This window comes from Pleurodeles waltl, chromosome 1_1 (assembly GCF_031143425.1).
Source record: "Pleurodeles waltl isolate 20211129_DDA chromosome 1_1, aPleWal1.hap1.20221129, whole genome shotgun sequence".
Taxonomy (NCBI): Eukaryota; Metazoa; Chordata; class Amphibia; order Caudata; family Salamandridae; genus Pleurodeles; species Pleurodeles waltl.
The window spans coordinates 517,567,235-517,689,513 of record NC_090436.1 but is presented as its reverse complement, the minus strand read 5'-3'; the positions used below and the strand labels follow the sequence as shown (position 1 = coordinate 517,689,513).

General features: G+C 45.7%; 1 long non-coding RNA gene across 1 annotated transcript; it reads right to left on the bottom strand.

Annotated features, from left to right (window-relative positions):
• Nucleotides 1-8,465: 8,465 nt before the first annotated feature.
• On the bottom strand, nt 8,466-106,265 carry LOC138285414 (uncharacterized). Its single transcript, XR_011201589.1, has 3 exons — nt 106,030-106,265; nt 104,219-104,338; nt 8,466-12,091 (listed from the first exon to the last, which is right to left on the bottom strand). It is a non-coding gene; the product is annotated as an uncharacterized lncRNA (long non-coding RNA).
• Nucleotides 106,266-122,279: the final 16,014 nt, after the last annotated feature.

Here is a 122,279-nt window from a genome sequence, read left to right as displayed (position 1 = left end):
ACTCGTAATACGGCTGGTGGTATATCCGTCACATTTGGGACGGATTAACACCTCCTCCAAAGTTGTAATCAGGCCCTAGGTATTAATAGCATATGTGTTAGAGGTTGTTTTGAGGGGTAGTCATGTCATATGTTCCTAACAATGTAGATATGGGTGAATGACAGATAAGTGAGGGTAACTTTGGGTTTGTATTTAGTGAGAGATTAAGAGAGAGAGAGCGAGAAAGAGGGGTTTAGAATCCTACCTGGCTCCCATTTAGCGCTATCGGAAAGGGACATCCCGTATAGCAGATGAGGGTGCAATGTGGAGAGGACAGCCTCCTCAAGGAGGTGAGATGGAGATGGGAACCAGTTGGCCCTCCAGGAAAAATTTCAGGTAGATGAATCCTGGACAACTTCTTGTTCACCTACCTCCCATGGTGCATGCTTACTCATCCATTGCATTAAAAGAGTCTATCATCTCCTGCCATATCCATATGATTGCCTTTAGTGTTTCACTGTGGGTAAATGTAGGCAGCCCATTTCCTTTTTTAAATAAAAGTTTGTTGCAAATTTGACGACAAGGGCTGTCTTTTCCTCAGTAAAATGTATCTTCCTCTTCAGAAGTGTGGTCTGCAACCTTTAGGAAGAATGTGGTGGCTGCAGGATCTGAATAGAGAAAAAGCAGGTCCTATGGTGTGGGCAGTAGTTATGATGCTGGAAGGGAATGAATGTCAGGTGCATATGATTTGGTTCAGGTGTATAAAATTCTGGTACTCCTCACAATGCAAATATCTCCATCCCACATGTGGATGCTCTCCCTCTCACACGCTGAGTTCCCTGCCTCGGGTGCAGAGGTATCCTCCTCGAGTGCAGAGCCCTGCAAAGTCTACAGAATGTAAAATATGGTTGTAAAGTTACTTATAGTAGCTTTATGGTTGTAAAGTACTCTTAATCATGCTCCATGATGCAAAGGTGCAAAGGTGCCTGCATTTGCGCTAGGCAGGTCATTTAGCTCTGGTGCAGGTCAGAACACAGGGGTGCACCATATTCTTGTAAATACAGCACATCCCTGCATTCTAGAAATTACACAGCTCGACGCTGCAAAATTGCTTGCGGTGCCGAACTGCACCACTTCCTAGTAATTGAGGCCCTCTGTGTCTTCCTTCAGCCAGTACAGCTAATCTGCTAGGGAATAGTTGCTCTATTTTTTATTTCACCCTATTGCTATATCCTGCACGACAACTGTTTCCAGACATAGCCCATAATAAACCTTTGGGGATAGTTGCTCCTAGCCACAGTCCATAGCTGCCTGTTTGGGGGATATTTGCTGTTGGTGCAGCCTTAAACTAACTGCTGGGAGATAGTTGCTTCTGGGTACAGGCCTTCACTAATTGATGAAGGACATTTCCTCATTGATGTAGTTCATAGCTAACTGCAAGGGTATGGTTCCTCATAGATACAGCCTAGAGTTGCTCGCTGGGGATATTTGCCCTTGGTAGAGACCATAACAAACTGCCTGCTGGGGACAGATGCTCGTTGGTACATCTCATTATTACATACTGGAGGATAGTTGCTCCAGGACAGAACCCATAACTACCTAATGGGAGATAGTTGCTCCTGAACACAGCCACAGCTTCGTGCTGGGGAAAAGTTACTCCTGGGTACAGCCTATGACTGCCTGCTGAAGGATAGTTTCAAAGCCTTAGAACAGTTAAGACTAGGCCTGAGAAGAACTCGTGGAGTTTTACCCTGTGAAATTTCGCTGAGTTACAAAAAAGCTCAGGGAGATTCAGTGGAACTCCACGAATGGATAGACCAATGCTTGACCACCTGTTTGCGCTGTTTTCTTGGGCCAGTAATGTATTCTGCACTGAAAAATCAGCACGAACGTCACCAGGTGGTGTGCAAGGGCGCAGCCATTTTGTTTTGCTTGCGTCTGTCTTTTGTTGCTGGCAGCATTACCCTTTCCTAATCCTAAATCATCCAACCCCATCTGCACTTTCTTATATCCCATCCCAGCATTTTTGTATCTAGTTTGATATTGCGTCATTTGCCCTGTGTTTATTTTTGTGTTTATTTTACATTTTGGCAACTTTTTTGTACTTTATTATTCATTATTCCTTTCCTGGCCTATCTCTATTCCCCCAAACTTTTCTCCTAGATGGCAGAAGCAGACAGGGCGGATGCTATCTGCACCATATGAGGTTATCGCAGAAGGGCTGGGGTACGGCCCCCTCCATCTTTAGTGAGGCAGAGGTGTCAGACTACTTTTTTGGGTACAGCGCCACTTCCCCCTCATGCTAGCAGCAGGCTCGGCAAGGTCTATGCCCTGCAGGAGTGTCAGATGCTGTGGGGGCGATTGAGGTGGAGTGTTTGCCACAGCACTGGAATCACTCACACCCAGCAGCAGTTGACACAGTGCTGGGCAGATGTACCAGACCCGGAACAGGATCCGCTCAACCTGCTGGGTGTCGAGGTTGCGGGCTGGGTGAGTAAACAATATTTTTGTTTTCTAAAAATTCAAATAGTTATTTTTTTAAGTAGCATGATCACAGAAAGGTAAGTTAAGTTTAAGTCATAACTGCCTGGTAATACACAGTTGTCAAGCAATAAATAAAACAAATCTCTCAAATTGATTACTTTTGATAGAAAAAGTTACTGACAGAAAGCTAGCCTAACTGTAGTGAGGTATAGCTGTGGTATCTTGTGCAAAAAATACTCAAGTGGTTATCTGATATCTAAAATGGGTGCATTACTTTTTCATCAGGCACACAGGCAATCACCAGCAGTGTTGTTGCAACCAGGATGTCGATGTAGGTGTAGGCAACGTAGGGAGAGGGAGATGTTACCTCAGTGGCGGCAGGGACAAGTAGTAAGTCACCTTGCTTTCTTACTGACAATGTACTGAACTGGTTAAGCAAGGCAAACATCCCTCCCATCACCTCCAGAGTCCAGTTCCTGCCCTTGGCATCTCACCATCTAAACACTCTGCACGGTGCTGCTGCTGCAGTGAGTGCAGGCAGAAATTGAATTCATGTGCAACGGCTGCGGCACAGCAACACGAAGTCCGCAATGTACAAACCACAAACTGAAGGTGTGTCCCAATGCACACTCAATCACCTATTAGTGCTTCACTGCATCATTCTGTCTTTCTGTCCCAGCCTACCTAAAAATTCAATTCTATCTCAGCATGTGATATCTGTGCTACATTTCTCTGCTCAAGTGAAGTTATCTTGTCTTCCATTATGGATTGAAGGTTCCAATATTTTTTCTCCTTTTAATCAATGTGACTTTGAAGTTCTCCTTAGTCATACTGATTGATGAGAGGAAAACTATTTGAACTATCAGTCCCTAGTGCTAAACCTCTACCTAGCCCAAACCCTATAACTTACCTCCCTGTGGCATAATTTTTCCCATTGCTAAGTGAAGGTATTTCTTGAGAATAATCTGTGTTGGAGGCCTGTGTGTAATGTGTGACTAAGGGCCTGATTTACAGTTTGGCAGATGGAATAGTCTGTAAGAAATAAATGATCCCCCTCGCTGCACTATAGTTCTTCATATACTTCTATGAACTGCCTACTGTAATACGGCAAATGGTATATCCATTGTCCGCCAAATGTGTCCCATCTGCAAGACTCCATCAGACTAAGCCTATCGCCTAAATTTGGACTTAGGGCAGTAGAATTGAGGAGGGAGTTGGACTTCTAAGTTCACATAACATGCTGCAGAGGGCTGCCCAAAAAACACTTTGGAGAGTACCAGAACCACCAGCATGGCACTGTTATGTTGCATAGGCAAGTATTAATTGTGCAGCATACATACTTGAATGCCTTTCTCATCATGGCAGGTAATTCAAATGCTTTAAAACACAAAGGAGCAGATTTAAGGAAAGTGGCGCTGCACCCAGTGCAGCACCACTTTCCTTGCACCCCTTAGCACCCCCCTACTGCCACCATGTGTGCGCGTTATTTAAAATAAGGCGCACCATGGCACAAGGTAGGGGGCAATAGTGTCATTATTTTTAACGCTAATAATGTTCCCTGCAGGAGTAGCGCCAAAAGGTTGGCGCTACTCATGCTGAGTAGATAGGGGCCCATTATAAATATTGGCATGCCCCCTTTTAACACCTGCTCTGAGCAGGCGTTAAAAGGGCCAAAGAAAATGATGCAAGAAAATCTCTTAGATTTTTTCGCACCATTTTTTTGGCCCCCCTAACGGGTGAACGCTCCCCTTGCATACATTATGCCTGACGGAGGCATTATGTGGTGCAAGGGTTTACAAAGTGTCACAATGCATGCATTACACAACTTTATAAATATGGCAAGTGGGAAATGCCACCTTAACGCCACATTTGTGTCAAAATAAATGCCGCAAATGGGGTGAAAGGAGGTGCTAGGGTCTTATAAATATGCCCTAAAGGATGTGTTCTGTTTCACTATGAAATTAAATATTTAAAAACAACATTTTTTCTTTCCCTTCTTATGATTATGTTGGTGTTCTGGCTCAATTATTCCTTGCAGTCAGTGCTATGAATGACTACCTAGCTATGATGTGATGCTTGGTGTGAAAAACTTGGCCCAGGTTATGTGTGACTGACTAGTACCAATATCATCAATCATCACATCAAAATAACATTCCAGTGGCCCTAGGGAAAACAGCAATGTTACTGTGCCACTATATACGGTGTAAGTAAGTGTTTGAGCTGAGCATCACAATGTGTATTTTTGTATTTTGTTCTTGTTACTTTCTTGATATAGCTACTCCTGCTGCTGGCAACAGGCAGCAATTAGCTGTTACACAACCACCAACATGTCAGGAGGTAGCTGGGAGGCAGTGGCCTCCAAATATCGCCGGCTGGTAGCCCTGGAAATAAAGGAGCAGTGCCAAAGTCCAGTCCCAAGGTACCAGGGGACACCAGCCAGGCCAGCCCCCAAGTCAGCCCCACCTCTGCCACCAATTGCAGACAGGACCCTCCTCTGCTACCAGAACCACAACACCCTTCCCGCCTCAGATCCAACACAATGCCTCCTCCACTGCATTCTAAGATGGCTGGCCCACCTGACGTGCGAGATGGCACTGCTCTGGCAAAGGCAGTAGCACTTTGCCTGTCTAACTGATGCCATCAATGCCTTTTTTATAAATTTTTTGTTTTGGTGGGTGGGCATGTTGTGGGTGGAGAAGATGGGAAGGGCACAAAGTTGGAGAAAGTGGTCTTTGTGTTTGGACACTGGATTGGACTTTGTTACTTTGGACTTTTTGAACATTTTGGCTTGGGGAGGAGGTGGGCCTTTTATAAAAATAAATAGGATTTACTTTTTTCTTTGTCATCATTATCTGTCTTTCTTTTATAGCTGTGTAATTTTATTATAGTATTATTAAGTGAACTGTAGCTCCCCTCTGAAATTGTAAAATTTGCACACATTATATATACATCAATTTTCCCCCCTAAACTATCCCTACCTGAAGTCTCTTGCTATGTATTATTCTTCACTAGGTTACTTTTCTCTCCCTGCAGTCCAGTTACACCCCACCACCAGAGTGGCACTGTCTCAGAACAGAAAACTGGTAAATTTAAATCTGTTTCACTTGATGACGTTTTGTACCACCCAGTCGCCAATCAATCCTACTGTATAGTAAAACAGTAGTTAGTGTGGTAACTGGCCTTGTCCTAGCATCTGTAACTATTTGCCTAGTAAGGGGTCTACCAATATGCACAAAAATGCAATTTGTCTCTCATTCCAAAAGACAACTTAACTACTAACTCAACTAATTCTTCTAGTTCTTTCTTACCTGAATTGAAAAGGCGATAGTACCTCTCAAAACATCTCCCCAAACCCTATTGCAGGGTTTCCCAAAAGGGCTTTCTTATTAATGATGGTGTTATTATTTTTCTCTGCTTGTGCTACCAGGGAGGAAATCACAAATTGTGGTCCCACCCCCACCTATTCCAATGAGGTGAACTCCAACTGTCACATTCATCAGAAAGATTATTCATCACTGGCAACTAGATTGAAAGAAAACACAGATTTAGTGGGTTATCAAAAGCTGAGACCAGAACACCATGACCAAAACAACTCTTGTACTAGTGTGCACTGTTGTGGGACACTGGAACAGAGTAAGACATTTTTCTGACTCTTCTGCACTATGATAATCTTTTATGATGTTATCCCTTTCATGCCTCTGTGGGTTAGTGAGCCTGGTGTGAGCTACTGCATTGTTCAGGTATAAAGATCCTGCAGTGAGGTGTTGTCGCTTTCACCACATTTGCCCCACCAAGTGCGTGATCCATTTATGGTGTAAAATAAATCACACCTTAATAAATCACACAGCCTGGGGGAAGAGAGCTAGGCGTTTGTGAATGAATGGGAATAGGGAGTTGGAGAAAGGTATGTCAAAGACAAATCCTAGACAATATTCATGAGGTAGATCAGCAGCACATCATCTAATATATAAATGCATTGCAAACAGTCCTTCAGCTCCAGAGACCCATGTTATGATTATGTGTCTAAATGTTCTGTCACCCAGACAGTTCTAAAAATTATGATTGTTAACAAAATGGTACTGTATATAAATGCCAAATTGGGCGGTGCATCTGCATTCTTCTCAGAATGTCCAACCTGGGTACCTGGCTGGACCAGTATGGTAAGGTAAGCACTAAGCAGGAGTGTTTTGTAGCTTTCGCCTTTCATGTAGAAGAAGAGAAGGCCTGTGGATTGTAAAACAGTAACGATATTGTATAGTCAAGGATAAGGGCAGAAAGCAAGCTTCATTAGGAGTGGAACAATAGGCAGTGCAAGAGCATAGGATGCTGCAATCATGATGAATCACTAGTGATTAACTGAGAAGTAAGATCAATTTTACAAACAGTCCCAGACAAGTAGCTGCATGTAACTGGCTGATCAATATCACAACTGTTATAACATTTAGCTGAGTGAGTCCATCATGTAATGATGTGACATCACATGCCTGTCTCTAGGTACACCCTCCCAACCACAACCACATAATAGAGGTGTTTGTGGAGCTGAGTATGACACAGTGCTCCTTATCGTGACTTCCTAGGGGCCCAAGAGAAGAAAGAAACCAGCTGCAGACAACAATTGCATTACTGTACTAAGAAGTAAGCTTGCACTTAAGCTTCTCCTTAAGGGGCATCATCAAACTCTCTCTCCTTTAGCAGCTACAGTGGAGTGGGGTTCTTGATGGGCCTCTTCTGTCTGCAGCTTGGCTGGCAAATGTTCATAATTAACTTTGGAGAGTGACTGAGTGAAGGGAAGGATGGGTAGACGGATGAATGGATGAAATGTGGATAGGTTTATGCATGAATGAATGAGTCAACGTATGGATTTATTAATGGAAGAGTGAAAGGGAGAGAGGGTGTATGAGTGAAAGAGAAGGAGAGTGTATGAGTGAAAGGGAGGATGGATGGATAGGTGAAAGCATGAATGGATGGAGGAGTGAAACTATGGATCAATGTATGATGAGAAAAAGGGTGGATGGATGAGTGGAAGTATAAATCGATGGATGGAGTGAAAATATGATGATGAGTGAAAAGATGTATGGGTGAGTAAATCAGTGGGTTTATGACTGAAATGCAGGGTAGATGGATGTCTGGATGAAAGGATGGATGGAAGAGTAAAAGGATGTATTGATGGATGGATGAATAGATCAATGAGTGAGTGAAAGGATGGATGGCTGAGTGAAAGGGTGGATAGATGGATGAGCCAAAGGGAGGATGATGGAGGGATGAAGTGAAAGAATGGAAAGATGGAGTGAAAGGGTGCATCGATGAGTGAAAGGAGGGATGTATGATTTAAAGGGTGGATGAGTAGATGGATGAAAGAGCAAGTATGTGTGAGAACGAATATGAGTGAGTGACGGTGAATGACAGTGAGTGCAACTGAGTGTTTCTGTGTGTGAGGCGCAAATCAGAATGAGTGTGAATGAGTGGGATGAGTGAGACAGAATGGGTCAGACTAGAATGAGTGAGACTGCATGAATTAGTGAGACTGAGTTAGACAGAGTGAGTCAAAGTGAGACAGTAAACTTAGTACAAGAAAGTGTGAGAGAACTCTTCAAGAAAAAGTTAAATGGTATTTGGGCCAAGAAATACGCCTCACCACTTTTAAAGGTCACCAGCCACCCCTGAGTGCACTGCTGTGGAACAAACAAATATAAGCATTTTGTGTAGATTTGTATTTGTTAACTAATCTGACAGGTCTGGTCTCTGAAGAGCCAGAACAAAAAAGAACACAAAGGAGTGGACCATGCAAGTAAATCTAGCTAAGTGTGAAAGGACCAATCACCTTTAGGCAAAAGCACACATCAGCCCCCACAAACTGCAAATCATCGAAATCAAGTTTACAAATTAGTTGAACACCCTCACTGTCTTCCACCACCACTCATTCAATATATATCACTTATTGGTGTGATAATCACCTGTTCCAATCCAAGCACTGTGGTATACAATTGTCGTATTGTATCTCCTCTGTTCCCATGGAAGCAAAACAATGACAGTCTTGTAAATTAATGATCTTTACTGGGGCAGCCCTGCTAAGGAATGAAAAAAAAAAGATAGACATGGGACAGAGGCAGGAATTGTTTTCATATCTTTTAAGGGAATGGGGAGACTTCTTCAAAGCACACTGGCCCAACACCAGTCCAGCCGTACATGTGAATAAATGGTGGGGTTGCATAAGGCAGACACACAATATATAATGTATCTCTAGCTATATCCATTTTTTTGGCGAAGCAGTTCAACAATAATCTGAAAGTTCTATGGTGGCCTACTTCAGTCAGGGAACTAGAGTGTGTCCTCAAACTCAGGATATTCACCCAAAAGTTGGTCAGTTAGTGCACTTAAATCTGACAAGGTCCCCTCCTCCTCCTCAAGTGTTTCAGGAGCAGTGTATTCATGTGGTATGAAGTGTTGGCTCTCATTTAATCATGCTCAATCTCTCCACGTTTTGAGGAGAGACACTGATCTTTCTGACTGTGAAAACTCTACTGCCAGCTGCATTGAACCACACGCCCAGCTGACACAATGGCTACCAGACAAACCAGATACTTTAATGCTAGCCTGCTGACCTCTGGCCATTGGTACATTTCTCCATACCAGCAGGCCAATGGATTTTGGTCCATGTAGACTTCTTTTGGGTCACCCAGATAGTCTTGGACCATCCTCTGAATGGTCATTGGTACTGCAACTTGCTCAACCTCTGTTGCCCTCACCTCTGCACTCGACTTAAGCCCTGCCACTTGAAACCAAGCCATTGTAGAGGTTGGGTCTGATTCTTCTGTTGCTGCAGTTGTTGCCAGTGTTGTTGCTGGTGCTATTTGTGATGTTGCTAGGGTTGGCTGTTGTGAGACAACAGCACTGCCCTCTCTGAAGGTTGAAGTATGTACATCAGAATTTCTGCCTGGGACTCTAATTTCCAGCTGTTCTTCCTCCAGGTCTCTCGCTTACTCAATAATCTACGTCTGGTATAGTGAAACATCCCCTTGTGAAAAAAGAATGAAAGTGGCCAGCATTTTTGTGTACCATGGATGAAGTACTGAGGCACAGATGTACTCTTAGAGGACATGATCTCTCTTTTCATCCTTGGATTAACAGCCAAGGAAAGAATTAAGGTCTTAACCAACTCATACCCTTCTCCACTCACACTGGTGAACCTTTGAAACACCTTTTTAACTGGTGCTGTAGCAGATGCAACAACGGGATAGCTTTGCTCATCTTACTTTTTTACCGACCTCCCATGTGAAAACCTCAAAAGAAAGTAGCATTGTGTCAGGAATTTGACTAGGCTCCATTTTTCCATCTCCATGGTTATGCTTTTCTCAGTGCACCCCCTCTTCTTTGAAGGATGTAGTTGGAGATGCACTGCTCAAATGGATGTAGCAACATGTAATAGTTGGCACTGCCTATATGAGGGCTTTAACTGGTACTCTATTGCTACGCTGAATGACCCTCAGCTTCTTCTGGGCTTTAAAAGAATGGTTGAAATGAGTGCAGTGGCCAGTATGTTGCTGACTACATCTGCAAGTGGCCAGTATGTTGCTACTAAATGTTAGAGAAAGTTCTGCACAATCAGGTTGATGCAATGTGCCAAACATAGGACCCTGAAATATCCAATATCTGCCATGGTCTTGACTAGCTTACTGCCATTGTTCATGGCAACAAATCCAATTCTGAGACCTCTGGGTTGTAGCCATTCAAACATCTTGCTGTTAAAGCCTTCAAAGATGTTTGCAGCTGTGTGGGATTTCTTCATGGTGAACACTGATACTGTTGCATGCTGCCGAACGCTCTTAAACGTTTCTTCAGCACTGAGACCTGCGGATAGCTGTTGTCTGACTCCCACAAAAAAGATCCAGTGTACAGTGTTACACGTGTAATCAATTGCTTGACAACTGGTCCACATGTCTGTTGTCAGGTGGATAGTGTGAACAGCACTTTGCTGCAAAGCTTGTTCAACCAATTAAAGCACATAATGATGGGGAGCTGGAACAGCAACTCTGGAAAATTGATCTGGCTGGAAACCTTGCATTTCAGGCAGATGGCTGTCACAAATTAAAAAAATGCCACTCCTTCCACAGAAGAAAATTGGAGGAGGTTCAGCGCTAACATTTTATCCAGCTTCGCGTTGTACAAACATGCAGTTGGGTGGTCGCGTTCATAGGGGCATTCCTGCCAAAACAAGCCTGTAATAGCTTGGATAGCTTTCTTTTGTGGTGCCACTGATGCAGGTGGCTTTCAGAGAGAACCAGGATGTGGTAAACTAAATGTGCTTCTTGGGGTAGTCATTGTATGCGGTGGTGTCCCCATCTGAATCTTGTGCCATTTTGAGGTTGCTGATGCAGGTGATGATGGTGCACTGCTGGGGACAAGGCTGCTTTGTTAAAGCTGTCACCCTCTTCTTCCTCATCACCTCCCACCATGATCAAAGCTGATTCCCCTTTGTCAGCATCACCACCTGCAGCATTTTTAGGGTGCTCCACCCACCACATTGTGTGATGTTTTATCAGATGGGTCGTTTGGCCTCCAGTATCATAGTGGAAAACAGGCTTAACTCCATGAACACTTGTGTGGCAAATGGAGCATATTGTGATGTTCTCCTCCAGCTTGCTAATCATAAAAAAGTTGCAAACTGGAAAGGAGAACTTTTTTAGTGTGCTAGTGGTGCCACTGCCAATTGCAGAAGAACTGGAGGTAGGTGGGTGGGTCGAAGATTGCCTTGCTGCAGTGCATACTTTGACTGAGGTAGTGGTGGATGCAGGTCTCTATGGGGGCCTTACAAATATGGAAACTAGTGATGGTGGTGGTCATGGAACCAATGCCACATCCGCCTGAGCAGATTGAATAGGAGGGGCAATGTTAGTGTCTTCTGAGCCAGCTTCCATGACAATGACTGGCTTATCTTTCTCATCCCCTTCCATAATTCTAAGGCTTTCAAGAACATTCCTTTCCCCTGTCTCTCATGGCGGGTATCGGAATGAGGCAGGATCCAATTCATGTCGAGATCATCAGAAGGAAGGCTTGGAGAAGATGGCGGAATACTCTTTCTTTTTCTTGCTGGAGATCAGGAAGCCAATGGTTCAAGAAGAGGCACATTTTGCTCAGAAGGGGGTTCAACCTCCTGTTCAGCTCTTACTTCAGGACGAACTATTGCTAGCTGCAGTTCCTGTTGTTCACTTTGCTCAGTTTCCTGCAACAATTGGATATTTTGTAGCTGAGACAATTCCAATTCAGACTTAGTGCCCGATGCCATAATTGCAGTGGCTGCCTCGCTGAGGGACATGGGCTTGGGCTTAGGTTGGGGAGGTGCCATTGTTGATGCAGAAGTGGTGCTCCCAACTTGCTACCTGGGGAATGGTGCAGCAGGTTCACAAATATGCCTGAACAAGAAGGAGGGTGGCAAGCCAGTGGTGGCAATCTGCTTCTTCTCCTCGTCACTGGCAACCTTCCTGTCAACAACTTTCTTTGGGGTCATCTTCAAGCTCTGTCAGCTGGCAATTAGCTGCACAAGTGGAAGCAGAGGAGTCACATGTCATGGACATGTCACTTTGTGCTGGCCTTCTGTCTGGCAATACTGTGGGTGATGTCTCTTGTGCACCTAAAAGCAAAAAAACAAGAAAAACATTTAGTGAAATGTGGCATTTTTGCAGTTTGAATTCATAATAGCTCAATTTACTTAAGTGAGGTTATCCCAAAAGTGTAATAACCTTAGTGTTTTGATACAAATCCATGCCACAACATAATATTTAAATCAGGATAACAACATACAGAACTGTTTGCTTAATGTGCATCTAAGTGAGTGCACCTCTAGAAGGTTGGGGATGTGGGGAAAATGGAATAATCCTTAAGAAATTAATGCTGGGATGTGCCCATGGCAAGCAGGGGCTGTGGGAAAAAAATAAATTGCTCCTGAAAAAATGAATCCTGGTGTGCGCATATGGCAGGCAGGCAGCGCAAGAAAAATTGAATAATCCTTTAAAAATGAACACTGGTGTGCACCTATGGCATGTAGGAAGTGCAGGGAAAATCGAATTATCCTCAAACATGTAATGCTTGTGTGCACCTATGAATGGAAAGGGTTGCAGGTAAAATGGAATAATCCTTAAAAATGAATGCTGGTGTGCACCTATGGCAGGCAGGGGGTGCAGCGAAAATTTAATAATTCTTAAAAAATGAATGCTGGTGTGTGCATATGGCAGGCAAGGGCTGCAGGAAAAATAGAATAATCCTTAAAAAATTAATGCTGGTGTGCGCCTATGGCAGACAGGCAGTGCGAGAAAAATGGAATAAGCCTAAAACAATTAATGCTGGGGTGCACGTATGGCAGGAAAGGGTTGACGGTAAAATGGAATAATCCATAAAAAATGAATGCTGGTGTGTGCGTATGGTAGGCAGGGGTGTGAGGAAAATGGTATAAACCTCAAAAAATGAATGCAGATGTGCACCTATAGCAGGCAGTGGGTGCAGGAGAAAATGATATAAGCCTTACAAAATGAATGCTGATATGCGTCTATGGTCTAAGCGAATAAGACCTATAGCTGGCAGGGGGTGGAGGAAAAATGTTTCCAAAAATGTTGGTGTATCACTAGGGGCTATGAGAAATCTCTTAGTAGGCTAGGAGGTGCAGCGAAAAATTTAAACAATGCATATAATATTATAAACACTGTTCATACATATACTACAATGATCCTCAAGCATATTAAACTGATATCAGGTGAAAAAGTAAAAAAAAATGAATAAAAAATAACATAGACTTTTCTATCAATGTCACTAGAAAATGGCTTTGAAATCTGAAAAACAAGGATTAATACACTAGGTGGTTGGTTGAAAATAGCCGTCGGCTGCATGGTCAAACAGCAACAGCAAAAAAGGAGGCATGGGCAACAAAGAACACATGCAGGCCTCTGTCAAAAGCAAACTGACTGGTTACACAAGATGGCCACCGGCCACATGATCTAACAACAAGAGCAAGCAAGGAGTCATGTGTCAGGAATCCCCAAGGTGCCTCCTGCGTTACCTGTCAGCATCCCCAGGGATTAGGGTTAAATCATATCTCTGTTCTTGGTTAAACCTTCATGTTTGTAAGTAAATATAATGTGCTGTGCTACACATTTGGTTTTATCAATGCTTGTTTTACCAATGCGTGTTTGGTAATGTGAGCAGGTGTAGACATGTGCTTCTAATTGGGTGTGGTGTAGACATGTGCTTCTACTTGGGTGTGGTGACTCATCCACATGTGGAAACTCAACTGCTTTCGTGATTGGCTATAAATAGCAGAGTGAAGCATGGCTCCCTGCTTGGCTTTGTTTTGCTTCCTGATCTCAGCATCTGATGTGGCAGTCCAGCCTCTGCTGTCATCCTCGTATTCAGGACTTTTGAGGCAATTCTTTTCTTCGTTCGTGTATCAGCTGACACCAGGCATTCCTTCAGCACTCCGGAAAAGACTGCAGCTAAGTGACTAGTATTCTCTAGGGAGTTTGTTCTTTGAGCGACGCGCTTTCCTAGAACAGCTGGTGTATTTCAGACCTCGTATTTTGGCAGAGTGCTTATCTTGAATAGACAAATGCATTTCTGAACATTCTACATTATTATTGTAGTTACTTGTCTAAATGTGCTTCAGGAAATCTGTATGAGCTCAAGTACTACAAAAAGTGCAATTTTAAAAGAGCATTTACGTGACTTTTCTTTCTCTAATAGCATGACTCTTGGATTTAAATTGTGTCATTCATACCTGTGTTTCAGGTTTGTTCCTTTTAGTTTAACCCTATGCATGCAGGAAAGTTATATGTGACATAATTAATGCCCTTGTTTGTCTTTCTTGTGCATAATAAGTGTAACCACAGTTTTAATTGTAGTGTGCAACAGTGAATCTCTGTGAACACAGTCCTAGTGTCGCAGTACTTATTGTTATGTTACTCAGTTTGGGTTTTTGGTAATGCAGTGTTAGTAATTGTGCCAACAGTTTTTATTATCCAAGAAAAGTGCTGTAAGATCCCAGTGTTCTTCTACCGCTCCCGTGCCCATTTCAAGGAAGTTGAGTGCACTAACTCTACTATCACTCTGTCAACAACGACCTGCCCCCCGAAGATACAGGGTGCCTGGCTGGATCGACAAGATGTGGCAGTGTTTTGTATCTTTCTCTTCCACTACCCCTTTCCTTTTGTAACACCTGCAGGTGTTTCTGTGTCCACCAGGAAGTGCTGAGAGGTGTTCCAGGAGGTCCACGGGCATACCATCGCCCCTGCAGACATCCTGCTTTTCAGGTGAGTGGCCCCGTCTCGACATAAAGCCAAGCCACAACACACAGCGCTGCCTCAGCGATGGATTCCTCAATGGGTACTTTCAAAGGTTTAGCACAGGCTTTACCAGCTGCTCAGGATGCTCCATCTTTATTAGATTTAACCAGGGCCCTATCAGGATTACAGAAGGAAGTTATTTCTTTAAAGCAAGAGAACCTGGGGTTGCACACTGAACTTGAGCGGTATAAACCACAAGAAACCGCCTGGGCAGGAGTCAAACTAAAACAAAGATCTCCAGTACTATAGGCCCCTCGGTTTGACCCATCTAATCATGTTCCTAGACCCGATTCAGGCCCAGCGACTTCCACCACACAACCCATGCAGGTAATGGTCACAACACCAACCCCTGTTGGCTTTTTGGAGATAGTGCCAAGTTCAACATTTTTCGTAACCAGTGCCAGCTACAGTTTTTGTGTCGGGCAGCTGCATTCCCCAACGATGCTGCAAAGGTAGCTTTTATTATCTCTTATTTAACCCTATACTGTGTGATTTCAACTGGTTCACGGAAGCCTTGCAGAAACTGTTTGCCAAATACTTCTTCGTGCAAGCCAGTGACAATGATTTGCTGAATTTGCACCAGGGAAACAAGGATCTACTGTCCTATATCACCTCTTTCAATTGGTTGGTGGCAGAGACTGAGTGGCCCGAGGAGAATAGGACCTCCCTCTTCTATCGTGGCTTTTGGGACGATCTCAAGGATGTTCTAGCCCAAATTGTGGAACCTCCTACGGATTGTTCTGAGTTCATTGACCTGGTGGCACAATTGGATCACCTCTTGAGTGAACATAAGGGAGAAAAATTCCAGGGTGACACACGCTTAGTGGTGCTCAAAACTGAGAAAAAGGAGTCCACCATTCCCACTCACGATACACCTAAGCCCATGCAAATTGGTAGTGTGCGGGCCCACTATCTAAGGAAGAGAAAGAACGTAGGAAAAAATTGAAACTGTGTTTATACTGCGGTAAGGCATGGCATTTTGCTTGGGAATGTCCTAACAAGCCTACTGCTCCAAAGAAAGCCATCGGAGCAGTAACAGGGCCTGAATTCTCTGTTCCTGACCAGGCGGAAACCTAACTGGCTCGATAACTTCTGAGACCATTTTATTGAGCGTTTCTTTCAACATGGTCTCACATCTTCTGGCTAATACCACCAGTCCAGTACCTCGACATCTAACTCTTATTGTGACGTTAGTGCTGTCCCCTCAGGTTTGTAAGGTAATTTCCATATTGCTTGACTCTGGGGCTACCGGAAACTGTTTAGACTTGGGTTTGGCTAAAATCCTAAATATTACGACTGTCAGAAAAGACGTCCCTGAACCAGTCAGAGCCATGGATGGCTCAGAATTGCCCTCCGGGCTTATCGTTTATCAAACAACACCCTTGTCCATGCTTTGCGCAAACAACCATACAGAACAAATTCAGTTTGACCTCATAGATACCCCAGTATTTGGAGCCATTTTGGGGATACCCTGGCTTCAGTTACACAATCCCAAAGTTGACTGGGCAGCATGGACAGTGACATTAGACTCTAATCATTGTTGGCACTCCTGTTACCAAGACAAACCATTAGTAGTGACACCCTTGCATTGTGGGTCCACACATAGGGGGTCATTCTGACCCTGGCGGTCATGGACCGCCAGGGCCAACGACCGCGGGAGCACAGCCAACAGGCTGACGTGCTCCCATGGGCATTCTGACCGCGGCGGTACAGCCGCAGTCAGAAACGGGAAACCGGCGGAGTCCCGCCGGTTTCCCGCTGCCCAAGGGAATCCTCCATGGCGTCGCTGCAAGCAGCGCCGCCATGGGGATTCCGACCCCCTTACCGCCAGCCTGGTTCTGGCGGTTTTGACCGCCAGAACCTGGCTGGCGGTAACGGGTGTTGTGGGGCCCCTGGGGCCCCACCAAGATTTTCAGTGTCTGCCAAGCAGACACTGAAAATCGCGACGGGTGCAACTGCACCCGTCGCACCCCTTCCACTCCGCCGGCTCCATTCGGAGCCGGCATCCTCCTGGAAGGGGGTTTCCCGCTGGGCTGGCGGGCGGCCTTCTGGCGGTCGCCCGCCAGCCCAGCGGGAAACTCAGAATTACTGCGGCGGTCTTCTGACCGCGCAGTGGTATTCTGACGTGGGACTTTGTCGGGCGGCCTCCACTGCCCGCCAAAGTCAGAATGACCGCCATAGTACGGCTATCAAGCCGGACGACACACTGGCCATTCCTGCACCGTATAAAGACCTCCATTATGTCTTTCGTGAACAGAAGGCCACCCAGCTGCCTCCACATAGGTCATACGATTGTCGTATAGATATGATTCCAGGGGCAATGCTACCATGTAGTAGGGTGTATGCTCTTTCTGAGCCTGAGAATCAATACCTACAAGACTATGTGGATGATCTATTGGCTAAGGGTTTAATTCGTCATTCAACGTCACCAGTATCGTCGTCTTTGTTCTTCATGCCCAGAAGAATGGTGAATTGCGCACCTGTATAGATTATCTTGCAGTGAACAAAGTGACCATAAAAAATCGGTATCCTCTTCCGTCGATCCCGGTACTTTTAGATCAGGTACATCAGTCGACCATTTATGCTAAACTTGACCTCCAGGGCACCTACCACTTGATCCGAGTGATGAAGGGGGATGAGTGGAAGACGGCGTTCCAAACTAAATTCGGACTCTTCGAGTACACAGTGATGCACTTTGGGTTGTGTAACGCTCCTTCAATGTTTAAATTTTTCATCAATTAAGTGCTGCAGGAGTTTCTGGATATCTGTGTAGTGGTATACATAGATGACATTTTGATCTATTCATCTTCCACTGCGGAACATATAGGGCATGTAAGAGCGGTTTTACGACAGCTTTGTGAGTATCATCCCTTCGCCAAGCTGGAAAAATGTGTTTTTCATGCTACAACTATAGAATTGCTGAGATATGTGATCACTCCCGATGGAATTTCCATGGATAGGTCCAAGGTACAGGCCATCCTGGATTGGGTAGCCCCAAGATCCATCAAGGAAGTGCAACAGTTTTTGGGCTTCGCAAATTTCTATCGGAGATTTATACCCCACTTTTCTACTGTGGTATCTCCCATAATTCGTCTCCTATGAAAGGGGGTTAAGTTCCTCTGTGACGCAGAAGCTGAGAAAGCCTTCCAACATCTTAAAAACACATTCACTGAAGCACCCATTCTCCATCATCCCGACCTGGCTCAGCCATTTTTTGTGGAATCAGACGCTTCCCAAATGGCAGTGGTTGATGTCTTGTCCCAACGAGATCCTACGCATTTCCATCCAGTAGCTACCTTCTCAAAGAAATTGCTAGCCACAGATCAAAATTACACAGTGGCGGAGTGGGACCTTCTGGCCATAAACTAGGAGCTAGACACACCGTAACTATTTACACAGATCACCGTAAATTACAGTTTTTTCAATCGACCAAGGCCCTGCCACCTCGTCAATTACGCTGGCTTCTATTCTTTAATGAGTTTGACTTCGTAATCACCTACAGGCCCGTTACTACACAACAAAAGTCAGAAACCTTTTCTAGGATGGGTTTCTCCTCTGGTGTTGTGCTAGAACAGGTCAGAAGCATTATACCCCCAGAAAAAATCGTGGCTGTGTGCACTTCCCAAGAGTTCCTTGAGAAAATACGGGTAGCCCAACACAAGGTTCCCTGTTCAACTGATGTGTATTAAAAAGAGAGTTTACTATACCATGCTGATCAGTTGTACGTCCATACCAAAGAATTACGGGATACAGTGTTACATTCGGGACATGATTCTGTCCTCGCAGGTCACCCGGGTGAGAAAAAGATGTTAGATCTCCGCCAAAGATTGTTTTGGTGGCCCACACTTGAGCAGGATGTCAGAAGCTACATCAGGACTTGTTCCACCTGTGTTCGGGCTAAAACCCCACATACTCCAGCCACAGGGTTGTTACTTCCCATGCCAATTCCGGTGGCCCTATGGCATACCATAAGTATGGATTTTATTTCTGATCTCCCAGCTTCCAATGGACACACTGTCATATGGGTGGTTGTAGATTACCTAACTAAAATGGCTCTTTATTTTCCATTGAAATGCCTCCCTACGGCTTCCAGGCTCTCTGATTTGTTTGTCCAACACATTGTATGGCTTCATGGGTTGCCCACCACAATTGTTTCCAATCGTGGCCCCCAATTTATATCACGGTTTTGGCGTAGCTCCTGTTCCTCTGTCGGTATGGAGGTCCGCTTGTCATCTGCATATCATCCACAAACTGATGGGGAGACGGAACGTGCCAACCAATCGCTGGAGTAAATCCTGAGATGTTACATTGACACAGGGTCTACTGAGTGGGATAAGGCTTTACCTCTTGTTGAATTTGTATGTAACAACAGTGTCCACATGGCTACAGGAGTATCCCCATTTTACTGTTTGTTTGGTCTGCACCCAAGAATGCTACCTATAACTGGGTCCCAAACATCCACAAGAGTCCCATCAGTACAGACACCCCATGAAGAGTTACAGGAGATTCAAAAACAAGTACAACACAATTTAAAACTCTACCAAGCTCAAGTAAAAAACAAGCAGACAAAAGAAGGAGACCTGCTCTCTCTTATCAGATTGGAGATCAGGTGTGGTTCTCATAAAAAAATCTCCATCTTGCAGGATCCAGAAAAGTAAACCCCCGATTTCTATGCCCCTTTCCTATTGCCAAAATCATCAATCCTGTGGTAGAGAACTGACATCGCCAGATGATTTCAAGGTACACCCCGTGTTTCATGTGCCATTACTCAGTCCCTGTTCCCCTGATACCCGCGATGCCCCGACACCTTCCCCGGTAAAAGTACACAAGCAATGGGAATTTGAAGTGGCCAAAATTCTTGACTCCAGGTTCATCTGTGGTGTTCTATACTATTTATTAGCTTGGAATGGCTATGGGCCTGAGGACAATTCCTGGGAACCCCTGTCCACAGTTCATGCTTCACGTCTTACTAAAAAATTCCATCTCCTGCACCCTTCCAAGCCCCGCCCTCTGAGAGGGTCTTTGGCAAGGAGGACTGTCAGGAATCCCCAAGGTGCCTCGTGCGTTATCTGTCGGCATCTCCAGGGATTAGGGTTAAATCATATCTCTGTTCTTGGTTAAACCTTCATGTTTCTAAGTAAACATAATGTGCTGTGTTACACAATTGGTTTTATCAATGCTTGTTTTACCAATGCTTGTTTGCTAATGTGAGCAGGTGTAGACATGTGCTTCTAATTGGGTGTGGTGTAGACATGTACTTCTAATTGGGTGTGGTGACTCATCCACATGTGGAAACTTAACTGCTTTCCTGATTGGCTATAAATAACAGAGTGAAGCATGCCTACCTGCTTGGCTTTGTTTTGCTTCCTGATCTCAGCATCTGATTTGGCAGTCCAGCTCCTGCTGTCATTCTCGTATTCAGGACTTTTGAGGCAATTGTTTTCTTCGTTCGTGTACCAGCTGACATCAGGCATTCCTCCAGCACTCCGGAAAAGACTGTAGCTAAGTGACTAGTATTCTCTAGGGAGTTTGTTCTTTGAGCGACGTGCTTTCCTAGAACAGGTGGTGTATTTCAGACCTCGTGTTCTGGTAGAGTGCTTATCTTGAAGAGACAAATGCATTTCTGAACATTCTACATTATTATTGTAGTTACTTGCCTAAATGTGCTTCAGGAAATCTGTTTGAGCTCAAGTACTACAAAAAGTGACAGTGCAATTTTAAAAGAGCATTTACGTGACTTTTCTTTCTCTAATAGCATAACTCTTGGATTTAAATTGTGTCATTCATGCCTGTGTTTGAGGTTTGAGGAATTTGCTTTTTGAAGGGTTTGGGTTTTTCACACAGAGTGTAACCAAACCAAACTGTGCCACCCTAAATGTTTGAACCCAGAGTGGACATTTGTATTTCTTGGATTGTTTTTGTTCATTTTTTTTTAACCCTATGCATGCAGGAAAGTTATATGTGATACAATTTATGCCCTTGTTTGTCTTTCTTGTGCATGATAAGTGCAACCACAGTTCTAATTGTAGTGTGCAACAGTGAATCTCTGTGAAGCCAGCCCTAGTGTTGCAGTACTTATTGTTATGTTACTCAGTTTGGGTTTTTGGTAATACAGTGTTAGTAATTGTGCCAACAGTTATTATTATCCAAGAAAAGTGCTGGAGCATTCCGGTGTTCTTCTACCGCTCCTGTGCCCATATCAGAAAGAGAGATTCAGTTTCAAGGAGGTTGAGTACACTAACTCTCTATCACTCTGTCAACAATGACCTGCCCCCCCAAAGATACAGGGTTCCTGGCTGGACCGGCAAGACGTGGCAGTGTTTTGTCTCTTTCTCTTCCACTACCCCTTTCCTTCTGGAACACCTGCTGAGGTTTCTGTGTCCACCAGGAAGTGTTGAGAGGTGTTCCTGGAGGTCGAGGGGCACACCATCGCCCCTGAAGACATCCTGCTTTTCAGGTGAGTGGCCCCGTCTCAACATCATAGAGAACAAGAACACATACTGGCCTACCACAAAAGCACACTGACTGTCCACGTGGTCAAACAGCAACAGCATGCAAGGAGGCATGGCAAAAAAGAACATATGCAGGCCTCTGGCAAAAGCGCAGTGACTGGCTCCACACAATGGCCACATGGTTGAATAACAACCAGCAAGTAGACATGGACAACAAGAATGCATGCAGGCCTATGGATGGACACTGACTACACAAAATGGCCACCAGTCAGAAGGCTTGGAGAACAACGACAAAATGTTGGCCTATGGCAAACACACACAGACACACTATAGCCAACCAAAGGAGGCATGGTAAACAATGAAGAAAATACTAATTATAATCAGCAATACCAAAATGAAAATTAAATCAGCTATGAAATGTTTTACAACACACATTCTCCCAAGACATGATATTACCCTACCAAAACACAATTTTTGCAGATAAAAAAAAGTGAAATACAAAAAAAGAAATCATTGGATCCAGTGCCATCCCTAGCCTAAATCATAGATGTATAAATTTTTTAAAACAACATATACCACAGAAATGGTTGTTTCATATACCCAATGATTACTACTGGCTGGGTGACCCATGGGCAGAGTTGGCCACATGGTAAAATAAATGAATAATGCAAATATAACAAATATGGAGAAAAGATACTTAACTGTGCAACCTTTTTCGCTTACAAAAGATAAAATATTAAATGATGAAAAATACTAGCCCCCTACTGCAAATCCAGGCCATCCACTGCAGCCACAGTGAAATTTATAAATTGAATGAAAGTACATATAAAATACTGGTGAATGCCCGTTATCAAGCAGCACCATTATCCAAAGGTTTTTGAGCTTACTTGTTGTGATGTTACAAAGACAGAGGCCCTCATTATGACATTGGCAGTAAGTCCTGCTTACCGCCATACTGACTGCCGCCAACATACCGCCGGCGCGGCGGATTACCGCTACCCATATTATGACACACACATAGGAATCCTCCACTATACAGCCACACACACAAGTCCGCCAGCCCAAAGGTCAGTGATAAACTGGCGGTACCAAAACCCACACCGTTATGCCAACAGAAGTACACCCACAGCATTATGACCCACAAATCACCACAGCGGACATTCAACCGCAGTAAACTATTGGCGGTAATTATCGCTGCGCTCAAAATACACACACACATACAAAACAACACTACATTGGACAATTCAAACTACACACACATGACACACATACACACACCACACCCACACACCCACACCACTATAAAACACACACCCACACTACCCACAACCCTTTATGACCAAAAAAGTTTGCCAACTGCGAGAGATAGACCAAGAGCACCCACAGAACCAGAGCCTCATAACACCATACATCATCCATGCTCCTTACAGCACACAACCCAACACATCACCCCACACACCCTCACACACACCACTCACACTACACTCATGGCACCACAAAGACACCCCATGTTCTCAGAGGATGAGCTAAGGGTCATGGTGGAGGAAATCATCCAGGTGTCTCAGTGCCCTTTCCTCGGGATCTGCACGCTGCTGAACAAAAGGCCCACCTCCCGGCGTCACCAACTCAGAAAGCTATCAGAGCACAGATTTATGATGAAGCCAGGCCGGGGGGAGGGAATTAGGGTAGGGAACTGCAGGGAGAGAGATCTTAAAAGAAACAGTTAGAACAAACATGCATATACTCATAACAGTATAAACTCACCAATAGACTCTTGAATAAAGGCGTCTCCGTAGTATCAGATTGAGACCCTTTGTGAATTGGGCATAGCCCCTTCTTTGAGTCATGGAACAAGAACAAACTGCAGCCTCTAAACCTAGAGATGGCAAGAGCTTTGGACTATGGTCATACTCTGAATATCAATCATGTAACAATTATGCATTCATAACATAAATGTTTGATCTCAGCCTAGAAATTCTCAAAGACTTAAATCTGTATCTCACATATTATGCTTCCCCAAAAAACAATGAGACTATATTGTGCTTATCTCCAAAACGTTTTCACATTTACTACTAAGGCCTGAAAGTTTTACTCATTGAACTTGAAGCTCTTTGTTCGTTGGGCAGAAGCGCCATGTTTGTTGTTCATGAAGCGTTTTGATCATCATACATGAAGCGCTTTGTTCATTATACCAGAGAGCGCTTTTACTTGCTTTGTCTGAAGCGCTACGCTCGTTGTGCTAAGGGGTGCTTGGCTTGAAGCGTTTTGATCCTCGTGCCAAGACCGCTTTACTCATGTGGCCTGAAACTCTTTGATTGTCGTACCAAGGGCGCTTTACTCTTGTGACCAGAAGCGCTTTGCTTGTAGTGCTAAGGGGGCACTTTACTCATGTGGCATGAAGCACTTTGACTGTCGTGCCAAGGTTGCTTTACTCGTGTGGCCTGAAACTCTTTTGATTGTTGTGCCAAGGTGCTTTACTTGTGTGGCCTAAAACGCCTTTGATTGTCTTGCCAAAGGCGCTTTACTCGTGTGGACTGAAGCGCTTTGATTATCGTGCCAAGTGTTCTTTACACGTGTGGTCTGAAGCGCTTTGCTCGTGGTGCTAAGGGGCGCTTTACTCATGTGGTCCGAAGCGATTTTATCGTTGCGCCAAGGCCGCTTTACTCGTTTGGCCTGAAGCGCTTTTATTGTTGTGCCAGGAGCCCTTTACTCTTTGGACTGAAAGCGCTTTGCTCTTTGTACTAAGAGGCGCTTTACTTTTGGAAGTAACAACTCCCTTCAAGTTTGGGCTCATCAAGACCTTACCGCTATGAGTACGACCTACTCGTATCTGAATTCACCATGGAAACAAGGATACTCTGATTTGCTGTCAATCTGCCATGCAGGAAATCTGCTCTTCTTCAGAGGAACACCCACGAGGTCTGACTGCATCGAAGTCTTCAAAATAGTGAGCAATGTGCTTGGGTGTGGCTGGGCTTTATAGGCCTGCCACACCCCAAGATGGCCGCTGCCTCTAGAAACCTGGGAATTGTAGTCCATTCATAGAATAGCACTGATAAGTGCATCTTGTCCACCAATGTCCTGACCCTGCAGCTACATGAGCTTTACCACAGGGCAGGCGACGCTGATAACCACTTCTAGAACAAAAGGAGATGACAAGTGGTGCACATGAAGCACCGAAAAATACACGCAGCGGAGTTTCGGGCGGGACCTGTACCGTGCACAGCCTTATTCCTGACACAGAGTAGAGCCACAGCTATTCGGATCACATGGGCAGCAGACATCCATCGCCAGGAAGATGGAGCTATGGCGGAGAATCGTGGACAGGGTCAACGTTGTGGGACAGCACCCCAGAACAAGGGATGACATCAGGAAGAGGTGGAACAACCTACGGGGGAAGGTGTGTTCTGTGGTAGCAAGACACCAAATAGCAGTACAGAGGACGGGCTGAGGACCCCCACCTTCTCCCTGACAACTAACAACATGGGAGGAGGAAGTCTTGGCAATCATGCATCCTGAGGGCCTGGCAGGAATAACAGGAGGATTGGACTCTGGTAAGTCAAATCTTTATTACTAACCCCCCACCTGCATGCCATCACAATCGCCCACCGTCCCCTCACCCCCATCACTCCACCACCTCACATGCACCCCACCATCACAACCCACCCATCCCAATACCAAGCCCTGCATGTAACACCAATGCACGGACCCCCATCACAGACCTGCATGGACACCCATCACTAAAGCATGCACACTAGAGACAATCACCTAGCCCACCAAATGACTACTCACACAAGTCAAAGCTACCAGGGCAATAACAACCATAGAGGGCAACACACCCATGCACAAGATGTCACATGCAGAAACAATAACTCTGCAATTACATCCCCACAGGTCCCCCACCCAACGTCACCGGAGAGGAGGTGCCAGGAACATCCAGCCCCCACCCCCAGAAGAAGCCCACAGTGATGACAGCAGCTCTGGATGCCTGGATCTGGATGACGAACCTGGCCCATCAGGGACCTCCGGACAGTCGGTTACCCAGGCACAGTCCCATACCACCACAGAGCCTCCCCCCTCTGGAAATACCAACACAGCACCCACCCAGCGGACCCATACCTCTGTCCCCAGGACACATCAATCAGCAGTGTGTCCATCACTACAGGGACCCCAGGGCACAACACAAACACAGGACAATCAGGGACCTGGGGTCAGTGGCAGTGGGCACATGGTTCAGGGGACAGAGGCACAGGATAACAGGGAAGCTGGGAGGACTGCTGTGCAACAGGGGGAGGACAGGCCCAGGGAACTGACTCTTCAGGAGGCACTTACAGGGATTCTAGGAGCATACCACCATTCCCAGGAGACGATGGGCCAGATACTGGACAAGTTGCAGGAGACCCAGCGGCTGCAGGAGGGACAGTACCTGGGAATCAGGGCGGACCTGAAGGACATCAACACCACCCTGGTCACCATTGCAGGGGTGCTGGCAGACATGGCCAACACCATGGGAGGCAGTGGCACACCACCGGGCGCCTGACACTAGCCACACCGATGAACAGCTCTCCACCTCCGCTGCCGCTAGTGGACGGGAGGCCCCACCACAGGACCAACAGGCCACCAGCACCCCTTCCCCTGCAGAAGGAGAACCACCTCACAAATGGTCCCTGCGATATAGGCAGAAGCCAGAGACTATTGCCAAGATCCCCGCCAGGAAATAAGACTCTCCTGATTGTCACCCTCGTTTCCCACTCTGTCACCCTGTCCACCTTGACTGCTATTGCTCCCCTTCGTAGGCCCCCTTGGACAATGCACCTGTGATACAAATAGACTGGTCTCTATCCTGGACTTTCCTCCACTATCACCCCAGCCCATTGCACATCCCCCTCTTCTAATTGGCACTTAAATAAACAGCATTTAAAAAAAACAATTATGGAGTCTGGCAAATGATTGAACTATGTATTTGTTTAACAAGCTTTAAACACTGCAATACAACTCTACAGTAATGTAAACATAGGAATGACCTGTAGTAGGCTGCAGTCAACACACCAGGAGCAGAGTGGGGCACAGATATCTGAAAATAGAAATGCCAAAGGGTGCAGTAAGTGGCCATAGAATTGAGAGAATCTGCCTGCCATGCACAATGTCAAACACAAAACTGTCAATGTAAAGTGAAGTTACAGTGTGTTACCTGTGTGTCACAGGAAGTATTGTCGTATTATTGCAGTTCTGTTGTCCTCATCCTCATCCTCTGCCTCCTCATCTTCACTTTCCACAGGGTCCACTACTGCCGAAAGGCCATCTCCAGCCTCATCCTCCTGCAGAAAAGGCATATGGCGTCTCAAGGCAAGGTTATGCAACATGCAGCATGCCATGATGATCTGGCAGACCTTCTCGGGTGTATAGGACAGGGATCCACCAGTTAGATAGAGGCAACAAAACCTGGCCTTCAGGAGGCCAAAGTTCCTCTCGATAATCCTACTTGTCCGCCCATGTGCCTCATTGTAACGTTCCTCTGCCCTTGTCCTGGCATTCCTCACTGGGGTCAGTAGCCATGAGAGGTTGGGGTAACCAGAGTCACCCGCAAATATCGAGAGACAACTGTTAGCCACACACTAATCCGTAGGGCCCACATCATACCAATACACCAACACCCACTGGGTGGGAACCAGGGCTCACCTATTAGCCACACCCTGTGCCTCTGGAGTTGAGCCATCACATATGGGATGCTGCTATTCCGCAGGATAAAGGCATCATGCACAGACCCAGGATACTTTGCATTGACATGGGAGATGTACTGGTCTGCCAGGCACACTATCTGCACATTCATCGAGTGAAAGTTCTTTCTATTACTGAACACCTGTTCATTTCTCCGGGGGGGAACAAATGCAATATGCGTACTATCAATAGCCCCAATAATGTTGGGGATATATCCCATTCCATAGAAGACAGCTTTCACTGTGGCCAAATCCTCCACCTGGGGGAATACGATGTAGCTGTGCATATGTTTTATCAGGGCAGTCAACACTCTGGTCAGCACTATTGAGAACATTGCCTGTGGCATTCCTGCTGCCAAGCCCACTGTCACTTGGAAGGAGCCAGTTGCCAAGAAATGGAGCACAGATTAGGACTTGCACAAGAGGGGGGATCCCGGTGGGCTGACGGATAGCAGGTATCAGGTCAGGCTCCATTTGGGCACACAGCTCTGTGATTGTGGCCCTGTCAAGTCTATAGGTGAGGATGATGATGCCTGTCCTCCATAGTTGCCAAGTCCATCAGGGGTCTGTACACGGGGGATGTCTCCATCTCCTATTCATCGGCAGCAGTTGTAATCTACGGGGCAAAATGGTGAGCAGCTGGTCAGTATTCCACATTTCCAAACACTACACTGCATTGCATGTTGTGACTGTAACATTATGGCCCTCATTCTGACCCTGGCGGTCGGTGATAAAGCGGCGGCCAACCCGCCAACAGGCCGGCGGTCCAAAATATGCAATTTTGACCCTGGCGGGTTTAACCCGCCGCATTAACACTCCGCCCGCCACGGCGGAACAAACAAACAGCGCGGCGGTCCCCGCCAACAGCCAGGCGGCAGACAATGTACCGCCCACCCTATCACGACCCACCAATCCGCCACCTTTTCCGGGGCGGGAGCACCGCCGATAAAAACACGGCGGAAACAGACTACGAACGGGAAAACGCTCACCTCCACATACACCACGCGAGATTCCGGCAGTATGGAACCCGAGTTGCAGGTCATCCCCGCACTCCTATACCTGCTCCTGTACCAGGAGCACGCCCGGCGGCGCAGAAGACATCGGTGAGTACTGCACCTACGACACAGGGGAGGGAAAAGATTACCGGCACACACCCACCCACCCACACCCACTACAACACACACATCAATGCATTCCCACAGATCACTGTCACAACCCACAAACCCCCCCCTTCCGAAATAATGCAAAGACCAAAAGAAGAGATCTCAAACGGGCAGATATATTGAAAAATGGACAGCAGTAATCCAAATAAATAAATAAACTATGTACAAAATATATACAGCTACTAAATGTAGTCCAACCACTGTCCGTGGACCACAGGGGTCCTGAGCAAAGGGGCAAGGCCCAGTCCCACGACAAGAACTCCACGGAGAGAACACTGCAGGGGCATCAGAAAGAAAAAAGGACAGGCACCTCAGGGGGATGGGAAGGGGGGGCACCTCAGCCACTTGAGTACACAACGCCAGATCCACGAGGGGACTCCATGACCACTGGCCCATCCTGGGGAGAGCAAAGCCACAGTCCTAACAGTCCATACAGTGGGTGGCCTGCCCACTGGGCCATCCTGGGGAGAGCCAAGCCACAGTCCAAACAGTCCATACAGTGGGTGGCCTGCCCACTGGGCCATCCTGGGGAGAGCAAAGCCACAGTCCAAACAGTCCATACAGTGGGTGGCCTGCCCACTGGGCCATCCTGGGGAGAGCCAAGCCACAGTCCAAACAGTCCATACAGTGGGTGGCCTGCCCACTGGGCCATCCTGGGGAGAGCAAAGCCACAGTCCATACAGTCCATACAGTGGGTGGCCTGCCCACTGGGCCATCCTGGGGAGAGCCAAGCCACAGTCCAAACAGTCCATACAGTGGGTGGCCTGCCCACTGGGCCATCCTGGGGAGAGCAAAGCCACAGTCCATACAGTCCATACAGTGGGTGGCCTGCCCACTGGGCCATCCTGGGGAGAGCAAAGCCACAGTCCAAACAGTCCATAACAGACTCCACTGCCACTGGAGGAGGCATGTTGGCCAGAGGACATCCTGCAGCCCTGCCCGAGACAGATCCTGCCCTGCCACGTCTGCCAAAGGGCCAGCGGTTCCTGCCTGGAAGGGCCCAGTTCAGCGGTTCTTGCCTTGAAGGGCCCAGTTCAGCGGTTCTTGCCTTGAAGGGCCCAGTTCAGCGGTTCTTGCCTTGAAGGGCCCAGTTCAGCGGTTCTTGCCTTGAAGGGCCCAGTTCAGCGGTTCTTGAGACGGCGGTCCCCAGCGGAGCGGTGCTGGAGACGGCGGGGCCCAGTTCAGCGGTTCTTGCCTTGAAGGGCCCAGTTCAGCGGTTCTTGCCTTGAAGGGCCCAGTTCAGCGGTTCTTGAGACGGCGGGCCCCAGCGGAGCGGTGCTGGAGACGGCGGGGCCCAGTTCAGCGGTTCTTGCCTTGAAAGGCCCAGTTCAGCGGTTCTTGAGACGGCGGTCCCCAGCGGAGCGGTGCTGGAGACGGCGGGGCCCAGTTCAGCGGTTCTTGCCTTGAAGGGCCCAGTTCAGCGGTTCTTGAGACGGCGGTCCCCAGCGGAGCGGTGCTGGAGACGGCGGGGCCCAGTTCAGCGGTTCTTGCCTTGAAGGGCCCAGTTTAGCGGTTCTTGCCTTGAAGGGCCCAGTTCAGCGGTTCTTGAGACGGCGGGCCCCAGCCGAGCGGTGCTGGAGACGGCGGGGCCCAGTTCAGCGGTTCTTGCCTTGAAGGGCCCAGTTCAGCGGTTCTTGAGATGGCGGTCCCCAGCGGAGCGGTGCTGGAGACGGCGGCCATTCTATGGCCAACTGCTCATTGCCTGGTGGTGCCCTCCTGGGCAGCGGGGATGGTGCTCCTTCAATGCCCACCTGGGCTGTGGGTGGTGGGGCCCTCCTGGCCAGCTGGGCTGGGTCCTCCCTGGGCAGCGGCTATGGGGGTGGTGGGCTCTCCCGGGCAGCTGTGCCGGTTCCTCCCGGGGCAGCGGCTATGGGGGTTGCGGGCTCTTCCTGGGCAGCTGTGACGGGTCCTCCATGGGCAGCAGGCCTGCTGCCTGACTTCTCCGCCTTGCTGCCCTTGCCCTCCTTAGTCGGGAGTCTGTGGCCCTTTCCTCCCTTTGGAGTTGTGGCTGTTGACGGTGGCTGGCTAGTGTCCTGGGGGGATATCGAATCCGGGCTCCGGCGGCGGCCCTTCCGCCTTCTGCTCCTCTTCCCAGGGGGTGGGCTGGCTGTCCCCTTGCTGCTGGGCGAAGATCCAGACCTGCGGGCTGGTGGGCTCCAATACCCCTGCACCCTTGTCAAGGGGGCTGCAGGGCTGGTGGTGGCTGAGGTGCTCTTTTTACCCCGACGAGAAGGAGGGGGGGGCTCAGGGTCAGGAAAGAAGGTAGCAGTAGAGAGATAGATTTTCTTGGGACAATGGAGAGTGGTAGGTACAGTGGGTATGGGAGTGGAGGGAGAGGATGTGGTTGTAGGCGAGACAAGTTTGCTGTCTTTGGGTGCAGGTGCAGGAGCGGGAGGCTGTCGTGAGGTGGATGGCTGTTGGGTGGGTGGGTGGCTGCGTTTGTGTGGTGTGGAAGAGGGGGTGACAGACACAGTGGGAGAGGACACAGGGGATGTGTAAATGGCAGTGGGGGTGGTGACTGCGCGTGTGCGGACTGGAGTGGAGGGTATGCTGGTGATGGAAACACTGGCTGATGGTGAGGTGAATGAAGGTGTGAGTGTAGACGTCACAGGGAGGGAGGAGGGAGATGAGTCACAGAGGTGGTAGTGACTGTTGGCATGTCTGCATCGGAATGTTGCTTGTGTGAATGTCTGCGTGATCTGTGGTGCTTATGTTTGGATGAGCTGCTCTTGGGTGTTGAGGTGTGTGCAGGCTGGTCTGATGGTGTGGGTGGGACAGGCAGAGGAACAGGAGACTGGGAGGAGGGAGTTAGTAGAGGGAGGCAGGAGACAGGGACAATGGCTGCCGTCAGTGCTGAGGCCAGAGCCTGGAACGATCGCTGATGGGCAGCCTGACCCGAATGAATGCCCTCCAGGTACGCATTGCTGCGATGAACCTCCCTCTCCACCCCCTGGATGGCATTCAAAAGGGTAGTCTGCTCAACAATGAGCGTTCGGAGGAGGTCAATGACCTCCTCACTGAGGGCAGCGGGGGTAACAGGGGCAGGGCCTGAGGTGCCTGGGGCGAAGGAGATGCCCGGCTTCCTGGCAGAGCGGGCACGGGGCGAACGCTGAGGGGCTGCTGGGAGGGCGGAGATGGTGCGCTGGGTGGCGGCTGTACCTGTAATGGCGGGGGGCACGGATGGTGCCACCCCCGCAAGGGAGCTCCCTTCCGAGGACGTGTCCGTGTCGCTGCAGGGTCCAGTCGTCCCCGTTGTGGAGCTCCCCTCGCCCTCCGTCTCACTGGTCCAGTCAGACTCTGTGGCATGGCCCTCCTGGGCCATGTGAGATGCAGCTCCCTCCTGCCCCGATGCCACTTCTCCTCCGCCTGATGATGCTGATGCACACAAGCACAGAAAGACAAACAAAAAGGGGGGGGGGGAGAGAGAAATAAAGAGATTTTGAGTACATGGATCACCGGTACAGTTAGCGGACATGACAGACACAGATGCCCCCTGCACTAAGTTGCGCACTTGGGGTCCGCTACGCATTCCGTGGAACATGCCCTACACGCCTAGAGTTGACAACTGCACCCATGGATGACACGGCCCAGGGATGGCTGTACTGACACACTACTGAGGGTGGTGGCTGGGGACACAGGGGCTTACGGGGGTGCCCAGCCTACAGATATCGCCCTGGCCTAGGGGGACCCACAGCCCTCCTCCCCCACCCAGACACCTCCACTGCGCGACAACAGAGTAGATGATGCCTGTACTCACCCCCTTGTGTCTGCTGTGCTGCCCTCACGCGCCCATCCAAATCAGGGTAGGCCACCGCCAGGATCCGGAACATCAGGGGGGTCAGTTGACGGCAGGCACCCCGCCTACGTTGGGAGGCCATCCCCAGCAGAGACTCGGCGGTCTTCTTGGTCCCGCGGCGGATGTCCTCCCACCTCTTGCGGCAGTGGGTGCCCCGTCGATGGTGGACCCCCAGGGTCCGGACTTCCTTGGCGATGGCACGCCAAATCCCAATCTTCTCATGGGCGCGGACCTATGTGACACGTACAGGGAGGGAGAAATACCACGTTCAAGTGTGTCTGCATTTTCGTTGCCAGTGGCCCAACGCCCCCCATCCCCGCCAGGCCCCCCACCAGGCCCCCGCCAGCCCCAACATGCCCCCCATCCCCGCCAGGCCCCCCGCCAGCCCCAACATGCCCCCCATCCCCGCCAGGCCCCCCGCCAGGCCCAACATGCCCCCCATCCCCGCCAGGCCCCCCGCCAGGCCCCCCGCCAGCCCCAACATGCCCCCCATCCCCGCCAGGCCCCCCGCCAGGCCCCCCGCCAGGCCCAACATGCACCCCATCCCCGCCAGGCCCCCCGCCAGCCCCAACATGCCCCCCATCCCCACCAGGCCCCCCGCCAGGCCCCCCGCCAGCCCCAACATGCCCCCCATCCCCGCCAGGCCCCCCGCCAGGCCCCCCGCCAGGCCCAACATGCCCCCCATCCCCGCCAGGCCCCCCGCCAGCCCCAACATGCCCCCCATCCCCGCCAGGCCCCCCGCCAGGCCCCCAAGCCAGCCAGTGGCCCCAAATCCATATTGAATTAAACTCACTTGTTGGTCTGGAGGACCGTAGAGTAGCGCATACTGGGGGAGGACCCCATCCACAAGTTTCTCCAACTCCTCTCCAGTGAAGGCAGGGGCCCTTTCCCCAGTCGCAGCAGCCATTGTCCCTTCCAGACCGAGGTCACAGCAACACTTGCAGTATAGGTCCTCTCCTGTGAAAGTTCAAGTCGCAAGTGGATAAGTAGATAGGAAATGGCGGTCACGTCCGCGGCGGTGCGTACCGCGGCGGGGCGTACCGCCACCGCCGGCGCCCTTCGCCATTGGCTCCTGAAACCCATAGGCTTCAATGTTAACCAATGCGGCTTCGCGCCGCGGTCTTCGCCCGCCGACCGCCGCGGTGTGCCACGCCAGCGCATTGACCTCACATCCCATTGTCACACTTCACAGGTCAGGCAGCCGCCATTTCGAGGGTCCACATGGCTCAATTTCAACTGCGTCACACAGGCCTAGGCCTTGCATAGCCACTCAGACACGCCATTCACTGCATAGAGAATCGTTTACTGTGCAAGCTGTGAGTACGTACCTGTGGGTTGCTTGACTCTGTGCTCCATGTTGTCCTTCCTAGGCACCGTCCGCTGGGTTTGGCGAGGAGACGGATGAATCCTCGCGTGTACCGACCGCTGGTGGACCTGTCGACAATGGAAGAACGCCACATTATCCTGACCTACCGGCTTGACCGTGCCACTATACATGAACTGTGTGCCCAGCTGGAGCCCGACCTGATGTCCCCCATCCGCCAACCCACAGGGATTCCCCCTCTGGTGCAGGTCCTGTCAGTACTCCATTTCCTGGCAAGTGGGTCATTTCAGACAACAGTGGGAATTGCTTCTGGGATGTCTCAGCCCATGTTTTCGAAGGTGTTATCCAGAGTGTTGTCTGCCCTGATGAAATACGTGAGGAGCTACATCATTTTCCCTGAGGTGGGCGAATTGGCTACAGTGAAGGGTGATTTCTACGCCCTTGGACATATTCCCAACGTCATTGGTGCCATTGATGGGACCCATGTGGCTTTGGTTCCCCCAAGAGACAGGGAGCAGGTGTACAGGAACAGAAAAAGTTACCATTCCATGAACATCCAGGTGGTGTGTTTGGCTGACCAGTACATCTCGCATGTAAATGCCAAGTTCCCTGGGTCAGTGCATGACGCCTACATCCTGAGGAATAGCAGCATCCCTTACGTGATGGAACAGCTAGAGAGACACCGTGTATGGCTATTGGGGGACTCTGGGTACCCCAACCTGTCGTGGCTACTGACCCCAGTAAGGAATCCCCGGACCAGGGCAGAGGAACGGTACAATGAGGCCCATGGGCGTACTAGGAGGGTGATCGAACGCACCTTTGGCCTCCTAAAGGCCAGGTTTAGGTGCCTGCATATGACAGGTGGATCCCTAATGTACTCACCTAAGAAGGTGTGTCACATCATCGTGGCCTGCTGCATGCTTCACAACCTGGCTTTGCGCCGCCAGGTGCCTTTCCTGCAGGAGGATGGTCGAGACGGTGGTGTTGTGGCAGCTGTGGAACCTGTGGAGAGTGACGAGGAGGAAGACGACGGGGCTGAAACAGACAACAGGGACAGAATCATTGAACAGTACTTCCAATAGGACACAGGTAACAATTCAAACATAATTTAGTGAATGTGAACTACTCTCCTGCATCTCTGCTGCCTGTCTATTTGCCCCAGTGTATTATGACTGAGTTGTGGCTTTTCCCTCCCTATTTCAGATCTGGGGTCCCCACTACGAGTCCTGTGCTTCGTTTCCCCATGGACTACAGCTTTGTGGCAGCTGTTTGTTGACTTCACTATGTACAAGGACATATTTGCACTGTCATGTCAATTACAATATTTTGAAATCACAGCCAGACTCCAGATAGTTTTGTGCTAAATGGGTGTTTATTTCAGTGCTCAAAATGGGATGGGTGGTTTCAAGTGGGTGGGGGCTATGGTGAAGGAATGTCCATGGCAGAGTCCAGAGTAACAGTCACACAGGTGCATTGTCCAGAGGCCTGTGGAGAGATGGAGCATGGGCAGGTCAAGGATGGACAGGGTGACAATGTGGGACAGTGGGATGACATCAGGTGGTATCCTTTGCTGGCGGGGGTCTTGACATCCTACTCTGTCTTCTTGCGAGATCTCAGGGCCCTCTTGCGGGGTGGTTCTTCTCCTGCAGGAGGTGGGGGTCTGGTGGGCTGCTGTTGTGCGGGGGCCTCCTGACCACTAGCGCCGGCGGAGGTGGTTGGCTGTTCTTGGTCCAGGCTAGTGGCAGGGGCCCTTTGTTGTTGTTGAGTGTCCGTCCTGGTGTTGATGAGGTCCTGCAGCAGCCCGACCATGGTAACCAGGGTGGAGGTGAGGGCTCTGATGTCCTCCCTGTACCCCCGATAGTGTTCCTCCTGCAGTACCTGGATCTCCTGGAACCGGGCCAGTACCGTTGCTATCGTCTCCTGGGAGCGGTTGTATGCTCCCATGATGGTGGTGAGGGCCTCGTGGAGAGTGGGTTCCCTGGGCCCGTCCCCCCCCTGTCGCACAGCTGCCCTCCGAGTTGCCCTGTTTCCCTGGGCCTCTGCCCCCTGGCCGGTGTGCCCACTACCACTGCCCCCAGGTCCCTGTTGTTGTTGGGGTGGTGGGTTATCCTGGGTGCCCTGTAGTGGTAGACACACCGCAGATTGACGCGCCCTGGAGACAGAGGCATGGGCCCGCTGGGTGGGAGCTGTGCTGGTGTTCCCAGAGGGGTTTGGGTCTGTAGTGGCCTGTGGCTGTCTGAGGGGAACCGACTGTCCAGAGGTCCCCGATGGTCCGGGCTGGTCATCGGTGTCCAGGTCGACAGAGCTGCTGTCATCGCTGACGGCCTCTTGGGTGGGGGGTGTGGAGAATTCTGGGCCCTCCGTGGCGGTGTGTTGGCGGTCGGGTCCTGCAGGGGTATAGAGGTATGGTTATAGTTTCAATGTGTGCCATATGGGTGTATCTGTGGGTTCCCGTGTCCCCAAGTGCTGGCATTCGTGTGTGGGGGCTTTGGTGAGGGTGGCTTGTGGGGGGGATGTGTATATGCATTGGGCATGCTTTGGTGATGGGTGTCCATGCTTAGTGGACGCATGCAGGCCTAGGTTTTGGGATGTGTGGGTTGTGATGGTGAGACATTGGCAGGGAATAGGTGTGCTGGGGGTGGGGGTGAGGATGGTGGTGGGGGTGAGGATGGTGGTGGGGGTGAGGGTGAGGGTGGGGGTGAGGATGGGGGTGGGGGTGAGGGTGGGGTTCGAGGATGGGGGTGAGGGTTGGGGTATGATTTGGCATGCAGGTGGGGGGGAAGCAGTAGTGAAGCTTCAACTTACCAGTGTCCATTCCTCCGCCGACTCCTGCGAGGCCGTCAGGATGCAGGATGTTCAAGACTTCCTCCTCCCATGTTGTAAATTGTGGGGGTTGAGGTGGGGGTCCTCCACCAGTCTTCTGCACGGCGATGTTGTGCCTGGATACCATGGAACGCACCTTCCCCCGTAGGTCGTTCCATCGCTTCCTGATGTCTTCCCGATTTCTGGGGTGCTGTCCCACAGCGTTGACCCTGTCGACAATCCTCTGCCATAGCTCCGTCCTCCGGGCAATGCTGGTGTATTGGACCTGTGTGCCGAAGAGCTGGGGCTCTACCCGAACGATTTCCTCCACCATGACCCTGAGTTCTTCGTCTGAGAAGCGGGGCTGTCTTTGGGGTGCCATGGAGTGGTGTGTATGATGTGTGGGGTGGAGTATGTGTAGTTAAGTGTGTTGAGTGTGGTGGGGTGTGTTGTTTTGTGTGTGGATATTGTGTGGGTGATGGTGTAGTGTGCCTCTGTGTGATGGTATTCTGTGATCGCTGATGTGTCTCTCAGTGCTTCTTTCTGAATTTTTTGTCGTAGGGGTTTGTGGGTGATGTGGGTGTGTGTTTTATATTGTATTGTGTGTGTGGGAGTGGTGTGTGTATGTGTATCAGGTGTGTGGAATTCAAATCGGCCAATGTGGCTGAGTTTTGTTCGTTTGTGTGTATTCTGACCGCGGCGGTGTGTACCGCCAATGGAAAACCGCGTTTGAATGACCGCCGCGTGGATTCGTGGGTCGTAATGGCATGGGCGTATTTCTGTTGGCGTGACGGTGGAGGTTTGGTCACCTCCACTTTTCCGCCGACCGCTGGTCTGGCGGTCTGTTGTGGCTGTCGGATTTTCGGAGGTTTGGCTGCTGCGGGTCAGAATGACGTTGGCGGGTTACCGCGGCGGAATTATGGAGGATTTCTGACCGGCGGTAGGCGCCTTTTACCGCCGAGGTCAGAATGACCACCTATATGTGTACTGTGACGCAGTTAGGTGCCATGGCCTGCCCGCTCCTGAAATGGAGTCCACCTGTCCTGAATGGAGGGAAATGTGGAAATGAGGTAATTCTGCTGACGTTGTGTGCCGTTGCGGGAGGTGATCGAGTACCGCTGTGCAACTCCTCATTGGTTAACATTGGGCCCTATGGGTACAGTGACCAATGGTGATGTACGCCTGCGGTGATGGTATGCACCGCCGCAGACGTGACTGCCATTTTCTATCTGTTCACTCACTTGCTACCTGACCTTCAACAGGAGAAGACCTACATTGCAAGTGCTGCTGTGAACTGTGTCTGGAACCGACCATGGCTCGTGTCACTGAGGAAAGGGCCCCTGCCTTCACCGCGGCAGAGTTGGAGAGACTAGTGGATGGAGTCTACCCCAGTACCGAATGCCGTATGGGCCTCCAGACCAACAGGTGACTACACTGTGAGCACGATGCATGGGGCATGAATGCATGGAGTGCTGTGTGTGAGGGTCTCGTGTAAGGGGGGGTTGGTGGAAGGGTCCTGGGCAGCGTGCTGCATGTATGGTGGGCAATGTCTGTGCGTAAGGGGATGTGAGGGCTATGGTGGGACATGAGTGTAAGAGGCCGGACGGTCTGGCTGACACCTTTTTGTATGTGTATTTTTCTGCAGGTCAGCGCCCATCAGAAAAAGGGTGTATGGCGTGCCATCGCCAAGGACGTGTGGACCCTGGGGGTCTATGGCAGGCGGAGCACCCACTGTCGCAAACTGTGGGAGGACCTGAGATGCTAGGCAATGATGACTGCGAAGGCCCAGCTGGGGATGGCCTCCCAACGAGGAAGGGGTGCCCATCGAATCCTGACCTACCTGATGGCCCGCATACTGGCAGTGGCAAATCCGGAGCTGGGTGGGCGCTTGAGGGCATCAAAGCAGCCACAAGGGGGTGAGTAGTTTCCCAATATACTACGTGCGCGTAGCATGTGGGTGACCAGGTTACGTCCCATGTTGGGCAGGGTATGATGTGAACCACCTCCAAACAAACTAGTAGGCATCCACTACTGGGCAGGGGTATGTGGATCTCAGGTATGCTGCTATTGGCATTAGGTATTCCTGTCCATGTCCTGGTGACTAGCATTGTGACTGTTAGTGCATTGCCTAATGCGTAGGGCTGTTCCCTGTGTGTTTGTGTGTCATGTACACCAACAGTGGTGTTGGAGCAACCATTGACCAAGTGTATCCTTCATATCTTCCCCCCCTTTTTGTTTTGTCACCCTGTCCTTCTGTGCATTAGCATCATCTGGCGGAGGACAAGAGGCACCGGCGACGAAGGGCGCTGCATCCCACATGGCCCAGGAGGCCACCCCAACTACAGGTTTAGCCGCCAACCCCCGTACCAGCACCACCCTCCCAGCAGCCCCTCAGCGTGTTTCCAGTGCCCGCTCACCCAGGAGGGTGAGCATCTCCTTCACCCCAGGCACCTCAGGCCCTGCCCCAGTTAGCCCTGCTGCCCTGAGAGAGGAGGCTATGGACTTCCTGCGATCCATCTCTGTTGGGCAGTCAACCATTGTGAATGCCATCCAGGGGCTGGCAGCCCATTTACAACAAACAAATGCATTCCTGGAGGGCATTCACTCTGACATGGCGGCTCAACCAAGATCAATCCAGGCTCTGGCCTCCTCTCTGATGGCAGTCATTGTTCCTGCTTCTAGCCTCCCCCCTCCAACTTCCTCTACCCAGTCCCATTCCCCACAACCCGACCGATCCCAAAAACACAGGCAGACCAACATGCACCCATGACAACACAGGAGTGGCTCAGGCAAACACAAGCACCACAGAAGTGCATCAGGGGTAGTGCAAGCTACTTCTGGAATGTAAATCGGGTTCCCCTATGGATCCCTGCCCCCCTGCCATCCTTCAATTAGTACCAGAGCTAGCGGCATCTATGCTGGCCCCTATTATTCAGGAAGTCCTTATAACTGGTTTGTATCCTAAGGCATGGAAAGAAACCACTATTATTCCCTTAAAAAAGAAGGAAACAGGCAAACCCGATGATCTGACTAACCTACGCCCAATAGCCCTTCTTCCCTATGCGGCTAAAATTCTGGAAAAACACCTTAATAAAGAATTGATTGTTTTCTGTCAGCCTCAAAGGGCCTAGACAGCTCGCAACATGGTTTTCGGAAATCCCATAGCACTGAATCAGCTCTCATTGCATCATTCGATACCATACGCAGATTGGTTGATGAGGGGCAGGGGGTCTTTCTGGTTCTACTGGACCTGTCGGCAGCATTTGACACCATTGCCCCTCACATTCTGCTAGACCGTCTACATCAGGTAGGCATTAGAGATCAGGCTCTCAAGCTGATTGAATCCTTTCTATCAGATAGGTGGGCCACAGTTAGCAGCGGTGATTTTAGATCCCCGGCCTACCTCTTGCCGTGTGGGGTCCCTCAGGGCTCTTCCCTCAGCTCTACGCTATTTAATGTGTACGTGGCACCGCTGGCAGAGCTAATTTGCTCTTTCGGCTTTATCCCAACTTCTTATGCAGACGACACTCAGATTATCATCCCTATTAACAAAGACATGGAGGAAGTGGCCACCCGCTTCAACGCCTGCATGACAGCAGTGAATAACTGGATGAAGGCCAATTGGCTAAAACTTAATTGTGAAAAAACTGAGATTCTGTGCTTTGGGATTAAGAGGGAACACTGGTCTTCCATCTGGTCGCCTAAGGAGTGTGGCACTCTCCCTGTGCCAGGGTCTACCTCGAGGAATTTAGGATTACTGTTTGACGATCAATTGTCGTTCAAACCTCAGGTCAATCAGATAATCAAGACCTGCATGTGGACTCTGAAGAAATTAAAGAAAGTGTTTCCTTTTATTCCACAATCCTGCAGAATTACTGCTACTCTGGCTCTAGTCATTTCCAGATTGGATTACGGGAATGCGCTTCTGCTCAACTTGGATAAAGAATCACTGAATAAGCTACAGTTGATGCAGAACACTGCTGCTAGGCTTTTACTGAAACTGCCCCGCGGGGCCTCTGTTAAGAGGTGCCTCAGAAATCTACATTGGCTTCCGGTAGCCCAGCGGATCTCTTTTAAGGCTCTCTGCATTACTCACAAGGCTGTCCATGGGATTGGGCCTAAGGCACTAACCACCAAGCTGTAATGGTATAGACCTAATAGGCTGTTGCGATCTGCCTCTGCCTATCGAATCCAAACTTCCCGCACCAAGAAGGCGAAGTGGGGAGATAGAGCATTCACCATTGCGGCTGCTAAAACATGGAACTCACTCCCACTGGATCTAAGGCAAGAACACAATTATCTAACATTTAGGAGACGGGTCAAGACTTGGCTCTTCCCGCAATAAGTTTCGGAGTCTCCTTGGTAGTAGATCCTGCCTCACCCAGTTAGCGCTTCGATGCCCTCGGGCCGGAATGCGCTTTATAAATACTCAATACATACATACATACATCACCCCACAGGCACTCACACAAACACCATCCAGAATCAGACATACCAACATCCACTGCCTCCACTGTAGCCCCCTCCTCCTCGTCCTCCACCTCTCTCCCTGTAACGTCTCTACTCACACCTGCATGCACTACATCCTCATCCACTACCTCCATCACCAGCACGCCTATCACTACACACCACTCACTGGCAGTCACCACCCCCACATCCATGCACACGTCCCCTGTGTCCTCTCCCACTGTGTCTGTGCCCCCTCCTCCCAAAGTACACAAACGCAAGCACTCAGACACCCAAGAGCCATCCACCTCACAACATCATCCAGCCCGTGCACCTGCACCCAAACACAGCAGACTGACACCTCCTACAACCACTTCCTCTTCTTCCACTCCCAAACCTTCACCCTCTTCCCACAAAGCTTTTCCTCTCCACCGTTGACCTCTTATCTACCCCTCCCCCCCTGTCCTTCATGTTGGGCCAGGGTGGTCAGAACCCAGGTGAGCACCTCAGCCACCTAGTCCACTGCCACAGTAGTGTTGACAGCTACTGCAGGTGGGAGGGGATCCCAGGAACCAGCCAGCAGCACTGAAAGTGTGCCTGCACCAGGTGCATCAAGGAAGGGGAAGGAGGCACCTGCAGCCGTGTCTAGGAAGGCCAAGGTGGCACCAGCAGATGCGACATGGAAGAGCAAGGAGGCACCACCAGCTGCAAAAGGGAAGGGCAAGGAGGCACCAGCAGCTGCGACAGGGAAGAGCAAGGAGGCACCACCAGCTGCGAAAGGGAAGGGCAAGTAGGCACCACCAGCTGGGTAAGGGAAGGGCAAGGAGGCACCACCAGCTGCGAAAGGGAAGGGCAAGGAGGCACCACCAGCTGTGAAAGGGAAGGGCAAGCGGCCTGCACCTGCAGGCAGGAAGGACAGGAGGCCTGGTGCTGGGACTCATTTGGAGCCCCCACCACCAACCATGGTGGTTCAGCCATACAAGGCTGCAGGGAAAGGGCTGGAGCCTCCCCCCAACAATGCCAGCTCCACCACCAGCACTGCCACCAGCACCACTGCCAGCAGCAGCAACCCTAGTGGGCAGCTGCCCGAGGCTGCAGGGGAAGGGCTGGAGCCTACCCCCTCCACAGCCAGCCCCGACACCAGCCCCGCCACTGCCACCACTGACCAGCTGTCACCGCCGACGAGCAGTGTGTAGTCCTACCTCCATGGGCTGAAGTGCGTCCTAGCCACTGCAAATCCTGTAGGTGTGACACCCAGGTGAGAGACTGTGACCTTGCACTCCCCAAGATCTGCATCACAGGGCACAATGCCCCCTACAGAACCAGTGGAAGAAGCAATCCACTCACCCCATCCTTACCAGGATGAAGCACACTGGGCACAAGGCCCACTCCAGAATGAGTGGAAGTAGTCACCCACTTGAGAGACTGTGGCCTTCCACTGCCCAGGACCAAGAAGTGGGCAAACCACCCACATGAGAGACTGTGGCTTTGCACTCCCTAGGACCAAGCAGTGGGCAAACCACCCAGATGAGAGACTGTGGCTTTGCACTCCCCAGGACCAAGCAGTGAGCAAACCACCCACTTGAGAGACTGTGGCCTTGCACTCCCCAGGACCAAGCTGTAGGCAAACCACCCACTTGTGAGACTGTGGCCTTGCACTCCCCAGGACAGTGCACAGGGCATGTAGCTCCCTCCAGGACCAGTGGCGTTGTACCATCTTCCGGCTGAGGTGCCCCCCCATTCCCCGTGCCCCTGAGGTGCCTGTGTATTTTCGACCTGATGCCCCTGCAGTGTTCTCTCCATGTTGTTGCAGGAGTGAGGTTGGGCCTTGGCCTATGTGATGTGGCCCTGTGGCCCACGGACATTGATGACTGGGCAGTGTCCCTACATTTGTAAATATGTATATACGTTTGTATTTTGATGCACTTATTCACGTTATTTTATCGTATTACACTCACTCTCTTCCAATCGTTTTGTCCTTGCATTATTTCTGAGGGGTACGGGATGTATATGTAATGTTACTGCATCTGGTTGTGTGTATGGTTGCGTGTTGCGTGTGTGTGTGTCACTCTCTTTTTCCTCCCCCCACCCTTGTGTGCTAGGCGACAGTACTCACCGTGGTCGTCTTCGCCAGCGTTGGTGTTCATAATGCAGGAGAAGGTAGACGAGCATCGGAAAAATGTGCAACTCAGGCTCCATGGCGTTGTGGTTGTTCCCTGAGTATCCAGAGGTGAGTCCTTTGACTTCTGTATTCTGTTTCCACCATGCTTTTGATGTCGTTGGTACCGCCCCGGAAAAGGTGGCAGATAGGTGTGCCATGTTACTGTGGGCGGAACATTCTCTTCCGCCTGGCTGTTGGCGGTTACCACTGTGGTGCTTGTTGATACCGCCGTGGTGGTTGGTGTGTTAAAGTGGATGTCTGTCTGAGTGGCTTCCATCGTGGTCATAATTCCATTTTTGTTACTGCCGGCCTGTTGGCGGTATTACCGCCGCTTTATCACCGACCGCCAGGGTTGTAATGAGGGCCAGAGTCCTTAAAATCCAATAGTATATATTCAGCAGGAATTTCAGACAAAGAGAGCGATCCTTTCACCTTGAAATCCAAATGAAAAGTGACTAGGAGAAGCCTTTTGGACATGAAGAGGAAGTTGGAGTCTCTGGGGCACTTCCTGTTGAAAAAAACTAAAATAAAAAATGCTTTCCACACTAAAAAACAACCTGTACCATCTGTTCGAGTAGAATATCAACTCAAAAACTAGCAGAAACAGGGTCAAGACTGATTTGCATATGGATGGGTCTAAACTGGAATGGCATGGCAAGCAAAAAAACTGATGGATTAAACCCAGTTCTGTGACTGGGGGTGAATGTTTGATTTGCTTTGCATTCCTTCCATCATCTGTTGTTTTTACCCTTTTCCCAGCTGCATCTATTTTCCTGCTTTCCTTATCAGGAGGAGGGGCATCTGTTAGCCCTTTTTCTCGCTGCACCAACTACAATGGAATCAGGAGACAGTTAAGCTCTTATAACACAGGGAAGGTTCTGGTTTACATTTTTTGTCCACTCTAGGAGTGAAAATCCCAGATTTAACATCCTCTTGAAAGATATCAGAAGCATGTCTAAGCATGTCTGGGAGCATAGGAAGACATTCATATTGCTTATGCGTTGATACCAATATGTCAAACAGAAAACCTTGGCTCTATTTGATCAGAGTGAATTTGCACATTATGGTAGGCTGCAGTTCCTGCCACTACTTGATTATATGCTGAAGTGTCTTCTGGTGGTGAGGGTTTGGCAGGATATAACTGAGGGTAATTTGGTAAAATGGGATCAGAGCCATATTTATCCCATGGATCTGTGTTGTGTTGGTCATCACTAAGATCATCCCCATGTGGTGGGATTGAGGATGTATGTGGTGATAATTGTGCCTGATATGGTGATGGTGTTGGAGGTGGTGTAGAAAGAGCCAGGAGAATGTGGTGGTGAAAGCTGTTTCTACTTTAAAGCCTCTCTCTGTTGTTTTTGCTTGAAGACCTTCTTTGATGGAGGTGCATCTTTTAAAGTGTCTTTATAAGTTAATTTCCCTTTAAAGGACATTGGAGGGGAGGCAATTATTCTTCCTGCATCCTTTGGAATGAATATTTTTCTTTCTTTGGCATCCATCACCTCTAAAATGGTTTGAATGTCTGTAGATTCTTGTGTAGAAGTAGTTTCTTTACTACCCATGGCTTTTGACTCCAAAAGTTTATGTTTTGATCAACCGAAATTGTCGGCTCCGAAGATGTTGTAACCCTTTTTGGCTCCGAAGATGTTGCTGATCTTTTCAGCTCCAAAGATGTGCTTTCAGATTTTCGGCTTGCGCCGAGACTGGTGTAAGAGTCTGTTTGGTTGAAGCCGAGTGCACCTTGCTTTTACATCTCGGTGCCGAACCCTAAGGTTGGTCATCCGGACTTCCTTTTGAATTCAACCATGGCCCAAAGGCAGTGGAGGATCGACGACCAGTGCTGAAGTATTTTTAGTTGTTTGAGTGTGGTGTGATGGGGCAGATGTACTCATGTACTGCACCCCAGACACGTAGTGATTGTCATCATCTGAATGTTCTTCGGAATCTTGGATGGAAAAGACTGCCCCTTGTCGAACTTCTTCTTGGGCATGTTCTTTGCCGAAGATGTCCGGTGTGTCTTTCTGTTGCTTTCAACACTATCTCAAGACGATAAGCTCTACGGTCTCAAAGAGACTTTTTAGATCGAAAAGATCTACAGGCATCACAATTGTCCTCCTGATGATTGGTGTACAGAAATTTAGCGTGACACGGAGGACAGAATCATAATGGAGCTTGTTCCATCAGACTCACATTGAAGTAGGCCCTTAAAGGGTGTTGCCCTTGTAAGGACTAGTAAAAACCGACCCGATGGTCTAAATCAGATCGAGTATAGATTGAAACACGATCGCAAACAATACAGACTATATTATAGAAAGAGTAGAATAAGTTCTGAATCGAGAGGAAACACGTCCGAACCCGACCGCAGAAAGAAAACAATCTAACAAAGGACTCAATGCCCATGCACACTATCACCGAGAGGAGGAGTCACTCAATCTCGTGACTCGAAAAAGCTTTTTAAAAAAAAACAACTTGTAACTCTCTGAGACCAACATTAGATGGCGAACTTATGCAAAGCATGTGTATCTGCAGCTACACATGCCATCGAACACATATATAAACTTCATTTCTCTCATTCCAGAGAAACACCTGCACACAAATTGGGATGCAATATTATTTATTCTATCATTCAGCAGTGTCCAATATTTCAGTGGCAAATTTTAAATCAATCCTTCTCGCCAGAGCTGTCTCCAATTCAGAACGCATTTCGGCTGATTACACAGCCTTTATCAACTGAAGAAATGCGTGCTTGATTTAATTATATCAGGAATTAAGTTTTGATGTTTAAAGCGCATTGGCGATAGTGCTATACCTTGCATCACTAGCGGTTTGGAAGCACACCGGCAACCGCAATTTGAGGGTTGATATATATATATATACATATATATATACATATGAATAAACAAATATATAGTTAGGACCAACTTTTCTCATAAACAAGTAATTTTTTGTTTTGCTAACAACTTTTACTCTTTTTGACAAAGTGATTTGTGAAAAGTTTTGGGGTGATTCCTCAAGTGAGGGCTGAGAAAAAGGAGGGGCCCCAAAACACTTTTTCATCATAGAATGTCAATGAGGATTTTGCAATTTTTAGGCACAGCTACAGCCCAAACCACCAAACAGAATTACACCACATTAGGCAAATTTGCCAGAAACCTAAATGAAATTTCTAACAAATCAACCAACACACACCACTTCTCTAATTAAAAAGAGTATAAAAGGCGCAGGATTGTACCTATTCAAAAATGTAAAAATATATTGAAAAGTACTATAAAAAATAAACACCTTCATTTATAGTACTTATTAACATATAAAAAGAAATATATTACTGTAAAAATCTTTACAAAAGTTGTTTGTTAAAAATGTTACATAAAATCAAAAGAATAAAATATAAGTTAATATGTGAAATTTGAAAACATATATGTTGAAAATTACTAAAACGTACAATATAAATGTTAACCAAAATGTAAACTAATATGTCAAAAAATGTATAAATTATTTTAAAAAAATACACTGCTTTGGCCTTCCTGTGAATTTCCTTTGATGAAAAAGGGTTTTGGATACACTTGTGTTGCATAGTTGCTGCTAGGGAGCCCTCAAGTACCTTGAGTCACATTTGCCCTTATTTGTGAATGTGTTGAAGGAGCAGTTTTGCACAAGGATTTCAAGCCTCATAATGAAATGGAAAGAGGGCCTACCTGACACGGTCAGGGAGGGAATCGGAGTAGGTGCGCACAAGAGCGCCACCCTTTGAAGCATGTGTGACTATAAGGGGACACTCCCCCTCCCCTAGACCTGGGGTGAATTGCCCTGTAGTGATAGGGCCCTCGTGGTTAAGTGTTCCACAGGGAGGCCCTCTTTCCACTACCTCTATCCGGCCACCTCCTACTGAGGTAGCCGCCCTCTTTCCCTCTGCACACGACTCGTTAGTGCATGAAGCTAGGGATCCTAGGCCCTAAAGAATGCCCCCAGACCTCCTTTAGCTCTAATTAGTGGGCTGAAACATGTTGACCAGTGAATGGTAGGTAACCCTTTAAGTCATTACCCTCAATAGGTATCCCACCGCTTGTTTTTAATCTCACCAGCAGTCACCACGAATAAAGGTGCATTACAACACAAGTGACTGATTAGGTGATTTTATATTTTTTGCAGTACAACTGGATCCCACTTCTATCCAGATAATCTTTATCACTGCACTCCCTCTGAGTTCTTTTAACAGTGAGGTTGAGTCCCTCCAGGTGGTACTGTCCTACCTGGATGGGGCTAGGTGGTCAAATGATGAAGCATGACACTGTATAGCGTATGAGACCACCTAGTCCGTAAGGAGAAATTCCCCTTTGGACAGCCACATTCAGCACACAAACAAGTCCCGAAGTTCGAGATATACAGAGGGTCCAGGGCAACTTCCTTGCACTTGGTACCCATAAAAACACCCCATACTCCTTATGTACTTGGTTGTGTATCTTGGGGAGACAGTGTGGGGTCTTGGTTATTTTCCTCTCCCCTCCTCTCCCTTTGTGTTAAGATGAAAGGTTGGCAAGGAAACAGAGTTTAAATGTGCACATGGTGGCTCTTCGAGCTTTTTGTATGTGTCTGTTTCCTTTGCTGAAAATGTCCTAATCGGCGTCTACCTTCGCGCCCCACCAAATGATTCAGCAGCTACCACTTTTATGAATACCCTTGGTTCACCAGCTGCATCAAAAAAATCATCCAGAAACTCTTGTCATCTTTTCCATTTGGGGCTCAAACTCTGGGTACCAGCTTGTGTCAATGGGGGAAGTAGCTTTTCACGATTCTTTCCCATCAAGCATGATGGTGTAATGTGATGGTGCAAAGCAGCTTTAGTTGCTCACTATGATGTTTGTCTGTGTGTGTGTGTGTGTGTGTTCATGCTTTGTTCTATGCTGTTTATCTGTCCTCTTGGTCAATTAGCCTCCTTGCTGCTTATCTTTTTGTATGTCAGTGTTGTGTTTAATTCAGTCACCCCTAACTTTGATAAACTTCTCACTGTTGTCTCTCTTTTCCTTCACTTTTGCTTCTCTTTCTTCCCTTTTATTTCACGGTTTGTCAATGGGAACTTTTAGTTCCTCACTTTGTTTTTTGATTCTCCTCTTGATACATGTATTTTTAATGTATTTTTGCCTGTTGCTTGCAGTGTTATGTTGAATGCACATCTGTGCCACACATCCTGCTCAGACTAGTTCTGTTGTTTTTCATGCTTACTCTTTGAAATTCGGTGTATTTCATATTCCTTGATGAGAGAGTACAGTTAGTTTCTGTGTTTTGGTTCCTTTTGCTGTTTCTCTTTCTTCAATTTTGGTGTTAGCTTCATTGCTTGAACTCTGCAGTAATTTGCAGTCACTAAACTTGGCTTGAGGTCTTTGTTTCAGGGGCACTCTCCCTTTCTCTTTCTGCATTTGTGGTATACTGCTCATCTGTTAATTTTGCAGGTGGCCCCGTATTTTGTAGTTCTTCTTAAATCCCTGCTATTAAAATCATATTTGAATTGATGCATTTTCCTTTGTGTCACTTATCTTTGTTTCATTTATTTCTGTGGGCCAATTTCATTTTGTTTTACAGGTGCTCACTTAAAGATGGCTGCCATGTTTCTTCAGGTCGGGTCACCCTTTCTCTGTAGTTTTATAGTGAGTTTCTTCCAAGTGTAAATTTTTCTTCGCTTATTTGCTTTTCTTCAATGGTGCCAATGCACTGTTCTGTTTGTTGACCCCAGTGATGTGAACTTCTTCTCAGGTTCCAGCATCAGATTGGCACCTGGTCCTAAGATGGCTGTCCCGTTCTTTCCTATGGGCAGTCTGATTTGTAGAGATATTTGTGAGCTCTTATTTCCAGCAAAATCTCACGTTTCTGCTCTCTGCCCTGCTGCTCTCTGCAAGCACCCTTGCAGGGCTATTTCCACTATGGCTCCAGCTGCTTATAGGCACTGACATTCACTGTACGCTGTGCACACAGCCCTACACATGCTGCAAAATGGCAGAATTTATTGCTGATGGTCAGAGGCTCTGTTGTAGTTTACTCTGGGCATGTTTCTCCTTGTTGTGGTCCTCAGGCCTGCATTTTGTACTGACTGCTGGTGCTATGGGGTCTCCTGTCCTCCCCTGCATTAGCGCTATCCAGTATTGGGGTGTTACTTTCTACTGTATTCTGGATCTGCTCACCTTTCTTAGAGGACTGAGGGTAGCCAGGGTCCTCTGTCACAAATGTGACAGAGCTCTGAGTCCACCAAACCATTGGTCCACCCCCAAAGATGAATCAGGCGGACGATGAGTTTGCTGACAGTGGTGCCCCCACTTGCTTTCCCATCTGAAAACGTACTCCACCAGCTTGGCAGAGTAGGGGCTACTGGAGCAAGGGCATCAGACTGCCAGCTGATGGTCTGATATCCTTTTTTCTGCAGACCAATTCACATACCACATTGGCTTACCCAACTGGCATTTTCAATTTTCCTATAAGTCCCTAGTAAAGTGTACTATGTCTTCCCAGGGCCTATAAATACAATGCTACTAGTGGGCCTGCAGCACTGATGGTGCCACCCACTTAGGGAGCCCTTTAAAAATGTCTTAGGCCTGCCATTGCAAAGCCTGTGAGTGCAGTTTTAAACTGTCATATGGACCTGGCAAAGTAAACCTTTTGTCAGGGCCAAATCTTCCTTTTCAGTACTTATATAAGTCACCCCTAAGGTATGTCATAGACAGCCCAAAGGGCAGGGTGCAGTGCATTTAAAAAGTTGGACGTGTTCTTTTAAGTTTTACATGTGTTGGTAGTGAAAATCTTTTTTTTTAATACAGCAAGGGTTATCTTTTCTGTAGGATAATATTAGAGTTGCCTTGTAACCTTTTATAAATATAACTTCCCATTGGGAAGAGGTAGATTTTCTTTTCCAAGTCTGGAATCACAATTTAAATCACAACTTATGGTGAAGTCATATTTAAAATTGCAATTCTGAAAATGGCACTTTCAGAAAGCTCATATGTCTGGGGTGTGGTGACAGCTGGGCTTTGTGTATTCCTCCTAGACAGACACACACAAAAGGAACTTCAGTGTGACCTGATGGACCTTGATGGGCGATCCTGGGCAGGATAGGAGGGAGGAGCTGGACACAGCCTCACTTACACCTGAATAGGCTGTGTCCTGTCCACACACAAAGGGTTGCATAAATCCCCTCTAGTGAGTCTGGAGCAAGGGCAAGAAGTACAGGGACACTGTGCACTTCAAAGGCATGTCTTTGAAGTTCCCCCCACTTTAAAGGCACAACTGTTTATGAGTACTGCACCTGCAACATCACGACTACAGCACAGTTCTGGACCTGTGAATACTCTGTCAGGAAGAGGGACTGCTGTGCTGCTGAAGCACTGCCACTCAGTTGGACTGCTACTCTGCTGGACTCCTAATTTGCTGTTCTGACCTGCTGTGTGCTGCTCTCTTGCTTGGGAGTGAGAAGCACTGGGTCTGCATCTCTCCAACCCAGAACCCAGGGTGACTCCAAGCGCTGGTTGGCTGGCCTCCTGATCTGAAGTCTCAGGGACGTAAAAGACTTCCAACCAGCCTGCCTTTGCATCTGGAATCTGCCATGTCTGAGTCCTCCCTGCCAAGTGGTGCCATTCCAGTCCTGGACCATTAGAAGTGGGCCTAAGTTGTTTGCTCCAGTGGAACCGATGCATCCTTTGCTGCAGGAACAGAACCAATGCATAGCTGCTGCTAAGTGGAGCAGAACTGATGCATCACCACTACTGTGTGGGTCACAACTGACGCAACAGACCTGCATCAATGATGCCCCCTGCATCTTAGTACAGATGCATTCCCTTTGGAACTGCCACTATGCGATGCTTCCCTGGAGCAGGACCTTGCATCCCTCATCAACAGCAAACTCGACAATGGCACTACAGCTCTGCATCGCAACCTCAGTGTTCATTGGAATCGACGCATCACCTTAGTTGCGCAACGCATCCCTGACAGCGACCTTTGCATCACAGGCCCACCTGATGGGATCCTTGTTGATGATGCAATAGGACCTAGCACTGCAACCTCAATGCATCTCAGGACAAATGCATCACATCAACTGAGCAACGCATCTTCACTTCTGATCCAGACAATGCTCTGCAACCAGGATTTAAGGTACTTTTGTTCAGTGGGTCTAACTGGGTCCCTTGTAGCCAGTCCGTGTTCCATCACAGTTGGCCTGAGCTTTTGACTTTGTCCTGGTCCAGCACGACCAGATATTCCCCGTTGGTGCTTCTTGCTTCTAAGAGCTTTGTTACAGTTTATTCTTTAAAAATTCATAACTCAAAGTCTACTTATTGTATGTTTGTTCTTTTGGTCCTGATTTATTTATTAAATTAAATACTACTTTCTAACCTGGTGTTGGATCTTTTTTGTGTGCTGCTTTCACTGTTTTACTGTTTGAAATGTTGCACAAATACTTCACAGATTTCCTTCAATTTAAGCCTGACTGCTCTGTGCCAAGCTACCGGAGGGTAAGCACAGGTTAATTTGGGGTTTGCTTATGCCTTACCCTGACAAGAATTGTGGTTGCTGCTTGACCAGACCCCAGTCAACCAACAACCCAATTTCTCACATCTCCAAAAAGTGTTTAATCACTTGGGTTCATTTATAATAAGATGTTTATATTATGGTTCCACTTCTCATGTATGTGAAATTGCTGCAGAGGGTACTGAATCACATGCAAGTCATTGTATTTACCTAGTAGGTCAAATATATCCATTTTGTGTGAAATGCTACAAGTAATGTTGGTATCAATTAACCCCAAAATAGTAGAAATGCCCTAAAGAAAGAGTGACTTGAAAAAATCTTTTTATTCAAAAATGAATCTCAGGGAGTTTATTAAAAAATGGCAACACATTTAACCAACTGTAAAAGACTAAACCTATTTTCAGATGATCTTCAGATAAGCAGGTTTTTACTAGGACTAGAGGGAAGGGTTGTGCCTCCAGTTAGGGATGCTTTTATTATATGAAACATAAAAAGCAGTAGCATACAAAATTATTCCTTTGGTAAAAATGTTGGTAAAACTAAGCGGATTTTAGTGGGTCAAAGACATTTCCTGATGAGCCTATACATGCTTCAGAATGTCCTCATTACAACAGCAGGAAGGTAAGGGACAGCCCAGTATGTATTTGTGCTTCTATCATTCTACACCGTAGAAGTAAATGGGATGGTAAATCATCAACCTTCAGCATGTCAGTCAAGACACAGTGCTCACAGCTAGACCCTGATGAAGCGGTATCTATGGTAAATTCTTGGGTTTTTCAGTGTAGCATGGGTTTTGATTTTGTCCTTTTCTTCCCAGAATGGATGCATATCAATGTGGCAAAAACTCAAGTCTAAGGGAAGATATGATAACTTTTCAACAGAAAGAGGGACGTAGCTGCAGGTATAACATCTTTCAGTCGCTTTTTAAGATCTGCAAAATTGCATTTTTGTACATCTGGCCCCCACTCCATGGAAAGCACAATATCTTTAAACTAAATGAAGTAAACATCTAATAATGGTAATAAAGCCACTATTTTGGCACTAAAATAAACTTTTGGTCATCATTGATCAAGGCATATCATTTCACCCAGCATTTAAAGCAGCCCAGTGTATTTGCTTTTCTCCGCAATAGAATTAAGAACCAGGAGCAATTCAGGGTGGTATATGATTCTTTTGAACTCACTCTTCCTTAGGCAAAGTTAAGCTCATGGAACATCCCAGCTAGACTTTTATTGGCAAATCAGTTGATACATATAGGCAACTGGGAACAAGGGATGGTTTACTCTTATTGGAAACTCCTAGAAATATTTATGATTCTGAGTCATCACAGGGGTGTGTGTCTCCTAGCACCAATCATTTCTTGTCTTTTTATTGTTGACCTTTTTAATTCATTAGCATTAGTAAAGTTTTAGTAAAGTTTTATTCTGCAACATGCAGTGATAAACATGTATGTCGATTAATCTTTGCTGATAACTGAGTGCTATTTGATCTAAAACGTATTGGTATTCTAACGAAAATGAATCTTCCCCAAGCTTATTGTAAAGTCAATAAATTGGCGATTAACGTGGGTGAAACGAAAGTAATGGTATGTGGCAGAAGAAAGTCTAGCTGTAATCGATGGATGAATGACAGAAATTTGGAAAGTGTAGCTAATTACCGACATTTAAGCATTACCAGCTGGACGAGAAGTGCAGGAAGGCACGAGATGCAGCCACAATATGACGCAGCAACCAGAGATATCCATTACTACTTCATTATATCTTACTGCCTTACATCCGTGCTATAGGGAAATCTTGAAGAGAAAGATCGTATGAACAATTAAAATTTAGTGGATAAATCTGCAGTGTCTCAGAAAAAACTGCCGAAAAAAACCCCAGGAAGCAGAGAAAGGTTGTCACAGAAAGTGGGATCTTCCACCACGGACCCTGAGAGAATTCAGAGTTTAAACAACGCACAACTATGAACCGATTCACCAAATAACCAAAGTCTAATCAAGACTAAAAGGCTGGAAAACACAGATAGAGGACCTAACTTGCATATTCTGGTAGTCCATGCCCCCCCAAAGGCTAGATACATCCTACCAAGCAAACAGACTACCTACTTGGAAAGGAGGCAGGAAACATCAACGACTGGCAATGGTATAGTGCTAGCTATTTGTGAATATGACAGCATACTGATGCAAATCTGTAGAATGGGTCTAGCGTGAGGAGCATTAATTAGACTTTTAGCAGGATACTATCATTCATTGATTTACGTAGAGCCACACAGATTAGGCTAATTCTACAGGAGTTCAAAAAAGAATTGTAAACATGGTGGTAGATAAAAAAAAATCTACAATTTGCACTCTACCAGCACTTGCTAAATTTGTTGTCACTCACTGAAATAAAGTGCCCCTTTGGCACAAAAAAGCATACACATTTCTGGAGGGTATGAAAGGGAAAAATCATAATCTACCATAATGTAGACTGGGGTCATACATGCCCACCTGTTGCTCTGGCCAGATCGTCTTCTTTAATTGGTGCTGTGAGGAGTGTTGGTTTACTTCTACTATTTGCTAAAATAGAGGATACAGATCTCCCTGTGCCCCCTCACATGATGTCATCCCCACAATTTTTCCACCTTTTAGCAAGTACTGTTTAAATTAAATATGATGTTAAATGTAATTGTGCATTAGGATAGCTTTGTACTGGGTGCTATTTTAACAATACTGAGCTATTTGTGATAATTATTTATTGATGATATTTTGTAATTTTAAATAAAATTGGCTTCAAGAGTGTTGGGGGCAGTGCAGACCAATTAGTAGTAAATCTGAGAGGTCTCACTGTAGGCTATTGTTTAGCCACTAGTGGGCTGAATTCTGATAAGTTAAGAAGGTTTGCCTGATAGCCCGCTAAGGCATGTCTGAGTTCAAGTATTTGTTAAATTTGGTGCATGCTGAAGTGAGATTGCAGATCTTGAAATTATTTCATGTGTGATCTGCCCCAAACATCCCCTAAGATGGTGGTCCCAATGTTGTCCCATTTCCCAAAGCCTGTCAGCTAGGCAGTGTGGCTCTTGTCCCTCCCAGTGAATCTATTTGCGCTCCCCATGTTAGGAATACCGTCATAGTAGCTTGTGGGATATGGTCTGTATAGGCCGGACATATAATACGGCTATCGTATTATCTAAACCTAACAGGGCTAGCTCCAGTTGGTGGCCAGGCAGCTCCAGCCTCCACTTAGCCAGTCATTGTTGGCCTAGAGCTGTGTGGGCCGAAAGTAGAGCTTTATAACCACTGCCCCAGTCCCCTGTCACAGACTGAATAATGACACTTGTCCAGGGCAACCTGCAAAGTTGGCCCTTCAATAGGAAGGAGCAGGTACAGGCCGTTACTCTAGTGAACCAGTTGTTGGGGATGGGAAGTGTAAAGTTCTGCAGCACATACGAGAAGTTGGGAAGCACCATCATTTTGAAAAGTGCCACTCTCCAAATAATGCTCAGTGGGAGGCTGGTCCACCTATGGTGGTCTTGCTTAGTTATATTCAGAAGCGGGGTGAGATTGAGACTCCAGATGAGTTCTGGCACCACAGAGACATGTGCACTCAAGTATTTAAAGCTTAGGCAATGGATCTGAGATTTGCTCCAATTTGAACGAAGGCTGAAGGCTTCGTCATATAATTTCAGGATTTCTAGTAGGCCCTGGTGGAACTCACAGAGTTTCACTCCACAGAATTACATGGAGTTACAGAAACAGAAAAACTCTGCAAGATTCTGCGGCTTTCCATAAGCAGGTGGAATCGGACACATTGCGCAGATCGCACTGATTTTTGGCACCAGGAGCTTCATTTGCACTGCGAAATCAGTGCAAATGGCATCATGCAGCACTCCAGCACTCCAGAGGGTGCTGCTTTTTTCTTCCACTCAAGTAGATTTTGTCAATGACAGCGTCTTAAACCAGCTCTAGTGTGAAATCCTGCCTTCAGGTGTGCTCAGTCAGTTCGTTCCCAGGTCATGGCTACCAAACTGGACCTCTACTCTGTTGACAGTCTTGAAGAAAAAGGATTGGGAGTCTGTGGACCACTTTCAGTCTCACTGGGTAAATCAGCATGTATTGCAGGGAAATCTCTCTGAGTTTCAGTTTAACGGTGGGAAGGACTTGCGCTGTTTTTGGATCTCTTTAGTCTAATCTGGGAAAATCATGATGCGTGTTGGATAGAATTGAAATCCATGTCTCGAGCAATGCTTAAGTAAAGGAGTTCTCAGTCCCTTCAGTCAGTCCCAAAAAGTGCAAATTATTGTAGCATGACCAATTTTCAGCCTCTCCCACCTTGGCCATTAGCGACTGGTTAGTTGATATCAATTTGGTCACTTTAGCCTTGAATTCAACCATGTTGTCTTCTATGGAGGAGACTCTCCCGTCTGCCTCATTGACCCATCCTGCCACATTTTGAGGTCCTGGCAGAGGAGTAAGACATCAGCTCCAACGTCTCTGATCTTCATTTTGACTGCCTCATGAGAGATTTGAATAGTTTGCAAGATTCTGGACACCTCTGTAAAGTCCTAATATCCTGGGCTATGGGAGACAGCAGTCAAGGGAATGGAGGCTATATATATATATCACTCTAGTCTCACCCAGTAACAAAAAGTCACAGTGATTAAGAACTTACACCTGCATGCTACTGACAGCATAACTCTTCAAAACAGAATCAGACTCTGATCCGCAGTAGAAATGTTCGGGGTGTCATAATATGAAATACCAAACTGTGCTGCAGTGTCATACAAATACTTATATAGTCTCTCCCTATTTAAAAAAAAAAAAAACATGACAATGAAGAGGTTGGGGTACTGTTAAACAAGTAGGAATATGCTATTAGAGCACTGAAAACTCAATTATAAATTCTGAACCTTTCTATCAGACCAGCTAAGTAAAGCTTTCAGGTGATGTAGTAATGTAGAATTCATTGCTCCACTAGTATAAAAAATGTGAATGATGTTTTTGTTTGGTCTTAAAAATGCATGTTTTTATTTTTGTAGTTTAGTGTAGCATACATAAGGCCCAACAAGCATCAGAGTGCTTTACAAAGAGACTGGCAAAAAGCAAATAGAAATATACAATACTGAGGAAAAGGAGATAAGTTCAAGATTAATAGCAATATTGAAATCTAACTACAGGTTGTGTTTATTGGGTGGATAATTTAAGAATAGTAGCTTATAGTGTAATTAAATGTTTACAAAATATTATAGGTGGGTGAGCCACTGAAAGCTTGAGCCTGAAGCCGGATTCTCGCTTAGCGTAAGGTTCTTTTGGAACCTCGTGCCCATACCGAAGCAAGCTTTCAAGTGGCTTCTGCCTGCCTCCCCTCCCTGTACCCTGGATGTTATGTTATAACCAGAGTTGTTGACTATGGAGCAGGGGAATCAGATTCAAGTCTCAGAGTAAACTTAGGCCCATATTTATACCTTTTGACGCAAAACTGCGCAAACACAGTTTTGCTGCAAAAACTATATCGCCGGCTTGCATCATTCCAGAGTGCCAGCCAGGTGCCATATTTATGGAATGCCACAAGCAGGCGCAAAGGGTGGACTAGCGTAAAAAAAGATGTTGTTAGGTGGGTGAGGGTGGCGGTATGGGAGAAAGGGGTTTTGCACCATAAAATGACATTAGGCTGGTTAGAGGCAAAGAAATGTCTCTAACCAGCCTAGCGTAATTTTCTGATGATCCATACCACATGACTCCTGTCTTAGAAAAAATAGGAGTCATGCCTACCACCCCAATTGGCAATGGCACTCTGTGCAATGCAGGGGGCCCCATGTTGGGCCCCCGATGGCACTTTAATTTAAAAAATAAAATACTTACCTATACTTGCCCTACTCACCTGGGATGGAGTCCCCCATCTTCCGGCGTCCCTCTAGTGTGGATGGGGGTGTTGCTGGGGCTTGAGGAGGGCACCTGTGGACCCATTCCATGGTGTTCAACCATGGAAATGGGTCCACAGGTCCCCTAACGCTTGGACTGACCCAGGCGTTAAATAATGGTGCGATCTTTGCACCATTATTTAGCCCCTCCTCCCACCCGTGCATCATTTTAGCATGGAGGAATAAATAGGCGGCTATGGGGTTACCACCATTTTTTAGATGGGAACGCCTAACTTGCATCTCATTGACGCAAGGTAAGTTCACGGGTCTAAAAAACTGGTGCAAACTCCAATATTTTTATGTTAGATGTGTCTAGCTTGAAAATATGAATATGGAGTTAGTTTTGCGCCGAAATTGCGTAAAAAGCATTACGCAAATTGGTGCAAATGGAGTATAAATATGCCCCTTAACCTTTTCTGAATCTGGGCAAATCACTTAGGGGGTCATTACAACATTGGCAGTGAAAGCCGCTTACCGCCATGCAGAAGACCGCCCACACACCACCGCAGCAGCGGAATTACACTACGGTCATTATGACCCACTGCTCAGAATCTGCCAAAATTCAGACACCCACACAAGTCCGCCACACCAAAGGTCAGTGATAAACTGGCAAAAACAAAACCTCCACCGTCACGCCAACAGAAATACGCCCACACTATCACGACAAAAGGATCCACGCGCGGTCTTTCAACCGCGGTATTCCATTGGCGGTACACACCGCCACGCTCAAAATACACACACATTTACAAAACATTACCACATTGGACAATTCGAAATACACACACCTGATACACATACACACACCACTCCCACACACCCATTACAATATAAAACACACACCCACATCACCCGCAAACCCCTACGACAAAATTACAGAGAGAAGGCCAGAGAGAGACACTACAAACAACTACCAAGCATCTACAGGCACACAATACCGTCACCCACATAACTTCCACGCACCTCACACAACACACCACTAAATATCACCCCATTTATCACGACACACACCACCCCACACATCACCCACACCACCCCATGGCACGACCAAGACACCCCAGGTTCTCTGAGGAGGAGCACAGGGTCATGGTGGAGGAAATCGTCCAGGTAGAGCCACAGCTATTCAGATCACAGGTGCAGCACACCTCCATAGCTAGGAAGATGGAGCTATGGCGAAGAATAGTGGACAGGGTCAACGCAGTGGGACAGCACCCAAGAAATAGGGATGACATCAGGAAGAGGTGGAATGACCTACGGGGGAAGATGCGTTCCGTGGTCTCAAGACACCACCTTGCGGTTCAGCGGACTGGCGACGGACCCCACCTCCTCCCCCACAACTAACAACATGAGAGGAGCAAGTCTTGGCGATTCTGCATCCTGAGGGCCTCGCAGGAGTAGATGGAGGAATGGACTCTGGTAAGTCAAATCTTAATTATTACATCCCCCACCCTACTTGCATGCTATCACATACCCCCACCCTCTCCCTCACCCCATCACTCCAACTCCTCACAAATGTCCCAGCATCACAAACCACACATCCTAACACCAAGCCCTGCATGCAACAACAAAGCATGGACACCCATCACCAAAGCATGGCCACTGCACATACCCATACACCCCCCTAAACCACCATCAAACAAGCACCCACACAGGAATGAAAGCACTGGGGTACACGGTCACCCACCCATTGCACACCATGGCACACACAGATGTAATAAACATCCTTTTATACCCCTGCAGGACCCCTACCCAATGCCACCGGACAGGAGGGTCCACACATGTCCACACCACCAACAGAAGAGGCCCACAGTGATGACAGCATCTCTGTCCCACTTGATCTAAATGACTGTAGAGACTGTGGCTTTGCACTCCCTAGGATTGAACAGTGGGCAACCCACCCACTGTAGAGACTTGTGAGACTGTGGCTTTGCACTCCCCAGGATGGAAGAGTGGGCAACCCACCCACTGTAGAGACTTGAGAGACTGTGGCTTTGCACTCCCCAGGATGGAACAGTGGGCAACCCACCCACTGTAGAGACTTGAGAGACTGTGGCTTTGCACTCTCCAGGATGGAACAGTGGGCAACCCATCCACTGTAGAGACTTGAGAGACTGTGGCTTTGCACTCCCCAGGATTGAACAGTGGGCATGTGGCCCCTTCGTGGATTTGGCATTGTGCACTCAACCGGCTGAGGTGCCCCCCCTTTCCCTTCCCCCTGAGGTGCCTGTTTTATTGCTATGTGATGCCCCTGCAGTGTTCTCTCTGTCATGTTCGGGGATTGAGTGTGGGCCTCACCCATGCCGTGTGGGCCCAGTGTTCCACGTACTTCAATGGAGCACTACCTGGACTACTATTCTTGGTGTATATATTTGTTTATGGTGTATATATATTTTTTGCGTACTGGATTTTAATATATTACAATGGTTACACTCATTTCCTTTTGTCTTTCCATTCTTCCAGGGGGTTCGGGGGTGTAACTGTAGTGTATCATGCTGTATTAGTGTGTGTGTTGTAGTGGGTGAGGGTGGGGGTGTTGCGTGTGTGTGTCCCTGTTTTTCCCTCCCCCCTCCCCTGTGTCGTAGGTGCAGTACTCACCGTGGTCTTTGCCGCCGGCGTTCGTGCTCCTGGTAGAGGAGCAAGAAGATAAGGGCTGGCAAGATCTGGAGCTCGGGTTCCATGGCGTCCGGATTCCTCGTGGGGTGTGTAGAGGTGAGTGTTTTCCCTTCGAAGTCCTGTTTCTGCCATGTTTTTGTTTGCGGTGAATCCGCCCCGGAAAAGGTGGCGGATTGGACTGTTGTGATACTGTGGGCGGTACATTGTCCTCCGCCTGTCTGTTGGCGGTGACCGCCATGCTGTTTGTTTGTACTGCCGTGGCGGTCTGAGTGTTAAAGTGGCTATCTATGTTGGCGGTTTCCGCCACGGTCGTGATTCCATTTTTTTTTCCGCCGCCTGTTGGCGGTCTTACTGCCGCTTTAATACCGACCGCCAGGGTTGTAATGACCACCTCAATCTCCTCATGCCTATAATCAATGAATGGTGACCTTGTGTAATGTAACTGGTTCACATGTAAATAGCTCCAATACTTTCGGGTCATGTTCGTGCAATATAAAACTGAAGAAAAGTACACAAAGAGGTAAAGATAAAGCTTTAACATAAGGAAATTCAAATAGATACCCATTTACCTCCTGATTTGTACAAAGTGACACCAGAAACCCTGGATAAATTGTGGCTTCCCTGTTTAAATTGTGTGATCTTAGGCAAATATTTTATTTTAGCAAAACTCTTTTTTCTTCAATACTGCGTAAAAAAGCACTTTCAAGTTTGTGAGTTCAGAGCATCAGTTGTACAGAAACCTATGTTTGATTTAGTAGGTTATAATATTGCTCAATAATTACCTGGGCCACATACAGGGTTCACATGAAAATTGCTTTGCCTCCTAGTTTACTCATTGTTCATGTTTAAATAAAGTACTTCTCAATACAGTGCTATAATCAGAGTATTAATGTCAAAGCTTCCTCATATTAAAGAAATAAACTTTTTGAGTTTTGTAGAGGTTTTATCATATTTACGTGACATTTGATGTAGACTTTCCTTGTCAAATATTTTCAGGGCTGGACTCCTGCACAGGCCCTTCCCTTTAATTTGTTAGCTCACCCACTTGTATAAAAGTTTGGAATTTAATGAAACATCCCATGTTAAAAAAAGAATACTGTGGAAATGGAAATCTGACTGTAGTGTTCAGTGAAGTTGAAGGGAATCAACAAATTTGAACAGGCCTCTCTGTGCCTACAGTGAGGAATCTTGCAGCCACGTTTTCCAAAACGTCATTCTTTAACTTTTATTGCTAACAGATTAGAATACAAAGAATGTCATTTTTATAAAAAACAGCTCTACACTACAGTGAGAAGGATTTCCACATTTACACAGGATATATCATTAAAACCAAAGTTTTGTACAGGTAGGCAATCAATCAAATTAAACGGGAAGCGCCCCTGCAAGAGCCCTGAAAATATTTAAAAGCAATCATTTGCATCTGAGAATGGGATGATCTCTGTTGTATTTGACAGCATTTGTCTTTGTGTTCTGCACTGCAATAAAAGTTAAATGTTGCAAATATGATGGAGATCACCCCATTCACAGATGCAAATGATTCCCTTTTAGATTTAATTAGCCTCCTTGGTTTTATTGCTCCTCTGACAGATTTCTTCACTTAGACCTTAAAGGTCTGTGCTTTGTTACGGTTCCAATATGCCCCCTGCGTGGAGATCGGTTGCTGTGTCTGCGGCCGCCCAGGCGCGCACCTTAGAGGGAACATTGCTTGTTAGTAGTCAGTAAGGAGGTGGTGCTATTCCACTCACACCCATTTTCTTCCCAGCTGATTACTCCCCCTTAGCAGTCCCCTGGTAGATTGGGGAGAGCATGGCTGCAGCATGGGGCGAGCATATTCTCATGGTGAATCTAAGCTAACAAGGAATGGACCATTCCCTATATTAAAGATTTCTCAATATCTAAGCAGATGTAGATAGGATTCCGATCCTACATCCTACTTGTCCAAGGGGGATGCTACTGACCTGACCTAATGACCGATCACACACACAATAGACATGACCCCACATAGACTGGGACTCGCTAACCTCAGGGTCCCATGAAAACACCAGGATAGGGACACCCTAGACCATCCATCCATAGCGTCGACGAGATTGCACACCAGTCATCCTACCTACCTAGCCACACTGCAACACCTAGAAGTTCTTTGCCCCTGTATGTTTTGTTTTGGACTTCCTGGACTATAATCGGCTTCTACCTGCACTTTCATCACACTAATGTATATTGTACACAATACCACAACACATTTCTATATATCTAACAAAATGATGTTGTGTAAAATCTGTTCTTAGTAAAGTGCTCTGGCTTTCCTGGGGAGGTAAAGTCTGTGCCATTTAAAAGCCTTCAATAAATAAATGAATAATTTGCGTTACTTTGCGTTCAGGGGGCATCCCATCGGTGGTACATGGGTGTTCCCATGCAACCACCCATAAGTCTTCATGCAAATTTTTATCTCGTAGCATAGGTAGACCGGGCTTTGCGCCAAAAATGGGTGCCTCTTCAAGATTGGCATAATGGAGAAGAAATGTTTTAGTTTTGCCATACTTTGCATGTGTGCTGCCTTGTACAGCCCACATACAAAGTGGGAACATTATTAAAGCACAGTTTTCTATCTGAAGGCTCCCCGTCCAGTACAAAACCTACACTTGTACATCCCACATACAAAGAGGGAACATTACTAAAGCACAATTTTTCTATCAGAAGGCTCCCCATCCAGTACAAAACCTACACTTGACAGAATGCCCACGCCCTTGCATTGAAGCATGGCAGCCTAAAATTCACCAGCAAGGAGAGATAGAAAAACGGAGTCATATGTTATTACAGCTGTTCACATTGCACACAAGAGAGATCAGCATATTTGGTGCTGTGCTTCCTTGTTCCACATTTTACCCAAATTCCCCCTTAGTCTACATAGTACATATGAATACCAATAGAGTTGTTATTAATGGGTCATCCGTTACCAATGTTATTTGCTATGACGTTGTACATTTTTACACGGCCTTTAACAATAACATCACACTTGCTAGATTGGTACACTTCGGCTGTTCTAGTGGTGCTTTGTTTTTTTAAACTCTACTGGTATTCTCAAGCATAGCGAGAGACTTAAAAAAGAAAACACTTAGGGCCAGATGTACAACCATTTCCTTTTGCGACTCAAACATTGCAAATTTTTGTGATTTGCAATTTACGAGTCGCAAAAGGAAATGTACTAATGTGTCACAGACATATTTAGCTATTTCCAATGGGGTCACAATTGACCTGCCTCATCAATATTGATGAGGCAGGTCGCAATTTTTGACCTATTGGTAATGGGCAATAACACAGGGATGGTGGCCTGCTGGGGACAGAAGCCAACCATGTCTGTGTTTGCTTTTAAATTAAGCAACTTTTTTTTTTTTTATGCAACCCATTTTCCTTAAAAGAGAATAGAATGTGTTTCAAAAAGAAAAAATAAACGTTTCTGTTTCACTTTTTAAGGGTAGGCAGTAGTCCCTGGGACCACTGCCTGCTCTTAAAAAAGATTGTCACCGCCATTCACTAAGGAGAAGGGGTCCCCTGGGCTCCCCTGGGCTCCCCTTTCAGTTTGTGACTGGCTTACCACCTACTTGAAGGAGACAGTAAACTGCGAATGTTTTGCGACCACACTCCGTCACAAAACAATTGTACATCCCTCACTATTAGGAAGTGACGCCCTTGGCACACCCCTTCTGACTCACAAACCCTATTTTACAAGTTGGTAATAGGTCACCGACTCACAAAACAGGGTTTGTGCATGACCCAGGGCGTTTTAGTGGTCGTAAATGAAAAAGAAATACAATTGTGACCTCCAAAAATGGTTGTACATCAGGCCCCATATTTTTTATTTTTTTGAAACCTGTTATACTTTGTGGGGAGTATAACCCCCTCAGAAAGCAACTGCTTGCTTTTTGTGTATTTACGCACCACTCAGCAAGTGCGTTTTGTGTTTTTGAGAATGTCTACAAGCATGACATGCTGGAATAGAAGCAATAGTAGCAATCCTCCCAATTGAGATTGTTTGGACTTCTCCGTCAGGATGGCAGGTATCGTCTTAGCCCCTCACCAAGCCTTGCGGAAGGAGAAAAGAAGCACTGGTGCAACTGAAAGGTGCATTAATGTGATGTCTTGTGGGAGTCCCACATTTTGGGACTCAGCACTCAAGGGGGACTCATGGGTATTGGACAACATTTCTGAAGTCTAGGAAGGAATATTATTGAGCATGAGAAGTGACTCAAGGGTCTACACTCTCCAGCGCTTCTTCAAGGTCTGGGGATACTGCATTGTAATGGTGGGAAATCACTGTGGGTGGCATGATAGTTTTCCATGGCTCTTTGGAAAAACCAAGTAAGTGGGATGTTGGAACAGTCAATAAGACCCTTATTGAAGGGAATGTCCGTCCAGATACAGCATGTCTTTTTAAAGGGACATACAATAAGAAAGCTTCAATCTCTTTTTTCACATTTTCTAAGTGTTCCGAAAATCCTAACAAAATGGGCTATTCGATTCTAACTTTAAAATAGCTGAACAAAAATAGACTAATCCAACAACCAAGAAAAGCCATCAAATGAAACGTTGCACTACATGCCTGTTTAATGTGGTGTAGTTCAATTAAGCCATTTTGCTGTTTGGTGCAGAAAGTGCCTATAGGGATTTTTGCGTTTCATGTTAAAACAGAAAACACTTTTTAAGACTCCGTTATAATTTGTCCCTCTTTGACCAATATCCACCAAAAGTGGCAGTAGGAAAGTGAACCTTTTGTACATGATTACCAAACTTTGGGGGCAAAGTTTTTTAATGGTGCTAAAACAGTGTTGTGTAAATAGAAACTACAGAGGTGTGAATGTCGTTTCTGCACTATGTATACATAAATAGGAACATACTTACCTACTGAAATTGATGTTATTCCTGCTACACCGTCATAGTGTGACTTCTCAGCTTGGGAGAAACAGGCTACTGCTTACCTCGCTTCCTACCCCACTGATGCAACTCCACAAACCTGCTAGCAGGCTGCATCAGAGAAAGCAAACACTATCACTTTTTGATCACGTACTTTGGCATGGACAAGCAGCTGTTTCGCTTAGCCAAATTTGTATCTTCCAGCCCTGTGTGACCCCATCTGCCCAATAGAGGGATGCATGGTAGAAAACAGCTTGAATTTACTACAGTGGTAAAAAGGGATGCCATGCCGCGCCTGCATTCTCCGCTCAGCAGCTGATACCAGAAAGGAGGATACCACCACCCACAATAGGGATTACAGCAGCCTTACTATAAACCGCCACCCCTGCCTTGTGCACACACAGGTAAAATCGAAAGGAGACCACAAGCAAATGCAGTCCCCTGATTGACCTGACATCCCTCACCATTCACTCTTCCCATAACCACTTCACTATCTCTTCCATAAACACAAGTGAAATGCAAATGAACGCTCATTTTTTCTGCTGAATTGAAGAATAGAAGCCACAGATGCAAATTAATGTTTTAATGCTAACATATGTAGGGTCTAGGCTATAAGACTTTGGGGCATATTTATGAAAAGTTGCCCTTCACCCAGTGCAGCGCCACTTTTCTTGCGCCCCTTAGCACCCCCCTAACACCACCACCGTAGCAGCATATTTATAATACGGCACACCATGGCGGTAGTTAGGGTGACTAACATCATAATTTGCGATGCTAGTCTAGCATCACAAATTATGACACTAATCCTGCAAAGCACCCATAGAGGCCCATTGTAATCAATGGGAACCTCTTTTTAACTCCTTCACTTAGCAGGTGTTAAAAAATGCTGATAGATTTCTTTGTGCCATTTTTACACCCCCCACCCCCCCCCCCCCCAGCACCAGAAGGCCCCCCTTGTGCAGGCATAATGTGGATCAAGGGGTAACAAATTAGCGCAATGCAAGCATTCCACCACGTTGTAAATATGGCACATGGGAAATGCCACCTTACGCCACATTTGCGTTGAAATAAATTCTGCAAATGTGGTGCACTGTGGTGCTAGGGACTCATAAATATGCCCCTTCATCTCTTGCTCATACTCTTTCTGTCTTTCTCACAACACACGCACACACGCACACACCCCCTACCCTCCACACACACACATATATATATTGAAGACGTGTTAGTGAACGCTTTCTGGGAAATGCTAATTCAAAATCATTTAGTGAAAACATGACCAATTATGCCCGGTTAAAAAGGAAAGTTTTGGGTTTAACTGCAACTATTACAAGCATTAATATTGTATACACACATATACATAGAAAACTAACATTATATGTGCAGTTTGACGACTTCTGCTTCATAATGCAACTCATTAAATAACTCTGGGGCAAAATGCAGTGTTAAATAGGAGAAGTGGAGAGCGATAGGAGGCAGCCTGGGGCAATATATTCACATGCATTAAAAATATATAGCCATGGAGTAATGTTCCATTAACAGATATCATATGCCAACCCTAGCGCAGCTAATTTATATTCTCATCAGGGATAAGAGTGTATTCATGTCTGCCACAAATATTTAAAAAAAACTCTACCATCAGATTCAATAATACATTATTTCATTGTTGATCCTTTCTGTTAATGTTAAAGATGTCTGAAGCGAAAACAATAGGCTGTCTTTCGTTAAAGCAGAGTTAAGACAATTGAGTTGATTTTCAGTTGCCATCCTAATCACATTAGAACTCACTAAACGACAAATGAATATGAATGCTGAGCACATTTCTACATAGTCTGAAAAATAGTATGGACCAGAATGACAGTGCACTGTATGCAATTCGTGCCGGTAGTCTGCCTTTACAGTGACTACGGTAATTTATATCGATATTTCATTCAGCTGTGCTATTCAGGGGTTTGCTTCCAGTAGTAATTTGTCGTGTGCGCTTTCGTGGTTGCCTTGCACAAGCTTCTATGATCCGCCACCCTTCATACAGTACCCTTCAGGGGTCGGGGTGCCTCGCGGAATACAGAATATAGGGGCAATCAAAAGTAAGGGTGGTCGTTGTCTACTCTTTCTGGAATGTAATTTTCTGGACGCCTGTTTTCGCTATTGTTATGTGAAATGTATTAAATGGTCTCTGGCAGATTGATAGATACAAATGTGCCCCCTTGTTGCGGTAACGACAGGACTGTCAGTGAGGGAGACAGTGATGCTGAGAGCGTGTTCTGCTTGTGCTTTAAAATGCGGGCAGAGATTTGTCTGAAGCAATAATTATCACATAACAAGTGTATGCTGCCTTTTAATCTCCTTGATCCCTGTTCGGGGGAAAGGATATTAAACACCAAACCACTGAGCTGGGTTGGTCGAAATATGCATTCATGGTCATTGAGCCGCGGTACTTTTACCCTTGTGTTTTGACGGATTGAAAATCTTGAGATCATGGCAAACAACATTTTAGCTGAAAGGAGGATTTACAAATTTTACAGTGACATGACTTCTAAAAGTTGCTTCTTGGAAAGAAACTAGTAAAATAAAAAGTTCTGGGTGCATCAGGCATACCAATGTCCCCTTTATGAAAGACATATCTGACAGCATTTCTCTCAAAATTTAACTGATTTAGAGGATAGGCATTAAAGTGGGCCAATGGGCTAATAAATGACCCAGTGATTGTCTTTGACACAGTCAATCATCCCACCCTCATACACACCCTGTAGTCTCGAATGGGATTCACCAGAATGTTCTTCACTGGTTTTCCTCCTACTTTTCAAAATAACACCAGTTTGTTCACATAGGCCTTTCGTGGATGCAAAAGATCCCTAACACCTGAGGAGTCTCCCAGGGCTCCATACTGCCTCCTGTCATGTTCAGGCTTGTAATCACAGATAATGGCATCAAGATTCACCAACATGCCAATGATACACAACTCTCCTTCAACCTTTCCTCTGCTTGAGGCACCCAGCACCTGAAACACACCTTTGCACATCAACTAGAACTGGAGATCCACACCTACCTGAAGCTAAACTCAACAGAATTCTTGTTATTTTTCAAGAACAATAAAAAAAATACAGTACAAACCTTTCTCAATGACATGAACCTTGACAGCTTCAAACCCCAACGTTCACTGAATGCCAAGTCACTTGGGGCCAGATGTAGGTAGATTCTGAATTGCTATTAATATTAATGAGGTGGGTCGCAATTTGCGACCCCCTTGCGAGTGGCGGCATTCACAGGGATGGTGGCCTGCTGCGGACAGCAGACCACCATGTCTTTGACTGCTTTTTTAATAAAGCAGTTTTTTTGTTGTAATGCAGCCTGTTTCCCTTAAAGATAAACGAGATGCATTGCAAAAATGAAAAATGAAACATTTTTGTTTCATTTTTTCAGAGCAGGCAGTGGTCCATAGAACCACTGCCTGCTCTGGAAAAATGTTTTTAATGGCATTCACAAATGGGTGCTAACTGCGATTGGTCACAAAGCAATCTGGCATTGCACTGCAACTCGCAATTAGGAAGATGACTCCCCTTCCTAATTGCGACTCGCAAACCCGTTTTGTGATTCGGTAACCAGGTTAGCGAATCGCAAAAGGGGTTTTGTGCATTACCAAGTGCAGTTTGCACGTCGCAAACAGCGAAATTCACTGTTTGCAACGTGCAAACTATTTGCTACATCTGGCCCTAGGATTCATCCTGGACATCAACCTCATGAAACACATTGCCAAAGAACAAATAAAGTCAACCCATTTCTTCCAGCAAGTGACTTCAGAACTGCTCTTCAAGCCTCCGTACTGCTGCAGTTGGATGATAGTGATGCCCTACACCATGGCTTCCCAAACTCCATAGTGGCACCCTATAGAGGCATTCTATATATGCCTCAGCACATCTCATCCAGGGCCTGAAGAAATATGATCACATTATCCTCATCCTCGGGGACCTCTTCTGGCTCCACTGTCAGGGCCACGTCCTCTTCAAAACCAGCTGAATCATTTACAAAGCTATCATGACCAGCACCCCTGTGTATCTTGCATGCAAGCTCATCATCTCCCTCTGCAGACTCAAAAGTGTCAAACTGTACTGAGGTGGCACTAGGTACCCTGCTAACTTTTAATATCGGTTTTGATACAGACAGAACTGAAGTCGGAGAGGCTTGTTGATTCATTTCCATCTGCAATAGGATGCCTTTTAAAGGCTGTGTTAGTAAGCAAGACTCTGGATTAAAGTTATAGACTTGCACCTTTACAACCATTGTGTGAGAGCCTAGGTTACTATTTGACTGTGAGCACTGTCAACTATTTGCTTATTTGTTGAAGTAGCTGAACTTTGCTTATTTGCCAGATTCCAAATACCATGTACTGGGAGCCTAAAAGATGATCAATAGTTGTGGTTAATTTCAGGTGGCTTGCAGCCAAGGTGCCTGGATGATTTGCATCCTCTTGTAATGTTTTCACTGGATACTTAAAATAATCCGCAATGAAGGATTGAATGATTGTGCACTTAGGAATATTGGACTTAGTGCATACCCCAAGAATAACTTGAGGAAACTTTAGGATGGCATTTGGGGCATTTAGAGTTACTGGTGAGCTGATAGTTGAGTTTGGTCATTCAATCTTCATTTTCTTCTGCTATTTTCAGCAGCTGTGTGGTCCCACGAAAGTGACCGGATGTCATTATTTTCAACAGCCTGAAAAGATATAGCAAGCCCATGGACGGTTGTGCCAGGGGGGCTCACAAGGGGCTTGTCTTATTTTCAAACTAGTTTTGTAAGAAATTGGGTTATTAGTTGAGGGGGGTGAGCCCAACCTCTTGTTCATGTTGGCAAAAAGCAGACATGCTTAACTAGGATAAAATGTGGAAAGTATTTATGCAGTAACAATATAGTAATACAGTTAAGACACAAAACAAGAAAAATCTCAAGACAAAAGCAACAAAAATCTGAAATGGGAAACTAGAGTTATGAATTTTTCAAGATAAATATCAAAATAGCACCCAAAGTGTTAAGTGCCAACCATAATTATGAGGAGGCGCTTGACTGGTACCTACGAACAAGTTAAGGCCGACCACAATAGAGCGCAGGTCAAATACAGAAACCAGCTATAATTTATTCAGAAGTTTTACCTTCATAATTAGTCTCTAAAATCGTTGAGTTCAAAGTAGGAGCACCGGCACTTTATCACAGAGTGAGCACAGGCCCTTTACCACTGGTTAGGAGGGGTGAAGTGCAGAGATTTACAGCCAGCAAAAATATAGGATACAGAAAAAAGGTGAACAATCCACAGTGACCCTTCAGAAAGGTAAAAGTTCCTAAACCTTTTAAGTTCCAAGTCCAAATATTAGACCTGAAGTAGCTCAGTTGTATCACTCTTTTAGCTCAAATATGTTGTTCAGTAAACATATTTTTAGATTTAACAGTTAACTTTGAATCTTAAATAGTAAAAATTGAAGAGCTATAGTACATAGAAACACTAAGGATCTCATTACGAGTACACTGTTACTTGGTACAGGAATGCGGGACTGGAATCTCTGTACCCGATCAGCATTCCCAAAACTAATTTTATTCCTGATTCCAAGCCCAGGAATGGGCTCTTTACTGCTGCTACTTACCTACTTGATTTGAGCAGATAGAAAATTTTAGTGGGGGAGTGATTTGGGGAAGGAGCCAGGGACCTGGTGTCAGAGGGGCAGGGAGGTTACAGCAGGTAGGCAGTGTTATTTCCTTCACTGATGGCACCTCTACCCTCAGCCGATGCAAACTGTATGCAGATTCCGACTCAGTAAAGCTGAGTCTTTTTTTTCCAGGCAAAAAAACTTGTTTAGTTTTGTGCCACGTGGTCTAATCTTGGAGAAAGTCAAAACTATGGGCGTGATTTACATCTTCACAGTAACAATCCCGCCGTCGACTTTTTAACTGAAAACCCATCTGCTGTTGTGAAGGTCTGCCCACCGTATTTAGATATTGGCAGTCCCATGGACGAAAGCCCACATTCGAACCGCTGTCTCTGCCAAGAAAAAACATCCGCATCAATGGTGCAATCGGGAAAAGTGGCTGGCAGCGGAACCCCAGACACTCTTCCCACTGTGCAGATTTGACTGTGCTTTACCACCAAGAAAAAGTAGCGGTGCGACCTCCATGTTTGAGTTGGAAGATTGGGGGGGAAGGTGAAAACTCACCTTTTTTCCACATTCCATCCTCGTCTTCGACTGGACATGGCTGGACAACACCTGCTATTGCTGCTGCCACCGACCAACGGAGAAAAAAACAACCCCCATCACTGGACTTGAATGTAAAGAGCCACATTGCCAGGGTATGTTGGGTGGGCACTGCACAGGCTGTCGGGCCACTGCAGGCATATACATATCACAGTAACTTTTTTAATCACTGTGACATGTATATGTGGGGTACACAATGGTGTCACACATGGCTGGGGACACACTGGTACAGCATGCATATTGCACACATGCACAACTGTCATTGTGGTGTCATCATTCATTACAAAATGAATGGCGGGCACCACAAATATGGTACCCTCACACTGGACAATGGTGTCGTGTGCGCATTGCAAGGGGACCTGTACGGGTAGGTTTGTGCTATCTTTTGTGTATGTGAGTCAGTACGTAATGTGTGTTTGTGTGTGGATTGCCTGTTTCAAATGGAGGGAGCTGGAGTGGGTGATTTGGTTGTGTCTGTATATGTGTCACTTACATGTGAGACCAATGTTGTTGTGGATGTTGTGTTGCCATGTGACACATTCACATGAGTGTTGTTGTGTGGCGGGCTTTGTTGTGCTGTGTGTAGTTGTGCTTGTATGTAAGTGTATGTTTTTGTATAGCTGAGTGTGCAGTTGTGTTGATTGTTGTGGTTGTGTCATGTGTGGGTGCAGTATAAATGGTGTGTGTATGTTGTGTCATGGATGTATGTCAATGTGTGTTTTCGGCATGTACGAGTTGTTTTGTGTTGGAACAGCAATGGGTTATTGCATGTATGTGGGGGGTGTAATTTGTAGTGCAGCAGTACACATATAGTTCAGGAACAATGTGTGTGTCACTTGCCTCTCTTCCATAGCCCCTGCCATTGTACGAAGCCCACTGGGATCCGCTGCCGTCTCCCTCCGTCAGCAGTCCGTTGTCAGTCAATCCACTTGCAGAACTGTAACATCTAAATAAGTCAGACGGAATACAGGTGGCTTGATGGTCTTTTTGGGTCTGCTGTTCACCGCCAAGATCTAAATTAGGCCCTATATGTAACCAAATGCAAGGAACAGAATGAGGGCTGGATATGCTAATTTCTTTTCACATTAAGAATACCCATTGTATGCTTTATTACTCCTTCTTCCCAGGTAATTTCTCCCATGGCTCACTGTCTTCTACATCAGCAAGCTTTCCCCGAAACCTGACCCCCAATTACAATCTGTTTTTGCCAAGTTCCTCTCTGCTCTCCGAGAACAGCCATATACCAGTGTAATGCTTTCTTAGAGACAGTGGAAGCTATAGGGACAGTTAGAGAAACTGTTAAAAAATTAATAAGACAGGGGGACCTGATATTTCAGGAGTAAGAACCCTCACGCATCACAATGGATGTCTGGTTTCATCATTGGGAATGCTCCTCGTCAAGCCGGCGCTGCAATGCTTGACGGGCTCCCCAAGAAGGGGGCTCTTAGCCGAAATCCTCTAATAGTGACTTGTTCAATATGGATATATAAGGATAAATACCTTATTGTAGGCACCAAGAGGAACAGGAGAGACAAAGCGAAAATTGTCTCTAAATCTCAAAACACATCATAAATTTAATCAGCTAGAATGAGAAAAAGGCCAAGGTTAAAAACAAACCAAAAGTACAAAATGAGTGGTAATGCTCATGTACTTTCAAAAACAGAACCAAACTTTAGAGGCCTGAAACTTTCATGGACACTCTAGTCAGGGGTCAACATGTTTCGCGTCTTGTTGTCCAGCCGGATCCATCGACGCTTCGTCAGGACCAAAATAATACTTCTCCTATCACATAACTCAATTCTGCCTTGTCTAATACCTTAATATTACTTTAGCTTATTATTTCATTATTGGGTTACTGCTTTAGCTAGTTCTTATAGCTGATGAGGTTTGAAGAGAGTAAGTGATGATGACAGGAAGCATGTCACCATTCTTTTCTGACTCTGGAGAGCCTAGAAAAAATATTTAAAAAGCTAGTCAACTCATATTTGATAGACATTGGTGGAGAAAAGGATTCCCCAGTGAAGAAACAAAGGGTACTACATCTTGATTAACTCGTTATGCAAGGGAGAAGGGCAACCTAGAGATGTTTATGAAGAGACAGTTATAAGGATGTTTTGGGCCACGCATCAATATTGTAATGGAAATACATAATTGTTTTACTAGAATACAGGGCAAAGAGGATAATGTTGGGAACTATGTTATTTTCTTGAAAAGCTTTGCACGTAACTGGAAATTTGGAAATCCAGGAGATTCCCTTATCAAAGACCAATTAGTTTGCTGAACAAATTACTCAAGAGTGCATGAAAAAATACAGGAAAAGAATCCCACTCTTAAAGATGCCATTGACATTATGGAATGAATAAAAAATACATTGTGTTGGGTCAAAGGAATGTGTGTATTCCCAACGTGCACTATAGAAAGATTTCTTGGCATCAACTAAAGAGATAACCGATGATAACAAACTAACTACAAAAAAGGGTAGCAATAATTTGAAAGGGTGCAGGAGTTTCATGAAAGATTCCAAAGTTAAATGGTATAGACGTGGCAGTCCTGGACATCTCTCTAATAACCTACGTTGTTATGCTCATAGCTTGTTGTGCAGAAACTGTGATAAAAAGGGTAAATTAGCTCATCTGCGTGTAAAAACCCTTAAGTGCAGTGTGTAATGGATGCATCAGTGAGAAGTCAGGAAGTTATATTTCCCATAACCCCCTTTGTGAGCATGAGCGATGTGAATGGAGAAGTAGACGGGGGTCATTTATCTATAGCAGAATGTGTAAGTGAGGATGGGGAAAATGCTAACAGTTTTGGCTGGTTCTGGTTCCCCTTATATGCTTAGTGGTGACATAAACTGGAAAATGCGTTTTGGCAAGGAGAATTTGGATTTACTTTCCCTGATATTAATCCTGGTTGTTACAGGCTAATGAAGATCAATTTAATTGGCTACACCATGATGAAAATCACCTTTAAAGAGACATAAACTGTTTGCAAAGTTCACATGGCAAAATGAGGGGACAACATTCTAGGATGGCTTCACTGTAGGGATACAGGGATTACACTTAATGTCAACTCTCCTGATCAGGTTTTATTGGTAGAAAACATTAATGAGGACAAAGATAGTCTTACTTTGATTCTTGTGTTTCGCTCTCCCAAAGATCTTAGGTGGAGCACAGCAGCAGATATCGAGCCCCAAACTTTTAAAACATTTTTTATTTATAAATGTATTTTCTATTTTAACAGAAAAATAACAGTATAAACTGAGACACATATCAAATGCAGAAAAAGCACCAGTATACAATGGAGAGCTATCTATATATCATAACTGGTCTATGATATCGTAAGTGCAACATTGTACAATAGTCCTGAGTGAGAGAGGAGGAGCGTCCAGACAAGTTCCTTATGCAGACCATGAGACAGCAAGTGGGATAGTGTGTCTGCTATTAAAGCTATAGTCCTCTGTGCTCTAAATAAACAGAAATTGTGGGGTTAGCAATTGTGTCCATGATGGGCCTCAATTTATCCCGATCATGATCTTCCCTGGTTATTGGAAACTGCATCCACAGGGCAATGCAGGAGATATTACTTCAAAGGCTGGCAAATATCTTTAGGCCTAGAGGTAGGAGGCAAACATTTAACATAGAGTCCCAGTTGTTCATTACCATGTACTAGTTCATTGAGTCATAGCCTGTACTTAGGATCCTTTGCCCTGCCAAATTTACAAGCCAGCAGTCGTTTAGCCATCAGCACAGCCAGGGCCACATATCTCCTCTGTAGGGCCACTTTTCCTTTTATAGTCTAAAAGAGCAACCACAGGATTCAGTTGCACCACACACACTATCATAGTTGACAGAGCACCTGTAACCTCCATCCACTACAACTTTACTTCATCAAAGGAGCATGTCAAATGGAGGAAACCCACAAAGGGCAACCTGAGACTCGCAGATCAATAATTTTCCCATAGGCCAAGTCTATATAGGTTCACTGAGCTATGCTAGGCATATTGTAAAACTTGCAGTGTGAAATTGTGAGATGACTAATAGGGGAAGTTAGTCCCACCTGAATGCAGCTGAACCTTCACACCTCCTCCAGAATTTCTTGCCCAGCTCATTTTCACACCCCAGTATTGCACTCATTGGACCCTCCGAACATCCTCCTGTACGCTCAATAAAGCATAGTAAGTAGATGTTTGAAAGTAGTAGCATCTAGCAATCTATTGTGAGAGGTGAAAATAGGTGGCTTCTTAAGAAATTTCTGGATAGCACGTGTGCAACTGGGATGGAGACGTATTATGAGAAAATGTCTAGAGAAGAGGTAAGGGAGCCTCCCAGGCATTCTGCAATAAAAGGAATATGACTTAGCGATATAGGTCACCCCATTGAGACAAGCCCTTCCTCCATAGCTGGGCACTTACAAGATGTTCATGTGTTACTGTTATTAGGGGTTGTAGTTCGGGGGGAGCTGAGGGAACAGATGAAGCCTACACCCACCCTCCTGCACAGTCTCTCTCATACCTTGGCCATGCATTCAACAGTAGATGGGTTGCTTGAACTTGAGACCCCCCCATGCTCCTTTTACAAGCCACCAGTCCTTTATCCATCAACACAGCAATGGCCACAAATCTCCTCAGCGAGCTGCTATTTATTTTATGTAGCCTAAAAGTGGAACCACAAGATCCAGTTGCAACAGACCCTCCATCATAGTTGACACAGCAGTTGTAATCGCCATCAAATACAACTGTAATTTATCACAGGACCATGCCAGATGTAGGAGACCCACAACGGGAAACTGCATTTCGCTCAACATTTTCCCTCAGATCAAATCTAAATAGATTCACAGGGGTATAATAGGCAGATTGTAAAAACATGTAGTGTCTAATCCTGAGCTGACTATTAGAGGATGGTAGACCTGCCTGAGCGCACCTGAACCTCCACACCTCCTCCGGAATTCTTGCCCCAGCTCATATTCACACCCCAGTATTTCACTCATGGCACCCTCCAAAATTTCCTTCAGTGAGGTTCAATAGAATATAGTAATTAGATCAACAGAAGTATTAGTCAGTTTGCTTCTAATTTGGCCAAAATGTTTGCATCACAGTTTCACAGTGAACAAGGCCTATGTGAGTCACATATATGCAGAGCCTCCCCAGGTTTTAACAGAGCAATGATCACAGCTTCACACATGATTGTCAAGCCTTTTCAAATACTGCAAGCAGCTGTTGGGCTCGCAGTGTAGCATTACGTTTATAAAATTCTGCCAGGAGTCCATTGACTGCCGGTGCCTTGCACATTGGAAGCCCACCGATTACTTTCAGGATTTTGTCTAGAACAATCTATGATTATTACTTAGCCATCCAAGGGCTACATCTTCAAGATATGTTGTTGTGTCTGTGTGGTTAATACGTATGGAAGTATACAACAACTTAAAGAAAGTCATAAATACTGAGAATATATATATGGTATCATAGCATCCTTTGCCCTATACATTCTCTATGCTAGGGACACCATTTGTGAGCCATAGACACTTTATCATAGCTGCTAATTTGTGACCCATAGACACTTTATCATAGCTGCTAATGTTTTTTCTGGGCCACTATCCCTTTCCATATGCCTCAGCTTTGATGAATTTACCTGCATAGTTACACTGTCTCGCAGACCCTTCATTGTACTCAGTAAGCTTTGATCTGATCTGCTTCAGCGTAATGGTATCATTTCCTTAGGTCAGTATCTGTTCTAGATATTTCAGGTCTTCCTCCAAATATAACAGGTGTTCACAGAGCATGTGCAAGATGCCCCAATGTTTAGTAATGGAGCTATCCCAATGGTGACCTTAAACGCCTCCCGTCATGTCTCTACCAAACTAACTGAGCCATCATTATGTTCAAAGCTCATCAGAAAGCATCTTATTCAGTAACATGCCAGGTCAGAGGTACTAATTGAGCTCCACCAGGTTCATGCCAGGGATGACAAACCACAGCAGCACAGGAGAATGGCCTGATAGTGTGTGTGGGAAATGCACAGCTTCTTGCACCCATGTACCCACATCCTTCATTACAACCAATCATCCAGCTTCAACCAAATGTCATGCACACCAGAGTAATATGTGCCCACCCTGGCGGGTGTATGCCTACTCCTCCAAAACGTCCACTAATTCACAATCGTGCATCATTGCCAACAAGTAGCTCAACACAAGGCCTGATAACTGGGAGTAACATGGGACCTATCAAGTCTTTCTTATGTGGCACAGTTGGAATATCCTCCCCCAAATTAAAGACTATAGCTCAGGGGAGAGGACTTTCCCCAACAGAAAATCAAAAAATTAAGGATCATCCACATTAGGCCCACAACAGTTCACAATAGTTTGTTTTCATTGTACCCATCATCTTCCAGGATATAACATAACATCTCTGGTTGTCATCAGAGTAGCCCAGAGGATGGAAAGGAACCTTCTTGCTTACCAAAATTGCTACTCCACATGCGTAATAAGAGTATGATAATAGAAGCCTATAAGCAGCCCACTTTGATGCAAAGGAGAAGTTTAGGCTAGCTTAACCTAGTGATAATCAAGATATGAGATGCTGTTTCATCTTGTGGGAGTTTTAAAGATCCCTCACATTCCACTTCATACAGACCAATTATGTGTTCATCCCCATTACATTAATACCCGCCATATATTAGAATGGGAGTCATGCTGCACATGGGAATCCTGTGTGATACAAGGTGCATCTCAGCTCTCCATACCATGTTCAATGTGCAATGCCATAATATAAAGCAGACAGGAACTATAACATCGAAATCATACAATATAAATCCCAAATCATGAAATCAAAATCACACAATTTTCAAAGGCGCCTAAACAAAACCCCACTCAAAGAGGTCCAAAAATGAGGACACCTCATCTGAATTCATAACCTATAGTGAGTATGAGGTGCTACAGATTTTAGCATTGATGAAACCAACCTCACATTTCAGCGAGTCCATGCCTTCGACACTCACAACAGATCGCAGCCATATTTTCACCCCACTTTGAATAAGGATTGTAAACTCATCTCCAATCCAAGGAACCTTCTTAGCCTGCCTGAAAATCAGCCAAGTGACACCCCTACTGAAAAAACAAGTCGCTGACCAGACTGATCTGAATAACTGTTGCCCAGTCGCAAACATTCCTTTTCTAGCAAAATTACTAGAGAGATGTGTACACAACCAAATGTGCTAGCACATTACTATTTTAAATAACTCAACAAGTTCCAAATTTTAGACCAAGACACAGCACAGAAACACCTATCACACATATCATGGATAACACACTAAAAATCCTGCACTAAAACTACTCTTGTCTGCTCATTCTTCTCAACTGGTCTTTGGCAATTAACACGGTAAACCACTGCAACCTCCTTGAACTGCTTGAACAAAAAATGAGGATGCTTGGAAATGTCCTAAAATGGCTCATCTCCTAGCTACAGAACTGTTCACAATTTATCGAAATGGGAAGCTCACTCTCCAATCCATCTGTGGTCTGACTGGGAGTCCCTCAAGGCTCCACTGTCTCCCCAGCACTTATCATCCTTTACATGGAACCACTAATGTAAATCCTAAATCAAGCTCACCTTTCCTACCACATTTACACAGAAAATACTCAGATTTACCTAAAGATGTCCTCACTAGAAGACATTATACATATCAACAATATACTGCGGCTAACTCATAGATGGCTATCACTAATCCATGTCACATTTAATTCTAAAAAGATCAAATTCCTATTCATCTCTCTCCCTCTCAACTCCCCTTCCCTACAAGAATGGCTACTACCCCCAAAATTGTTAAAGTCACAAAATCCCTTGGCATAACACTCAACAGAAATCTCAACATGCACGCTCCCATTAGCACAGCCACACACAGTGCACTCCTTCATCTGAGACTCCTGAAGAAGTAGAAACATTCATGTTGAGAAATAAATATATCCATATATATGTACCACGTAGATATTAGAATTAAGTTTCAATTTTCTCTCGTATTATCTGAATCCCACCAACCTATCTATTCCTGTCCCTGACCAAGTTGCTTGTTCATGTGCTCCCCTTCTCATTCACAGATTGGTTTCCCCTCGTTCACATTACTGTTTCAGCACTGCCCCAAGGCTTCCCTGTGAAACTCTCTGACACCTATGCCAGCTGTGCAAACAAACATCTCCAAGCCATGTTAAGTTTAGCTCTGTCTCACACATTACGTTCAGTCCGTCAGCAACCCATAAGCAAAGTCACAGCCCCCTTTTGCCTACAGTCCACCTGTTGTCTGTTCACTACTTTTGCCCACACTGTGTGATGTATAATTTTACTTTGTGGTCTTGTAGTTTGTATATATGCAGCATTTCGATTTTGTATATACCTGTCCCTGTTTGTACTATGTCCTCTTTTGGGGTTTTGCTGTGACAGAACTTTCTAACATATATAACTACTCAACAAAAATGCCTCAGGGCAGAAGATGCTTGTTTGTAAGGCGTAACACTAGGATGTGCGTCTCTCTTGACTGCCAATAAATATTGGTACTTTAACAAACATTTCATCTGTTCCTGGGCCTTGCCTGGTGTTTGTGTTTTCTATGCGTCACTCTGAGGAGGGTTGGAAAAGTTGTTTCCCTAACAATTCATCCCCACTATCAACCTCAAAACAATAGTACAATCTTTAGTATTATGTGGGCTTGACTATGGAAAGGCAACTGTATTGGGAATTCCCAAATTGTGACCTCCTCTGCTAAAGGTAACCGTCAATGCTGCAGAGAGACTGTTGATGGGACTGAGACATTTTGATCATGTCACACTATCACTGAAGCCCCTACAATGGCTCCCAGTCAAGGCTAGGTTCATCCTCAAGATAGGTTGTCTGACGCAAAAAGAACTGCACTATTGTACATCTGAGTACCTAGCTCACAATCTAACTTTATCAGAGGAAGTTGCTCTCCCTTCTACTAGAATCAGTGAGATTTAGGAAATCACTGACCTAGCTTGTGTTTTCTCTGGCTTGGCCCCCGAAATATGGAACTCTATCCTAATGAAGACTCAGCTGAACCCATCATTTTTTTAAAGAGAGGCCCAAAGGATTATATTTAACAGATTCCTACCTGGCTGAATCAGACCTCGAGTCAACAATGTAACCACACAACAACATGTGGTACTCTAAACCACAATTTAGCAATGTCATCACAGTAGAACAATGTCCAGAGTATGAGGACAAAGGGTGAGGTAGTGTTGATATACCTGTTTTCCAGTGTGTGTGGTTGGGCAAAGTTATCTTTCTTATCACCAAGATGTTTCCTTCTTGCTTATGTATGTAATATGTTCCCTTTTTGCTTATGTATGTAACAGCAACAGCCTTTGCTCTGTACAGCGCTCTCATGCCTTTGGATCAAGTTTGCTCTTTATAAAACTCTCAATATGAATAAATTATAAATAAAATTCCTCCAAATTCACTGGTGCCCAAACTTACCATAACAATGATTCCTTCCACCAAATACCAAGTAACAAAAATAAGAATCCAGAAAGAAATCACCCAAAAATACTCATCAGCAGGGTTCAAAGGGGGCGTTCCTACAGGGTAGAACCATCAAGTCAGCAAAATGCCCCTCTACTCATGTAAAGGGTGTCGGAGGAATTCAAGGTATCTCTCCCTACCTTCCAGGGAGCCAGCCACCCACAAATATTCAATGTAAAGAGAAGCACTCCAAACAGAACATATTTTCATACAAATGATTGAAATACTGAACAGTAGCAATCTGGAATCTTAAGTATCATGTTGCAAGGTCTGCAGACATTATATAGAAGTAAATAGCAAACAATTAAAATGCAAGATTACCATTAAAATGGTACCATCTGGAATTCTGCCATACCAATACACATGAGTGCAGAATTTTGGTGCCTTCTGTTCAGGTCAGCCAATGGAGACAATGTCCCAGAGGCCGAAGACAGCCGTCTCCTCTGTGGATCATCAATGTGCATTTCCCGATGTGGGTGTTTGAAAAACACATAGATTTTTCTGAAAAGAGATGCTAAGGCGGGCAGGGTAAAGCATAGCATACTGGATGTCCATCTCTGGAGTTTCTGTTTCACAGGGATGAACTTGTGCCTAGCATTCATGTACTGCAATGAAGAATTCTGGGAATAATGATAAGAAATGTATTTTAAAGTTTAGAATACGTTTTTCCTGGGCTAGACACTAGGCAGTGTCCCGGTCTCTGAAGTTTAGAAGGTGGGTGATAATAGACCTAGCAGGTGCACCAGGTAGCAGTTTACTGACAAGGGATCTATGCACCCTTTCCACCACAAGCATCTGAGAGAAGCAATATCTGACTAGTGTTAACAGCATCCATTTAAATAGTCCTCTAATCTGCCAGAGTTTGTGGGGTAAGGGACTCCCATGGTGCAAATACTGTTATACTGTGAGTGTGCCTCCAATTCTTTACTTTGTGTGGCAATAACCTTGAGGACCTTTTCCATACTCAGGAGGGATTTGTGTTTTGCTACTACATCGTCTTCTGCATTTGAGATTACCTACTCAACTGTAACCTGCTCTCATGTTTCTACAGCTTATGGGAGATGGAGTCGATTCTGGCCCTCAGTAAGTCAATTTTAGATTCTATAGATACTAGGCTGTCCTTGATGGTGCAGAGAACGGTTTTCATCTCCTCATCAAATTTTGATCTCTCCAATGAGGACCCCTGCATTGCAGGCATAGTCAAATTGGTGGGTGCCAAGCGCATGTCCTCCCTTGCATTAAACTGTAGCTTATATTGCATACTGTCCAATTTTCCCATCACAGGATTTTGGGAACTCTGCATAGTGAGCTACAAAGTCACCCCTGTCAAAGGGCCCGGGCTGGGAACCAATGGGACTAGAAAAGGGATTAGGGGGTCAGTCAACAACTGCCCCTGAGCATGTCAGTTCACTATGCATATGAATGATGGTATATGGAATAGGGCCACAAGGAACAGACAATTTTTAATGGAGTTTCCCTACTGGTGCTGTATGCACATTATAATGCCTATTAGAATGAGTTTAGGTCCCGCCTCTCCCCCAAGATTGCGTATGAGCAAGTGGGGCACAGCATACTGCTTCTTCCCGAGGGAACAAGAAGCAGAACAGCCATCAAGAAAGTCTTTGGGTGCCAATTAAACTTTACTATGACTATCAGTTAGTCTCTTGTTCTCCCCTCAGAGCATTCCTCCAGGGGCACAGCAAGGGATGTAGATGCACAGGCCACAATAGGGCCCACAGTGTTAGCCTCACCACCACCAACATGGGACCCCTAAAGTGTCAGGGGAGCACACTACAGGACAGGGACTCCTTGAGGATCCCACCAACTGAATCCGGGGCGGCCCACAAAATAACGCTCGACGGCACAGGAGCCTTCACATCATGAGCACCAGCCAAAAAATCTGCAGGTTTCCAATCTCTGCAGCCCAACTCCTCCAGGGTCGAGCAGCAAAGCAGTGGATGCTCAACCACAGGCTGGTACCACCCTTTAGATCCACCACACCATGCTTTCAATCTCTCCAGACACTGCATTGCTTGTCTCAGCAAGTGACTTGCTTCAACAGGAGTGGTGCAGTCCAGCTCCGATGTGGGCTGGGCTGCCATCCACCATTGGAGCATGGAGGTGGAATGGGGAACAGATGTTGCCAGGGGAATCCTCTGTGGGCTTCAGCACACCAGCCTTGGTCCACCGGCACTGTAGTGCACCAGTCAGCAGGCAATTGAGGATGATGAAGCATTTTTTTCACTAACCACTAGAGTCTCACTGAAGGGTGGCCATTTTGTGCACTGGCTCTCTGGCACCTCTGAGCACCAAACATGTTTACGATATAACATTTAAAGAGTAGAACCTTCTTAGTTGCTTAACAAACAACATGGTACTGCAAAGTTCACCCTCCTCTAATGCAAGCCATTGGCCCAGTAATCATTCTATGCTAAACAACCTACATGTGGCTATTCTCAAAACAGGACTGGCCTTCACCAATAGTCTACAGCTGTGTGTTCCATGTGAAACCAGACTCAGTAGCCCTCCCACTGCATTCTGCCCAATGTGATCCAACCTTGCAAATTTGCAGTTCTTCCAGTCAAGCAAAGCTTGGCAACTATTAATGTCTTCCAAATGTTTTATTTTTCTTAGGCCCATGCATATGTGTTTTGCTCTTCATAAGTTCTTTGGTGGAGCACAGCAGGTATTGAGCACCAAACCCGTTTGCACATAGCATTCAAACACCAATGCCTTCTTCGCTGCTCAAAAAATAGCAAATCTGATCAACATATCTGAATAGATTAAACATAACCATGGTGCTAAAAAACATTAAAGTCCAATGCACTCATGTTTCAATTTCTTGGACCTTGTGTGAGAAAGTTCCTAGCTCAGCATTTTTCAATGTTGTGAAAATCATCCTGTTCAAAGAGATGTTTGACTCACAAGTAGGCTCAATTTGAGCATCATATCTCGAGTATGGACTGTGCACCTTCACATTGCAGCTTACTGAAAATCTTTCCTTCAAGCCTTTGACCTACTATCATCATTTCATTATTATTAAAAATCCACACTTGTAAAGTGGCTATTACTATACCATGTTTATAATTAAAAAGAATAATGAAGTAGATGCATACAAAATTCTTAAGTAGGAGGATGTAGATATACTATTAAACTACACCATGTTAGACTTGAGATGCATTAGCCCCTGTATTGATATTTGCTCGTATTTTTGTTTTTTCATACACAGCGTAATCTGGTGCATGCACAACTCCTCCTTCTCCGCCTGTAAGACAGAACGAGCTAAGACATATCAGTATAACACATCCAAGACATGAAGAGAATGTCTGATACTACCGAGCCCATAAAGCATTTGCAACGTTTTATTGTCAGTGTCATATAACATAGCCTACTTCTCAAACTGATACATTTTAAGGTATAAAGAACGACTGAGCTACTTAAGCGTCCTGTACAGTTTTGGGAAAACAATCCCACTGCTGCTCAGGGCTTCTCATGCTGCCAGGAAAACTGTATGGTGTGTGACTATAGCTAGGCAACAATAGGGTTATGATATGCTAGGCGAGTGAACCTCGGTTGAAGTGACCAAGTCAGGGTCAAATCGGTCTTAGGTTGCCTGTGTTCCAGTTTAGGCTGGACTGTTCCCATTCTAGCAGCACCAAGATGCATTTACTTGTGTCTGATCTGGGGGGAATGGTTGGCAAAAGAAAAATGGGTTAGACTGCTGCCCGAGTGATTGCCAGGGGCTAGACTTATTGCAAGCATCCTCTCATCACCTTTTGTGTGTTTTACATAAAACTCAGTTGCCAGTCACTCGATCACGGTAACTATCACTAAAGTGGTCAGCGTAAACAACTAATGGTCAGATAAGGCTCAGGCTCGACCATCATCTTTATCAAAGAGAGGACCTTGTACTGCTTTGTAAGAACACAACACCAAACCTGAATTCCATATGGATTTAACAGGGCAGTTGTCATAGTTCAAAAGTATGTTTCTTCAATTGCTTCACCATTATGTGTTTTGTGTTGCTTGCATGATCATAACCATAGACAGCCAAAGACAGTTGGACAAAAAATATCAAAGACAAAAAACTGCGTATATATAAAACTACCAAAGAATGCTAAACAAGATTTCATAGCAAATTGGATAGGCTAAAACCCATATTATGTTCCCCTACCCAAAGGTTAGAGGAAAAAGGTTATAACCTTGGGTCTATAATCAAAGGCTATATCACTCTGAAGATGGCCCCTCCATACTATTTTTCTGTGTCTGGATACAGATAATCTTATGGCTCTGTCTCTATATTATTGGGTTAAGGCTGCCAAACACATAACTCAGTGTGGCGAGTTCTGGCGACTGAATTCCAGCACAGAAAAGGACACATCAAAGAAAAGAAGCCAGGGCTTGGTAGAAGGCTCCCAAATACACATCCTTGAGAGGCAAGTGCTGAAGACTGGGCAGCAGCACAAATGAGGGTAGTGGTACTGGAAATAACAGTATGAATGTTAAATGTCTACCTGCATTTATATGAACTGCACTATAGTGTCAAATTAAGAAAATGTAGATTTAGAAGAGTAAATCTATACTTGTGTATATCGGCTTACCTCGATGATATAGTGAATTTAATATATGTGCAGGCCATAATATTAAGCTCAATATTGTGACATCAGTCACAAAGCAGATGTCAGTAAGAGGCATCTAGTACCTAAAAGAAGGTTGGCAACCATACATTTCTGAACTGTGAGCTTTGATGCCAAAAAACAAGTAATTCTGGAACCTTTGTCATCTTACCTTTCAATGCCCTCTACTCCTCAAACTACAAATAGGTAAGTACTTTGGGGCAGCGAAAAGCAGCATAGAGCACTTTGTAAATACCATAATAAAATAAATAAATAAATAAATACATAAATAAATAACTAAATAAATTAATTAATTGACACAATAATTATTAAAGTGTTGCATGTATATGAAATGATATTACAAAAAACTGAAGTAGAGAAGCATGGGTAGTTCCCACATTTTTGGTGGAAATCTGCCTGTTTATATGGAGCACTCTACACCACCATGTATTAATCTAGATGATTTATGTAGTGTCACCATGCTGCCTAATGGTTGTTTCATAGGACTGTAGGGCAATAGCAGGATAGGAAAATACACCAAGACATTAAGGCAACTTGTTAAAAATGGACAGCCTCAGCAAGCACCGCCTGCCCTATGCATATGGTACAATAGGATAAGAAAGAGCAGACTAGCATAATACATTTGTGTAGGGAACATTCAACTGTGTTTTCTCTGGGTGCTACTGGGCTGAACGGCAATTGAAGGAATAAGGACACATGAAAATAGATTAATGAATGGGCTACATGTACAAAGATTTGAAATAGTGATTTCTTGTTATTTCCTGAAAATCTCAATTAGGAAATCGCTATTTCTAATGTATGAAATTCCTTTGAGTTTCATTTGCGATTCCTAATGGGTCGCAATTAGACCTACCTCATGATTATTAATGAGGTAGGTCACAATTTGTGACCCCATAGAAATCGAAGCCTTTACAGGGATAGTGGCCTGTTGGGGACAGCAGACTAGTCTCCATGTCTGTGACTGCTTTTAAATAAAGCATTTTTTTAAATGCAGCCCATTTTCCTTAAGCAAAACACGATGCGTTTAAGAAGAAAAAAATGTAACTTTGAAATTTCATTTTTAGTTCGAGCGTACAAGTACTCTGACATGTATTGTATTTGTGGGCTTTTAACCACGCCCACTGCTTGCCCATCACTATCACTTATTTGTGGGCTTGCCTTTTAAAAATCCTTTGTTATCATTGGTAAATGCTCTACATTTGTCCCTCCTTGGGGTGGTTTGGTTACCAACTTGGACATCTGCCCTGTTACATGGATAATTGCAAGTTTGTCGACACGTTTGACTGCGAGGAACTTCTTTCTCCTTTTGTATCTCTCCTTCACGCTTATGCTCATGACGGCCGTGGCACTTTGAATCGGCTCGCTTATGTCAACTGTTTTACTTTTCATTTTCAATTTAAGTGGCAAGAAAAGTACAGTTAGGAATTTACAACTTTAACAACTCTAACTTGAGCAAACGTGAAAACCCATTACATTGCAGATACTTGTTTAAGAGAAGGTAGTAGTCCGTGGGACCACTGCCTGCTCTTCAAAAATATTTTCCCAACCATTCTCAAAGGGGATGTGGTCCCTTGGGGACCTCTTCCCATTTGCAAATGAGTTACCACCAACCTAGAGTTGGTGGTAAAGTGAGAATGTTTTGCAACCACATTTTGGTTTCAAAACATTCGTACATACCATTCAGATTCGGTATTAGGTAGTGAACGCCCCTTCCAAAATACCGATTTGCAGAACCCAAACTGCACTTCAGTAACAAGTTACAGAATCACAATTTGGGCTTTGTACATCCCAAAAAGCATTTTTGTGCTCTTAAGTGGCCCAATTCTGTTAATGGGACCATTTGCAACCTCAAAAATGCTTTGTACATCTAGCCTAATACTTCTTAGCTTCTCTTTGTTGAGAGCCAATCTAATTATACTATCTGGGTGGGCTGTAGGCTTTGAATATTTTATGTGTTTGTTACTCATCACTTTAGCAGATAGTGGACTTACTCTAACACCTCATGCAAGGAAGTGACTACTTTCTAGTAGTGATTTGAGCCATCTGGTGTTCTGCAGTGCTCAGATGGCAATGAACACCTCAGACAAGCCTTAGCCTGTTTTCCCCCACCGTGCTAGGATTCTGAATTTGAGATTATATAACCATAGCTTGTTGTAGACCCTTTCACTGACAATGAAGATGAATTAAGGTTCTATCTAACCAGTGTATAAACCATATCTCCCCCCTTAATATTCACATAAGGCCCAAGGAAGGCATGCTTTACAATAATATTGTAACATGGGAAATTTCATGCATATTTGAATTAAGCCCATCATTCGTTCTGAATTTATTTTAGCAAAATGCCGGCCTGGGCTCACAAGTACCTGAGCATATGTTTATTATTGTGCATACCTGCTGAAGACTAATATGGTGTGAATTTACATTTTCATACTAATTCTAAATCTAATTGTTTTATGAAGAAATTCAGGACACGAGTAAGTCTGTGATTTACTGACTGCTTCATATGTTTCAGAGATTTCTTTGGCTAGTTAATAGCAAATAAAAAGTAATCTCTGGATCATTTAATAATTGATGCAAAATGCGTGCCCATGCGATTTAACAGTTGCATCCCCACAGCTCTGTCTTAAGTATGTTGAAATGTTGATTTCCCCATCATTGTCATCATGGCCGTAGACAGAGATTTTTTCAGAGGGGGGGCATCGGGGCTGTTTTAGGCGGGGCCGCTGCCATACTAGTTCAGGCAGTGTAACACTACGGCAGCTGCAGTGTTACATTGCACTGGTAGCCTACACACCAGGCTATACCTAAATCTAGGGGGGAAGCACCTTCCCTTACCCCCCTGCGGACACCCATGATTGTCGTATCACTTTATCATTGAGGTATGTGGGTTGAAAGCAATGCTGAAATGTAAATCTGCCTACATGCAGTGAAATAACCACCCCTTGTAAGCATCACAATGTAGAGACTCACTCATTATTACTTAAATTGGTTTAGGTTTCCAACTATGCTGATCGCATTTTCATTTCAAACTAATTTCTGTAATGCTCTATAAACAGTATTTCCCAATGTGTACAGGAAGACTTTAATGTAAATATAATTAAACAGACTGCCCACTGGCTGCAAGTTTATTCTTGCCGTTTTATTAGAATGTGATGAGTAACTATTAAAACTCATTTGTCCTCTTTCGAAAAATGCATATACTACATTTTAATGGTGCAAGTATGAAAGATTTTTTGACATTGTAGCCAGTATTTATAAATCATTTGCACCTACATTACACAGGACACAATCCTAAATAAAATAACATTTGGGCTAATTAGGACAGGCAATGTGCAACACCAACATTGGAAGTGATGCCACAAATCTCCATCTCAGCCCCCAGACCTCAGAAGCCACCACCTCATAAAATTAACAAGCATTTGCAACGCGATAGGTCTTGCGTTTGCTTGAGTTAGAGCTATTTCCGCTGTAAACTGTTAACTAGACTTTTCTTGCCACATAAATGTGTGAACCATGCCTCATAATTTGGCCTTTCCTTCCCACATAATTCCAGTGGCCCTGTATATAACTAAAGTACTTCCATTTACCTTCTGCCTCAATCTGCAGCAAACAATGAAAATGTATCTCTCTCTCTGGATGTGTGAACAGTAACACAAGTGTGTAGTCCAACTTAACTATGCACAATGGCTTTCACAAAAGCACATATTTGTATTCAATGAGACACATGTCCAGTGGCTTGCACAAATCACAAATAGGTGTTGTTAGAAATGGGGTTTCTGTTTGGCTAGGGTATGCACCTAAGCCAGGCAGAACCCACCCACTCTAGTCAGGGCAAAGGAGTTACACGTCTAAGATAACCCCTGCTCACCCCCTTGGTAGCTTGGCACGAGCAGTCAGGCCTAACCCGGAGGCAATGTGTAAAGCGTTTGCACAACACACACAACACATGTGACGCCATATGTACACCACAAAGTAAACACAACACTGAGCTATGTAAAAATAAACTGTATTGCACAAAAAATAATTAGACCAAACATCACGTCAGTATTACCCTGCTACCTTAGCAGTTGTCAGAACATTACACAAGTTACTAATACTCTGCAAGAATAAGCAGCTGTCACATTAGAACACGTAAGTACTCAGGATTCTGCAACATAAGCAGTAGTCAGGAATCACAGTAAATAAATGTATGCACTTGTCATAGAAACATCATAAATATCCATAATATGAACATTATAGCACATATGGCAAGACATAAAGAAAATACATATCTTTCAGAACATAACCCCGGAACATCCCACCCTCCCAGCGTCCCCAAGAGTACCTTATTTAGTAGAGTAAGGCACTCCAAGTGCCTGGAAGGTCATGGTGGGGGCCCCCGGCACTCCTATGCGCTTAACGGGGGCCACACGCGGTTCCTCAGGGAGAGGGGAGGTCAGCACCCTCTCTTGATTTCGTAACGGGCCCCTCTTGGGGCCCGTGATCTCTTTGGGCCCCCCCCAAGCCTCCACTGGCCCTACTGCCAAAAGGGGGTGCAAGGTAACCCAACAAAGTAATAGGGAGGAGAGGAAGGGGCCTCGGGCGAAGCTTCCCTTCCCCATTACTAAAAATAATGCCCGGTTGAAAATATGAGCGTCCTGCTCCTATAGCAGTGACCGGGGGTAGAGGGAGCATTCCTGTCACCTCCCCCGAGTCCTGCTCCTCAGGGGCAGCCCTAGGATCGGGAGGAGGCCTCCGATGAGGTTTCTCTCCCTCCTGGGGCCGCTGCTGCACACTCGCCTGCACATAATGTAGTGCGTGTATTAAAGTACCATCTTGCCTGGCATGTTACCCCCATTTTTCACTGCATGTCTGTTGTTTAGTCCTTCTGTCACTGGGATCCTGCTAGGCAGGACCCCAGTGCTCATATTATGTGCCCTGTATGTGTTCCCTGTGTGGTGCCTAACTGTATCACTGAGGCTCTGCTAACCAGAACCTCAGTGTATATGCTCTCTCTGCTTTCTAAATTTGTCACTGCAGGCTAGTGACTAAATTTACCAATTCTCATTGGCACACTGGTACACCCATATAATTCCCTTGTATATGGTACTTAGCTACCCAGGGTATTGGGGTTCCAGGAGATCCCTATGGGCCGCAGCATTTCTTTTGCCATCCATAGGGAGCTCAGACAATTCTTACACAGGCCTACCACTGCAGCCTGAGTGAAATAACGTCCACGTTATTTCAAAGCCATTTTTCACTGCACATAAGTAACTTATAAGTCACCTATATGTCTATCCCTCACTTAGTGATGGTTGGGTGCCAAGTTACTTAGTGTGTGGGCACCCTGGCACTAGCCAAGGTGCCCCCACATCGTTCAGGGTGAATTCCACGGACTTTGTGACTGCGGGGACACCATTACACGCGTGCACTATATATAGGTCACTACCTATGTATAGCGTCACAATGGTAACTCCGAACATGGCCATGCAACATGTCTAAGATCATGGAATTGTCCCCCCAATACCATTCTGGTATTGGGGGGACCATTCCATGATCCCCCGTGTCTCCAGCACTGAACCCGGGTACTGCCAAACTGCCTTTCCGGGGTTTCCACTGCAGCTGCTGCTGCTGCCAACCCTTCAAACAGGATTTTGCCCTCCTGTGGTCTAGGCAGCCCTGGCCCAGGAAGGCAGAACAAATGATTTCCTCTGAGAGAGGGTGTTACACCCTCTCCCTTTGGAAATAGGTGTGAAGGGCTGGGGAGGAGTAGCCTCCCCCAGCCTCTGGAAATGCTTTGATGGGCACAGATGGTGCCCATCTCTGCATAAGCCAGTCTACACCGGTTCAGGGATTCCCCCAGCCCTGCTCTGGCGTGAAACTGGACAAAGGAAAGGGGAGTGACCACTCCCCTGACCAGTACCTCCCAGGGGAGGTGCCCAGAGCTCCTCCAGTGTGTCCCAGACCTCTGCCATCTTGGAAACAGAGGTGTTGGGGGCACACTGGACTGCTCTGAGTGGCCAGTGCCAGCAGGTGACGTCAGAGACCCCCTCTGATAGGCTCTTACCTTTCTTGGTAGCCAAACCTCCTTTCTTGGTAGCCAAACCTCCTTTTCTGGCTATTTAGGGTCTCTCCTCTAGGGTATTCTTCAGATAATGAATGCAAGAGCTCACCAGAGTTCCTCTGCACTTCCCTCTTTGACTTCTGCCAAGGATCGACCGCTGAGTGCTCCAGGACGCCTGCAAAACTGCAACAAAGTAGCAAGATGACTACCAGCAACATTGTAGCGCCTAATCCTGCCGGCTTTCTTGACTGTTTCCTGGTGGTGCATGCTCTGGGGGTCACTTGCCTTCACCCTGCACTGGAAGCCAAGAAGTAATCTCCCGTGGGTCGACAGAAACTTCCCCCTGCTAACACAGGCACCAAAAGACTGCATCACCAGTCCTCTGGGTCCCCTCTCACCCTGACGAGCGTGGTCCCTGGAACACAGGAACTCTACCCAAGTAACTCCCACAGTCCAGTGATCCTTCAGTCCAAGTTTGGTGGAGGTAAGTCCTTGCCTCCCTACGCTAGACTGCAAACCTGTGTTCTGCGTGATTTACAGCTACTCTGGCTGCTGTGCACTCCTCCAAGGATTCCTTCGTGCACACCCTAGCCTGGGTCCCCAGCACTCCGTCCTGCAGTGCTCAACCCTCTGAGTTGGCCTCCGATGTCGTGGGACCCTCCTTTGTGACTCTGAGCCAGCTCCGGTTCACAAATATTCTAAGTGCCTGCTCCAGTACTTCTGCGGGTGCTGTGTGCTACTGTGGGGGCTCTCTCAGTTGCTGAGCACCCCCTCTGTCTCCTCCTCCAAGGGGCGATATCCTGGTCCTTCCTGGTCCCCAGCAGCACCCAAAAACTTCTACCACGACCCTTGCAGCTAGCAAGGCTTGTTTGCAGTATTTCTGCGTGGGAGCACTTCTGCAACCTTCAGCACACCATGGGACATCTTCCATCCAAAGGAGAAGTTCCTAGCTCTCTTCGTTGTTGCAGAATCCTAAGCTTCTTCAATCCAGAGGCAGCTTCCTTGAACCTTCATCCGGGGTTTCCTGGACTCCTGCCCCCCTGGACACTATTGCGACTCTTGGACTTGGTACCCTTGTCTTGCAGGTCCTCAGGTCCAGGAATCCATCTTCAGTGCTTTGCTGGTGTTTGTGGTTCTTGCAGAATCCCCCTATCACAACTATTGTGTCCTTTTGAGGTAGTAGGTGTACTTTACTCCTACTTTTCAGGGTCTTAGGGTGGGGTATGTTGGACACCCTGACTGTTTTCTTACAGTCCCAGCGACCCTCTACAAGCTCCCATAGGTCTGGGGTCCATTTGTGATTTGCATTCCACTTTTGGAGTATATGGTTTGTGTTGCCCCTAGACCTATGTTCACCTATAGCATCCTATTGTAATTCTACACTGTTTGCATTACTTTTCTTACTCTTACTCACCTGTTTTGGGTTTGTGTACATATAACTTGTGTATATTACTTACCTTCTTACTGAGGGTACTCACTGAGATACTTGTGGCATATTGTCATAAAAATAAAGTACCTTTATTTTTTAGTAACTCTGTGTATTGTGTTTTCTTATGATATTGTGCTATATGATATAAGTGGTATAGTAGGAGCTTTGCATTTCTCCTAGTTCAGCCTAAGCTTTGCCATAGCTACCTTCTATCAGACTAAGCTGCTAGAAACATCTCTATTCTACTAATAAGGGATAACTGGACCTGGCACAAGGTGTAAGTACCACAAGGTACCCACTATAAGCCAGGCCAGCCTCCTACATTGGTGGTGCAGCGGTGGGATAAGTACTTGCAACTCCTTTACCACTTTGTCATTTGGTACTTTTCATAAGAGAATCATATACCAAATAGTTCAGTGTATGTACACTTAACCAAAAAGGTTTACTTTTCTATCCTAAAACTTTTAACAAAGTTCTGAAAAGTTTTTGAAAACTTCTAAAAGTTTTCCCAAAGTTAGAAAAGGTTTTTTTTTCTGTGCTTTCTTAAGTTCTAAAACTTTTTTTCTTTCTTTCTCACTATCCTTAAACCCATACTATCATGTCTGTTGTAGAGCCCACTCCCAAAACTGTTAATGCAACATATGAGAGTCTAAACTATAAGAGGTTGAGGGGTCTCTGCCTTTATATAGGTTTGAGTATAGGAAAGAACCCTACAAAAGAGTTTCTCTTTAACATGCTTGTTGTAGATGACCAGAACCAGTCTGGACCATCAAATGAGAGGTTAGAAAAGGGAGAAGCTTCCCAGTCTGATTCAGAGGAGTCCCCTGGAGAAGCTGGGGAGGGTTCTTACAAGGGTCTGCCCCCTAGCAGGGCACCTAGTGATGCTGGTAGTGATAGAGGTTCCCATCACAGTAGGGCATCCTTTATCCCTAGAGGCCAGGTTACTAGGGTCCAGACAGTTAGGGACAGGTCCCCCTCTGAAACTTCCCACATTTCCTCTGTGTCAAAGCATTCCCAACCCACCCACCCTGAGGATAACTTGTTAGAAAGGGAACTCAAAAAGTTGAGGGTTGAAGAGACCAGACTGAAGCTTAAACAGCAGCAGCTGGCCTTAGATTGGGAATCCCTAGACATAGAGACTGAAAGACAGAGGTTGGGGTTAGTTCCCCATGGTGGCAGCAGCAGTATTCCTGATAGCAATCCTGTTAGAGAGCAAGATTCCTGGAATCTGCACAAGATAGTCCCCTTACAAGGAGGGGGGTGACATTAATAAGTGGTTTGATGCACTTGAGAGGGCCTGTATGGTACAGTTGGTCCCTCAAAGGCAGTGGGCTGCTATTTTGTGGCTATCTTTCACTGGAAAGGGTAGGGATAGGCTCCTTACTGTTAGAGAAAGTGAAGCCAATAACTACAAAGTTTTGAAAGATGCACTCTTGGATGGATTTGGCTTAACCACTGAACAATACAGGATTAAGTTCAGAGACACCAGAAAAGAGTCTTCTCAAGACTGGACAGATTTTGTGGACTGTTCAGTGAAGGCCTTGGAAGGGTGGTTGCATGGCAGTAAAGTTTCTGACTATGAAAGCCTGTATAATCTTATTCTGAGAGAGCATATTCTGAACAACTGTGTGTTTGACTTGTTGCACCAATACCTAGTTGACTCAGATCTGACCTCTCCCCAAGAATTGGGAAAGAAGGCAGCCAAATGGGTCAGAACAAGGGTGAACAGAAAAGATCATACAGGGGGTGACAAGGATGGCAAGAAGAAGGATGGTAAGTCTTCTGAGAAGGGTGGGGACAAAAGTAAGCATTCTGTTTCTTCATCAGGCCCACAAAAATCCTCTGGGGGAGGTGGGTCCAAATCCTCTTCTAATAATCAACCTAAAAAGCCTTGGTGTTATTTGTGTCAAATCAAAGGCCATTGGGCAACTGATTCCACTTGCCCAAAGAAAAACACCAAACTTCCCACCACCACAACACCTGCTGCAAATTCTAGTGCCCCTGGTAATAGCAGTGGTGGTGGGAAATCTATTACTAATAGCCAATCCAAGGGTGTAGCTGGGCTCACCATTGGCAATGTAGTTGGGGTTTCGTCTCTGATGGTGGTATTGAGTTTGCCACCTTGGTTGCTTGTCCCCTTAATATGGATAAGTACAAGCAACTTCCCCTAATAAATGGTGTTGAGGTTCAGGCCTACAGGGACACAGAAGCCAGTGTAACTATGCTGATAGAAAAACTGGTCCACCCTGAGCAACACCTACTTGGTCAGCAGTACCAAGTGACAGACGCTCATAACAACTCTCTTAGCCACCCCATGGCTGTTGTGAATCTCAACTGGGGGGGGGGGTGGTTTACTGGTCCAAAGCAAGTTGTGGTAGCCACAGATTTACCTGTAGACTGTCTACTAGGGAATGATTTGGAGACATCAGGTTGGGCAGAAGTGGAGTTGGAGGCCCATGCAGCAATGCTGGGCATTACTGGACATATTTTTGCTTTAACCAGGGCTCATGCCAAAAAGCAAAAAGGACAGGGTAACTTGGATCCTGGAACAAGGGACCGAGTGCTCCCTAAAGCTAGGGGTAAAAAGGGTAAATCCCTACTCATTATCCCTCCCTCTACAGATGATTCCCCTTCTGAGGAAGAGGAATTTCCTCCCTGTGCAGAACCTACACCAGAGGAGCTGGCAGCAGGCACCGCTGAGCTTTTGGGTGGAGAGGGGGCTGCCAGGGAAGAGCTGAGTGTGGCACAGCAAACCTGTCCCACATTAGAGGGTCTTAGACAGCAAGCTGTCAAGCAGCAAAATGGGGATGTCAGTGACAGTCATAGAGTATACTGGGAAGCCAACCTCTTGAACACAGAGTCAAGGGACCCAAAACCTGGAGCAGCCAGGAGATTGGTCATTCACCTGCAGTACAGAGAGTTTCTTCTCGCTCTAGCACATGACATTCCTTTGGCTGGGCATTTGGGCCAGACGAAAACTTGGGAAAGACTTGTCCCCTTGTTTCACTGGCCTCATATGTCAGAGGACACCAAAGACTTTTGTAAGTCCTGTGTGACCTGCCAAGCCAGTGGCAAGACTGGTGGCACACCAAAGGCCCCTTTAATTTCACTTCCAGTGGTTGGTGTGCCCTTTGAAAGGGTAGAGGTTGACATAGTTGGCCCCCTTGACCCTCCTACTGCTTCAGGCAATAGATTTATCTTGGTGGTAGAGGACCATGCCACAAGATATCCTGAAGCCATACCCTTAAGGACCACTACAGCTCCTGCAGTGGCAAAGGCCCTCCTGGGAATCTTTTCCAGGGTGGGTTTTCCTAAAGAGGTGGTGTCAGACAGAGGTAGCAACTTCATGGCTGCATACCTAAAAGCAATGTGGAAGGAATGTGGTGTTACCTACAAGTTCACCACCCCTTACCATCCACAAACAAATGGTCTGGTTGAGAGGTTTAATAAAACTCTCAAAGGTATGATAATGGGACTCCCTGAAACACTCAGGAGGAGATGGGATGTCCTGTTACCTTGCCTCCTTTTTGCTTACAGGGTGGTACCCCAGAAAGGAGTGGGCTTCAGCCCCTTTGAACTCCTCTTTGGGCACCCTGTAAGAGGTCTACTTAGTCTTGTGAAGGAGGGTTGGGAACAACCTTTAAAAGCAAGCTCCTAAACAGGACATAGTAGACTATGTACTTGGCCTAAGATCCAGAATGGCTGAGTATATGAAAAAGGCCAGTAAAAACCTTCAGGCCAGCCAGGAGCTGCAAAAGCAGTGGCATGACCAGAAGGCTGTTCTGATCCAGTACCAACCAGGACAGAAGGTGTGGGTATTGGAGCCTGTGGCCCCAAGAGCACTCCAAGACAAATGTAGTGGACCCCATCTAATTGTTGAGAAAAAGGGTGAGGTTACCTATTTGGTAGACCTGGGCACTGCCAGGAGTCCCCTTAGGGTGATTCATGTCAACCGCCTAAAACCCTACTATGACAGGGCTGATCTCACCCTGCTAATGGCAACAGATAAGGGACAGGAAGAAGACAGTGACACTCTCACTGATCTCTTCTCCACCACTGAAGCAGATGCCTTAGTGGAGGGAGTAGTTTTAGCAGATTATCTGACTGCAGAACAGAAAGACAACTGCATAAATCTCCTAAGCCAATTTTCAGACCTCTTTTCACTTGCACCAGGTACAACATCCTGGTGTGAACACACGATTGACACTGGAGACAGCCTGCCTGTTAAAAGTAAAATTTATAGGCAGCCTGACCCTGTCAGAGACTGCATCAAACAAGAGGTGCAGAAAATGATGGATTTGGGGGTGGTTGAACCTTCAGAAATCCCCTGGGCTATGTCAGTGGTGCTTGTACCAAACCCTCACACCAAAGATGGAAAGAGAGAGATGAGGTTTTGTGTAGATTACAGAGGGTTCAATCGGGTAACAAAAACTGATGCTCACCCTATACCCAGGGCAGATGAGCTCATTGATACACTGGCTTCTGCCAAGTATTTTAGCACTTTTGATCGAACTGCAGGGTATTGGCAGATTAGATTGGCAGAAGATGCTAAACCAAAGACTGCATTTTCTACCATAGGAGGGCACTACCAATTCACAGTAATGCCCTTTGGTATGAAAAATGCACTTGCCACTTTTCAGAGGTTGGTGAATACAATCCTGCAAGGGTTGGAGGTTATCAGTGCAGCATATCTAGATGATATTGCTGTCTTTAGCACAACCTGGGATGATCACCTGGTCCACCTGTGGAACGTTTTGGAGGCCCTGCAAAAGGCAGGCCTCACTATCAAGGCTTCAAAGTGCCAGGTAGGGCAGGGGAAAGTGGTTTATCTGGGCCACCTGGTTGGTGGAGAACAGATTGCACCACTACAGGAGAAAATCCAGACTATCATGGATTGGGTTCCCCCTACAACTCAGACCCAGGTGAGAGCGTTTTTAGGCCTCACAGGGTACTACAGGAGATTCATCAAGAATTATGGCTCCATAGCAGCCCCTCTTAATGATCTCACTAGCAAGAAAATGCATAAGAAGGTATTATGGACAGCTAGCTGTCAGAAAGCTTTTGGGGAGCTCAAACAGGCCATGTGCTCTGCACCTGTCATAAAAAGTTCATGTTACTCCAAGAAATTCATTATTCAAACTGATGCATCTGAATTAGGGGTAGGGACAGTCTTGTCACAGCTGAATTCTGAGGGCCAGGATCAACCAGTTGCTTTTATCAGCAGAAGGTTAACCCCTAGAGAAAAGCGTTGGTCTGCCATAGAGAGGGAGGCCTTTGCTGTGGTCTGGGCACTGAAAAAGTTGAGGCCATACCTGTTTGGTACTCACTTTATTGTTCAGACAGACCACAAACCTCTACTTTGGCTAAAGCAAATGAAAGGTGAAAACCCTAAATTGTTGAGGTGGTCCATATCTCTACAGGGTATGGACTATACAGTGGAACATAGACCTGGGAGTACCCACTCCAATGCAGATGGACTCTCCAGATATTTGCACTTAGACAATGAAGACTCATCTGGACAAGGCTAGTCTTATTGTTCTTCGTTTGGGGGGAGGGGGGTTGTGTAGGAAAGTACCGTCTTGCCAGGCATGTTACCCCCATTTTTCACTGTATGTATGTTGTTTTAGTCCTTGTGTCACTGGGATCCTGCTAGGTAGGACCCCAGTGCTCATAGTATGTGCCCTGCATGTGTTCCCTGTGTGGTGCCTAACTGTATCACTGAGGCTCTGCTAACCAGAACCTCAGTGTTTATGCTCTCTCTGCTTTCTAAATTTGTCACTGCAGGCTAGTGACTAAATTTACCAATTCTCATTGGCACACTGGTACACCCATATAATTCCCTTGTATATGGTACTTAGGTACCCAGGGTATTGGGGTTCCAGGAGATCCCTATGGGCTGCAGCATTTCTTTTGCCACCCATAGGGAGCTCAGACAATTCTTACACAGGCCTGCCACTGCAGCCTGAGTGAAATAACGTCCACGATATTTCACAGCCATTTTTCACTGCACATAAGTAACTTATAAGTCACCTATATGTCTAACCCTCACTTAGTGAAGGTTGGGTGCCAAGTTACTTAGTGTGTGGGCACCCTGGCACTAGCCAAGGTGCCCCCACATAGTTCAGGGCAAATTCCCCAGACTTTGTGAGTGCGGGAACACCATTACACGTGTGCACTATACTTAGGTCACTTCCTATGTATAGCGTCACAATGGTAACTCCGAACATGGCCATGTAACATGTCTAAGATCGTGGAATTGTCACCCCAATACCATCCTGGTATTGGGGTGACAATTCCATGATCCCCCGGGTCTCCAGCACTGAACCCGGGTACTGCCAAACTGCCTTTCTGGGGTTTCCACTGCAGCTGCTGCTGCTGCCAACCCCTCAGACAGGATTCTGCCCTCCTGGGTTCTAGGCAGCCCTGGCCCAGGAAGGCAGAACAAAGGATTTCCTTAGGAGAGGGTGTAACACCCTATCCCTTTGGAAATAGGTGTGAAGGGCTGGGGAGGAGTAGCCTCCCCCAGCCTCTGGAAATGCTTTGATGGGCACAGATGGTGCCCATCTCTGCATAAGCCAGTCTACATCGGTTCAGGGATCCCCCAGCCCTGCTCTGGTGCGAAACTAGACAATGGAAATGTGAGTGACCACTCCCCTGACCAGTACCTCCCAGGGGAGGTGCCCAGAGCTCCTCCAGTGTGTCCCAGACCTCTGCCATCTTGGAAACAGAGGTGTTGGGGGTACACTGGACTGCTCTGAGTGGCCAGTGCCAGCAGGTGACGTCAGAGACCCCCTCTGATAGGCTCTTACCTTCTTTTGGTAGCCAATCCTCCTTTCTTGGTAGCCAACCCTCCTTTTCTGGCTATTTAGGGTCTCTCCTCTGGGGTATTCTTCAGATAACGAATGCAAGAACTCACCAGAATTCCTCTGCATTTCCCTCTTCGACTTCTGCTGAGGATCGACCGCTGACTGCTCCAGGACGCCTGCAAAACCAGCAACATTGTAGCACCTAATCCTGACGGCTTTCTCAACTGTTTCCTGGTGGTGCATGCTCTGGGGGTCACCTGCCTTCACCCTGCACTGGAAGCCAAGAAGAAATCTCCTATGGGTCGACGGAATCTTCCCCCTGCTAATGCAGGCACCAAAAGACTCCATCACCGGTCCTCTGGGTCCCCTCTCATCCTGACGAGCTTGGTCCCTGGAACACAGGAACTCTATCCAAGTGACTCCCACAGTCCAGTGATCCTTCAGTCCAAGGTTGGTGGAGGTAAGTCCTTGCCTCTCCACGCTAGACTGCAAACCTGTGTACTGTGTGATTTGCAGCTGCTCCTGTGCACTCCTCCAAGGATTCCTTCATGCACAGCCTAGCCTGGGTCCCCAGCACTCTGTCCTGAAGTGCTCAACCCTCTGAGTTGGCCTCTGACGTTGTGGGGCCCTCCTTTGTAACTCTGAGCCAGCTGCGTTTCACAAAACTGCTAAGTGACTGCTCCAGTACTTCTGCGGGTGCTGCCTGCTTCTGTGGGGGCTCTCGGAAATGCTGAGCACTCCTCTGTCTCCTCCTCCAACGGGAGACATCCTTGTCCTTCCTGGTCCCCAGCAGCACCCAAAAACCTCTACTGCGACCCTTGCAGCTAGCAAGGATTGTTTGCAGTATTTCTGCGTGGGAACACTTCTGCAACCTTCAGCACGCCCTGGGACATCTTCAATCCAAAGGAGAAGTTCCTAGCTCTCTTCGTTGTTGCAGAATCCTAAGCTTCTTCCATCCGGAGGCAGCTTCCTTGCACCTTCATCTGGGGTTTCCTGGGCTTCTGCCCCCCTGGACACTATCGCAACTCTTGGACTTGGTCCCCTTGCCTTGCAGGTCCTCAGGTCCAGGAATCCGTCTTCAGTGCTTTGCTGGTGTTTGTGGTTCTTGCAGAATCCCCCTATCACATCTATTGTGTCCTTTTGTGGTAGTAGGTGTACTTTACTCCTACTTTTCAGGGTCTTGGGGTGGGGTATGTTGGACACCCTGACTGTTTTCTTACAGTCCCAGCGACCCTCTATAAGCTCCCATAGGTCTGGGGTCCATTCGTGATTCGCATTCCACTTTTGGAGTATATGGTTTGTGTTGCCCCTAGACCTATGTTCACCTATTGCATCCTATTGTAATTCTACACTGTTTGCATTACTTTTCTTACTCTTACTTACCTGTTTTGGGTTTGTGTACATATAACTTGTGTATATTACTTACCTTATTACTGAGGGTACTCACTGAGATACTTGTGGCATATTGTCATAAAAATAAAGTACCTTTATTTTTAGTAACTGTGAGTATTGTGTTTTCTTATGATATTGTGCTATATGATATAAGTGGTAAAGTAGGAGCTTTGCATGTCTCCTAGTTCAGCCTAAGCTTTGCCATAGCTACCTTCTATCAGCCTAAGCTGCTAGAAACACCTCTATTCTACTACTAAGGGATAACTGGACCTGGCACAGGGTGTAAGTACCACAAGGCACGCACTATAAGCCAGGCCAGCCTCTTACAGTGCGCAAGTGTTTTTCTGCAGCTCCCGGGCCACAGCGGTGATTTTGTCCAAAATGGAGGATGGCTGGTGCCCCGGGGATGCTCTAAGGAGCAAGCTGTGCCCCAGGGGTACCGATAGGTGCACGCTTGCTCCTGTTACCTTTCTCTTGCGCCCCCGGGGGTACTGGGGAGCGCGCAACATTTGCGCTTTGTCAAAAAAAGACACCCAGGTTGCGGTGGTGATCTTTGGCACCCAGAAAGCACTTGCGCGCTGAACAACACTGAAATGCCGGACTGCGGTGGTGATTATCTGGCAACAAGGAAGTGCTTTTAAAAGTGCATATAGCAATGCTGGAGGCCCAGGCTGCGGCGGTAATCCTTGCTGCCATGAATCACTTTTCAAAGCGCTATGGGGTCATACATGAGCGCTTTCTAAGCGCTCAGTCCTTGAAGCAGCACTCCTCGTGCTGGAGTCAGTTCACAGGGGCCAGGGGCCACAACAGCCTGCCCCTGGAGACAAAAATTGAAGAAAGAGCACATGGCTGGCGAACCCAGCTACATGCCAGCACAAAAGTGGATGCAAGCAGTGGCAGTTCCTCCTGTGGATCACAGGTAGGCACAACAGCAGCAGTCCATGGCGGTTCCTGGTGAGTCCTCTCAGCAGCCTTTGGTCCAGTTCCAAGAAAGTTCCACGAATGTCTTCAAGAGTGTCACTGTCTAGTGTGAGGTGCAACCAGCCCAAATGTCAAACTGATCCAGACAGGGAATCCACAAACAGGCAGAGTCACAGAAATGGTATAAGCAAGAAAATGCTCACTTTCTAAAAGTGGCATTTTCAAACACACAATCTTAAAATCAACTTTACTAAAACATGTATTTTTAAATTGTGAGCTCAGAGACCACAAACTCCACATGTCCTTCCACTCCCAAAGGGAATCTACACTTTAATCAGATTTAAAGGTAGCCCCCATGTTAACCTGTGAGACGGACAGGCTTTGTAACAGTGAAAAACTAATTTAGCAATATTTCACTGTTAGGACATATAAAACACATTTCTACATGTCCTACCTTGACCATACACTGCACCCTGCTCTTGGGGCTACCTAGGGCCTACCTTAGGGGTGTCTTACATGTAAAAAAAAAGGAAAGGTTTAGGCTTGGTAAGTGGGTACACTTGCCAAGTCAAATTTACAGTTAAAAACTGCGCACACAGACACTGCAGTGGCAGGTCTGAGAAATGATTACAGAGCTACTTATGTGGGTGGCACAACCAGTGTTGCAGACCCACTAGTAGCATTTGATTTACAGGCCCTGGGCACCTCTAGTGCACTGTACCAGGGACTTGCTAATAAATCAAATATCCCAATCATGGATAAACCAGTTACATTCACATTTTGTAAAAGAACACTCGTACTTTAGCACTGGTTAGCAGTGGTAAAGTGCCCAGAGTAACAGAAACAGAAAAATCTGAGTCCAGCACACATCAACAACCTGGGAAACAGAGGCAAAAAGTTAAGAGAGACCATGCCAAGGATGAAAAGTCTAACAGGTGTACACTACCTCAAGTGTGTTTGCAGCATCACAAATGTATACATTGTGACACACAGTAAAAAAAGTATTTACTGTGGTCTACAAACGAGCAACATGAGCATTTCTAGAAATAAAACTGTGCAAAAAGTTTTGCATGGTAACACAAGTGGGTGGGAATTACCATAAGCACATATTCAGCAGTCTGCACAATAAGACAAGTGTATGCAGTAACAGAGTGCACTTTGGTGTGCACAATAACAAATCTGTTTGTGTTACTGTGTAAGGAGAAGTATGTCACAAAGTTATCTACAGTAGCCTGCACAAGAGAACGGTTTGTATTCAATAACATAAGTGTTTTGAGTGGTTTACACTGTAATACAAGGGAGAGCACATAACACAGCTAGGTACTGTGGTCTGCACAGCGATACAATGGGCTGTGCAATAGCAATTATGTTTAGTCACCTTCGTCGTAACACAAGCATGCACAGTGCTCTGAACATTTAGCACAAGTATGTGTATAGTAACATCTCGACCACATTGTGGTCTCCACATGAAAATAGTTTGTGTTCAATAACAGAGGTATGTAAAATAATACATGTGTGTGTGTGCACAAAATAACACAACTGTGGACAGTGGTCTGCACAGTAAAGCAAGTGTGTACGATTACACAATTATGTGTACTTGTTTTCACAGTAACACAAATATGTGTACAGTTACACAATATATACAGTGACACAAGTGGCCCTACATTCACGAGTGTGTGTAGAGGTCTGCACAGAGTGTGTGTGTGTAGATTAAATCATTTGTTTAGGATTAGACAGTAATGATGGATGCATGGGTGCATAAATAAACAGTAACACAAATATGTGTAGTAGTCTGAAGGGAAACACAAGTGGCCATGCAGTAAGACAAGCATGCACGGGGGTTGAACAGAAATATATGTATGCGTATTGTAACTCTCACAGGAGCACATATTTGTGTCCAATAATTGTGTTAATGGTTTGAAGAGAAACCACTGTGCAACGATATAGTGACCTATACATTAATACAAGCTGGTGTACCATAACACAAATGTTAACAGTGTTCTCCATAGTAGCATGATGTCATACATTTGATTTTAATGAGTGAAGTGCCATGTTCACTGATGGGGAGCACTATATTTTGGGAAGGTGAGTTCAGATCCTGCGTGCAGTGTGACAAATATCTTTAGCATAAAGCCATAAAGCCCAATATTAACGTGCTCTGTGCCTGCTAACTGGCTGCCCTGTGCCTGCCAACTGGACTCACTGAGACTTGCAACATTTCTAATGAAAGGACAGGTAAATATGTGGTTTTTTGGTGGCATTGGCTTTGTTGTAATAAAGAACCTCCATTTTGGATTAAGAACATCCAGCCTAGGATCACATTAAAAGTGTACGCAAGCCTGAGATAGCATTTATTTATTGCATATATAGCTTGGCGCTATACACATAAACGGATGTTTGACTCAATTGTATGCCATACAAGTTATCGACCTCTGAATGATGAAAGGATAAGTGGTGCCAGTGAGGTTCAGTAATGTGCACTCCGATGGGGTAGAGTACTATGCACTTCATGCCTGATGCCAGTTTGGTGCCCCTATGCACCCAAAACCATCTAATGCTCTTTCTCTGAGGGGCGGCAATACAAATCAATTCAAAGCAAGATGGCTGTCATGAGCATGAGCACCAGGGAGAGACACAAAAGAAAAAAGTATTTCACTCACCATAAAACATATCGACAATTGTGTAATCAACCATGTAACAGGGTCGGTCCCCAAGGCGGTAACAAAGTTGCTCCAAAGTGGGACAAACGTAAAGCATTTACCAACAACATCCAGGGATTTCTGAAAGGCAAGTCCAGGAATTAATGTAAGTGATGGGCGTGGTTAAAGCCCACAGAAGAGATTACAACATGTCGGAAATCAGCGCTTGAGTGCTGCTGTGCTCAACCTAAAAAAAGGTTTAAAGAGTTAGCTACATGGCCTGGGAATCATAAAGAATGCACCTTATTAACTGTCACTATATACACCCGCTAAATTGAAAGAGTCTTAAGCTTCCTGTTGGGTTTGCTATTGTGGTGCTTTCGGTGACAGAGCAAAGCCAAGAGTCTTAGGTCTGGCTGGGTCCAAAAGGCATTGAGGTAGAAACAAATACCCAGCCTCAGTAAGGCGCAAGTGAGGACCTTTCAATGCACCGGGTGTCAGGCTGCGAGGAGAGTGTCGGACAGCTCTCTGAGGGCATAGGCCCAGGAAGGTGCTGCTAACTAGAATAGTGGCCGTGTGACACCCACTGCTGTCATACGTGCATCGAAAGCTTGTCAAAGCGCAAAGTGGCAACAAGCAACATGGAGTGTCTAAAAACTCCTCTGTGAGCCCTGCCCTTGTAATGTGCATGCAGTCCACCCCCATGGCCTCACTGATGCATTGCTTTGGACTTTTGTTTTACTGTTAAACTGATGACACCCAAGTCCATGTCAATATGGACAAACAACAAACAAGCACACATTTTTGTGTATTGTTTCATTGGCAAGCTAGCAGAAACAAAGTGCCTTAAAGAAAACTCAGATAAAACATAAATAGTTGTGTTTCATCAGTCTCTCTGTGGCTCTAATTCTATGTACTTTGACCTAGTGGTGAGCCTCCTTCCTTCTACGGTGACCCATAGTCCGTGGTTTGTTTTGACAGTGCTGTTAATGTCTGTAACCACAGTTCAACAAACTTTCCCCAACCTGCCTCTGCCGGATGACTGCCACATGACCGTAATGTCGGAATTCCCTATGTGTGTGGCTACCTAAATATCTGGAGTCTGAACTCAAATCAATCTAGAATATGTATCTCACTTTGGGACTTTCCTATAGGGACCACACTTCACATTATCTCTCAGCTGTTCATTGACTCCCTGTACCATTGTGGCATTCACATGGCAGGACACTACATTGCTGCAGAAACGTGGCTGTCCTTTCCGCCGACTTCAAAGCCAGCCATCTAAACTCCCACTTAGGCAGTGGGCATGAGATTGACAGAGGTGCCTTTTCTTGCAATGGCAGTAAATAAACTGCGCAAATACAGCTCACAGGTGATTCGAGTTAATTGTGAAGAAAGCAATAATGCGAATGTAATGTGCGCGAATCCAAGGGAGCTGCAACACTGCTTCAAACAACACACTTCTTCGTTACAACACTGCACTCACCACATTGAACAGAAAGTGTAAAAAATCTGATTTTTAGTGCAACTTAAAGTATGCAATGCAATTGGACGTTTCAATAAACCTATCGCGGCGACGTGTTGTGAAGTATGCTCTGCGCCTGGGCTGGACAGCAGCGAAAATCTACTTTTAACCTGCACAACAGTTTCTGTGTTAACTCGTAAAGATTGAAGCCAGAAGGCAGGAACCTTTTAAAGCCGCATTCTCTAGAAAGTTGTTGGGAACACCTCGCCCTTGAAGCTTAGGGCTTAGATAAATACGGCTGTGTTTTGTTAACCTGCCTCCGCGCCCGCTCGCCCCTGCTGTGAGGGAAGTCACCGCTCTGGCTTACATCTCTCCCTTCTATTGATGTCCACTTTGGTATCGGCGCAGGTCATCCATTTCACTGCCACTTCGCCAGCCGCTGGGAATCCACAGCCGAAGTTGCCGGTCTCTGCGAGCCTGGGGAAGGAGTGTCATTTTTTTTCCGGGGCTTAACAGCCCCGTCAGATCCCGGCACATGGTCTCATAAATCTTGTGCTGACCCAGGTGAACCGCAGGGCTCGGAGCCTCCTGGATGTTGACGGGGCCTCTGCTTACTGTAAAAGCCCCTGCGCGTGACAAGTGAAGGTTTCGACAAACGCTCACGAGGCACAGCAGACTTCTATTAGTTGTAAAACAAATGGCTTTAAAAAGAATCTCGGACAATGGTTTAAGCCTGTCAGTTAGACATATTAAACTGACGAATGGCTAAAGTGGCGAAAAACGCTGTGGTCCGTCTGGCCAGCAGGGGGGCGGCTTTTGGTGGGAAAGGCGCACCTGGGTAACTGTCGTTTATTGAAAACCACATATACTTGATATCGAAGAAAGCCGCCTTAAAGAGAATAGCTATCAGGAGATCACGGGGAGACTTTTTAACAATTAGTTTTACTTCGTGTGCTCTTTCAGGGTATGCATTTGGCCAGAGTCACCAATAACTTCGCGTCACGAGGCCATCTGGTTCCATTCCCTATCTTTCATTTTACAAATCATCGCCTCCGGGTGCGTTACTCCTACTAATTCCACTGAAACAAAGCAAGCAAGACATATGTAAAGGAAAGTTCTGGACTGGGAGATAACGCACGTAGTCCTCTTGTAGACAGAGTTCAACGCAGCATTTGATTGAATGTGCTGATGCGGTGAATGTGTATGATCTAATGTACCAGGGTTTCACAGCAGACTACCTACAGTGAACTGCTGGAGGCTTGCGCAGAGTTTGCTGTAGCTTTCAGTGCTGGCTGCTTTCCGCCAACATTCAACTAGAAATCCCAGAGACTGTCTCGTGAACTTACGAATACCCCATAAAGTACGCAGCTCTTCTATTGCTTCGGGCGCTGCACGTGCTGTGCCGTGTAGCTTGAGCCACTGCAAGTCAGTAATCGTTAAGTGTTATCAAAGGCCAGGTGGGGACAGCCCAAACTGAATGGGAAGGGAGGTTACTGCAGGCAGAGGTACCACAGAATGCCCATGGGCCCATGTGCAGGCACGTTAGGTTCCAGGCTCAGCCTTAAGTAAGGATGTGTGTGTATGTATGTGTTGAGCACACCAGGATACAGAGTCATCATACGATGTCTGCATGAAGATCCCTTCACAAGCCTATGGGTGCAGCCACCTTCAGGGTGAAAGTTCAGCCTTTGGAGCACGCATGATCTTTAATATGCACATGCTCACTTCATTGAGGCTGCCTCTTTTATATTGCTGAAGGTTATGTGTCCCACAAGACACACATATCACACCTTGCTGCACCAACTAGCATTGTGCATCACTGAATGCAAAATGCACTCTGGAGTAGTTGAGAGCGATATGTTTAGCTCTATGGGAAACATCACGAATAAGTACAAGCATTTGTAATGCAATGGGCCTTGCGTTTGCTTGAGTTAGAGCTATTAGCGTTGTAAATTCCAAACTGGACTTTTCTTGCCAAATAAATTGAAAATTAAAAGTGAAACAGTTGACATAAGCGAGTCGGTTCAAAACGCCACCGCTGCCATGAGCACGAGCGCGAAGGAGAGACAACTTGCATGTGACAACAAGGTATTTTTTGATAGTGAGACATGCCTGTAAATAACAGATGGCACTAGTGTCTGTTAAGTGCTGCTCAGTTTAGCCCTCCTGCCAGGACTCAAATGCATGACCTGCCGACAACCATTTTTTTTAAAGAGATGGACGTTTACCTCTTTGAGATACTGTTCTGGGAGGCTGACATAGCTTCACAGCTGGGAGAAGTGTGCAGCCCGAAATTAAGAGCCCCAGCATATAAATAATACTGCTTTGTTAAATATGTCATCCCCCTATGAATCAATATTTACACAGAGTGCTTTAAACATATGTGGCTAAAGTGTAAAACATTGTCTTACTAAGGTAAAAAAAATCGGTAGACTCAAGCTAAAAACAGTTGCTTTGCCTTCCAAACGACTTCAAAAGCTTGATATGCGTGTCTAAACCAGCTTGTTCTGGCTTTGAGTGAAACCTTAGCACCATATACAACCATGTGCTGGCAAAGGACAAGAATATCCCTGTGTGTAACATTTTCATTTAGACAAAATTTCACATTTTATTTGCCCTAGGGAGGATTGTCCTCGCAGTGATGTTTATACTGAAGTTTGACCTCAGGGACAAATATCAGGCAAGCCAGAGCTGGCTCCCCTAAGTTTTCTGGATGATTCCATCATTGGCTTAGTAAATATGGGTCAGAGCGTGAGTTTCACCTTGGTTCTGCAGTCTAAGAACACTGAACAACATTAATTGAGCTGATTCATATCTGACACCCCCCATTTGGGGTGTTTAGTTATTATACACCTATCCCTCCTTATAGGATGATAATTGTGGTGGTACCCATTCCTGTTATTAAAACACAGCACTGACCTCTTAAGGATTTTGGGGTCCCTGTGTCAAAAGTCATTTTAGGGCCTCTGTTCAGAACAGCTTTGAATGTATGATCTCATTTCAGGTTTCCAATTCTTTTTGTCCAGGTCACTGACACTGCATAGGCACACTGGTCGAAATTCGAAATGTGTTTCCATGTAATATGCAGGGACAGTCATGTGTATTTTCAGTAATGTTTTACAGCAGCAACCCCCTAATATCATTGCAAATAGTCTCTGCGACCGACTGTCATTTCTCATATGTGAAGTCCTATTCTGATTTAAAAGGAACTTTTTTTATGGATGTTGCAAGGTGTTGAAAACCAAACATTTCTCTGCAAAATGACTGTAATAGATTCCCACATCTCCACTGTATTAAAAATAAAATAAAGAAAATGGTATTTAACACAATCTTTGATTAAGAATCATTGAAGCTCCTCAAGGCAGGTTTGTTTGGAGAACAGAGCTTTATCTATCAGGGGGCCCTGAAAAGGCTGGGGCCCCCGGCCAAAGTCCACTATGCCCATTCCTTGAAACGTCTCTGGAACACATTCCTCTGTCAAGAAAAGTTGCAGCACATGGATGGCTGCACATTCTGAGTTTGCTGCAACACTCAGACAACATCAGTCACACGGTGAGAAAAATAAGGTCGCACTGACAGTCACTGGAAGGTGCAGCACTGTTTTTGTTAATACTTCATAGTCAAATGTGGCTATTTATGTCAGAGAGGCTATAGGCTGTGTTCAGGGGCACATCTGGCCTATTTTCACCGTCTCTTTCAGATGGGTTACTTTCCACGTATACATTTAACCTTACAATTAAATGGGAATTAAAGTGGGTCTCAGACTGCCCTCCCTGACCTGCTATTGACCGTTTGAACTTCTAAGTTGGGGTCAGAGGGGGCCCAGGATAAAGAGGTCAAAGACTGGTCAGTGATCTCCAGCGCCGCCATGTTGAATGGAACGACTTTATTGCTGTGATTTATACAATTTGCTCAGACAGGTTAAGGAGACTTTAAAACATGCCTGGTGCTCAGGCTGCGCCGGGCACACCATCAGCTTGGAAAATAAATTCTGGATGTCCAGCTGAAATCTCTTGTGGATAGATTTTGAAGTCTTTCACCCTCTGTGCCCCCAAGATTCATTTCGGCACTCGACCTCTGAGCGTGACAAGGTTAGTGTTTCCAGATTTATTTAAACAATACAAATGGAGCAAATGGAGGCCTGTAAAAAATCTGATTCATTGCAAGGGAAAATATTCTTCGGCGTGAATTCTTGTGCGGCAGACACCTTCTATTAAACACAGTTCTCGAAATACATCACCACGTTCGAAAACACTGAGAAAATGAATGGCTCAATCATCGCACGAACAACAATGTTTAAAATGCAGTGTTTCTACATCAAGCTCCCTATTGTCGTCTTCTTTATGGCAAAATAAAGAAACGAGTTCCCACAAAAAATGTTCAGCTGCAAATCGAAATAGCAGATAGCTACAGCTGCATTCAGTAGGAATCTTATATTGTTAGATGATGGTATCTTAAGGGCCGGATATGTGAGGAAGAACCAAAAAAGAAAAGCAATATGGCCTCCAATATCACTTAGAGGAAGACGGTTTATATACATTGTCTTCTATGCCTGTGAAGTGCCCTGTTACATGTGTTATTTGTTTTCAGTATGGACAATGCATTCGGTGTTGGAATAATATTTAGAAGAAAAACAGTTGTAGACATAATAATACAAGTATTGTAATGTAACGCGTAATATGTGATAAAAATGTATATGCCAACTATGAATGCAGTCTACAATATCTGCACAAATCCACTGAAAAAAACACCAAAAGCAATTAGTATTCTCACATAGCTTGGCTATCCAACCAGTATTTAACAGAGTCAGGTTACATTTCATTGAGTTATAATTAAAAACTGGACAAGATTATAGCCAGAAAATCAACGTGTGACCGCCCTTCAAAGTAGAATCAGATAGAGAGGCGATGCCCAGCAAAGCAGTTTTGGGAGATAGCAGAATTAAGTAAGGGAAAGCAACATCTAAAAATGAGAAAGTAGCGTGCCGAAATGCCGCCAGATGAGGATACAAAATATTTTGGAACCAGTCCCCAATAATCACGATAAAATATACATGGATGTTATTAGCAATATCCATATTAAGCATGAAGAGATATTTCGAAGTTTAATTCGGCATTCAAGTATCTAGACCTGCCTACAATACAGTGTGGCACCATTAGTACATTTGTGATTCCATATACACACTGTCGTCATTTAGAGCAGTGTTCCCCAACCCCCGGGCCGCGGACCGGTGCCGGTCCATGGATCAATCGGCATCGGGCTGCCCCACTGTGGCGGGCGGTAAATGTTTGATAATTTTTCCGTGGCCCGCTTGTCACACAATGGGACAAGCGGGCCACGGAAAAATTATCAAACATTTACCGGTCCGCGGCGATAAAAAGGTTGGACAACACTGATTTAGAGGATGGTATAACGCCCTCCAGCCCTGACAGGACAGCAGGAGTTGTGGCATTCAATCCCTTGTGAAGGACCAGCCATAGTAAGAGATCCCTTTGTGCTTGGAGGAGATCACTAAAGCTTTCAGTACAGCTGTCGATGTAGCAGGTGCATTAAAAGCTCAGCGTTTTACTGAGCAGGCATCATGTTTAGTATTTCCACTCAACAGAGGGTTTTTTTTGTTTTCCAATAACAACCTCCCTAAGAAAAATCAATAGCCCTAATGTGCTTTATAACAGAGAAGCTATTGGCAGTGATGAGACTCACGCTTGGCTTAGTTTATTCATTCTTCTCAGATGGGTTACTTTCCAATTCAGCACCCTCTCACATTTCCTGGGAGTCTCAAACAGGAAATATGTATGTTGGAAAGAAGCCATTCCATCCCCCGCCCCAAATGGGACAACCATGGGTTGATGGCCCTGTGTCAGATATGTTGTCAGTCAAAGGTTTCCAAAGGTGGTATCAGCGAAGGCTATGAAGCCAGAAAGCTAGGCACAGCCCATTTCTATATGGGCGCAAGGCTATCTTAAGGGAGTGGGGCTCTGGGAAAGGAACATTTGGGGGGCACCTGTCTGGAACAGCTTTGATTTTTATCACCCATTTTGTGCTAATTTAAAACCTGTGGAGCCAAACACTATTTAATTATATGTTAAAGGTAGAGAAAGCAAATTAGAGAGAAGTTACAGAGAAAAAAGTTCACTTTCCTATGGGCCTCCTGCGAGATGGGGGCCCTGGGCAATTGCACACTTTGTCCATGCCTTGAAACATCTCTGGGTGGGTGAAGCTAGTGGACAGGGCAGCCTCCACTTTTTCGCAATTTCTCCACATCTGACAGAAACAAAATGAACCCTCCAAGTACTTTGCAACCAGAAGTAGCAACTATTGCTTTGCGTAATGGTGTCAGCTATTTCTTATTCTGAGTAGGTAGGTAGGTAATACGTTTATTATACTAATCACATTAATTGCAAAACGTATTCAACAACTAAAACCTGTCATTGAAACATTTCCTGAGAAAATTGTTAAACCATGTTATACGGTCCTAAATGCATTAATAAAAATCCAGCCAGTGAGAATATTTTCTGTAACAAGATGTAAACAGGATCTAAAAATGCCATTAGTTTAGAGATAAAAATAGATGATTGTGTCATAAAACAGTTGTAGCTGCCTCCTTTATTGTTCTGATGTTTGCTTATCTAAAGGAAGACCACGAGTAAAGTTTCCTAAATGCTGACAGTATTGAGTCTAGGCAGATAATATGGTCCTAAGGTTCAGATTTATAGACAAACAACATCCATTGTTGTTTTTAAGTCTAGGATTCCATTTTCACTCTAACTCAAGAGGTGGTATCAGTAGTGTAACATTATCCCCTGCAGGGTCTGTGGTGCAGGGTGGCCCTCAAGCTCCAGGGGGGGCCATCGGCATAGCTGACAAAGTACATGGGAGGTGGGCCCCTGGCCTGAGAGTTCCTGACTGGGTCAGGGGGGAGGAGGGCCCCTCCATCTACTTTGCAAGCCCCCCCCCTCACGTTTCATTACGCCACTTGGTGGTATACAGAAATCTAAATCTCAGGTGTTTCCTTTTTTTATTGGCTTCTAGGATTGAATCGACATAGTCCTGGTCTGAGTATAAAAGGAATTATGGAATTATACACCAGATTTAAGTGCTTATATTCCATCAAAGATGAAAGATCTTTTCCACGATTGTTTATTTTCAAGGTTTTCATTAAAATCTCTTTCTGTGTTACAAATAACATTACAGGCAGCATTTCTACTTCTGGTAGATTATGTTCCTTAATTATTGATATGTACTAGGTTTAGTTCCAGGTCTCTGTATGAGTTCATTTTTAATTCATAAATTAAATGTTTTAATGTGATAATCTCTGCTTAGATACATTCGCAAATATGATTTACTGATGTAGTTATGTGCAATATAGTTAATGACTTTAAATTAGTTCTAGTCTTAGTTTGTAGTGTGAAGTGGATGATCATAAGTTTAATAGTTGTTTAATGTTTTGCATGTATATTTTATCTAGTACAACTTTTTCTGAGCACTAATTACTCTTTTTGAATAATGACGACCCAAGTCTAGAGATATTTGAAAATCAAAATAAGGCATATCTAAAAGGCTTAGAAAACTTAACATCCGATTCAAGGGATGAGGGGCTGTCTTGATAAATATCCTTAAAGGGAGCATGACAAATAGTATAAGTCGGGGCTAGATCCAAGATTAACTGAGCAGTTTCAAATCAGCAATTAACTGAAGCTAGCATTTACCTAACGTCTTGTTTGTTATCAAACCAGGCTAAAATTAAAGCTACCTGTCAGCTTTCAGTATGCTTGCTCACACTCTGTTCAAGTATTGACCACCTTGCCCTGACGATCTTAATTTGCAAGATCTAGCTTTGAATTTTGCTCTTACTGTGTGAAATACCTGTATTTAAATCCATGTGTTTGCACCTCACCATTTCCATCTTTTACAAAGGATTGCACTGTTTTCATATTAGCAAAACAAGAGGTAATGACAAACGCTTTACTTCAATGCATCTTCGAATGCTGCCCACTCATACAGTCATTTGTTCATTGAAGCCAGAATCTTCTGAGAAGAACAAAGGTGTTTAAACTTACTATCTGCCAACACTTCTCCAAATAGCAAGGATGTAATACACAAGCCCTCAAATCCAATACTTGAAAAGCCCCAGTCAAACTTAGGATGCCAAAAATAATGTAACCATGACTGCATGAAAGACTGCTTTTAGAAATATGTACAACAGGTATTCCCTCGGATATTGAACCACCAAGCATTGATGAGCCCCAGTTCTATGTACAACCACATACAAGGTTTATTTTGGAATATCTGCTTGTTAAAGGAGTATGAACATTGGTTCTTAATGGAATTAAAATCTCCATCTATTATTATGTATCCTCTGAGGACAAACGCCAAATTAAAATATAAAAAGTCTGAGGGTAATCTGTTATAGCACCATAAAAGGTGGATACTGCATCAGATTGTATGTATAAAGCAAGAGATACCCGTATCGATCCACCAGGCTGATCATTGTTAAAAGGGAAACAGTAACATCTAGCCTTTTATGAACCAAAGAGCAACTCTGTATGGGCCTAAGATGCACCCCAAAATATATCTGTTCTGGGCATTTACGCCAAGATGTATGGCCCTTATCCTGTTGGAAATGGTATTCCTGCCATAAAACCAATAATCTTTTGCAATCTGCAAGCCAATTCGTTATCACGTTGCACTTGCAGTTATTAAAACAACAACCATTTTATGCAGTCTATCTAAATCATTATAAATCTGTAACAGCACAGATATCCTGATACCAAATGGAATATTAAAATTACATTTTAATCTACTGCATTTTTCTCACAAACTTCTGCTAGTCAACCACAACCTACCCACATCACCCCCAGCTAGGCCCAACCTCACCCCACAGTCATGTACACTTTTGCTTCCCCATCCCCCATCCCCCAAAACCTGAAAACTGCACCCACTCATGGCACCAGCCTGATCTTTCTCTCCAGTACCATGATGTCATGGAAAAGCATCATCAATCCCTGTTCAGACAGTAAAAAAGTTTCCCTTTCCGTACAGCCCATGTGGAAAGAATTTCATCCAACTATCATCACATAATACTTGCATCAGCCATTTTACCCTGCTCAACCACTTTGTATTAGTGTATTTGTCCAAGACTGGATCAAGTGGGGTGTTCTTGGCCCGGCTCTTAGTCTGCCTGAGGTAATGATGACTCCTTCCTGTAGCTACAGTGCTGTCACACTAATTTAACAACGTGTGAAGGATCCTAGTTTTTGGAGGATAAAGGCATACAAAACTTAAGGAAATGGATATTGAACTTCTGATACTGAAAGAGAAGAGAATCCAGGAGGAGTCACTGCAGAATTCAACACCAGGATCACTGAAGAACTTAGTGCAGAAGGATCCAGATAATCAAAGTAGAGGAGAAATCACATACGCGAAGCAAATCTAGAAAGAGAAATATACGGACAAAATAGACACTGAGGGGGCTGTTAAACCCACCAAATGTTCCATGGCTTCATTGCAATGTGGTTTCAAGGAAAATACTTTTATAGCTGAGAACTAAAAAAAACGAAGTGACAATAAGGCACATGAGTCACCTTTGTATTGGATAAAAATATATATATATATATATATATGTAGAAAAAATACTACCAACTTGCAGTGGTAAATAAAGTGCTGGAGGTTCAGTCTTCCACAAGTGAATAATGTGTGGACAGTGCTCCTGCCAGGACGTTCTGGGAGCCAGGTATATTGGTTATTTAAAAGTTATATTAATAGAAGAAGTAAGCCCAACAGGCTTGTCTACTGTTCCTGCACTACATATTTTGAAAAATAATTGCAGGTTTCTGTGATCAGTTTAGACTTTCAATGGTTCAATTGCTCCCGTCAAAAGATGGCTCCACTTAGTGCTGGCATGTTTCAGGCATAACAGTTCTTTTTCTAATACAGAATGCATGCATACACAAAAATTTAAGATGCATGATAATTAGAAGCTCAAATGTTATAGATGATCTTCACATTGATCTTGAAGTAAAACACCTCCCACACCTCCCATCAGATTCAACAATACATTTTCATGTTGGAATGGGATGTCTAATGATTGGTGCTTGAATAAATGTCCTCTTTAAATCTTGAATCCCTTACTTAGCCTTTTCTGCCTACTGAAAACACGTTTTAAGATTCCTGAAGAAGTGATTAGCCATCCCGGAGATCCAAGGACAGTCCTTGACCTGAAAAATAATAACCCACATTCTGAAGTTTCTCTGTTTCTAAATCACATTTCTCTGTGTTATAGGTAAGGGGAGTAATATAGAAGATGAGGAACGGAGCTTACATATCTTTTATGTTCAGATAGAGTTGCAGAATAAATCAGAAAGTCATCTAAGTAGACAACCACTAACTGGTTCAGCATGTTCAAGAAAACTATCTTGATGAACCTTTGAAGTATGTTTGGAACATTGAACAAGTCTGAGGGAATGACTGTATATTACAAATGGCCCAAAGGGATATACAAGGCCATCATTAACTCATCCTGTTCCTTGGTGTGAAGGAGATGGTATGCCCCTCAAAGATCAAGTGTGGTGAAGATGGCTGTTCCTTGAACTAATTTCGAGGTGTCTTTGAGGACAGGCAGAGGCTTACAAACCATGACGGTTATCTTGTTTATCCTTCTGTAATCAATACTTGGCTTTAATTCTTAGGATGTCTCTAGGGTGAAAAACAAAGTTGCCCCAAGCAGAAAGGTGGATCAAGTCATCAAGCCACTTTGAAGGTTTTTCTCTGTCAAAGTTTTTTTTTACCACATCAATGATTTGCAAAGTTAATTTATTTTCATTGTATTCATCCTCAAAAAATGGTCCATGATCGGTGCGTTCTCAGTTTTGCATCTGATCTTGCTTCATGCTGAAAAATGCAAAAGCAGGCCATCTGTGTAATTTGTCCAATGTTGGATTAGATTGAAAAATCTAGATATCTTCTACTGTCAGACTCCTAAAAGTCGGTGCAGCCAAAATGGGGCAATAAGGAGAACTCGGTCTGTCTCCTAAATGACCTCTCTGAGCACTCTGGAGATTAAGGGGATCAGTGGGAAGGCATAAATTAAGACCTTCGCTCATCAGCCTGAAAAGGCATCCTGACCCTATCCTTCTGAGATGGGACTAGACAGCAGAGCCTGGGGAGAATTGCAATCTCTTCTGAGCAAACATGTCTATTCAAGGCAGACCACACCTTCGAGTGATCTCCTGAAAGATCACCTTAGTGATACTCATTGAAATTGAGGATGGAAGCACCCTGCACAGCTAGCCCCCAATCTCATTCTCCATTCCCAGAAGATGAATCACTTCCAGTGAGAGGAGACTGGACTCTGCCAAGGGTCCTATGATCTTTGTTTAAGAAGCTAAGACCGGAACATTGGTCACCCCCTGATGATTTGTATAGGCTTTGGCTATTTGGTTGTCTGTTCTTGTTCTGACTGCCTGATTCTGAATTAACCACCAGTTCGAACCCTATTTCACAGAATGCGTGACTGTGATAGATCTCTTTATGTCCTGCGGCCACAAGTTCCAATGTCTCCAAAGATTTTGAACCAAAGTAAACAAGTGTAGATGGAACCAGGGACATATTGCTAAATGGGATGTCATCTCTCCCTTAACTTCAAGATATTCTCTAGTTGTTGCAGAATTCTTCTGCAGATCTTTCAATCATTGAGTTAACACCTGTATCCTCTGTTCTGGGAGCAATACAATAAATCTAAGGAGGCTAAATAATCTTACCTAGAATCAAGGAAAAATTAATTATAGAGTTAGCAGATTAAAAGGTCTGCTTTGGATGTAAATATTCTGCCTCTTAAGGTCTAAAATGGGCCCGTCGCCTCCTGATGGTTTCTTGACAGAAAATGATTGAATAAAATACCTTCCTCCATTCCTCCTGTGGGACAGGGATTATTGAGTTCCCGTCTTCCAAGTCCTTAATACCTTGCACAATCATGTTCCTCTTCTGTGGATTGCCAGGGACTGGAGTTTCCATTAAATTCTTCTGGAAACTGCTCAAAATCTATTTTGTAGCCTTCCTTTAATATGGCCAATACCCAGACATTGGCTATTGACTCTCGCCTTTTTATTAAAAACAGAAGATATCATCTGCCAACTTGACCAGTATAGTCACGAACTTTGGGAGTAGTCTGTGAGGATCTACTTTGTTAGGACTGGGTCTTATCAGAGATAAGGGCACTCCGGCTATGCCTCTCTCTCAAAAAGGCTGAAACAAACCTCTTACTCCCTTCTGAGAAACAAAACCTCTTTTATTAACCCCCAGGGTACCTATGGCGAGCTGGTCTCGTCCTGGCACACGGTTCCCGTGTGCCCAGGACTACACCAGCTCGTCCTGCACTGGGCCCATGTGCTCCCCCGTGGGCCTCCCTCTTACACCCCCCAGTCGAGGATGGAAGGGGAATCGCTTCCCCTTCCACCCTGACCCCTGTCTCAGCAATCTGATGACGTCAGCGCGCTCACAGTGCGCCAACATCATCAAATGCTGCAGAGGATGCGCTGGAAGCGATTTGCTTCCAGCACGTGGAGAGTGAGGACACAACAAAGGTGAGTCCTTCTCTTTGGTTTTTTTTTGGGGGTGAAAACAGACACAGGGGGAAAGGAAAGAGTTTTTCCTTTCCCCCTGTGCCTGTTTTCAATGGATTCCTGCTCCACGATCGTGGGCGAGGCCCGCAATCGTGGAGCAGGAATCCACCACTAGGTACCAGGGATCTTCTCTTTGTTTTTTTTGGGGAATGACCCCTTGGGCAAGGGTCATTCCCCTAGGGGCAATATCAAATCCGTGTTTCGGCCCCCCCGGGGGAAGATCAGCCGTTTTTTCTACCGTTCTGCCCCCAGGGGGTGTGGGGCTTGAAACCTACTAGGAACCAGGGATTATGTTTTTCCATGATGTTTTCGGGCAGCGACCCCATAGGCCAGGGTCTCTGCCCTGGAGGCAATATTTTTATACATGTTTCGGCCCCCCTGGGGCTAGATCGGACATGTTTTTGGCCGATCTCACCCCCGGAGGGTCAAAACCCACTAGGCCCCAGGGATTGTGTGTTGTGTGTGTGAGTTTTGTGCCTTGGGGGCACCCCTTGGGCAAGGGTCGCCCCCCCCCAAAGGGGGGAAATTAGTGTTGACCATTTCTGCCTATTTGTTTTAGGCCTGTCTGCCCCCAAGGATGGCAGAAACCACCAAGATGCCAGGGAGTTTTTCTTATTTTGTTTCTCTTTTTTTTTGTGCTGGGGTGCCCCCTTTGGCAAGGGTCGCCCCCCCCCAAAGGGGCACAGAGCTGTTGGCCATTTCTGCCCCCCCCCCCCGGGGGCAGATCAGCCTATTTTTTTAGGCCCATCTGCCCCCAAGGGGGGCAGAATCCACTTAGGCACCAGGGATCTTGTGTGTGTGTGTGTTTTGTGTGTGGGGGGGCAGCCCCTTTGGCAAGGGTGGCCCCCAAACAGGGCAACTTACTGATGGCCATTTCTGCCCCCCTTGGGGGCAGATTGGCCTATTTGTTTAGGCCCACAAGTGGGGGCAGAAGCCACCAAGATGGCAGGGAATTCTTTTTTTTTGTTCCCCTTTGTTTTTTTGTGTGCTGGGGGTGCCCCCTTTGTCAAGGGCTGTCCCCCCAGAGGGCACACAGAACTGTTGGCCATTTCTGCACCCCCTGGGGGCAGATCGGCCTATTTCTTTAGGCCCATCTGCCCCCAAGGGGGGCAGAATCTACTTAGGGACCAGGGATCTTGTGTGTGTGTTTTGCATGGGGAGGGTGGCACCTTTGGCAAGGGTCACCCCCAAAGTGAGCACATTACTGATGGCCATTTCTGCCCCCCTTGGGGGCAAATCAGCCTATTTTTTAGGTCCATCTGCCCCCAAGAGCCACTTAGGCACCAGGGAAAATTTGTAAGTTCTTCTTGACAGGGTGTTTGTCAACTGACAAAGTATTTGTATTTGTAATTATAACAGTTTATTTCTTCTTTTTGTTCTAGTTCAAAGTTTTTGCTTCCTTTGCTGTGGATCCTTGCGGTTTTGGCAGTAGTTGTCCTGCAGTTTGCATAGTTGCATGTTTTAGGTAAGTAAAAGCAATTTGCTCCAAAAGAGTATTGTTGACATGCATACATGACATGTTTGTAGGTGGTGTACTAAATGCAGGATTGTGTGTGAAATTGTCCTTAGATTTGTGCACAATGATATTTGTGTTGTCTTATGTATAATTTGCTTTTCCTTTTTTCTTTTTAGTGGGATATCATTGGTGATTGCTGTGTCTGTGCAGAGTAGTTGCTGGTGAGTCTAGCTTTTTCAGGCAAGTGAGTGGTATAGTTTTTTAGTACATAACTCTTTGTGATAAAGCTACACTTTGTTTATTACTTATTTTAGACAATGTTGGTTGTTGTTGGCAATCGATTTGTTGTTAAAAAGGATCATGGCTAGCCGCAGAGTGACCGCTCAGCAGGTTGTTGGCATGCTTTTTGAGTCGTCTTCTTACCATGATTATGAGACTGACTCTGCATCTGAGGCAGAGGAGGAAGTGAGAGATTCTGGCAGTGAGTTTTCTGTCTGAGAGGATTCTTCTGATGAGGAAGCCACTCTCAGTGCAGATGAAGGGCCTGTTTTAGAGGAGGACCTGACACCTGGATTGCCCCAAACATGGAGCTGCCACAGTTACCTGCATTTACTGGTCACCCAGGGTGTAGAGTCAATACGGAATACTTTTTGCCTGTCAATTTCTTTCACTTGTTTATGGACAATGTATTTTTGGAAGAGATTGTTGAGCAGACTAATTTGTATGCAGAACAGTATTTGAGGGGCAGCGCTGCCAGACTTAGGTTTCAATCTAGAGCTACCCAGTGGGTTCCCACAAATCTGGAAGAGATGAAAAGTTTTTTAGGTTTAACTTTTTTGATGTGGTTGATAAGGAAGCCGTCACTGGCATCTTATTGGTCTACTAGTCCCTTGATGGCAGCGGCTATTTCCTGCAACCATGACTCATAATCGCTATTTGCTTCTTCTTCGGATGCTGCATTTTGTTGACAATGCTTTAGCCTTGCCACAAGATACCCTGATTGTGACCGTCTTTTTAAGATTAGGCCTGTCCTTGATCATTTTGTAGATCGGTTTTCAGAGGTGTATGTTCCAGGCAAAGAGATAAATGTGGACGAGTATTTGGTCCTGTTCAAGGGGCATTTGGTTTTTAAGCAGTACATTCCTAGCAAGAGGGCACGTTATGGAACTAAATTGTATATGGTGTCAGAAAGTAGTACAGGATACGTGTATAATTGCCCAAAGAGGTATCCGGAGGGAGAGCCGGATGTACTGCCCCGATTTCCCTTCAAAGCCTGGGCTCTGTGTGGCCGGCTGTTTCAGGAGTTACCACACCAAAAAAAAAATTAAAAAAAATTGGGGGAAATACTGAGAGCGTAAACTGCCTGTTTTATATTTTCAGATGTTCAGTTTCACATTTCTGTCATGTTTTCAGTTAGAGCTTTTGTGTTTGTAGTTTTGTACTTATTTTAGAATTAGTTAGTGGTGTCTTTTTTGTTTATGAACAAAACAAAAGTGATGGGAGCGTGTGTGGAGTAGCGCTTGGCTGGCGGTGTGTGTGGAGTGGCACTTGGCTGGCGTTGTGTGTGGAGTGGCTCTTGGCTGGCTGTGTGTGTGGGGTGGTGCTTGGCTGGTGGTGTGTGCAGAGTGGCGCTTAGCTGGCGCTTTGCGTGGGTGGTGCTAGGCTGGCGGTGTGCGTGGGGTGGTGCTTAACTGGCAGTGTGTGGGGAGTGGTGCTTGGCTGGCAGTGTGCGTGGGGTGGGGCTTGGCTGGCGGTGTGCGTGGGGTGGCACTTGGCAGTCCACACACTCCCATCAGCTGGTGTGATTGCTGTATCAGGCATGTGGGCGTATGTAAGTGATGGGCCCTTGAGTGGTGCTGTCTGTCGAAGCGAGTGTTGCAATGTGCTGGGCCCGTGGCTGGAGGCGTGAATGGTCTTGTGCATGTCATGTATAAAAAGTGTGTGAATGGACTGTAAAGCGGTTGGTGCCTTGACGCGGCTTTGCAGCTCACGAGCTTTGAGTGATTGGTTCAGTTTTTTGGCCTTTCAGTCATTAACAGTGGATTTCAGTTTTGTGAAATGTCTTGTTAATAAAATTTGATCCACTGAACCATCACTCACCCTCGTGCCAAATCCAACCAGTATGTGTGGTAAAAATGACAAAACCTGCTCCGCTGTAATCAGGTGTCGCATTACACCTGTGTCAAGTTAGGTGTCTTAGGTGGGCCCCGTTGATGAAGCATGCCACCAACTTGGTTGGTGGGTGAGGGGTCTTTTTAACATAACCTAAATGCATTTCTTATCACAATTTTTGTGTTTGGAACATTACAGAAGTATGTGGACTCATCAAAATTATATATAACAAAACTACCTGTGTTTGGGGGGAAGGGGGCACCTATGTTTTTGGTCCCAGGTGTGGCCTTCATCTAGGGAAATCTACCAAACCCAGAAGTTTTTTAAAACTAGACACCCCAAGGAGCCCAGGGAGGTGTGGCTTGCGTGGATCCCCTAACATTTTCTTACCCAGCTTTCTCTGCACACCCCAAAATGTACTTAAAAAAG